This window comes from Stomoxys calcitrans, chromosome 4 (assembly GCF_963082655.1).
Source record: "Stomoxys calcitrans chromosome 4, idStoCalc2.1, whole genome shotgun sequence".
Taxonomy (NCBI): Eukaryota; Metazoa; Arthropoda; class Insecta; order Diptera; family Muscidae; genus Stomoxys; species Stomoxys calcitrans.
This window is the reverse complement of record NC_081555.1, coordinates 168743113-168887291: the sequence shown is the minus strand read 5'-3', so window position 1 is coordinate 168887291 and position 144179 is coordinate 168743113. Positions and strand designations below refer to the sequence as shown.

Here is a 144179-nt window from a genome sequence, read left to right as displayed (position 1 = left end):
CCGTGTGTCCCATAATATTGTATTTTATGGGATACTTTAGAAGGAATACATAAAGAGGATGGACTGATATAGCTCCCATATAAACCGATCTCCCGATTTGACTTCTTTCATCCATAGTGTTCTGTTATGACTTTCAACATCTCTGCCAAGTACGGTCCATAACCTGATATAGCTCCCACATAAACCGATCTCCCGATTTAACTTCTTGAGCGCCTGAAAGCCACAATTTTTGTCCGATTTGGCTGAATTTTTGCAAATAGTGTTCCGTTATGACTTCCAACAACTGTGCCAAGTATAGTTTAAATCGGTCAAGAACCTGATATAGCTCCCATACAAACCGATTTCCCAATTTGGCTTCCTGAGCCACAAAATTTACATGAGATTTGGGTGAACTTTTGCATGTGGTGTTCTGTTATAATATATTTAATTTTATTTTTTATTTTTATTTTATTTCATTTTATTTTATTTTATTTTATTTTATTTTATTTTATTTTATTTTATTTTATTTTATTTTATTTTATTTTATTTTATTTTATTTTATTTTATTTTATTTTATTTTATTTTATTTTATTTTATTTTATTTTATTTTATTTTATTTTATTTTATTTTATTTTATTTTATTTTATTTTATTTTATTTTATTTTATTTTATTTTATTTTATTTTATTTTATTTTATTTTATTTTATTTTATTTTATTTTATTTTATTTTATTTTATTTTATTTTATTTTATTTTATTTTATTTTATTTTGTTTTATTTTATTTTATTTTATTTTATTTTGTTTTATTTTATTTTATTTTATTTTATTTTATTTTATTTTATTTTATTTTATTTTATTTTATTTTATTTTATTTTTTTTTATTTTATTTTATTTTATTTTATTTCATTTCATTTCATTTCATTTTATTTTATTTTATTTTATTTTATTTTATTTTATTTTATTTTATTTTATTTTATTTTATTTTATTTTATTTTATTTTATTTTATTTTATTTTATTTTATTTTATTTTATTTTATTTTATTTTATTTTATTTTATTTTTTTTTATTTTATTTTATTTTATTTTATTTTATTTTATTTTATTTTATTTTATTTTATTTTATTTTATTTTATTTTATTTTATTTTATTTTAATCTATTTTATTTTATTTTATTTTATTTTATTTTATTTTATTTTATTTTATTTTATTTTATTTTATTTTATTTTATTTTATTTTATTTTATTTTATTTTATTTCATTTTGTTTTATTTTATTATATATAATTTTAGTTTATTTTATTTTATTTTATTTTATTTGGTTTAATTTTTTTTTTATTATTTTATTTTATTTTTTTTTTTATTTTAGTTTGAGTTTTTGGTTTAAAAGTTTACGCCTCCAGGATGTTTGACCTGAAAAAACATTGACACCTTATATCTCATTCTGTATTAGTGAAACGGTTTAATAAGATTGAGATACACACGATCTGAGAAGTCATGACATGGGTTCATTTATATGGGTCATTATTCGTATTATGAACCTATTTGGGCCGCATGGGTTGATAAATCTCAGCCAACTAGATTTATGTAAAGTTTGTGCTTTGAGCCTATAGAGCCATAAGGGTTTGTATGATGGCTGAATTCAAATTGTTTGAGGGGCTGTAGGAGGCACCTTTAGCAATATAAACAAGATCTCAGATCAGTTAATATGGCAGCTACACCAGGATATTTACCGATTTTACGCCATATTAGGTGCAGTTCTTGGAAATCATACCAAAACACCGCGTGCAAAATTTCATTCACATCGGATGACAATTGCGCCCCCTAGAGGCTCAAGAAGTCAAGACCCAAGATCAGTTCATATGACAGCTATATCAGGTTATGAACCGATTTAGACCATGATTAGCACAGTTGTTGGAAGTCATAGCAAAACACCTCGTGCAAATTTTTCAGTCAAATCGGACGAGAATTGCGCCCTCTAGAGGCTCAAGAAGTCAAGACCCAAGATCGATTTATATGGCAGCTATATCAAGTTATGAACCGATTTGAACCATATTTAGCACAGTTGTTGGAAGTCATAGCAAAACACCTCGTGCAAAATTTTCAGTCAAATCGGACGAGAATTGCGCCCTCTAGAGGCTCAAGAAGTCAAGACCCCAGATCGGTTTATATGGCTGCTATATCAGGTTATGAACCGATTTAAACCATATTTAGCACAGTTGTTGGAAGTCATAGCAAAACACCTCGTGCAAAATTTCAGTCAAATCGGACAAGAATTGCGCCCCCTAGAGGCTCAAGGAGTCAAGACCCAAGATCGATTTATATGGCAGCTATATTAATATATGGACCGATTTGGCCCATTTACAATCCCAACTGACCTACACTAATAAAAAGTATTCGTGCAAAATTTCAAGCACCTAGCTTTACACCTTCGAAAGTTAGCGTGCTTTCGGATGGACGGACGGATAGACGGAAGGACAGACGGACGGACGGACGGACATGGCTAGATCGACTTAGAATGTCATGACGATCAAAAATATATATACTTTATGGGGTCTTAGACGAATATTTCGAGGTGTTACAAACCGAATGACGAAATTAGTATACCCCCATCCTATGGTGGAGGGTATAAAAATCCGGCCCAAATTTTAAGTGGATAACTTTATGCATACAAATGATATTGTGCTAGAGGGATGGTCGGACAAGACTAATTCGTATTTAAATATCAAGATGATCAAGAATGTGAACTTAACGAGACTTACGACAATATTTCCTCCTTCATTGGAAAGAATCAAAAATTAAAAAAATTGTCAATTTCTAGGTTTTTTTTTCAAAGGTTCACTGTATCCTGTATCCCAACAATGTGGTATACGACAAAGGGGAAGACCAAAACTACGATGGAAAGGTGAAGTGGCCAAAGATAACTCGAAATGAGATGCCAGAGATTGGAGAAGGAGCGCAGAAGATCGAGGGGCTTGCAAATCTATTATGTCATAGCCAATTAAAGTGTATCCTAAAACCGCGGCTCAAAGTTCAAATAAAACCTTAAAGAACCTGAACTACAACAGTTTTTTGCACACATTTCTTCTAAAAAGACAGCTACGGACTTAAGGCCGACGGATTCTGAATTCTGAAACTCTGAGCGGCATATCGCGAAGTGACAGTTCCATGTATAGAGGTTTTGTATTTTTAAAAAAAAAGAAACCAACACTAAAAAATTAGTTTTAAACATTGCCGTTAGTTAAATTTTGTTGAAAAATATTTTTTAAAGCATATATAAGTCAATTAAATTTTTGAAAATTTCTTAACACAAAAATTCTTAAAAAAAAAATTAACAAAAAAATTCAATCCATGTTGTTTTTTTATTTTTATGTTTAAAGTTTCTTTGTTTTTATTTCACTTTGTTATGGTTGTGCATTTTTTACTGCTGTTTGTATTATTTTTTTTTTATTTTTCTTTTTTTCATTGATTTGTTAACACTAACACATCACTTTTTGACACTTTTAACGGCGGCTGTTGTCTTCACATTTTTTTCATTTTATTTTTACAGTTCGTATGTCTTGCCCTCTCTCTGAAGATTTTCTGAATAACTTGCAGATGTGAGTCATTCACTATTTCGTCGTTTAGTTTTGGCCGAAAATCACTTTCGATTTGACTGCCTTGATGGCCCTCTTTAAGTTGGCCAAAAACAAATCGTTTTGAAGTGAATGAATGAATGAATAAAACGCGCTTAAAGAGTGTTGAGTTCGTTCAATCAAGCGACGCTTTTGAAGCCGCTAGCACTGCTGATGTTGTTGATGACGATGAAGAAGAAAACCGGAGTTAGACTCATGCGAATAAATCGGCGTACACGCTGTTGCGTTGAGCGTATTTTAATGAGTTCGCAGAAAGATCAGTGTGCTTTTTGGAATTGCCAAGATCGCAACATGTGGGGGTGGGAAAGAGGCTGAGAAAAAGAGCGAGAGAGAGAGAGAGGAGTTGGAGCAGTGGGCCTTACTAGCCCACAATAAACACAAAAAGAAAAGACCGGTTCAATTTTCGGGAGAATTCAGCACGTTTTGCATTGTTGGCTTGTGTTTTGTGTTGTGGTGTTTTGAACTGCACATCTTTTTTTTTTATTATTATTTCTTAACAATGTTGTTGTCTTGATAATGATGATGACTTCTTTATTGATTAGTGTTGTTGTTGTTTTTATTGTTGCGAGTCATATGTTTTTTGTTTTGATTTCGTTTTTTTTTTTTCAACCAAAGTTGTAGTAGGCCAAAAACCCAATGCAGCGAACTATGATTAAGTTTTGATGATACTAAACCAGACCTAAAGGTCGTTTGTACGTTTTAAAAGAAGGTGAGTGATATGTGCGAAATTCCCGTTAAAAACCAATGACTAAATGACGAGTTTAAAATAACGGCGGCATTTGTTTCGGGGGTGTTAATTGATTTTTTTTTTTATTAATTCACCAAATCTGTTTATTCTGTTTTTTTTATAACTTCCTCAAAAAGCACTTCCTTTTGGTAACATAAAATTTTTTTTAAATATTTTTATAAAAAGGAATTTTTTGTTTATTTATTTATTTTGACACTTTTTTCGTTCCATATATAATTAACACATTTTATTTACATTTGATTCAACACCTGTTAGAGGGTTTTAGCATTTTTCAATTACACTTTTTTCTGGGAATTATTTTTTTTGTTATATCTTCAAAATATTTTTAATTGTTATTTTTTGTTTCTTAAATTTGTAGCCTTTTGTAACAAGTCTTTTTTTAATTTTTTAATTTCAATGGACAACGTCGTCATAAATACAAAACAAGTGCTCACGCGCGCCGCATCAAAGTGTTACTGGCACTTAACGTGGCCACCAGTATCGGTTTAACCATAGAGACCAGCCAGAGCCGCAGTTCACTACTACACCACACCACACCGCAGCAACCATACACACAGACTCACCCACACAAAAACACAAGTACTCTCAACACAAATGAGTTTCGATGCCGTGGTATTGTTGTTGTTGTGCTTAAATAAAAATGCAAAATCCAGCCAACCATCCAAACAGCCACCCAACAAAACACACACACACACATTACAACAAACACACACAATCGTTTGTTGGGTGTAACAACAACAGCATAAGAATAATAACCACAGTTAGAATTGATAAGCATGGAAAAACAAGGAATTTTTGTTTAATCCATAACCCACAGTACTCACAAAATTATTCTCTTGGGCTCTCTCTTTTTGTTAAGTGGAGTATTTTCGGCTCTCGGCTTGCTTTAGTAAAGAAGCCAAATAGGTATTTTTGGTTAATTGGCACTCCAACTGTTGCTGATTTACTAAGTTTACCTTTTGTTTTAACTCTCGCTCTTGCTTTCTCTCTTAACAGGGCATGTGTTTTGGATGTTACTCTTTGGTGTTTTAAGTGACTCAGTTCTTGTTAAGTGTTTTTGGGGGTGGTGGGTGTGTGGTGTAGTTTGAGAAATGTGAAGTACCCAATGGAAAAATATTTGATTATTCTAAGCGAATTGTTTATGCAAATGATTTTGGAATCTAAAGCGGGTGAGTAAAGGTTTTTCCCATTGTAGATGGTGTTGTTTCTAACATTTATGTGAGCGTTAATTTCAAGTTGAAATGTGGCATCGCTGACATAGAATGTGAGAAGCTGCTCAAAAACGGTTCATAATGAATAAAAGGTGACAGGGGTCGTATACGTAATGTGACATTTATATTCATACGAGGGCGGACACCAAAAGTAGACGAATTGACATATAGATGGCGGTAGTAGTATGCAAATAAATACTTTCGTAAAAAGTGGAAGCCTTCTAAAACATATGTTTTAAGTTTTTTGTTGTTGTAAACGATCCCTGTGAATGTGTAAATATGGAAAAATCTACCATTGCCATGGCAAAGATCCATAAATTAAACTTCGAATTGCTTCAGCATGCACCTTAATCGCCATAGAATTATTTTTTGTTTCCAAACTTAAAAAAAATTAATCGGTGGTAAAAGATTCTCCAGTAATGAAGAGGCGGAAAGCTCGATTGATGGCTATTTTGAGGAGCTAGACAATTCTTAATACAACATAGACATCGAAGCTATTGTAAATCGTTGAAAATGGAGTGACGAGCTAAAAGGCGATTATTTTGAGAAATAAAGAAAAGTTTTCCCAAAGTTGTTGTGATTTATTTGTCAGGTCGATAACTTTTGACACAGCCCTCGTATTGCACTGTGTCTTAGATCATTCAATGTCCGGCTTAGTTAAACCAAAGAACATCATGCTGGCGTCTAAATTGTATGAGAAAGTGCCTTGACCGGCCGTCCTAAAGTAGAGGAGGTGGAATTCCACGTAAAATCTGATGCTAAAGGAAAGAGCAGAATGAGGTATGACAATGGGCCAAACAGGACCACGTTTGACCTAACTAACCTACACCATTTAAAAACCTACACCATTCAAAAATGCCAAATATATAGTATGGGCTTTTATAAACTTTACAATTGGTTAATTTCTTGAATGGGACAGATCGAATCATATAGAATATATAGATGCGGACCGATTTCCTGATTCAGGATCTTATGCGCATAAAAAAGCATTTATTGTTTTTATTATTTTGACCCCTTGAGGCTACCGTAGCGCAGAGGTTGGCATATCCGTCTATGACGCTGAACGCCTGGGTTCGAATCCTGGGGAGAACATCAGTAAAAATTTTTTAGCCTTGAGGAACTATACCATTTGAAAAAATTGTATGGCAGCCATATAAAAACTTCTCTCCAAAAGAGGTGTCGCACTGCGGTATGCCGTTTGGACTGGGCTATAAAAAGGGGCCTCTTGTCATCGCGATTAAACTTGAATTAGACTGCACTCATTGATATGTGTAATCCACATTGCATGGAACATCGGATGTTGTATCAAGGACAACATAGTGTCCGCCACATGACCAATGAGAAAGCTCCCTTAAACTCACGGCAGAGGTCGCTGCAATTTGGGTAGCCACAATGTCCAGAGGCATAAGATGTAGCATTAAATTCAGTGCATCAGATGGTGTCGTCCTCAGTGCGGTCTTGATGCCCAAACAAGCCATCCTATGGATCCGGTTAAGTACCAGCATTATAGGTCTGACAACTGCAGTTTATACCCAATGCATGACACGCGGTCAGTGTCTCGCTATCTTCAGTATCTCGCTATCTTCCGTGTCTCGCTCTTCAGTAGTCTTGAAATACAACATCATGTGGATTCAGCGTTCACGAATTCAGCAAAAACTTTCACCAATGAATGGTTTTGTGCTGGTCTTTGATGCGCACTTGCCCTGCTGAAGTGCTCTAGAAAGATTGAAACTTTCCACAAGCAATTCTCCTAGTATTGGATCGAAAAGAGTCACATCAAAGCTTTTGAAAGAATGTTGGAATTAACTTCTTAAGTACGGTCGTCTGGCTATGGTGGTTAAAGAACAGGCCGGAGGTGGACTTCGCTCCCCTCCTATTTTAGATTACTTTTATTGACGGTATAGCTTTACGTTTCGGTATATCTTTCATTATGTAGCGGAACCCGGGACAGATGCTAGAAAGAAGAAAAGTTGCATTAAAGCCATTGGGATTGATAATCGAGAGTTATGGGAGGTATATAGAAACAGACTTACAATCTGAGAGTCTATAAGAAGTTAGTGCAGCCTAAAAGGGAGAATTTTTCAGTTAATTTCAGAATTATCGAAAGTTAGAGACTCCTCGTGGTCTTCTCTCATATACCATTTATTTAAACTCCATATTGCCATTGGTTTTGAGGGGATTTTAACGAATGGGGGGTCTCCCAAACACATGGCGTCAAAATTGGTTATTAAATTCGCATGGTCGAAAAATGTTTACCCTTTGGCTGGTGTTTCGGGCAAGGGATGATGCCTTAAATACATGGTCCTACATTTGGATATCAAATTCGTATTCTACTCCCAAATACCTTTATTTGTGCCCCATATTGCGATGGCCAGAAAAGAATTGCTGTTTGTGGGGTATTGTGGGACAGAGGTTGACCCCCAGGAAATTGGTCCCAAAATTGGGTATCAATTCTTGCTCAACCCCCAAATTCCTTTCATTTAAGCCCCACAATGACATGGGCGGTAGATATGTCCGATTTAGGGGTGTTTTGGGGGTCGGGGTGGTATTCCAAACACTTGGATCGACAATTGTATATCAGATACGTTTTCTAATCTTAAATACCTTTCGTTTGAGTCCTATATTGACATGATTGGTCTATAAATATGTTTGATAGGTTTGGGGGTGGGACGTCCCCCCTAGGTACCCCATCCGAAATTTGGATACAAAATTTGTGTTTGTAGGTTACTTTAAGAGAGCACAAAAAATTTCGCTTAAATCGCACCACACATCTCGGAGATCTGGCGTTTCTGAAAATTAGGGTAAGGGGGAGGGTCCGCTCCCCCTTCAGATATCAAAAAATGTAGTATCCGTATTCACCAAGGGATCATTATCCACTATCAGTGAAAATCAGTGAAATAATCGGTTCAGCCGTTTCTGAGTCTATAAGGAAAACACAAACAAACACAAATTGTTTTTATACATAAGAAGATTTTTCCTAGAGGAATTTATGTTATTGCCAAAAAATGGAAATAAATTTTTCAAAATTGAGTGGTCTTTTGAAAATACTTTAGGCGTGCTTTACATCATTTCCAAAAAATTTGGCAGTTTTCTGATATAAACTATGTAAGTTAATATGTGCAAATTCTTTCCAGAATCAACGGTGTTTGGAACCTAAAATTCGTCCCGGCTAAACTTAACACGTGTTTACTTGTTTCCAATCAATTTATTACATCCAAATTTATTGGTAACCATCGTGACCCTGTCCGCCCACGAAACCGAAAGCCCGGGTTCGAATTCTGGCGAAAACATCCGAAACATTTTTCTGCTATGGTCATCCCCCACTAATACTGGCGTCATTCGTAAAGTACTGTGCTATTTGGCTATAAAATGGAGGTCATTTTTCTTTGAGCTTAAAACTCATTGATATGTCAGCAGTTTGCCCCCTGTTCCTTATTGGCAACAAGTAAAAACGTGTTAATTTTTTTTGGTATTTCGGCCTCTCAGCATATAACAATATCCCAGCCAAAATTTTTTTAATATCAGTCCATTTTGCATTTATCAGCTTATGGCATACTTCCCAATTGAATCCTAAAGAATATTAAAATATTTGTACTCCTTAAAAATTCCAATACTTAAAATATGTTTTGGAACATATGGTTTCTCTTTCATTAGCTACAATCTCTTAATAAAACTTTCTCTTTTAAACTCTAAATTTGTTGCTCTCTCCTTTATAGAACTAAAAATAACAGAGAATTTTATTTACCAATAGGCGTTCTCTGTTGTTTTGTATATTTTGCATATATCAATGACTTCTCACTCTCTCTCTTTCCCTCTCTCACAATATTATCAAATGTTTACAAACCACCCCACCACCAATGAGAAACAACCAATCAGCAGGAACCCTTACACACAAACAGCAAAAACAATGCCATGGAATTCTTCATGTTTGTTGGAATGATTACTAACGGCATGAGTTGTTATGGCCTAGCCTGATTGGTTGTTGGGGGGCTGAAGATATGAAGCATGAGCATTTGTTTGTGTAAAAACAGCAAGAGCAGCATGCAAAGGTAGACAAACTGTAAGAAGAATATACATACATATGTAAGTGTGTATGCTTGTATTTATCGAAGGGGTATGGGTTATTTGTTGTTAGTGTATCATAAGACTTGTGGTGTGACTTTCCTCCTTAGTGTACAACGCTTAATGGGGCGTGAGTAAAGAGATTTGTGCTTTTTATATGAAAAAAAAAAAAACAATTTTTTGGTCAGGTTTTTGTTTTTTTTATACTGAATGCGTAGGTACCTACTTTTGAGGAGAAAAAATTAACCGTTTTTATCAAACTGGTTTTATAATATAAGGAGTAGGTATTTATATTTAAAATGAGTTTTTTTTTTATTATAGGCAGGTTTTTTGCATACTGCTTCTTGACTATTTTTATTAGCATAAAGGCAGGTATTTGACTTTAAAGGGAAATTAATTTCATTTTTGTTTCATTTGATTTTCTTTAATTTTCAAATAGATATTTAATGAAAGACTTCAAATTGTTATTGATGTTTGGTTGCACACGCATACATACGTAACGTACACAATATGAAAGGAGACACAGGGCCAGACGGAAGCCCGTGAGAAGATGGCATGTCAGACAAACAGAGATTTCATGCAGACCTTTGTGGTTAATTAATAACTTTCGTCTTTGCAAAGGGGGGTTTGCTTTAAAGCTTCATAGGTTTCCGTTTGATGTTTTCGCTTCTTACTCTCTCTCTCTCTCTCACACTTTCCTCAATTTTATTTATCAGCTAATGACTGCGTTATAGGTTTGTATAGGTGCATACATGCAAATTTAATTGGCACATCTTTGTAATCAGAACCAAAGCTTTTGATTATTAACCAAATTTTTTTATATTCATTGATCTTATCACAGGTTATTGCTCTTTGCAGCAATCAACCATTTGAGGTCATGTTTGTTATGATGATTTCAAAAAATTTTAAAAACATATTTAGACACACATACATACATATGTACCTACAATAATATTTATGTATCATTGTCTGTGTTTTCTTCTTTGTTTTTTTTTTGTGGTTAAATAAATTAATATTAACTGATTGTAATTGTATGGAGAGATTTTTACCAACTACAAGGACGAATTTGAAACTAATCATTGATTAACCACATTTCATATTGTACACCATTTCCCAAAGTAATAAAATTAAAAAACAAAAAAAAAATAAAATAAAATAAAATAAAAAGAAATAAAAGGAAATGAAATAAAATATAATAAAATAAAATAAAATAAAATAAAAAAAAAATAAAATAAAATAAAATAAAATAAAATAAAATAAAATATAATAAAATAAAATAAAATAAAATAAAATAAAATAAAATAAAATAAAATAAAATAAAATAAAATAAAATAAAATAAAATAAAATAAAATAAAATAAAATAAAATAAAATAAAATAAAATAAAATAAAATAAAATAAAATAAAATAAAATAAAATAAAATAAAATAAAATAAAATAAAATAAAATAAAATAAAATAAAATAAAATAAAATAAAATAAAATAAAATAAAATAAAATAAAATAAAATAAAATAAAATAAAATAAAATAAAATAAAATAAAATAAAATAAAATAAAATAAAATAAAATAAAATAAAATAAAATAAAATAAAATAAAATAAAATAAAATGAAATAAAATGAAATGAAATGAAATAAAATGAAATAAAATGAAATGAAATAAAATGGAAATAATAATGGAAAACGGATGAAATAAAATATTGTTGGGTTCTCAGACTTGATCAACTTGGCACTACAACATTTAGTTTCATTTGCAAAAGATGCATGTTTCTCGATTTTCAGGTTTTGTTTGTTGCACAGTGTATTCTAGCTAAAAAGGTATAGCTGCGATAAGAAAAATACAATCAATATTGCATATGCACTTATTAAGCTTAATATAAATTTGCCCACCCATGGCAGGTTTTTTTATTGCGTATTTAAAATAGCGTCACTATGGCTGCAATAAACATAATAAAATGGTTTTTTGATAATTGTTATGGAATATTAATTGTATGTTGTAACTTCTTACGTAAACATTAACAACTTGATATGAAATACCACAAGCATAATAAAACATTAAACACTAGTTATTCAGAAATAAAATATTTTGAAAACATTTCTCTTGAAATACAAATTTTCTATGAAATGATATTTGTAAAAATTTTTAAAACTACTTTTTGGAAATAAATATTTAAAAAAAATGTTCAATACAAAAAAATGTTTGACAAAAATTGTAATAAAATACAATTTTAAGATTTTGTGTTATAGAAAACAAGTAAAAAGGCGTTAAGTTCGGCCGGGCCGAACTTTGAATACCCACCACCTCGGGTATATATATGTAAACCACCTTTTGTCAAAATCCGTTGAAAATGCATACCTTATGCCCCATAGCAGCTATATCGAAATATATTCCGATTTGGACCAAATACTAACAAGTACAAGTCATTGTTCAATTGTGTATAACAAAATATTGGTCTTTTTAGTAGCTATAACTAAAAATAAACCGATCTGAACCATATACGACAAGGACATCGAAAAGCCTAACATAAGTCACTGTGTCTAATTTCAGTGACATCATTATAATCCGATGTCACTGAATGCCCCTTTCATGGGGCCAAGACTTTAAATCGATATATCGGTCTATATGGCGGCTATATCCAAATCTGGACTGATCTGGGCCAACTTGAAGAAGAATGTCGGAGAGCCTAAAAAATCTCACTGTCCCATATTTCGACGAAATTAAACCATAAATGCACCTTTTATGGCCCTAAAACCTTAAATCGAGAGATCGGTTTATATGGCAGCTATACCCAAATCTGGACCGATCTGAGCCAAATTGAGGAAGAATATCGAAGGGCCTAACACAACTCAGTGTCCCAAATTTCGGCGATATCGGACAATACATGCGTCTTTTTGGCCCCGAAACCTTAAATCGAGAGATCGGTCTATATGGCAGCTATATCCAAATCTGGACCGATCTGAGCGAAATTGAGGAAGAATATCGAAGGGCCTAACACAACTCACCGTCTCAAATTTCGGCGACATCGGACAATAAATGTGCCTTTAATGGGCCAAAAACCTTACATCGCAAAATCGGTCTATATGGCAGCTATATCCAAATCTGGACCGATCTGAACCAAATAAAAGAAAAATGTTTAAGGGCCTAACACAACTCACTGTCCCATATTTCGACAAAATTAAACCATAAATGCGCCTTTTATGGCCTCAAAACCATTAATCGGAAGATCGGTCTATAGGGCAGCTATACCCAAATCTGGACCGATCTGAGCCAAATTGAGGTAGAATATCGAAGGGCCTAAAATAACTCACTGTCCCATATTTCGACGAAATCAAACCATAAATGCGTCCTTTATGGCCCCGAAACCTTAAATCGAGAGATCGGTCTATATGGCAGCTATATCCAAATCTGGACCGATCTGAGCCAAATTGCAGAAAAATGTCCAGAGGCCTAACACAACTCACTGTCTCAAATTGTGGCAAAATCGGACAATAAATGAGCCTTTTATGGGCCAAAAACCTTATATCGCAAAATCGGTCTATATGGCAGCTATATCCAAATCTAGACCGATCTGAACCAAATTAAAGAAGATTATTTAAGGGCCTAACACAATTCACTGTCTCAAATTTCAGCAAAATCGAATAATAAATGTGGCTTCTATGGGACTGAGACCCTAAATCGGCGGATCGGTCTATATGGCAGCTATATCCAAATCTGAACCGATCTGGGCCAAATTGAAAAAGGATGTCGAAGGGCCTAACATAACTCAGGGTCTCAAATTTCAGCAAAATTGGATAATAAATGTGGCTTTTTGGATCTAAGACCCTAAATCGGCGGATCTGTCTTTATGGGGGCTATGTCAAGATATAGTCCGGTATAGCCCATCTTCGAACTTAACCTGCTTATGGACAAAAAAAAAGAATCTGTGCAAAGTTTCAGTTCAATATTTTTTCTTTTAAAGACTGTAGCGTGATTTCAACAGAAAGACGGACGGACATGGCTAGGTCGTCTTAGATTTTTCCCCCGATCAAGAATATATATACTTTATAGGATCGGAAATGGATATTTCGATATGTTGCAAACGGAATGACAAAATGAATATACCCCCATCCAACGGTGGTGGTCAAAAAAATTTATAGAAATACAAACATTTTTCAAAAGGGCCGTCATGCTTGAGGTAAGACATCAACACTACGGTCTAAATGAAAGCATAATCCACGCTAAAAACGTATGCCCAGGGCTTGTTGTCTATGATCAAAACCATCTGTTGTCTATACGCAAAAATAAAAAATAATTCGTTTCACATAAAAGGAACTTTCGCCAAGTAAACTTCTTTTCTGCAAAACGTTGGACTTTGTTTACGATAAACGAACATGTTTTTGGGCAATAAACTCTTGCAAGAATTTGTGACAAATATAAAGTTTGTTTTTCATTCTTGATACATAAAATGTTATTCGCGGTTTCAACTTGGTCTTGGTTGGGGGTATACTAATCTAGTCATTCCGTTTGAAGCACCTCAAAATATTCGTATGAGACACCATAAAGTATATATATTCTCGATGTTCTGAGTCGATCTAGCCATGTCCGTCCGTTCGTCTGTCGAAATCACGACAGATTTGGCTGAATTTTTGCATGTAGTGCTCTGTTACTTCCAATAACTGTACCAAGTACGGTCCAAATCGATCTATAACCTGATATAGCTCCCATATAAACCGATCTCCGGATTTAAGTTCTTGAGCCCCTAGAAGCCGAAATTTTTTCCGATTTGGTTGAAATTTTGCACATACTGTTCTGTTATGACTTCCAACAACTGTTCTAAATACGGTCCAAATAGGTCTATAACCTGAATTAGCTCCCATATAAACCGGTCTCCCCATTGACCCCTGGAAGCCGCAATTTTTGTCCGATTTAGCTGAAATTTAGCATGCGGTATTTTGTTATCACTTTCAATTACCGTGCCAAATACGATCCAAATCGGTCTATAACCGGATATAGCTCCCACGTAAACCGGTTTCTCGACCATCCTTGTTCGGTTGCTAAAGCTTTAATTTTTAATGGTTTGACAGTTTGGTATGTAGAATAAAATTATGCCCTTCAACTAAAATTATTTTGTATAAAATTTTAGAAGAATCCATCGTAGTAGGAGGGTCCCAAGATTCGGCCCGAACGAACATAGCACGCTTTTACTTGTTCTTTACTTATAAACTAATTTAACGTCATGCTTATATATATCTTCTTTCTTTTTATACCCTTCACCATAGGATGGTGGTACACAAACTTGGCTATTGATTTGTAACACCTCGAAGTATTGATCTAAGACCCCATAAAGTGTATATATTCTTGATCGTCTTGACATTCTAAGTCGATCTAGCCATGTCCGTCTGTCTGTTCGCCTGTCAGTACGTCTGTGGCGCTTGAAATTTTACACACATACTTCGTATTAGCGTAGGTCGGTTGGGATTGTAAATGGGCCATATCGGTCCATGTTTAGATATAGCTCCCATTTAAACCCATCTCCAGATTTTACTTCTTAAGCCTCTAAAGGACGCAATTCTTATCCGGTTTTGCCGAAATTTTGCACAATGACTTCTCCAATTTACCTTCTCTAATAAACCTACCTCCCGATTTGACTTCTTGAACCTCTAGAGGGCGAAATTCTTATCGGATTTGACTGAAATTTTGTACTATGACTTCTTTTATGACATTTAATCGATGTACCAAATGTGGTTCGAATCGGTCTAATACCTGAGATAGCTCCCATACATACCTATCTCCCGATTTTACTTCTTGAGCCTCTTGAGGTCGTAACTCTTATCCGATTTTGCTGAAATTTAGGTACAGTCACTTTATCTGTGACCTCTAACAAACGTGACAAATAAGGTCAGAATCGGTCCATAACCTTATGTAGTTCCCATGCAAACCGATCTCTCCATTTGACTTCTTAAGTCCCTCTAGGGCGAAATTCTTATCCGATTTAGTTAAAATTTTGCACAATGAGATCTACTATTGTCTCTAACATCCAAGCCAAGTAGGGCCCGAATCAGTTTATAACGTGACATAGCTCCAATAGCCTAGCAATTCCTATCCATTATCTTTTGTTAGCCTGTAAAGAGATACCGGGCAAAGAACTTGACAAATGCGATCCATGGAGGTGGTTACATAATATTCGACCCAACCGAACTTAGCATGCTTTTACTTGTTATACCCACCACCATAGGGGGTATACTAATTTAGTCATTCCGTTTGTAACACCTCGAAATATTCGTCTAAGACCCGATAAAGTACATTCTGAGTCGATCTAGTCTGTCGAAATCACGACAGCGGTCGAACGCGTAAAACTACCCGCTTGAAATATTGCATAGGTACTTAATATAGATGTAGGTCCTTGAGGATTGCAAGTGGGCAATATCGGTTCAGATTTTGATATAGCTCCCATATAAATCGAACCAGATTTGAGTTATTGATCCTCTAGAAGCCGCATTTTTTCCGATTTGCCTGAAATTTAGCAAATATTTCAAGACATGATATAGTTCCCATATAAACCGATCTCCCGATTTGACTTCTTGAGCCCTTACAAGTCGCGATTTTTATCCAATTGACTGAAATTTTGCATATAGTGTTTTGTTATGACTTCCAATAACTGTACCAAGTACGGTTTAAATCACTCTATAACCTAATATAGCTCCCATATAAACCGATCTCCCGATTTGACTTCTTGAGCCCCTGGAAGCCACAATTTTTGTCCGATTTGGCGACAGACGGACGGACGGACATGGCTCGATGGACTCAGAAAGTCGAGACGATCAAGAATATATATTCTTTATGGGGTTCTATATCAATATATTGAGGTGTTTCAATCAAAATGACTACATTAGTATACCCCTATCTTATGGTGATGGGTATAAAAACAAGTAAAAGCGCGTTATGTTCAGCCGGGCCGAATCTTTTATGGCCTCAACCATGGATCGCATGTGACAAGTTCTTTGAATCAAAAACGGCTGAACCGATTACCTTGAAATTTTCACCAATTGTGTAGATTGGTCTCGAAGCAAACATAGGCTATATAATTTTTTGGTATCGGAAGGGGGGGCGGACCCTCCCCCTTACCCCAAAAGTGCTACCCAAAAATAAAAGCGGATCGATCGGGACAATATGGGATTCAAATGAAAGTTTTTCAAGAGTAGAGTACGAATTTCATAATAAAAGTTGGGTCCCAGCACCTGGGGGCCACCCCAGCCCCAAAACCCCTTAAAATAGGTTTATTTGACAATCATGACAATATGGGACTCAAATGAAAGGTATTCGGGAGTAGATTGTGAATATGGTCAGGAAGTAGAAATAGGCTTTATAATTTATGGATAACGGAAGGGGGAGGGCCCTCCACCGTTACCCCAAAAACACCACCCAAATTCAAAAGTGGACCGATAAGGACAATATGGGTATCAAATGAAAAGTATGCGGGAGTAGATAACGAATCTGGCATGCAAGTTCATGTCGAAGTATAGGGGGTCATACCACCCCCACAAAAATGCCCAAAATGGGCACATTAGCCAATCATGGATGTATGGGACTCGGTTTGTTTGTTCCCTATAGACTAAAAACGGCAGAACCAATTTTCTCGAAATTGTAGAATATTGTGTAGGCATAGGCTATATAATATTTCGGTATCGGAAGGGGGGACGGACCCTCCCCTTAATGCCAAAAACACAACCCAAAATCAAAAGTGGACCGATCGGGACAAAATAGGTATCAAATGAAAGGTATTGGAGAGTAGAATACGAATATGTTATTAAAATTTGAGTCTAAGTACCCATCGTCCCGCTTCAACCCCAAAACTCCCCCAAACATACATATTGGATGTTCATTTCAATATGGGGCTCAAATGAATGGTATTCGGTAGTAGATTTCGCATCTGGCACACAAAATCAGATCGAAGTATAGGGGGTTATGCCACTCCTCAAAAACGCCATTAGATCTATTATGACTATATGCTACTGGGCTGAATCGATTTTCTTAAAATGTTTGTAGATTGTATACGTTTGTCTGGAAGGAAACATAGACTATATAATTTTTAGATATCGGGTGGAGGTGAACCCTCCCTCTTATCCCAAAAAACGCCACCCATATCCGAAAGTGGTTCGATGGGATGGGAACAATAAGGGCATCCAATGAAAGGTATTGGAGACCAGAACATGAATATGGTATTAAAATTTGGGTCCAAAACTCCTCTAAACGAATATATTCGAAGTTCATCTCAATATTGGACTCAAATGAAAAGTATTAGGCAGTAGATTACAAATATGGCATCAAACATTAGGTCCAAGTGATGGGAGGTCGCCCCCCCCCCCCCCAAATACCCACAAATGGGCATATTAGCCGACCATGGCTATATGGGACTCAAATGAAAGGTATTAGAAAGTAGATTACGAATATGACATTAAAATTTGCGTTCAAGTCCAGGTGTCACTTTTCCTCCTAAAGATACTTCAAATGGGTTATTTGACCCATTATGACAATATGGGACTCAAATGAAAGGTATTTGAGAGTAGAAAACGAATTTAATATCTAATTTTGGAGCCAAGAGTTTTGGGGTACGCCCTAAAGCATCCCCTAAACTGAACTTCATTTTCGCTGGGAATAAAGAACGAATTTGATGTCCATTTTCAGTGCAAAGTGCCGGTGGCCGCCCCAGCCCCAAAACACCCTCCAAACGGGGTGGCAATATGGGGCTCAAATTAAAGGGATTTCGAAGTGCAGTACGAATTTGGTATCCATATTTGAGTCGAAATATATGATTCCCCTAATGAGAACATTACCCTATGGAAGAACATAACCACCAAGTGAAGGGGCAAATTCTCACACATCAAAGAGTGCTTTCCGATTCAAGTTTAAACTCAATGACAAGGGACCTTTTTTTTAGCCGAGTCCGAACGGCGTCCCGCAGTGCGATACCTCTTTGGGGAACATTTTTTAAATGACCATGCTTGGCATTGTACCTCGCAAATGTTGCCAACATTAAGAGGAGATAAACACCTCTTTGGCCGGTATTCTCGCCAGGATTCGAACGCATTCAGCGTCATAGGCTACAATGGCATGAATTCCGATAACCGCATTTAGGGCGAAGTGTCCTCACCCTAAAAAGATATAAGAGAGTTAAAGAAGGCGCAGCGGAGCGGGCCCGCCTTTTCGAATAGAATAAATATAATGACCCCTTCCATTTTCGTAATGAATTTTATATTAAGCCATAATAGAGTAGGAGGAACAAAGTTCCCCGAAAAAACCAACAATTCAACACCAGTCCGGGTATGAAAGCTAATACTCGCTATAGTGTCCTAGTTTATTAAAACATTTTCTCTTTGATAAGTTCGATAGCGATTCATGTTATGGTCTGGCTGAAGCACACGACGGATCGTGAGAAAAAAGTATTTCTTTCAAATAAATCTCAAATGAAAACAAATGCCACGCAAATCTTATCACCTTCTTGGCTGTATGTTTAGTACGTCTCCATTTATACAATTGGAGTCATTGCAAAATATGTATTCTTATTTCAAATCATATATTGAATATAAATTTGCCTAGAGCACTGCTCTGCTCTTGCGAAGAGGCACTGGTAAATGCTAAGCTTTCATGCAATGCTCATGCGATGGCGCGAGCGCTGATAAGAAAAAAATGCCACAAACCAATTTAAAAACAAAAAGAACAAAACCATGCTAAATATACACTCAATGATACATAAATACATGTGGGTATTGGGGCAGAAGAAAACAAACAGAAACGTGATAAGTTCGGCCGAATCTTGGGTACCCACCACCATGAAATCCGCTAAAAAACTTACCTTTGTTACGTCAGTTTGTGTTTGAATTATTTTGTAATCAATCAAATCGGGTATTGAGGTTCAGGCTTCTGGTTGGTTAAAATGGGGCCATATCAGTAAATAGACCTATTCGGATCAAACTTGACACAGATGTGTCGCAGATAATAGAAGTACTTGGGCCAAATTTCAGCCAATTCGGATGAAAAATTTTACCATCTGGGGGCTCATGAAGTTAAACCTGAGGATCGGTTTATATGGGGCTAAATCAGTTCATTGACCGATTCGGAGCATACTTGAAGTCATAACAGAAGTCCTAGTGTCAAATTTCAGCCAAATCGGATGAAAGTTGAAGCTTCTAGGGGCTCAAGAAGTCAAAACCTAGGATCGGTTTGCATGGGGGCTCTATCCAAATGTGAAACATTTGAGATTCCCAAAGTTTATTTATTGCCCGATTTCGCTGAAATTTGCAACAGTGAGTTATTTTAAGCCTCCAGACATATGATTTAAATATGGATTAGATCGGTCCATACTGTCATATAGACCGATCTGCCGATGAAGGGTCTAAAGCCCATAAAAGCTTTATTTTTTAACCAATTTCACTGAAATTTAAAAAAGTGGGTTATTTTAAGCCTCCTGGCAACTGACCCAAATATGGTTCAGATCGGACTATATTTAGATATAGCTACCATATAGACCGATCTCCCGATAATGGGTCTGAAGCCCATAAAAACTTTATTTTTCATCCGATTTTGCTGAAATTTGAAACAGTGATTATTTAAAGGCTTCCCGAAAACTAACCTAAATATGGTTGAGATCGGACTATATTTAGATATAGCTCCCATATAGACCGATCTCCCGATAATGGGTCTGAAGCCCATAAAAGCTTTATTTTTTTACCGATTTCGCTGAAATTTGAAACAGTGGGTTTTTTTAAGCCTCCCGACATCTGACCTAAATATGGTACAGATTGGACTACATTTCGACATAACTGCCCTATAGACCGATCTGTCGATAAAGGGTCTGAAGCCCACAAAAGCTTTATCTTTCAACCGATTTCACTGAAATTTGAAACAGTGAGTAGTTTAAGGCCTCCTGACATTTGATCCAAATATGGTTCAGATCGGACTACATTTAGATATAGCCGCCATATAGACCGATCTGCCGATAAAGGGTCTGAAGCCCATGAACGCTTTATTTTTTAACCCATTTCGCTGAAATTTGCAACATTGAGTTATTTTATGCCTCCTGATAACTGACCTTAATATGGTTCAGATCGGACCATATTTAGATATAGCTGCCATATAGACCGATCTCCCGATAATGGGTCTGAAGCCCATAAAAGCTTTATTTTTTACCGATTTCGCTGAAATTTAAAATAGTGGGTTATTTTAAGCCTCCCAACATCTGATTTAAATATGGATTAGATCGGTCCATATTTAGATATAGCTGCCATATAGACCGATCTCCCGATAAAGGGTCTAATGCCCATAAAAACTTTATTTTTCATCCGATTTTGCTGAAATTTGAAATAGTCAGTTTTTTTTAGCCTCCTGATACCCGACCTAAATATGGTTCAGATCGGTCCATATTTAGATATAGCTATCATTCAGATCGATCTCCAAATAAAAGGTCTGAAGCCCATAAAAGCTTTATTTTTTAACCGATTTCGCTGAAATTTGAAAAAATGAGTAGCTTTAGGCTACCTAATATAGGACCCAAATATGGTTCAGATCGGACTATATTTAGATATAGCTGCCATATTGACCGATCTCCCGATAAAGGGTCTGAAGTCCATAAAAACTCTATTTATTATCCGATTTCCTTAAAATTTGAAACAGTGGGTAGTTAAAGGTCTCCCGTCGTCCGTCCCAAATTTCGTTTGTATCGGACAATATTTAGACATAGCTACCATACAGAGCGATCTGCCGATAAAGGGTCTGAAGCCCATAAAAGCTTTATTTTTTATCCAATTTCCCTGATATTTAAAATAGTGAGTAGTTTTAGGCCACCCGCCATCCGACCCAAATATGGTTCAGATCGGACTATATTTAGATATAGCTATCATATAGTCCGATCTCCCGATAAAGGGTCTGAAGTCCATAAAAGCTTTATTTATTACCCGATTTTGTTGAAATTTGATAAATTCAACAGTGACTTGTATTTATTAGACCACTCAATGTCCGTTTGGGTCCGAATTTGGGTGTCTAATTTATCCAATTTTCACCAGATTGTGGCAAAAGGGGGTTTAAATATACACCCGAGGTGGTGGGTATCCAAAGTTCGGCCCGACCGAACTTAATGCCTTTTTACTTGTTTTTTTTTTTCACCTAACCAACACGCAGGGGATGTCCCCTATGTATACAGTGCATTGCGTTGGCAACTGGGAAACTTAAGGGTTGGAGGGGGGAAAGAGGAAGTAGTGTTTATTAATATTCATCTTAAATTTCTGAACATCAATGTCGGTGGGAAAGACAATATCCGGAAGTCGATTTCACATACAAATGGTTCGGGCGAAAAATGAATTTTCTCGGTAATGCATGGGTGTGAGTTCCCCACAAGTCTTGTATACCTGGTAAACATCCTAACGTCAGGGATAAGAAGACGAATATCCCTGAAACACACGCCATAAAAATAACGATAGAGCCATACAACGCTGGAGGCCACCGTAGCGTGGCATGTCCGCCTATGACGCTTAACGCCTGGGTTCGAATCCTGGCGAGACCATCAGAAAAAATTTTCAGCGGTGGTTTTCCCCTCCTAATGCTGGCAACATTTATGAGGTAAAGGGTGATTTTTTTGAGGTTAGGATTTTCATGCATTAGTATTTGACAGATCACGTGGGATTTCAGACATGGTGTCAAAGAGAAAGATGCTCAGTATGCTTTGACATTTCATCATGAATAGACTTACTAACGAGCAACGCTTGCAAATCATTGAATTTTATTACCAAAATCAGTGTTCGATTCGAAATGTGTTCATTCGCCGTAACGTTGCGTCCAACAGCATCTTTGAAAAAATACGGTCCAATGATTCCACCAGCGTACAAACCACACCAAACAGTGCATTTTTCGGGATGCATGGGCAGTTCTTGAACGGCTTCTGGTTGCTCTTCACTCCAAATGCGGCAATTTTGCTTATTTACGTAGCCATTCAACCAGAAATGAGCCTCATCGCTGAACGGTGAATGAACACATTTCGAACCGAACACTGATTTTGGTAATAAAATTCAATGATTTGCAAGCGTTGCTCATTAGTAAGTCTATTCATGATGAAATGTCAAAGCATACTGAGCATCTTTCTCTTTGACACCATGTCTGAAATCCCACATGATCTGTCAAATACTAATGCATGAAAATCCTAACCTCAAAAAAATCACCCTTTACTATGCCATGTAAAATTTCCCTCCATAGAGGTGTCGCACTGAGGCACGCCGTTCGAACTCGACTATAAAAGGGAGGCCCCTTATCATTGAGCTTAAACTTGAATCGGACTGCACTCATTGATAGGTGGGAAGTTTGCCTCTGTTCCTTAGTGGAATGTTCATGGGCAAAATTTGCATTTGCCATACAACGCCACCCACATTCCGACCATGTTCAAGAGAAGCAATAGAGTTGGATACCCTACTGTCCCCAATCAGCATCATCGCTCTCCGTTGAACCCGGTCAAGTAGATCCAAGGATGATTTTGGAGCTCCTGCCCATATATGAGAGTTATATTCCATCCTCGGCCTGATGTAGGTAGTGTAGATATTGAGAAGATCAGAAGAGGTGAAATATTTCTTGCACCGCTTAAGAATGTCCAAGCACTTGAATGCTTCTTTCGACACTTCGAATACGTATTTTGACCAACGGACATCACATTGTATCTTCATGCCCAGAATATCAAGAGCATCTGACTGTTCAATATCTATATCGTCGATAGATATCGACGATTGAAGTGGGTCAGTGAATCGCTTGTGAGACAAGAAACAGCACTGAGTCTTCTGTGCGTTAAAGTCTACTCTGTTCATTCTACCCCACTCGGAAATGGTCAGCAAATCCTGGGAAAGCATCTCATCCATAATTCGCCTCCTGTACACAATTTCTTGAGGACTGGGCCTATGGTCGAATGAATATGAATGACACAGATTACAGTCATCGGCAAATGAGTAGACTGTATTCCAAGTCTGACCCAATAGATCGTCAATGAAAATAAGAAAAAGGGAAGGGGAAAGGGGGGAGGGGAGGACAGAGCCGTGCTTTCATCAGACGGAGGGACGGACAGACATTACTATATCGACTCAGAATGTCGAAACGATCCGGAATATATACACCTTATAGAGTCCATAATGCGCCTCCTGTCCACAATTTCTTGAGGACTGGGCCTATGGTCGAATGAATATGAATGGCACAGGCTACAGTCATCGGCAAATGAGTAGACTGGATTCGAAGTCTGACCCAATAGATCGTCATTTAAAATAAGAAGAAGGAAAGGGGAAAGGACAGAGCCGTGCTTCCGACAGACGGAGGGACGGACGGACGGACATTACTATATTGACTCAGAATGTAGAAACGATCAGGAATATATTGGGTTGCCCAAAAAGTAATTGCGGATTTTTCATATAGTCGGCGTTGACAAATTTTTTCACAGCTTGTGACTCAGTAATTGCATTCTTTCTTCTGTCAGTTATCAGCTGTTACTTTTAGCTTGCTTTGGAAAAAAGTGTAAAAAAAGTATATTTGATTAAAGTTCATTCTAAGCTTTATTAAAAATGCATTTACTTTCTTTTAAAAAATCCGCAATTACTTTTTGGGCAACCCAATATATACCTTATAGAGTCGCAGATCAATATTTCGAGGTGTTACAAATCGAATGACTAGATTAGTATACACCCCAACCTGTGGTGGTGGGTATACAAACAAATTCACTAATTGGAATTGCCATGTAACTATTGCAACTTGCTTTATTTAATTTAACAAAACTCACTAATGTGATATACCCTAATAAAAGGCAAAATGTAGACAAATACACTTAACGAAATGGTTTGCCACAAATATCACTGTTTCCTTATGTCTGAGCTAATACCATAATATGGTTCAACAAATATTGAATTAAGTGTCTCAATATAACTTAAAAAGCTTGTATCTCCTGAACTTACCTCGCCAATGACGTCACCAAGGACCTAGTTGTATTTTCATCACTATAACACTGTTTTGTTTCTTATGTGTGGAACATTGGAGGTCACTGTAGCGCAGAGGCCCATGAGACCCTCAAAAAAAATTTTCCAGCGCTGGTTTTCCCCTTCTAATGTTAACAACATTTGTGAGGTACTATGCCATGTAAAACTTCTCTCCAAAGAGATATCGCACTACGGCACGCCGTTCAGACTCGGCTATAAAAAGGAGGCCCCTTGTCATTGAGCTTAAACTTGAATTGGACTGCACTCATTGATATGTGAGAAGTATGCCCCTGTTACTTAGTGGAATGTTCATGGACAAAAATTTGCATTTTTCTAGCAGGATGCACTTGCAAGGTGAGGTCATATCACCTTGCAAGTGCATCCTGGGCCATTAGCTTCCGTAGTCTTGAAGTATTATTTTTAATCGAGTCTTCCCTCTTGACCTTCGATAATTGATTCTCATAAATCCTAAGCCTATCTATATATCCATTAATTATTTAATTTAATTTAATTATTTTTTATTATTCGATAAACTTTTTTGGGTGTATTTTTTTGGTTTAGAGGTCAGTTTTAATAATTCTACAAAAAACAATAAAAATTATAAAGAATTATAGCAGTGATTGATAAGAACCCTCCCAGTTGACCAGAATGTGCAACCTTTATATGTGTGTGCGAGTATGTATGTTGTTTTAGGTCGGTATATTCCTAGTTCCCACGAGATATGAGAAAAGTTTTCTTTTGCTGACGATAAGACTCCAAAAAAAAAAAAAATGTTTAAAACATTCTCGTTGTAGTTGGAACATTCGTGCTAATCTAAAGAATAACATTCTAATACACAATCGCCCAACATACACCAGTACACATTTCCCGACACTCATTTGGGCCGTGTGAAGAAGAACTGAGAAGACGACGTTGGTGAAGATGGCGACAACATAATTTAATCTTGGTCCGGTGGCAGTAGTCTGTCAATCGTGGTTTGCCACTGAGCCAGAAGGAGGTATGTAACTCCCCCACCCCCACCGTAAAATCTCAGAGTGGCAGATAAGAAACTAAAAAAAAAACTTTGAGCTTCTTGTGTTTATTTTTGGCAATGTTTTGGATTTCCCCGAAAAAACAAAAACACAAATAAAAGGTCACCAAGAAATTAATAGTGTGATTAGTGATCGGAGATATCGAAAAGAAAACAACATGTTTTTATAGGGTATGTGAACATTACCAAGGCTGCTATATGAATAATCATAAGTGTTGATTATTGAATAAGATTACTTTTACTGCAAATCTTGTGTAGAAAGCATGAACACTTAGCATAAGTGGTCTCAAAGTCATGGAAATAATGCGATTATTTAGTACTAGCTGGACCGGGCACGCTCCGCTGCGCCTTCTTTTACTTTATATGGAACCAAATTTTTCTTGGAATATTTGTTTTCGACAACTAAAGAGCTTTTAGTGAAATACCTTGCTCCGAAAATAGTATATCGCTTGACAAACTTAAGTTTGGATGTAAGGTGTACTCCATTCTTAAAAGACTTCATTTCAACCCTAAATTCTCATGATGTCTGATTTAGGGGTGTTTTCGGGGGTAAGGTGGTCCCCCAGACACTTGGCCTTGAAAAACTCTACCTACCTTGAGGAACTTTATGGCATGTCTTGCGTAGATGAACAGATTGCATTTCTTCAACGTAATGTGAGTCAGATTTTCGACAAATCCGATGAAGACCCGAACTGTTTTTCTAATGGGAATCAGTGGTTTGATAATGATATTAAAGTATTGATACGTAAAAGAGATTGTGCGTACTCTCGATGGAAGCGTTTTAGAACACCTGAACTCTTTAAAGATTACAAGCGTGCGAGGAATCAGACCACTTCTTGTATAAAGACGAAGAAAATAGCTCATTTTAGTCGTAGATTTCAAGAGGCATTGAACACGAAAGATACTTGAAGACATATTCAGTCAATTGGAATAGGAAGTGATAATGCATCAATTGATAGACATGTTGATTTAGATGAGATTAATAGGAGTTTCTTGAACATATCTTTTCCTGAGCCAAACGTACATTTCTTCGACAGTGAATTAAGTAACGTAAACCATAGTAGTAACAACACCTCATCAGACCTACGTTTTGATCTTCAGCGTTTTGAACAAAGCGATATCGTTAGGGCTGTAGAATCGATTAAGTCTAATGCCATTGGTTCTGATGGTATTGACCCAAGATTTTTAGGATAATTCTACCCTTTATTCTTCCGTATATGTACCATCTTTTTAACAATATTATTTTAAGGAGTTGCTATCCACAGTCTTGGAAACGGGCAAGGATAGTCCCAATACCAAAGAATAACCAGGAATTTAGGCCAATAGCAATACTTCCATACGTCTCTAAGATATTTGAGACTCTAGTCAAACGGAAAATATCAGAATATATTGCGAATAATTCGCTGCTAACAGATTTTCAATCTGGTTTCCGGCCAAAGCACAGTTGCACTACTGCACTTTTGAAAGTAGTTGAAGATGTAAGGAGTGATATTGACAGCGATAAAATTACCTTTCTTGTTCTTTTAGATCATTCGAAAGCATTTGATTCCGTTGATCCCAATATACTTTGCCTTAAACTGAAACATTTATTTAAATTTTCTGAAAGAACAACGGATCTTATATATGTATTCCTATCTTTCGAATAGAAGCCAATCGGTATGTGTTGATAGCCGCTGTTCTAGTTATCTTCCAGTCTCAAGAGGTGTTCCACAGGGGTCTGTATTGGGCCCAATCCTTTTTTCCTTATATAGCAATGACCTTCCTGGACAGTTGCGCAACTGTGGTATTCATATGTATGCCGACGACATACAGCTGTATATGAACTGCTCGCCGGAGGGGCTGATCGATGGCGTACTTCGACTTAATAATGACTTGGATAGGATAAACACATGGGCAAACGCCAACGGACTACTTTTAAATCCAACAAAGTCAAAGTGCCTTGTAATTGGTAGGAATCGGGTAACAATGCCGCCCAATCTTGATGTGGCAATTGCTGGAGCCCCAATTGAGATTGTTTCATCTGCAAGAAACCTTGGTTTGGAGTTTGATGATAGACTTTCATGGAAGAATCATGTCAGTATGACAGTGGGCAGGATCTACGGCGTTTTACGAAACTTATATATAAGTCGACAGTATACCCCTTTGTCAATAAGAATTTATTCTGCCGAAACTATTATACTCTTGCGAGGTTTTTTACGGTTGTGATGTAACTCATAGGAATAAAATGCACGTGGCCTTTAACGGTGTCGTTAGATACATTTTTGGTTTGCGTAGAAGAGACCGGGTATCTGACTTTGCCAGACAAGTATATGGTGTCTCTTTTAATTCGTTCCTTAAGATACGCTCGTTGCAAATGATCCACAAGATAATTTATACCAATGAACCGTCATATCTGGCTTCTGTATTGCGTTTTGCCAACTCTACAAGAGGTAAACAAGTACTACAAATACGTCATCAATATCGTGTATCTGAACAACAGTTCTTTGTTAATGCTATACGTCTCTGGAATAATCTTCCCAATAGTATTCAAATTATAAGTAATGAACGACAGTTCAAATCTTTGATTTATAACCATTTTAATTAATTATTTGTTTTGTTTCTTTATAACTATTTATTAATTTATTTTATAAGTAACTTTGATTAAATTGTTAAATTTTCTTTAAAGTTTCTTTTTCTTCTTTTTTTTTTTTGTTTTAACCTTTTTTTACCTTAATATTGTATCAGTAACTTTGCTTAAATTGTAAAATATTTTGTACCAATTATTGTTCTATTTAAATGAAAACTTGTTGAACTCATTGTATTTATCAATTTACTAACCCATGCTTTATATAAGACACTGTCTTTTGTATGGGTTTTATCATAATAAAATACAAATAAAATAAAATACAATATGTCCGGTTTTAGGTATGGGCCCTAAAAACTATGAATATCGATCTCCACTATCTTGAAGACCCAAATTATCTTGGTAAGCAAATGCGTCCTACTTGGGAGTTGTTATGGTGTTGGAACGTCCCCTGGACAGTTGGTCCCGAATGTTGATGTCAGATACATGGTCTACTCCCAAATACTCTTCATTTGAGCTCCAATTTTTCCATAGTCGCTAAACATGATCGGTTTGGGGGTGTTTTGGGGGGATGGGGCGGCCACTCAGAGACTTGACTTTGAAAATGTATATCAGATTCGTGTTCTACTCTAAAATATCTCTTATTTGAGCCCCATATTGCAATGGTCAGCAAATACTTCCTATTTGGGTGGTGTTATGGGGGTGGGGTGGCCCCATAGACACTTTTCCCGAGCATTGTTATCAGATTCGTGCTTTACTTCCAAAGACCTTTGATTTGAGTCCCATATTGCTATGGTCGTAAATTTGTCTTCTTTGGGGTATGTTCTCGGGGATGAACGGCCCTCCAAACACTTGGTCCCACATCTGCATATCAAATTCGTATTCTACACTCAAATACCTTAGCCTCATATTGCTATGGTTGTAAATTTGTCTTCTTTGGGGTATGTTCTCGGGGATGGACCCTTATCCCACTTCTGCATATCAAATTCGTATTCTACACTCAAATCCCTTTTATTTTAGCCCCATATTGCCATGATCAGTAAATAAGACCTGTTTGGGGGGTGTTTTGGGGAAGGCGTGGACCCCCAGAAACTTTTTCCCAAATTTGGACATCAGATTCGAATTTTACTCGCAAATACCTTTCATTTGAGTCCCATATTGCCATGATCGATAAATATGTCCGATTTAGGGGTGTTTTGGAGGTTGGGGTGGTCCCCCTAGCACTTGGTCCGACAATTGGATATCAGATATGTTTTCTATTCTTCAATAACTTTCATTTGAGTCTCATATTGTCATGATTGTTCTAAATATATGTTTAGTAGGTTTTAGGGTGGGGCATTCCCCCTAGGTACCCCATCCGAAATTTGGATACCAAATTTTTATTTTTAGGGTACTATATGAGAGCACACAAAATTTCGCTTAAATCGCACCACCCATCTCCGAGATCTGGAGTTTCTGAAAATTAGGGTAAGGGGGAGGGTCCGCACCCCCTTCAGATATCAAAAAATTATTTTTACCACGGAATCATGTGAAAATTTCAAAAATTTTCACATGATTCAAATTCAAGTTGATTTTTATATATAAGATTAATAAATCATGTTTTTCTTTGCCTCCTTGGACATAACCAATTGATCGCTTCTAGCCTTGCCTGTAATCAGTTCGGTATGCAAATCAAATCAGAACCAGCCAGATTGAGTAGACCAGCTGTTGCTTATTCCTTATGACCGTTCGCCTCCGGGTTTAAATAGTTTTCCTACTAACCCATCGGAACCTGTTGCTTTGTTATTCTTATGCCGGATCACTGCTAGACTAACCACATTCTGACGTGGTGGTTTACAATCAGTACTGTTATTAGGAATGGGTTCTGTGGCATCCTCGTAATAATCCGTTATTACTAACAGCTGAGCATTCTGAGCACACTATTGGTAATCGTACCGGATTTTCTTCTTTAACTCTGCAGAATGATGTGTCTGGTATCAAATTCTTTGTAAGGATTTCGGTACCTCATTTCGACTTCTGAACATCACGGATCGCTCACACTAACATCTTCCAACACATCCGCTTTGCCTAATGAGTTGCCATTGACAGCAGTGCTTTTATGCAGTCCGCATTTTTGTCTTAGTAGCATTTCGACACTCCTGCAGGAGTGATAACCTTGATTGTACTCAAGGCGGATTTAAAAAGGTGGTCTCACGCGAACAGCTGTTAACAGCCGGCCGGGTTTGACGGTATTAAGATGTCAGATTGGACCCTCCACCTTACCCCAATTTTCAAAAACTCAGATTCGGAAATTTTGTATGCCCCAAAAACACGAAATTGGTAAAAAAAAAAATTTTGGGTCAAATAACCTGGGGGGGACGCCCCATCCCAAAACCCACCCGAGCGGAAATGGGCACCGTTGTTGACAATATGGGTATCAGGTGAAAGGTATTCAAAAGTAGAATGCAAATCTGAAAAAAAAAAACAATTATTTTGGTGTCTGAGAGCCCTCCCCACCTCCCCAAAACCCCCCACCAGGACAAATTTAACGATTGGGACAATATGGATATCAAATGAAAGCTATTTAAAAGTAGAGTCCAATGCACATGTAAAAATGCATTCTTTGTTGTCTGAGGCCATATATTTACCGATTGGGTCAATATGGGTATCTAACGAAAAATATTTGGAAGCTGAGTACACCTCTGTTAAAAGAATTTGGTACAAGGTGTCTACGGGGCCTCCCCAACCCCAAAACGGGCATAAATGTCCAACGCCACAAAATGGGTATCGAATTAAAGGTCTTTGGGAGTTGACTACGAATCTGGTATGCACATTTAGGACAGAGCCTGGTACCGGCCCACCCTCTAAATACTCTTCAATAGGACGTGTAGTTCGATCGGGATAATATGTCAAAGAAAGGTCTATAATAGTATATTTCGAATTTAATGTTGGTATAAGGATTCAAGTATCTAGGTCACGTCGAATCGTTCCGCAGGACAGTATATTGCGACAATAAAAGACTCAAATAAATTGTCGTTTGATTCTTAGCATTGGAGGGACCTCCCAATAAATGCAACGCCAAACAGTCATGTAGGATGACCGCGAGTATATTGTACTCCAATGAAAGGATGTGTCAGATGGCAATCCCCCTCCCCCTCAAACTGAAAAATTTTGTGGATTATGGCAAAAAAGGCCTCAAATCTTTATCTGTATCCTCATAAACTCCCCCTAAACCACACATATATACCGACTATAACAATATGTAGCTCCAATGTGATTTTCGGGAGTGGAGTATGAATCTGATTTCAACTTTTGGGGCAAAGAGTTTGGCTACTCCAATCCACCACCAAATCCAAGAGAATAAAGTAGATCTAACATCCCAACTTTAATGGGGGGACCCTCCTCTTACCCTATTTCCAAAAACGCCAGATCTCGGAGATGGGTGGAATATCTAGGGGGCCGCCCCACCTCCAAAGCCACCAGCCAAATCGAATATAAACCAATAATAACAATACGGGACTCAAATGAAAGGTATTTGAGACCAGAGCTCGAATCTGATATATGGGGATCCGCCTGACTCTCAAAAACACCCCCATACCGGACATATTTACCGACCATAGCAATATACGGCTCCAATGAAAGGTATTTGGGAGAAGAGCACCAATTTAATATCCACATTGGCGCGAAATATCTGAAAGGCCGTACCGGCACCTCCAAACAGGACTTATTTCCTGATGTGAAAGAGCTATTAATTAAAAGAAAATTAACGAAAACGCGAACGCAAATGCGACGAAAATTCCTTATTTTATCATGTTGGCCCAAGTTGAAAAACGTTTCGGCCACGCTTTTAATGAATGCCAAATTTCCACTCAATAAAGAACTTAGTGCCAAAATAAAGTCAATTACAGGTAGGAGCAGTTGGTCAACAAATAAAAACCGAGGACACTATCTGTCAAAATCAGTGTTTGGTGCAACTCTGATTTTATGTATATGAGTGTACTCAAAAATTTGTGCAAATTTGCACAAATTGTTATTGGAAGTCGTTCGTGTACTTTATTTGCCAGCAGAAGAGAGCGGGTGAGTGCGTGAGAGCGAGCTTACAAATTTCTACCAGTAAAAATTTGCAGCATCGAACAGCTGTTTTCTGAAATTCAGCTGGTTAATTCAAACAAAGCAAAAGAGAGTAAAAGCTGTTCTTATTCTACTGCAAATTATTACTGGCAATGTCTACTGGAAAAGTACGCGAGCATACCTTATGTTACTAGTTCGCGCCACTTTTCCTCATTTGTGTGTGCTATGGCTCTTAACTATAAAGCACACACACAACCGTTGCCGTCCACGAGAAACAATTGTACTCAGCTGTTTGAGGTACACTATCTGCAAATGAATCTATCTTGCATAGTACCATAGTACAAATAAAATTGTTTTTGTAGATTTTTTTCTTCACAATTTTTTATACAGAGTTTCATTGTAAAAATTGCAGTTAATAACCTGTAAAGTATCACGCATAGAGCCAATCGAATCTGGAGAATTTGCATAAAATGCAATCTCAAATTATGTGATAGTAATAACAGTAAATGACCTTAACCTTGAACTCATCTATCGACAAACAAACATTTAAATACTAGACACCACATCCTATTTCCATACACATATCGAGCTAATGAAAGGTTATATTTTTAAATATTTTATACGTTATCCTTAAATATTGCTCTTTTTATTTATTGGAATATCAAGTATTTGAAATTTTCTGTCATTAGTTGTATTCTCGGATTGTCACTTTTTCAAATATTTTAACAGCTGACTGGAATATTCCAATACCAATTTTAGATGTTTTCGAATTTCCTTACAGACACAGTCTTTACTCACAAATTGAGAAACGAAGGATTTTTTTGTTCCATAGTTTCTCGATGCAAAAGGTTCTCAGAACATAGGTACAGTGCAAGGCTAAGGATTGGTATTCTATTCTGTTTTCGGAATAACCACTGAAATGTTTAATTATTTCGCATGCGATATTTGACAGCAATTAAATGTTTTTGTTTCTATTGGGTTGCCCAAAAAGTAATTGCGGATTTTTCATATAGTCGGCGTTGACAAATTTTTTCACAGCTTGTGACTCTGTAATTGCATTCTTTCTTCTGTCAGTTATCAGCTGTTACTTTTAGCTTGCTTTAGAAAAAAAGTGTAAAAAAAGTATATTTGATTAAAGTTCATTCTAAGTTTCATTAAAAATGCATTTACTTTCTTTTAAAAAATCCGCAATTACTTTTTGGGCAACCCAATATACCAAAACACGTTTCTTTATCTGCACTTATTGTTTTCTCTATTTTTTTATATATATTTTTTCTCAAATAAATAAAGAAATACCAACTATTGCAACTAATGAACAAACTCACTATAAACAGAGTACTACTCTTCTGCCGTTTTTCAGTCAACGTTTCGCCGACGTTTTTTATATGCAGTTTGACACCATTCCGCTCGAAAACTGAACAGAATACTCAGCTTAAAAGACGAACAGAGTACCCAACGTTTGTAATGTTTACTACCCAAACTATACAACCGTGATTCGTATATGAATGCCAAACAAAGTGGCAACCCTTGAAACAGATGATATTTACCTTGTTTTTAGTTTCAACGTGTATTTGTGCTGTTGCGTTGTTGTTGTCATTGTTTTTGTACTCCCCGTAGCAAGCCCTTCGAACGACCATTAGCACAGAAAAATATGTTATTACCGAAATTATTAAATGGGGCTACAAAATCCTTGCTAACCAATGGCCAGATCTTGAGAACACCCAAATTCGTGCCGGTTTATAACAAATTTTACGCAACAAAATCCAAAGAGAGCAATGATGGAGGTGAAACAGTAACTATTGGTGATGTAACCAAAGCGATAAAACCTCCCAGGAATCCAGAGCTGGTGCCCCAGAAATACAGTGAGTATTGCAAATTGTAAACAAGTCATTTTCTAATGCTTAATTCTGATACCAGTTCAGTATGCCGAAGATGGCACCATGGAGCTTACACAATCCGCTCTACACCATCTAAGATGGATGCTGCAAAAAGATTCCTTAAAGCAAGACATGTTCCTTTTGGGTCAGCCCGGGGCTTTAAGACGCCAACTGGCCATGCAATTCTTGGAGTTAACTCAACGTGAATTGGAATACATAGCCTTGAGCAGAGATACCACAGAAAGTGATCTCAAGCAGAGGCGTGAAATTAAAAACAAAGCTGCAATATACTACGATCAGGTGGGGGTAGTGCTGCAAAAATGACCTTTGGACACTTAGTGAATGTGTTTGTGTTTGCTTGGTTTGTTTTGTTTACAGTGTGCGGTGCGGGCTGCTGTTAATGGTCGTATTTTAGTTTTAGATGGTGTTGAGCATGCCGAGCGCAATGTTTTGCCTATTCTCAACAATCTATTGGAGAATCGTGAAATGCATTTGGAAAATGGTAAATTTTTAATGGCCCCTGAGCGTTACGATAAGCTTTTGAAGGTATGTTTTCTTAAGATGTTTTGCTGGAATATTTTATTTCAAAAATATGTTATAAATCTTATGTAGACTTACTCCAAAGAGGAATTGGATTCGTGGGGCTTGTTGAGAGTTTCTGAAGATTTTCGTGTAGTAGCCCTTGGATGCCCTACTCAAAAATATAAGGGCACACCTTTGGATCCACCTTTACGTTCACGTTTCCAGTCACGCAATGTTTCACATTTTTCATTTGAGGTAAGTATTGGGGTTTGGTGGTAAAATATTTGCAAACAATTTTAAGTTAAAAGTCTTAAGGAGCCACCTTGGCTCAGAGGTTAACATGTCCGCCTTAGCCGCCGAGCGACTGGGTTCAAATCCCCGCAAAAACAATATAAAAAGTTTTCAGCGGCTGGCGACTCTTGTGAGGTAAATGTGAACTCCTGCGGTAGTCAGCCGTTTAAACTTACCATTCGGACTCGGCATTGAAAAACAGATTCCTTCTTATTGAGCTTGAACTTGTATCGGACAGAATTCATTGATATGAGACAAGTAGCCACGCTGTTTCTTAATGGAAAGTTCATGGGAAAATTTTCATTGCTATCTACCCTTCGACAAACTTAAGAAGTTCTGGCTCCCACTACGTTATATCCAATCCATATTTTTTTTTTATAATTCCTCGTCTCATTTGTCCTTTGCAGGAAATGATTGTCGATTTAAGAACGAAAGCCCCCAATGTTCCCGTTGAGAATCTCAAAGCTTTGCTCTCCTTTGGATTGGCCATACAATCGGCAGATTCCTCGGTGAACTTACCAGATTTTCCTTTAGATAATTTGCATATGGTAGCTAAAATGATGGTAAGTTCCCATTCACAACAACAACAAAAAGGGGTTCTAATTCCACAATCTTTTATTACAGAATTCCAATCCCCATCTTACGACCTACGATGCCCTTAATCGCCTCTATCCTTATCGCAGCTCCTTAAAGAAGGAACAACAGGATCGTATTCGTAACCTCTTGAAATCTTTCGATATCGACATGAAGACCACAAAGGCAGTCAAGAAAATTGCCAATCAAAAAGATGCCTCTGCCCACAGCATGGTGCAATTCCAAATAGATGATGTCACAGTGCAAGTGCCCGGAGGTCAGCGAGTTGGTGTTACACAAAAACAAAAGGAATTTGTTGATTTGGAACATCAACGCAATATTTTGGCCCAAATGATACAAGCCATAGCCGTGGGTGATATATGCTTGTTGGGCCAGAAAGGTGTGGGCAAGAATACTCTGACACAACATTTAATGCAGCGCCTACAACAGTCGCTGGAGCCCATGGTTTTGTATGAGGATATGACATCTAGAGATTTGGTGCAACAGCGCATAACCACTCAAGAGGGGGATACGGTGTGGCGGGATTCTCCCGTTGTGAGGGCTGCCAAGAGCGGCTCCATAGCTCTGCTGAATGGCATCAATCGTTTGCATAAAAGCTCCATTGCAGTGTTGCAACGCCTAATACACGATCGTGAGTTGCAATTGTGTGATGGCACCACCCTCTTGGGTGGGGAACGCTATGAGGCTTTGCTGCAACAAGGCCATACAAAACTGGAATTGGCCGAGAAAGGCATTTCAAAGATTCACGATAGCTTTAGAATCATAGCTTTGGCCGAACCTCCCAACCCTAATTCTCCCACCCAAAACTGGTTGACTCCGGAGATGATGAGTTTGTTTTTATTTCTGGAAGTACGTCCCCTGCATCAATCGGAAGAGTTTACGATTATGAACAAACTTTATGGCAGCATTGATGACAACATTCACAAGGTGATAGAGCTGTCGCACATTCTAAGAGAGTCATCGGATGCCACTTTACAAAATCTTTCGGGCACTTTATCCACCCGGCAATTGTTGAAGATAGCCCGCAGAATGTCCTCGTATCCCACCGATGTACATGAGATCATACAAAACACTTTTCTTATGAAATTTATGCCCGCCCTGCCCAGAGCTGCTTTGGAGAACGCCATGCGACAAGCCGGCATTGAACCGGAGACCTCCAGAGAAGCAGGTCGTCGCAAGATAACTGTGGAAAATAATCTCTTAAAAATTGGCCATACTGAAATGAAACTGGAGAAGGCCTCAGAGGAATCCAAAGTACCCAGCACTTTGTTCTATGAAATGCCTCAGCATGTGGCTTTATTGGAACGCCTTTTGCAAGATTTTCTCATTGGTGATCATCTGTTGTTGGTGGGCAATCAAGGAGTGGGCAAGAACAAGTTGATTGACAAACTTTTGCAGCTGATGAATAAGTCAAGGGAATATCTGCAGCTGCATCGTGATACCACTGTGCACAGTTTGACTGTGCAATCTACCCTGAAGGATGGTCAAGTGGTTTACGAGGACAGTCCCTTGGTAAAGGCTGTGAAATCTGGTCATCTGTTGGTTATTGATGAGGCCGACAAGGCTCCTGTCAATGTCACCTGCATTCTGCGCACTCTGGTGGAAAGTGGTGAAATGATGCTTTCCGATGGTCGCAAAATTGTGGCTCCTGGAGATAAGAAGGCAGCTTTGGAGGAGAATCCTGCCCAAGAAATTATTGAGACACATCCCAACTTCCGTTGCATAGTCTTGGCCAATCGTCCTGGTTTCCCCTTTTTGGGCAATGATTTCTTTGCCTCCCTGGGAGATGTTTTCAGTTGTCATGCGGTGGATAATCCTTCACCGGACTCAGAAATATTCCTTTTACAACAGTATGGGCCCTCGGTACCCAAGAAAACTTTGGCCACTTTGGTTAATGCTTTTGGAGAACTGCGACAAATGGCCGATGAGGGCCTGCTCAACTACCCCTACTCCACCAGAGAGGTGGTGAACATTGTCAAGCATTTGGAGAAATACCCAGAGGAGAATATGTCGGAGCTTGTGGGCAATGTCTTGGACTTTGATAGATATCAACCAGAGGCTTTGGAGCAAGTGACACAGGTATTTTAAGAAAATTATTTTTTTTTTCACAATTTTTAATGCCCTTTTTTTTGTTAGGTCTTGGCCAAACACGGTCTCCCCATAGAGGCCTATGCCCGCAACGAATTGTTTGCCTTGAGAAAAAAGAAAGAAATGAAAGCCACTGTTAATCGTAAAAGTGGCCTGGGTGTCTCAGGACCCAAGTACGGCAAAGTCGATCCCAAGAATGAACCCCATGTTGGTGGCAATACCTGGGCTGGAGGCAGTGGTGGTCGTGACACTGCCGGCCTGGGAGGCAAAGGCGGGCCTTTTCGTTTAGATGCTGGTCATCAAGTTCATCAGCTGTCGGATGAAGAGAAGAATGACATACCCGAGGAGGTTAAGAAGGCCGCTCGAGAAATGAATCGCAAAGCTTTCGAGGAGAAACTCAAGGAGATTAAAATGTCGGCCCATGATCATCAGCTATATGCTCAATTCAGCGAACCCATACGCAAGCAAGTGCAGCAGCTCAAGGCCATATTGGATGCCATGCAGACTAAGAGCAAGGAAAGGCAATGGCAAAAGTATCAAACCCATGGCGAATTGGATGACACCCGACTCATAGAGGGTATTACGGGTGAAAAGAACATATATAGGCGCAGAGCCGAAGCAAATCCCTGGGCCGATCACATACAAGAGAAACCCAATCGCTTGAAACTGGTGGTGGATGTTTCGGGTTCCATGTATCGCTTCAATGGCTACGATGGTCGTTTGGATCGTGAACTGGAAGCTGTAGTCATGGTTATGGAGGCTTTAGAGGGCTATGACAAGAAGGTGGTATACGATATTGTAGGCCACAGTGGTGAGGGCTACGAAATACCCTTCGTGGTTAGCGGTAGTCCCCCCAAAAACGACAAAGAGCGTTTCGAGACCATACGAATGATGCATGCCCACTCGCAGTTCTGCTGGTCGGGCGACAGCACAGTGAAAGCTGCCAAAGAGGCTGTCAACACCTTGGCCGAGGAAGACTATGACAATTCTATTGTTATTGTCTTGAGTGATGCGAATTTAAGTCGCTATGGCATACAGCCCAAAGATTTTGCCAAAGCCTTGATGAATGGTGAGCCCAAGGTGAAAGGTCATGTGATATTTATAGGCAGTTTGGCCGAGGAGGCTGATATGTAAGTAGAGAGGGGGTTTTTTTTTTGTTCATCATAAAGCCTTACATTTTCCCATTTTTACATATTTTCAGCATAAATTCCCAAATGCCCGCTGGCCACAGCTATGTATGCATGGATGTCTCCACATTGCCGCAAATCCTGAAGCAGATTTTCACTTCCTCCTTATTGTGATAGAAACGAAATGAAGTACCTACCAAAAACAAAATTAGTTAAGCCAACAGCTAGTAAATTTTAGACAAATTTTTCAATATGACTAAAACAATGTGTCGTGTTTATTTTTTTATATTGACAGATGAGAATATAAAACAGTGATAAAAACGACGAGGTATTTGTCCAGTGATGCATTTATTATTTTTTAGTTCTTTAGTACTTTAACCCAAGAAATAAAAACACAAAAATATATAAAATTTTTTCGTTTTTTTTTATATATGACTTCATTTCCAAATTTTCGAGGTTTAAAAACATTGTCTGCTTGTCTCTACCTGCAGATGCAGCCGCCTCAACTCCTACAGAGCAAGGATTGTTGTTGTTGTAGCAGTTTATTGGGTTCTATCTTTCGTCTGCTTGATTCTGTGGCCAACAAAGTTTTTTTGTCTGCACCCCAAGTGCTGCCAGCGAGTGACTTGAGGACCTTGTTTCCACTTTTGACTTCATTGCAGATTGCTGTGGCATGTGGGGAGAAAGTGTAAGAGCTGTCAAATGTGACGCCAAGTATTTTGGGACACTTGATGGTCGGAATCATTTCTCCATCGACCATCACAGTCAGCTCAGTATTCACCTCACGCGTATTTGTAGTGAGCAGTGTGGCTGAAGATTTGGTGACGGATATCTTCAGATTTCTTGCAGCGAAATATGAGGCAAGCTCGTTGAGATAGGCGTTCAACCTATCGCACATGTCATCAATGGGTGGGGAGGCCTGATGCCATGATCGTACAATCGTCCGCATATGAAACGATCTCTATGCCGTCTGGAGGGGGTGGGATGGAGGCAAGGTAGAGGTTAAACAGAGCCGGAGATATCACCCCACCTTGGGGAACTCCCTGTTTCACTCTACGGTTTTTCGACTTCTTATCCCTAAATTCTACAAATGACTGGCGACCCATCGTTTCAGGCCCGGCTGGAGGAACGTGTTGGCGATGTCCTCAAATAATTTGGCATGGCTGACCGTGTCGAATGCCTTCGATAGGTCCAGTGCCACGAGGACCGTCCTATCACATGGCCTGGGTTGATTGAAGCCACGGCAAATGTGTATGGTGATGGCATGCAAAGCCGTTGTTGTGCTGTGCAGTCTCCGAAATCCATGTTGATGCTCGGCGAATGGAAATTCTCCTACGAGGCACGGGAGGAGTAATGCCAAGCCAAGCGTCTTTGCCACTGGTGAGAGAAGGGAGATCGGTCTGTACGACTCCCCCACACTCGGGTCTTTTCCAGGCTTCAGTAGCGGGATCACTCTGCCCATTTTCCAGACATCGGGAACTATAAGAGTGTTCAATGACAGGTTGAGGACAGTGGTAAGGTACTCAACTCCAGGTGAATCCAGATTCTTCAGCATCAATGTAGAGATTCCGTCGGGGCCCAACGCCTTGGAAGATTTGGCGCCACGGATGACATTCGTAACTTCGCTCACGGTAAATTGTGATGGCTGTTCATTGGCTCGGAGACCACAAATACGGCGAATGGCTCTCCTCCTTGCCCTGTCTCTCTCGGGATGCACAATAAATTGACGGTTGAACAACCTGGCGCATCTCTTCGGATCAGTCACGGTTATCTCGCCAAAAGTGACTGAGGTCCTGTCGTCCCGTCTACCGGGGTTCGAGAGAGACTTAACAGTGGCCCACAGTTTGCCTGCGCCGGTGCCTAAGTTACATTGCTCCAAGTGTTCCAGCCACAAATTCCGTTTATGTTCGTTGACTACCCTGTTTATTTCCAGATTCAGCTCGCTGATTCTGGGGTTAGCAGGGTCCATAGCACGAATCCCATCACGCTCGTCTGCGAGTACCACTGCTTGCGCCGGGAAATTGGGTCGCACTTGGGGTATTCGACCGGCTGGTATAAAGCGAGCGGCTGCTGCGTTGATGATGTCTCGGAATTTCCTCTCGGCCACAAGCACATCAGAGGGGGGTGGCAGTTCACTGAAGCGGCGATTGGTATACTCTCTAAAGCCAGTCCAATCGGCCTTCATATAATTGATGAACGTCCGGCGCTCAGAGGTTATGAAGTCGGGTGGTCGGTCGATGGTGAGAATTATGGGGAGGTGGTCTGACCCCAAAGAGATGACGGCTTGCCAGAAGACGTCACTCAAGAGATCAGGCGATGCAATTGAGATGTCTGGCGAGCTGCTGCACCTCCTCGTAATCCTAATGGGGGCATCCTCATTCACCGTGCAAAACGTAGAGCTATCTATCTGCTCTGCCACGCTGGTCATTACCTAGGGGAGAATGCCATGACGTGTGATGCACATTAAAATCCCCCAGAACCAGACGATTATGGCCAGATAGCATCCCATTTATGTCGGGGTTGTAAGCCTGGCCATTAATCGGGACACAGCTACCAACCGGCGGTACATTCACGTTGTATATCTCTATCTCGGCAGTACCAGACCTGACTGCTACCCCCATACATTCCATGTATGGGTCACTTGCGTCAAGCGCAGGCGAGATAGGTCTATACTGCACGGAATGGTGTATAACGAAGGCCAATCCCCCACCTCCATTCCTTGAGCGATCCTTACGTAGCACATTGTACCCGTGACAACTGTGCAAGCTGCAGGTGTTGGTCAGCTTTGTCTCCTGGATCGCTGCGACCGATGTGCTCTTCCGACTCATAAAGTCTACGATCTCATCGATCTTGCCACGCAGTCCGTTGCAGTTTAACTGCAAGGACGATACACTTCCCGGCACAGGCCTGGCAATAGTAGGGCTAGGGTGCTGTCGTTGCAAAAATTGCCGTACGGGAGAGGTCGGTGGGGTCACATAGTCCGACGACGAGGACGCCGAAGGCGACGACGGCGACGCTTGTGACCCACTGCTGGCTATGTTCGCACAGCACCTTGCGACATAGCCAGTATGACTATACTCCCGTAGTGAAGTTAGGCCAGAGCAAGAACGGAAATGTACCCACTCCATGCACCGGGTACACCTCACCGACACAGACCGATGATGAAGGCGGTTCTGGCAAACCGAACAGAACCAGGGTCCGGGGTTCTTTTCAATCCCGGCAGAAGCGTGCGGAGAAGGCACTCCGGGATGTGCCTCTCCCATGACGAAAAAAGACGAACACGTACACTTAGGCGGCAGCCCTTGCCGATGAGGGATCCATCGGGTCAATCCGGTGCGTACAACCGGCTGCCATGGGGAGCAAGGATTCATGCCGGCGTGCTAAATGTATGTCCCGATTGTTGTCCACACCATACATGTCACCTGTTTAACTGCTCAGCCAGACCCACTCGACACAGACCCAGATCCCTGTGGACGAACCCCATCTTAGTTCCTAGATCTTGACACTCAACAGAATCAAGCAGACAAAATATAGAGCACAACAAACTGCTACAAAAACAACAACGAATTTTGCCTTATGCAGGACTCAGTTGTTACCAACGGTACCGGCTAAAAACCCACCTTGGGCCATCCAGGGGGAATAATTCCAATTCGTAACCTCTTTCGGATTACTTCGAGGTGAACCCTATGCCTGGTGATTATTCAGACCTCCGCATTTCCTTCTATTTCCTTCTTATTAACCAATACCGTACATCGGGAATAAGTCGCCGCGTCCAGCTACCCCAACAATCATTCATCCACCTTTGTTGCCATCTCTCCATAGTCTCCACTTGTGTGGCCTGTGCATGAACCGTTTGAATCTCACTCTCTTTTTTCTGTGTGTTGCATCTTGCGGTGTAGAGCCTGGCCCACCCCATGGTAGAGCAGGCAAACTAGCGATAAAAAATGTAGAAAATCGGTTCAACCAAGTATCATATAGTCAGAATGGGTCGAATGGGGTTTTTAAGGGGTGGCGTCATCCCCAACACTTCGTTCTGATTTTGTATGCCAGATTCGAAATCTACTCCCGAATACCTTTCATTTGAGCCTCATATTGAAATGAACGTCGAATATGTCTGTTTGGGGGAGTTTTGGGCTTGGAGCGGCCCGATTGGTACTTAGACTAAAATTTTAAAACCATATTCGTATTGTACTCTCCTTAAAATTTTCACTAGAAAAGAACGCGAACAGACCTATTGTTTTACACGAACAGCTGTTAACCCTATTTGACGGTATTAACCATGTCATAACTACCAGATAGTGTACCATAAACAGCTGAGTAAAATTTTTTCTTGCGAAGTTCACTATCTGTCAACGAGATTTGGTTGTGTGTGTGTATTATGGTTAAGAACTATAACACACACACACACAAATAACAAAAAATGGAGCGAACTATTGGGTTGCCCAAAAAGTAATTGCGGATTTTTCATATATTCGGCGTTGACAAATTTTTTCACAGCTTGTGACTCTGTAATTGCAATCTTTCTTCTGTCAGTTATCAGCTGTTACTTTTAGCTTGCTTTAGAGAAAAAGTATAAAAAAATTCATGCCTTAACACACAAACAACGAAAAATGGCGCGAACTTGTAACATACATAAAATCAGATAGTGCACTCAATATTTTGTTGTTAGACAACTGCCACTACCTGTAAATGAATATATCTTGCAACCATGCAAATTAAAATAGAATGTCAATTAGGAAGTGTTCCGAAATTTGACAGCTTTATACTCACTATTAGGTTCAGTTTTCACAGTGAAACTTCATATAGAAAAAAAGTTTAAAAAATCTGTGAAAACATTTTCATTTACGGTACTAAGTTCTTCACTGAGTGGAAATTTGACATTCACTAAAAGCGTGGACGAAACGCTTTTCAACTTGGGACAACATGTAAAAAATAATGAATTTTCGTTGCATTTTCGTCCATTGTCTTTTCAATAAAAACAATCGTTAGCAAATATAGCTCTTCCGTATTTTCTTTTTAAGATAACACCACGCAATCAACACAATGCTGGTGGTACAACAATATATGATGGAAGTGTTGCCTATGAATCTTTTTATTGGAAAAAACGCTGTTTTGAGGATTTGTACAATACGGGAAAAAATGTTTTGTGAAAACTTTCCACAGTGAACGAACTTTAAATTTTTCAATACAAATGAATGTAATTTCGTTATAATTAGCAATTTATTGTAATTTTCTATTTAGGGTTGGTATTCTATTCTGCTTTCGGAATAGTCGTGGAAATTTAAAATTGTTGCGCGAGCGGAATTCGACACGTTTTTTTATCTACGCTTATTCTTCTCTCTATATAAAATTAAATTTCTGTTTGTTTGTTTTTTCCGTATAAACTCAAAAACGGCTGAACCGATTATCTTGAAATTTTCACAGATTTTGTAGGTTGGACTGGAAGGAAACATAGGTTTTATAATTTGTCGATATCGGTAGGAGGCGAACCCTCCCCCTTACCCCAAAAGTACTACCAAAAAATGAAAGTAGACCGATCGGGACAATATGGTATTCAAGAGTAGAGTACGAATTTCATTACAAAAGTTAGGCTCGCCCTAGCCCCAAAACCCCTTGAAATAGGTATATTTGACGGTCATGACAAAATGGGACTCAAATGAAAGGTATTCGGGAGTAGATTATGAATATGGTCAGGAAGTAGGAAAAGTCTTTATAATTTATTGATAGCGGAAGGTGGCGGACCCCCCACCGTTTCCCCAAAAACACCACCCAAAATCAAAAGTGAACCGACTTATCATATGGCTATCAAATGATAAGTATGCGGGAGTAGATAACAAATCAGGCATACAAATTCATGTCGAAGTATAGGGGGCCACCCCACCCCCACAAAAGCGACCAAAATGCGCACACTAGGCAATCACGGATATATGGCACTCGGTTTGTTGTTTGTTCCGTATAGACTGAAAAACGGCAGAAGCGATTTTCTCGAAATTTTCGCATATTGTGTAGGTTGGCCTGGAAGGAAACAAATCAAAAGTGGACTGATCGGGACAATATTGATATCACATGAAGGTTTTTAGAGAGTACAATACGAATATGGTTTTAAAAATTGTAGTCTACATACCCATTGAAAGGTATTCGGGAGTAGATTTCGAATCTGGCATACAAAATCAGATCGAAGTATTGGGGGTCATGCCACTCCTCAAAAAGCCCATTAGACCCATTGTGACTATATGATACTTGGCTGAACCGATTTTCTAAAAATGTCCATAAATTGTGTACGTTTGTCTGGAAGGAAACATATGCTATATAAATTTTAGTTATGGGGTGGAGGCGTTGGCCATGTTTTATAATATGCTGGACATCGCTGCATTGGCTGCTTTTACGATTTACAACGAAATGAAGCCATTAAAAAGCAGTGACAGACGGTGGTCGTTCTTGTTACTGCTAACGAAACAATTGGCCACACCAAATACCGAAGAACGTGCCCTGAACAACCATATAACCTCCTATCCAAGGATACGCAATGCGATGGAAGCATTCGATGTCAGGATAAGAAAACATCTTCAAATTCAAGAATAGAATATAGATTTATTTGTTTTTTATTTTTCTTTTCATTTCAGGTATTACCAAGACCGATGGAAGGCAATGTACCCCGTCGTTTGTGGCTAGGTCAAGTAGACCGTCATGTAGGCTTTGCCGTTCTGAGTACGGGCGGCAGCGGAAAACGCGGGCATACTGCTTCGGCTGCGGCAACTCTATTGGCGGAGAACATAGCACACTTTTACATCGCTGCAACACTTGCGCACAGGGCAGGGGACAAGAAGTACACGCTCCACAACAATAATTTTTAAAATTTTTTATAATAGTCTTAAGAAAATTCAAGCAAAATGTCCGTAGGGATCTTTTTACACGGCCGTGAAGTTCAGAACTGTCATTCATCGGAGGGTTAAGCTCAATGATAATGGACCTCCTTTAAGGGACCTCCTCGGAACGGAGTGCCAATAAAATTGAAAAACTTAAGCAAATCTTCTACTATGACATATTTAAACCGGTAGAACCTAACAAATTGTTAATTGATTTTGATTGAAAAATGAAAAATAGTTTTCATACATTTTAAATTGTTCGTAAATAAGAGGTAGTACCATTTTTTTTTATAAAAACAAGAAAAATTCATAATTTTTTATCCTAACTCCCTTTCATTTGTTTGGGGGAATTTTTCCCAAGTTTTACCGTCTCATTATCCCTTTTACATCGATTCAGAATAGCTACTCTATTCCCTGGAAGATATTCCCTCTTTTCGAAGTTTGTTTAGAATAGGGGAAAAGGGAGTAGGGAATAAACTTCAAGGGAATTGTTATTCAGAATAGGGCTGATAAAGAATTCCCTCATAAATTATTTGACTTCGAAAAATTCCAATGAAAATAAAAAAAATAAAATAATTTTGGATGAATTTTTATTAAAACAAAAAAGTTATAAAGCATGGAAAGGTAGATTTTTCCAAAATTGGAAATGCTATAGTCGAAAAATTTAACTTACAAGAATATAACTTAAACAACTAAAGTAAAATAAAGTAACAACAAACAAATATAAATAGAAACCTTGCATAAACAATTTGTAGGATGTTATAGAATATTAATTTAACACTTGATTAGGTATTAGTTTTTTTTTTTTGGTTTAAAAGTTTTAAGCAAACAAAAATTTATTGTTTTTTTTTTAATTTTTTTCTTCTTCATAGAAGGTTTAAGGATACAGAGAGGTTATTGTAAGTTCTTATTCTACAATTACATGACTACAAACAAAAGAAAAACTTAAATCTAAGCAACAGTAATGTTGTCCTTAAAACCTGAGATCACATACGCAACATATACATGCAAAAGACAAAAAAATGAACAAAACTTCGATGCTAACTGCTACAACAATTAGAAGCTAGACATCACATTTCCTGGGGATGATTAGAAAATGCTGACGGCATTTGCTCTCTATAGCCATCCTCTTCATCATCTTCCTCCATCCATATACTATTGAATGAAATTATTCGTTCCACAAATTCGTCTTCATCTTTGGCCAAATACTATGAATTCTGATTGCGATTTATAACCACCCAACTATCATCGGGTATTAATTCATTGTTGCCATTGGCATTTGCAGGCGCCTCAGAACGGCTGGGCTGATCTTCGGGCGGCACCGAGGAACGCACTGCATCCCAATGTTGTTTGAGGTTGTTGTACAATTCCATCAATTCTTGCTGAAAAATATATAAAAAAAAATATTAAATATATATTTTTTTTAATTTTTTTATATCACTGTGGAGCGAAAACAAATAACAACATGTAAAAAGGCGTTAAGTTCGGCCGGGCCGAACTTTAGATACCCACCACCTCGGGTATATAGTTAAACCACCTTTCGTCAAAATCCGGTGAAAAATGCATACCTTATGCCCCATAGCAGCTTTTTAGAAAAATGTTCCGATTTGGATGAAATACAAATAAGTACAAGTCATTGTTCAATTGTGTTAAACAAAATTTTGATCCTTTAGTAGCTGTATCTAAAAATAAACCGATCTAAACCATATACGAGACGTATGTCTAATTGCCTTACAAAATCGGATTATAAATGCGCCTTCTATGGGCCAAAAACCTTACATTGAGAGATCGGTCTATATAGCAGCTATATCCAAATCTGAACCGATTTGGGTCATGTTGCAGAAAAAAAGTCGAAGAGCCTAACACAACTCACTACCCCAAATTTCGGCGTAATCGGACAATAAAAGCGCCTTTTATGGCCCCAAAACCTTAAATCGAGAATTCTGTTTATATGGCAGCTATATCTAAATCTGGACAGATCTGGGCCAAATTGAAGAAGGAAGTCGAAAAGCCTAAGAAAACTCACTGTCCCAAATTTCGGCGACATCGGACAATAAATGCGCCTTCTATGGCCCCAAAACTTTAAATCGAGAGATCGGTCTATATAGCAGCTATATCTAAATCTGGACCGATCTGGGCCAAATTGAAGAAGGAAGTCGAAGGGCCTAACACAACTTACTGTCCCAAATTTTGGCAAAATCGGATAATAAATGTGGCTTTTATGGCCCCAAAACCTTAAATCGAGAGATCGACCTATATAGCAGCTATATCCAAATCTGGATCGATCAGAGCCAAATTGCAGAAGTATGACGACGGGCCTATCACAACTCACTATCCCAAATTTCGGCGACATCGGATAATAAATGCGCCTTTCATGGGCCCAAGACCTTAAATCGAGAGATCTGTCTACATAGCAGCTATATCCAAATCGGGACCGATCTCGGCCAAATTGAAGAAGGAATTCGAAGGGCCTAACACAAATCACTGTCCCAAATTTTGGCAAAATCGGATAACAAATGTGGCTTTTATGGGCCTAAGACCATAAATCGGTGGATCGGTCTATATGGCAACTATATCCAAATCTGAACAGATCTGAGCCAAATTGCAGAAAAATGTCGACGGGCCTAACACAACTCACTGTCTTAAATTTCGGCGACATCGGACAATAAATGCGCCTTTTATGGCCCCAAAACCTTAAATCGAGAGGTCGGTCTATATAGCAGCTATATCGAAATCTGGATCTATCAGAGCCAAATTGCAGAAGTATGTTGACGGGCCTATCACAACTTACTGTCCCAAATTTCGGCGACATCGGATAATAAATGCGCCTTTTATGGCCCCAAAACCATACATCGAGAGATCGGTCTATATGGCAGCTATATCTAAATTTGAACCGATCTCGGCCAAATTGAAGAAGGAAGTCGAAGGGCCTAACACAACTCACTGTTCCAACTTTTGGCAAAATCGGATAATAAATGTGACTTTTATGGGCCTTAGACCCTAAATCGGCGGATCGGTCTATATGGCAGCTATATCTAAATCTGGACAGATCTGGGCCAAATTGAAGAAGAATGTCGAAGGGCTTAACACAACTCACTGTTCCAAATTCAGCGAAATCGGATAATAATTGTGGCTATTACAGGCCAAAGACCCTAAATCGGCGGATCGGTCTATATGGGGGCTATATCAAAATATGCCCCCATCTGGACGATATTCAACAAAAATGTGTAGAGGGTTACCAAAGCTCACTGTATTAAATTTCATCGAAATCGGATGAAAATTGCTCCTTTTATGGGCTCAATACCCTTTATCGGCAGATCGGTCTATATGGCAGCTATATCCAAATATGATCCGATCTGCACGACATTTAGCGAGAATGGTAAGGGGCCTAGCAAAACTCATTGTGCCGAATTTCATCGAAATCGAATGAAATATGCTCTTCTTAAGAGATCAATACTTTATATCGGAGTACTATATATCTATATGGCAGCTATATCCAAATGTGGTCCGATCTGGACCACATTCAACAAATAGGTGTAGGGTTCTACCAGAACTCAATGTGCCGAATTTCATCGAAATCGGATGAAAAATGCTCCTTTTATAGACTCATTACACAATATCGGGAGATCGGTCTTTAACCAACCAATATGGTCGGATGTGGACCCCAATTGACAGAAATGGGTAGGGGCCTTCCGGAACTCACTGTGCTAATTTTCATCGAAATCGGGCAATAAATAGATCTTTTATGGCCTTAATAACATATATCGGGGGATCGGGTGGTCGCTCAATAGGGCAGCTTTATCCAAATATGGTCCATTCATAACCACACTTCACACAAATGGGTAGGGGTCTACCAGAACTCACTGTGCCATCGAAATCGGACGGAAAATTACCAATTTAGTACCTCAAAACTTTTAGTCTTGAGATCGGTCTATATATTGGCTATATATAACTAAGTTCCGATTTTATGAGATCAGAAGATCAGGTTTATATACAGCGAATATGAAATCATCAACAATTTTTTGTAAAATGATTTCATTACCAAAATATCTGAAAATTTATAAATACCCAAAATAGATATTTATTGGGTATTTTTACCCAAGAAATACCCCCAAGCATTGGGTATTTACCCGGTAGAAACCCATCTCTAGGAATGACTAGATTAGTATACCCCGATCCTATGGTGGTAGGTATAAAAAAGACAAAATATACTTCCCGTTAAGGTCAATACAGGTCAGATGCACTTGTCTTCTAGTTTCTTATTTTCTTTCATAACCCCTTCAGTTTCGTTTGTAATTGAAACAAAAAAAAAAAAAACATTTCGTTGCCACCCACCTTCTCTTTCATTCTCTTTAGCAGCTCTTGCTTCTCTTGCCTCTCCTGCGGAGCCATTTGTATTAGTATTCTCTCCTTTATGTCTTGAGCATAGTATAGACTTGTATTGACCTTCAGATACTCCATGGCCAATCTTCGATGTTCTTTGAATATCTCTTGCGATTCGGCATTATCCGGTATGGGCTGTTCCGGCTGTAATTCCGGATCCAACAGCTCCTCCAATGGTTGGCCATTTTCTTCGTCCTCATCAAGATCGGTGTCATTGGCATCGACTGGATAATTGGGATTGATTTGATCGACTGATTTAATGATGGGTTTGGCTTCGGTCACCATTATACGTTCTTTACCATCACTTTTTGCTGTAACGAAAGAGAGAGACAGAATTTAAAGGTTAGAATTATTTTAGTTAAACAGGTTAAAACTAAATTGATTGTATATTTGAAAAGTAGTGCTATCATGGTATTTTGCTTAAATTATTTAAAAAAGTTTTGGGCTACCAGAAAATCGTAAAAAATTTGAAATAACCTCTTCACTTCATCAGAAAAAATTCACAAGCTTTAGCATGAATATCTTCAAAGTGGTGGTAGAGACACTGATAATGCAGAATGTATTCACAGTAACACAAGATGACATTGAAAAATATACACTGAAAAAATACTCTAAATCAGAGATGTTTTCAAAGAAATAAGAACCTAAAGTGGAACTAGTTCTGACAGCTAGTGCTGGAACCACACACAGAAGGTGCTCTATAGTCTCTTCTTCTTCGATGTCCTCACTTTACTTCACTTTAATTGGCTATGACAGAATATTTGTTCCACTAACCGAACGTAGAATAGCGTTCCAAGAGCCTCGATCTTCTGCGCTCATTCTAAAATCTCTGATACCAAGTTTCGAGGTGTCTGCCACGACTTGATCTTTCCATCGAGCTTTTGGTCTTCCCGGTGTGCGTGTACCACCGTGTTTGCCTTCAAAAGACTTCTTTGCTGGAGCTTCTTCATCCATTCTGACAACATGACCTAGCCAACGCAGCCGTTGTATTTCGATGCGTGTAACTATGCTATCGTCGTCATACAGCTCATACAGCTCGTGGTTCATACATCGCCTATATTCTCCATTATCGCAAACTAATCCATATATTTTACGAAGAATCTTTCTCTCAAATACTCCAAGCACTGCCTCATCTGCTTTCACAAGTACCCATGCTTCAGAACCATATAACAGCACGGGTAGTATCAGTGTTTTGTATAGTGTGATCTTGGTCTGTCGAGAGGTGGCCTTATTTCTAAACTGCTTACTTAGTCCAAAGTAGCATCTGTTTGACCAGTATTATTTTTCGCTTATTCTCAAAACTGGTGTCATTCGTTTCGGTTACGGCGGTGCCGAGGTAGATAAAGTTACTGACTGTCCCAAAGTAGTGGTTCCCAAATTTCTCCATTCTCTTTATCTGATGTCCTCACAGTCGATGCTGGCAACCTTCAGTCTGTCAGCATGTTTTCCTATTAGACAGTGACCTGTCCACATGGTTTTGGAATGCTCACAGCCCTTCTTTGTGACCATCTATCATTCGTTGTCCTTCGGGCCTGGTCCTGAAAACTTAGCTTGCATGTCGCTAGAGGCATACCCACAGATTGCAGTACCCCCGGAATGTGTAGGGTAGTTGCTAGTCTGGTCCACTTTACAATTCCCTGGGATATCTCTGTGGCCCGCCACCCAGAACAGGGGCCGAATTACCTCATACGTGAACGGGTAAAGCTATTCGAAATCTCTCTATTGTGAATTGTACATTTCTTTATTGAAAGAGAATTTTTGCAATTTAAGAATGCAAATGTTTAAGTCGATCATCATTTATAGAAAATTTGATATAAAAATGTTTTAAAAGGGGTATAACATTCATTAAATACGAGATGAAACTTCATTCGATTCGGAAGCGCACTCGATCATGTAAGCGGTAATTCGGCCTCTCGACAACGGGAATAAGGGTGATTATATCTTAGCCATTCCACCACTTTCTTAATTGGGAGGATCTCCCTTTGATACACACTGCAGTGGTGGAGTAACCTTTTCGATATGACCAGTTCTAATTTTTAGAATAAACACCAAAGCTCACCTGGTCGCATAGTTTGGAACCATCCATACAGAAGTCTATGTAACTTCTATTACCTGGGATATCGTACTTCCAATCGGCTCTATCAGGAATAGTGATACAGTACTTTTTATCAAAAGCGGCTCAGGTAGGATGTAATCCACAGGACCAGGAACATCGGATATTGTGTCAAAGATAAAACAGTGTCCGTAGTCGTCATGATCAATGAGAAATCTTCCCTAACCTCACGGCAGTGGTCACTGCAATTTGTCTAGCCACAATGTCCAGAGGCATAAGATGTAGCATTATCTATTGAGCAGTAGGTGGACATTATATTGAGCAGTAGGTGGACTTTTGAATCGCCGTCCACCAGACCACAACACCATATAACATTATAGGTCTGACAACTGCAGTATATAACCAATGCATGACACGCGGTCTAAACCCCCAACTTTTGCCAACGGCTTTCTTGTAGGTGTATAGGGCAAGAGTTGTCTTTCTTGCCCTTTCCAAAATGTTGGCTTCAAAATTAAATTTCCTGTCCAGAAAAACACCCAGGTATTTTGCGTACTAGTACTAGTTGTTGTTGTAACCACATTTTCATGTGGAGGTGGCAATCCTCTCAAGCTCGTTCCGGTCCAAAGGACCGATTCATTAAAAGCGTGGACGAAACGTTTTTCAACTTGGGCCAACATGAAAAAAAAGGAAATTTTCGTCTCATTCGCGTTGCATTTTCATTCATTTTCTTTTATATAAGTATAAATTTTTAGCATATATAGCTTTTTCACTTTACAAAAAATAATGCTGGTGGTAAAACACATGATGGGAGTGTTGCCTATATGTCTTTTTTTATTGGAATAAGCGTTTTTTTGCGGATTGTTTACAATAAGGAAACAATGTTTTGTGAAAACTTTCCCCAGTGAACGATCCTAGTAATGCTCAATGTCAAAAAACATTAGAGCAACAGACAAATGGCTGCCAGGTACAAGAAATCACAACAAATATTTGGAAGGCAGAATATAAACAAGTAAAAGCGTACTATGTTCGGCCGTGCCGAATCTTATATACCCTCCACCATGGATCGCATTTGTCGAGTTCTTTTCCCGGCATCTCTTCTTAGGCAAAAAAGGATAAAAGATAAGATTTGCTCTGCTATTAGAGCAATATCAAGATATGGTCCGGTTCGGACCACAATTAAATTATATGTAGGAGACCTGCGTAAAATGTCAGCCAAATCGAATAAGAATTGCGCCCTTTGGAGGCTCAAGAAGTAAAATAGAGAGATCGATTTATATGGGGCTGTATCAGGCTATAGACCGATTCAGACCATAATAAACACGTATGTTGATGGTCATGAGAGGATCCGTCGTACAAAATTTCAGGCAATTTGCATAATAATAGCGATGTCTAGAGGCTCAAGAAGTCAAGATCCCAGATCGGTTTATATGACAGCTATATCAGGTTACGGACCGATTTGAACCATACTTGGCACAGCTGTTGGAAGTTATAACAAAACAGATCATGCAAAAATTTCATTTTAGCCTAATCGGATAAGAATTGCGCCCCCTTGAGACTCAAGGAGTCAAGATCCCAATTGGGTTTATATAGCAGCTATATCAAGACATACACCGATTTGAATCATACTTGGCACAGCTGTTGCAGGACATAACAAAACAACCTCATGCAAAATGTCATCCAAATTGGATAAGAACTGCGCCCCCTAGATGCTCAAGAAGTCAAGAACCCAGATGGGTTTATATAGCAGATGTATCAGGTTAGGCACCGATATGAACCATACTAAGCACAATTGTTGGAAGTAATTAATAAAACACTTCATGCAAAATTTTAGTAAAATCGGATAAGAATTGCGCCATCTTTTTCAAACCAACAAAAATTAAAGCTTCTAGGAACCGGAAAAGCATAATCGCGAGGTCGATTTATATGGGAGCAGACTGATTTGGACCGCACTTGGGACAGTAGTTGGAAGTCGTAACAGAACATCGCATGCAACATTTCAGCCAAATTGGACAAAAATTGCGGCGGACTCAAGAAGTCAAATCGGGAGATCGATTTATATGGGAGCTATATTAGGTTATATACCGATTTGAACCGTACTTGGCATAGTTGTTGGAAGTCTAATAGAACACAACATGCAAAATTTCAGCCAATTTCACCGATTTAAGCGAAATTTTGTATGCCACGTATGCCACCCAAAAACACGAAATTGGTATAAAATTTTGGGGTCAAATAACCTTGGGGGACGCCCCATCCTAAAACCCATCCGAATGTACATATTTACCGATTGGGACAATATGGGTATCCAACGAAAGGTATTAAAAAGTAGAGTACGAACTTGGTATACAAATTGCGCCCAGAGTGTTCGGGGGGTCCCCCACCCCCAAAAAACCCCAAACAGACCTTTTTCAGCGCTTTGGGAAATATGGGTATCAAATGAAAGGCATTTAAAAGTAAAATCTGACATACAAATTTATTCATTGGTGTCTGAGGGGCTTCCACCCAAAACCCCCTCCCCAAACCCCCCAGCAGGACATTTTTACTAATTGGGACAATATGGATATCAAATGAAAGGTATTTATTTCAGATTCTTACAAACTGATATAAAAATTTATTCCTTGGTATCTGAGGCGCCGCCCCACCCACCGAAACCCCCCAGCAGGGCTTATTTATCAATTGGGACAATATGGATATCAAATGAAAGTTGTTTGGAAATTGAGTACATATCTGTTGTAAGAATTTTTTGTAAGGCGTCTAAGGATTCAAGAATCCGGGTCACGTCCTGCCATTCAGCAGGACATGTATATCTCGACAATAAAGGACTGAAATAAATTGTCTTTTGGGTCTTAGCGTCGGGGGGAGCGATCCTCTCCTCCCAATAAAAACAACATCAAACTGTAATGAAGGATGTGTCAGAGTGCAATCCCATTCCCCCTATCCTACCCAAAAAAAAGGAATTAAAAATAACTTATAAATGCCGAACAGGATAAAATAGGACAGCTATAGAAGGTCTTTCTTTGGTAGTAGAGTACACTTTTTATCTTCAAATTGGGATAGACCCAGGAGGACCTATGGATCTTTAAAAATGTGGTATCCCAAGTGGTAGCTTTGAAATATGATTTTGCATGTAGACAACCAAAACAAACAAAAAATAATTTGTCATACTTGGAGAAATTATATATCGACTGGCCCTGGAACCATGGATTCTGACTTGGTCACTAAAGTAAGTGGTTTAAAAAGTATTCAAAATTATAAGACGAATGAACGATGTTCGTGTGTCTGTCCGGTCGTCTGTTGTAATCACGTTACAACCTAAAAAAATTGAGATATTGAGCTGAAATTTGGCACAGATACTTCTTTTTGACTCACGCTGGTTAAGTTTTTTGAACGGGCCGAATCGGACCATATTTGGATATAGCTTCCATATAGCCCGATCTGCCGATAAAGAGTCGAATGCCCATAAATGCTTTATTTATTATCCGATTTCGCTGAAATTTGAAACAGTGGGTAGTTTTAGGTCGCCCAACATCCGCCCCAAATATGGTCCAGATTGGACTATATTTCGATATAGCTGCCATATAGACCGATGTGCCGATAAAGGGTCTGAAGCCCATAAAGGCTTTATTTTTTAACCCATTTCGCTGAAATTGTAAACAGTGAGTAGTTTAAGGCCTCCCGACATTTGACCTAAATATGGTCGAGATTGTACTATATTTCGCAATAACTGCCCTATAGACCGATCTGTCGATAAAGGGTCTGAAGCCCACAAAAGCTTTATTTTTCAACCGATTTCGCTGAAATTTGAAACAGTGAGTAGTTTAAGGCCTCCTGACATTTGACCCAAATATGTTTCAGATCGGACTACATTTAGATATAGCCGCCATATAGACCGATCTGCCGATAAATGGTCTGAAGCCCATAAAAGCTTTATTTATTATCCGATTTCGCTGAAATTTGAAACAGTGGGTAGTTTTAGGTCGCTCAACATCCGACCTAAATGTGGTTGAGATCTTATTGTATTTAGATATAGCCGCCATATAGACCGATCTGCCGATAAAGGGTCTGAAGCCCATAAACGCTTTATTTTTTAACCCATTTCGCTGAAATTGTTAACAGTGAGTAGTTTAAGGCCTCCCGACATTTGACCTAAATATGGTCGAGATTGGACTATATTTCGACATAACTGCCCTATAGACCTATCTGTCGATAAAGGGTCTGAAGCCCACAAAAGCTTTATCTTTCAACCGATTTCGCTGAAATTTGAAACAGTGAATAGTTTAAGGCCTCCTGACATTTGACCCAAATATGGTTCAGATCGGACTATATTTAGATATAGCCGCCATATAGACCGATCTGCCGATAAAGGGTCTGAAGCCCATAAAAGCTTTATTTTTAACCTGATTTTGCTGAAATTTGAAACAATGGGTAGTTTCAGGTCGCTCAACATCCGACATAAATGTGGTTCAGATCGGACTTTATTTGGATATAGCTGTCATATAGGCCGATCTGCCGATAAGCCCATAAAAGCTTTATTTTTTAACCGATTTCGCTGAAATTTTAAACAGTGAGTTGTTTTGAGCCTCCCGATATCCGATATTACCCGATTTCACTGAAATTTTAAACACAAAATTCAACATGACTAATATTTATTAGACCACTCAATGTCCGTGCCGAATTTGGGTGCATAAGTTATTCAATTTTTACCGGATGGTGACGGAAGGGGGTTTACATATATACCCAAGGTGATGGCTATCTAAAGTTCGGCCCGGCAGAACTTAATGCCTTTTTACTATAAATATTTGAGTTTTTGCGTTTATATCAAATTGGAGGCCACTGTAGCGCAGGGGTTAGCATGGCCGCCTACGACGCTGAACGCCTGGGTTCGAATCCTGGCAGGAACATCAGAAAATTTTGTAAGTGGTGGTTATGCCCTCCTAATGCTGGCGACATTTGCGAGGTACTTTGTAAAAACTTCTCTCCAAATAGGTTTCGCTCTGCGGTACGCCGTTCGGTCTCGGCTTTAAAAAGGAGATACCTTATCATTGAGCTTAAATTTGAATCGGACAGCACTAATGTGAGAATGTTAGAAGTGTCATCCTGTTCCTTAAAGAAATGTTCATGGTCAAATTTGCATTGCCTATCAATGTGTTTACAACATTGCTTAACAATGTCATGTATAATAGGGGTTCAATAACACTATTCAAGATTTGGAAAAAAAAATGTCATTTCCATCAACAACCACTTAAATAGAATTCGCACAACCTATAAATTAACTTTCAATTATGTAAACAAAACAATGAAAATACAAAAAAATAAAAGATAATCCTTCCTCCTTACTATAAATAAACCAGCAGCTGTGTAAATCCGTTCGTTTTAGTGGCGCAATCAAAGATGTCGAATCACACATTTCCGAAATTCATTTCAAAATTTCATACAAAATGCCGCGCACTTCTTTTTCCACATGAATACACAAAAATAAAAATTATTTTACTTTAATTTCAAAACAAACAAGCTTTAGAATAGCTCATGTGGATTTGGTGAATGGGGGTTGATTCCGGTATAGATCAGACACTTATGAAGAGAATAGCCGCTCCTACTAACACACATTTGATTTCAATTAATTTCGGTACAAAACACTTTAACTCAACATATTTGTAGAATGCAATTCCCACACAGGAGTAGAAAATTCCATGGATTTTCTTTTGTTTAGATCTAGACTATTTGATTTCACTATGTATTTTGACCGGTTGGGTTCTTTATTTGTTTATTAATACTAATTGAACACTTTGATTATAGTCCCATGGGTTCATTGGGTTGTTTAGGATTCAATATTCACTCTTTATTTTTTTTGTCTAATTGCTCATGTAATATCTCTAATCATGATTTCTCTAGGGACTTTTTTGCCCCTAACTTTTTAACGATTTCTTTTCAAATTAATTTGTTATTATGTCGTTTTTACGACAAATCAACGCACGTTTAGTTGGGTCTTTTGATATGGCCTTTGTCGAGACATTAATACGAACGCGTCAATATATGAAAATCTACTGAATATTTAGAGAACATCTGAATCTGTTTAGCAAGCCAACTAAGGCCAACGACAACATTTTGATGCTTGACGGAATCATGCTCTCGCATTCTCACTCTCACTCTCTCTCTATCTCTCTCTCTCATTCTCGGTTCATTCTTAATAACGGGAGTATGAGGCAAGTTCTTTTGTATGGGGAAATATGCATATTAAAAAGAAGAGAGTCGGTGTTTATGCCCGAGAAGGGATGCTGGCATTTAGGTGAGCATGTGGAAAAAGTGTTGCCAATAAAGTAGTTTGTTGATTTTGCCAAAAATTGATTTACACAGAAACAAGCCGAAATTTAGATACCCACCACCTCGGGTATATATGTAAACCCCCTTTTCGTCACAATTTCGTCCAAATTCGGCACGGACATTGAGTGGTCTAATAAATAAAGGGTGATTTTTTTGAGGTTAGGATTTTCATGCATTAGTATTTGACAGATCACGTGGGATTTCAGACATGGTGTCAAAGAGAAAGATGCTCAGTATGCTTTGACATTTCATCATGAATAGACTTACTAACGAGCAACGCTTGCAAATCATTTTCAGTGAATGGGCCCTAGAAAAGTTGGCAGAAAATCCGCTTTTTTATCGACAAATTTTGTTCAGCGATGAGGCTCATTTCTGGTTGAATGGCTACGTAAATAAGCAAAATTGCCGCATTTGGAGTGAAGAGCAACCAGAAGCCGTTCAAGAACTGCCCATGCATCCCGAAAAATGCACTGTTTGGTGTGGTTTGTACGCTGGTGGAATCATTGGACCGTATTTTTTCAAAGATGCTGTTGGACGCAACGTTACGGTGAATGAACACATTTCGAACCGAACACTGATTTTGGTAATAAAATTCAATGATTTGCAAGCGTTGCTCGTTAGTAAGTCTATTCATGATGAAATGTCAAAGCATACTGAGCATCTTTCTCTTTGACACCATGTCTGAAATCCCACGAGATCTGTCAAATACTAATGCATGAAAATCCTAACCTCAAAAAAATCACCCTTTATAAGTAAGTCACTGTTGAATTTTGTATTTCAAATTTCAACAAAATCGGGTAATAAATAAAGCTTTAATGAGTTTCAGACCCTTAATCGGCATATCGGTCTATATGACAGCTATATCTAAATACCGCCCGGCCTTAATCATAATTGGGTCAGATGGCGGGTGGTCAAAAACTACTTACTGTTTAAAATTTCAGCGAAATCGGATAAAAAATACAGCTTTTATGAGTTTCAGACCATTTATCAGCAGATGTGTTTATATGACAGTTATATCTAAATATAGTCCGATCCGAACCATATTTGGGATGGATGTCGGAAGGCTTAATATAACCCACTGTTTCAAATTTCAGTGAAATCGATTGAAAAATAAAGCTTTTATGGGCTTCAGACCCTTTATCGGCAGATCGGTCTATATGACAGCTATATCTAAATATAGTCCGATCTGAACCATATATGGGACGGATGTTGGGAGACCTAAAACTACCCATTGTTTTAAATTTCAGCGAAATCGAACAATAAATAATGTTTTTATGGGCTTCAGACCCTTTATCGGTAGATCAGTCTATATGGCAGCTATATCTAAATATAGTTCGATCTGAACCATATTTGGGTCTTATGTTGGGAGGACCAAAGCTACTCACTGTTTCGAATTTTAGCGAAATCGGGTAATTAATAAACTTGTTATGGGCTGCAGACTGTTTATCAGGAGATCGGTCTATATGACAGCTATATTTAAGTACAGTCCGATCAGAATCATATTTGAGTAATATGTTGGAAAGCCTAAGGCTATTCACTGTTTCAAATTTCCGCGAAATCGGTTGAGAATTAAAGCTTTTATGGGCTTTAGACCCTTTATCGGGAGATCGGTCTATATGGCAGCTATATCTAAATATAGTTCATTTTGAACCATATTTGGGTACAATGTTGGGAGGCCCAAAGCTACTCACTGTTTAAAAATTCAGCGAAATTGGGTAATGGATAAACCTTTTATGGGCTTCAGACCGTTTATCAGCAGACCGGTCTATATGACACCTATATCTAAATACAGTCCGATCTGAACCATAAATAGCCGAGTACGAATCCCAACCGAAGGACGAACTTTACGCTGTGTCTAAGGTGCAGGACATCGATTTAATTGTTCACGAAGAATAAAAGTATCTTGAATATAGCATAAAACTGCGCTAGATCAAGAGTCTGAAAGTTAATTCACATAATACTGAAATCTGCCTGCATATGAGAAACGCCAAGGTTGGCCAATTCGAAGAGCACCGATTTTTCAACAGAATCATTTTAATATTCGTCGAATACATGGGAGTGATCTTCAATGGGAAACTAAACTGTAAGTGTCTCGTCGAATCAGCGTTGTAGAAAAGCCGAACGCGTTTTAGCATAAATACGGTTAGACCTTGACATCTAACCCAGTGTAGTCTGAACTACTATTAAATTTCCCGTGAACATTCCACTAAGGAACAGGGGATACTTCTCCATATCAATGAGTGCAGTCCGATTAATGTTTAAGCTCAATGACAAGGGGCCATCTTTTTTATGTCGAGTCCTAACGGCGTGCCGCATTTTAACATGGCTCGCTACCTTACGAATGTAGCCACCAATGAGGACAAAGTTTCGCTAATTTCAGGAGTCAAATTTCTCAAATAGGGAGAGAGAGAGAGAGAGTGGAAGAAAAAAAACTTAAGCAGTTAAGGAATAAGCAACGCGAAAGAAAATAAAATATAAATAGAATTTCAAAATAAATTGTTGCAGGAAAATTAACAAAATTCGTCGTCGTTTTTCGACAAAAGTTGTTGTTTTTCAAATCTTTTTTTTATCTGTGTGTATTCGTTAAGAGCGCAGAATAAAACCATAGATTTTGAGGGGCCATATACTGATACATGGCGTTTCACTGCTTTAAATTGTAGATAAAAGGGCCTAAGTTCTGATGTTGATAGTAACTGGTACGAGTGTTAAGGGATCTCTTCCAGACTTTGTAAATTCCGGGAAGAAATGCGGTTTGGGTGCGTTAAAGATTCACTTGTTCAATGTCTTTATTCGGTGAATAGGGCTACATGGCAGTTGCATACAAATACATTCAGATCTGGTACATACTGTTGAGGGGTGTATGCAACTTACGGTAAAGGCGAACATGGGTAGTAAAAGCGTATTTTTTGGCAACAAACAATTAAATCGGGAGATCGGCACAGTTGTTCATTGAAATCGGTTCAAAAATATACGATATTTATGAACTCAAGATTTCTTATCGGGAGATCGGTATCAATGGTGCTTTATCAAGATATAGGCCATCTTTGAACTTTAGGCAATAGAGCGATTTCAACAAACGACGATCTAGAAGGTATACTTTGTATAATTTGATGTGTTGCAAATGGAATAGCAAAATAGCCAACTCTTCGGTGGTGTGTATAGAAACATAAACCGTTTTTTTTTTGGCTTGTAGAACATTTGGTAGGCTTTAGTCAGATTTGGTAGGATTTTTCTTAAATTTTGGTAGGAAATAATTTTCTTGAGTGGCAACTCTGATTATACGTGCCAAATATGGCATGAATCTAGAAGACCGATATAGCTCCCATATAAACCTATCTTCCGATTGCACTTCTTGAGCTGGTAATATATTCGCTTTTGACGATATTTTTCGCGGATTATTTTTTATAGATATTAAGTTTTAAAGCTAAAAATCTAGCTGATTTCATTCCCTCGTCACTTATGGTCATATTTTAATAAAATTGGTATTTTATCATTGATTTTTGTGTAGTATTTCAAACAAGCAATAGCTAAAACTTGGGTTTTCAACGGTGAAAAACGAACATAGTACCAGCCTTAGCACAGTTTTTAGTATTTTACAGCGTTTTAAGATTTGTACATAAAGTTTCGGCTAATTTGTTTTTTAATTATAAAAATCTCCCAATGTTAACAGCAAATTCGCCGAAAAGTAATGACTACAGTTGTTAACACTTATTTTGCCTGATATGGTAGAGAGCATAAGAGAACAGTTTAAGATTTCTCTCATTACACCACTCTACTAAACAACAAAGTCATATAATCATGAGCATGGCCGTTGTTGCTGCGGACCCCACACAGCACCCACTCTCAGTGAATGAATGGATCTTAACCTACACCATTACGTTTTTTGTATGTTGATTGCATATTTAAAGATTTGTCTGAGACTCTTGAGGTTATTTTTCTCACGCTTCCCCTCACCCTCCTACTAAAGCAGAAACAAAAACAAAACCAAAAACAACAAACAAACGTTGAAAAATTAAACACACACACACACACATTCACACAAGAATAATAAATATACACATATAAAGATCCCATATAAAAACTGGCCTTTATTGGAAGATGAAATCATATAAATTATCATCACACATCATCAATGCGAAAAATTAATTAGAGCAATAAATGAAACAAAATAAAGGTAAATGATTTACAATTTCTTTTTGCGAAAAAGATGGATTTTTATGATTTCGAAATAATTAAAAACGAATCATAAGAACACCGTTGCATTTGTGATACAAGTGGGGCAATCTTTTGAAGAAAGCCATAAAAAATAGTATGAATTTTGTTTTAGAGATTTCCTGGTACTCCCAATGCTTAGGCGTCGCGCGGAATCCCGAAATGGAATGTCATGAGGCCAAAAAATTCCCCGAAATTGTTATGGGTCACAACACAGCATATTGATAGAATTACTACTCGCAATGATTACACGCTGAGTTGTTGGAATTCCACAGAAAAACTAAGCGCTCATTTTTTCAAAAGAGTCATAACAAACTTCAGGTACAAAAATAATGGTTTTGAATTTTTTCCCATCACTTAGCTTAATGTGTTAATTTCATTTAAAAAGAAAAAGCCGCCATGACTAATGGTCTAAGGGCAATTTTCTCAAGCTTTGATTATAAATATTGCATCAACACGATAAATGCTGACAATAAGTAGTTACAGCGTAGGCTTTTTTCTGATGCATGTGGGGTTAAATTGTTTGAAAAGTGCAAACTTTTAAGCAAGCATTGGCATAATGGTCCCAAGTGTGTCTTAAAGCAGAAATATGTAGTTTAAATGATGATGCAAAGAAACTTCATTTCATCATTTTACTTAATTTCTTTTAACAATGGCGTATAAGTGTTGCTTATTTTCATATTACTCATACGCAATGAGTTAATTGCAATAAGCGTATGATTGATCTATATAATAAAAATTTTATATTACTCATAGGTAACTGTTACGACTTGTAAATGTTGACTTTTTAAGAATAAGTATTTTTTAATTTGATAAAATACTTAAATTTGCACCATACAGGCATTCAAAATTCTTGTAAGAATCGATAATTTAGCTTTTTATACCCACCACCGAAGGATGGGGGTATGTTCATTTTGTCATTCCATTTGCAATACATCGAAATATCCATTTCCGACTCTATAAAGTATATATATTCTTGATCAGCGTAAAAATCTAAGACGATGTAGACATGTCCGTCCGTCTGTCTGTTGAAATCACGCTATAGTCTTTAAAAATAGAGATATTGAGCTGAAAATTTACACGGATTCTTCACATTTATTATCCGATTTTGTTGAAATTTGGGACAGTGAGTTATGTTAGGCCCTTCAATATTCTTCTTAAATTTGGCTTAGATCGGTCCAGATTTGGTTATAGCTGCTATATAGACCGATCCTCCGATTTAGGGTCTTTGGCCCATAAAAGCCACATTTATTATCCGATTTTGCTGAAATATGGGACAGTTAGTTGTGTTGGGTACTTCGACATTCTTTGTCAATTTGTCCCAGATCGGTACTGATTTGGTTATAGCTGCCATTAGACCGATCCTCCGATTTAGGGTCTTTGGCCCATAAAAACCAGATTTATTATCCGATTTTTCTGAAATATGGGACAGTGAGTTGTGTTAGACCCTTCGACATTCTTTGTCAATTTGGTCCAGATCGGTACAGATTTGGTTATAGCTGCCATATAGACCGATCCGCCGATTTAGGGTCTTTGGCTCATAAAAGTCACATTTATTATCCGATTTGGCTGAAATTTTGCGTGAGGTGTTTTATTATGACTTCCAACAACTGTGCTGAGTATGGTTCAAATCGGTCAATAACCTGATATAGCTGCCATGTAAATCGATCTGGGGTCATGACTTCTTGAGCCTCTAGAGGGCACAATTCTTATCCGATTCGGCTGAAATTTTGCATGAGGTGTTTTGTTATGACTTCCCACAACTGTGCTGAGTATGGTTCAAATCGGTCCATAACCTGACATAGCTGCCATATAAACCGGTCTTGGGTCTTGACTTCTTGAGGCACTAGAGGACGCAATTATTATCCGATTCGGCTGAAATTTTGCATGAGGTGTTTTGTTATGACTTCCCACAACTGTGCTGAGTATGGTTCAAATCGGTCCATAACCTGATATAGCTGCCATATAAACCGGTCTTGGGTCTTGATTTCTTGAGGCACTAGAGGACGCAATTATTATCCGATTTAGTTGAAATTTCTCACGTAGTGTTTTGGTATCACTTCCAACAACCGTAGTGAGTATGATTCAAATCGGTATATAATCTGGTATAGCTGTCATATAAACCGATCTGTGGTCTTGACTTCTTGAGCCTCTAGAGGACGCAATTATTATCCGATTTGGCTGAAATTTTGCATGAGGTGTTTTATTATGACTTCAAACAACTGTGATGAGTATGGTTCAAATCGGTCCATAACCTGATATAGCTGCCATATAAACCGATCTGGGGTCTTGATTTTCTTGAGGCACTAGAGGACGCAATTATTATCCGATTTAGCTAAAATTTCGCACGTCGTGTTTTGGTATCACTTCCAACAACTATGCTAAGTATGATTCAAATCGGTTTATAATCTGTTATAGCTGCCATATAAACCGATCTGGGGTCTTGACTTCTTGAGCCTCTAGAGGGCGCAATTCTCGTCCGATTTGACCGAAATTTTGCACGTAGTGTTTTGGTATCACTTCCAACAACTATGCTACGTATGATTCAAATCGGGTTATAATCTGGTATATTAACCGATCTGGGGTCTTGACTTCTTGAGCCACTAGAGGGCGCAATTATTATCCGATTTAGCTGAAATTTTGTACAACGGCTTCTCTTATGGCCTTTAACATACGTGTCGAAAATGGCATGAATCGGTTTATAGCCTAATGCCGCTCCCCTATAAACCGATCTTCCTATTTTACTTTTTCAGCCCCTAAAGTGCACAATTCTTACTAGATTTGGCTGAAACTTTAGACAATGACTTCTACTATGGTCTCCAACATGCAGTTCAATTATGGTCCGAAATTAACCATAACGTGATATTGTTCCAATAACATAACAATTCTTTTTCTATCCTTTGTTTGCCTAAAAAGAGATACCATGGCAAGAGCTCGACAAATGCGATTCATGGTGGAGGGTATCTAAGATTCGGCCCGGCCGAACTTAGCATGCTTTTACTTGGTTTATTTTGTTTCTATGCGGATGCTGACAACACGAAAATGTCTCATACCTGTACCTTTGCAATAATTAGTACATGAATAATAATTGTGTTAAATCGGCTAATCTTAAGTTTAAAATCCCAAAGAAGAATAAGAAAAGCGATAACGTATCAACAATGGGAGGAAATAAGCAAATTATAAAAACACGAGCCATTTGCTCGAGCAATCCCTATGAAAATGAATTCTAAGGGGGGCGATGAGTCATAGGCACACACAATCATTTGCTTGTTTTGTTTTGTTTTTGTATGCCTAGAAAAGAAAATAAAAATTTCCTCTAAAAGTCAAATGAGAATAGTCTGTCTGCCAGTGTTATAGTTATAGGCTATGATGTGGCTGATGGCTAAAGATTGGAAAGATTTTTCTTTCATTTATAAAAACAAAACATTTACAGTGTGTGTGTGTGTGTGTGTGTTTGTGTGTGTGTGTGTTTTTGTTTTGTTTTCTTGGTTGTGTTGGATTGAAAAATGATTTTGTGACATGGGAAAATTACCAAACATCATGTTAGGCATGGCCTGTGAAATTGTTAAGATTATTCCGTAGCCTTATGTGGAGCTTTTTTCAACCAAAAGACAAGTGATTGACAAATCATGGGCCTGAGATGAAATGAGCTGATCTGGTAGAGAATCTTACTCTCTGTACTCTTTTCTCCCGCAAAAATTGGGATATCCCCTTGTTTTGTTTTGTTCTCGCAAAGGAGTATCCCGGGTTTATTTTGCTATAAAATGTTGCAATTGTTTTGTTCTAGGTCCCTTTTTGTACATTCGACCTTTGCTTCTCTGCTGATGATCAAACTTTTCTTGTCTCTATTGAGGCATGTCCATTAATTATTCGAAATGTGTGTACATACCGTGACTATTAATCATTATATTGTAGCTTGTTAGAATTTTTCGTAATTTTTGTGTGTTTCAAAGCATATTTTCTATTTTCCGGATTTTTGGCGAAACATTAGGCCGAGGCCCATTTGGCCTGCTAGCACTTGGTAGTAGCGTGTCTGCTGGTAAAGGCGATGCTAGTGGTGATGGTGGTGGCTATGAGCAAGCGAGCGAGTCTAATGAGAAATAAACAAAACGCGTCAATAGTCATTGTGACGCCTGGCTACAATAAAAATCTTAAAATACAATCATCTGTGAATTGGTTGATTTTTACACCATTTCCTTTAGCAAAGGCATTTGAATTATTTAATTGGCTGCCCTAGATAGAGTTTGATTCATAAGCCATACTCAAAAACGATTTTTAAGCGGCGCCATCTTGTGAGCTACTTCCCCAACACCTATAGGGTAGCTCACACGAAGTGGTATCAAGCTCACACTGGTGTATCTAGAAATGAAAGCTGCATGATATTTGCTTAAATGAGTTTTTGCGTCTGAGTTTGTTTACAAAGGAAGTTATGTTGGAGTTCCAGCGTGATTGCTTTATATTTGGTTGAAAAAGTCACCACTGGCTATTGTTGACGAACTCAAACACTTTAAAGTGAACAAAATGTTTGTGTATTGCATCATAAATCTGAAATGGTTCAACGAGTGAAGGCTCGAATTCCAAGTCGTATTGGTAATCCAATGGTTAAATATCTGAAAATATCCTATGAAAGGAAAAGCAAAACCAGGAAAAACAAGCTAATTTGACCGAACCGAATCTTGTGCTAAAAATGCCTACATACCAAATTTCTCTCAAATCAAGCAGAAATTGAAACTTTTAAGGGCCGCAGAAGGCTTATCGTGGGATCGGTTTATATGGGAATCATACCAGGTTATAGACTGATTTGGACAATACCAACATTGAAAGTTAGAAGTCTTACCAAAACACTATGTTCAAAATTTCAGGCAAATCGGTTAACAGTTGCAGCTTTCAGGGGCTCAAGATGGTCAAATCGGGAGTTCGATTAATATAGGGGCTTTATCAGCTTTAGAATCGATTTGGACCATACTAAGTACGATTGTTGGGTATCGTAATTGAACATCTTTTGCAAAATTTCAGTCCAATAGGAAAACAACTGCGGCTTTTAGGGGGTCTATATGTCAAATCGGGAGATCGGTTTATATTGGAGCTATATCAGGAGGCCACCGTAGCGCAGAGGTTAGCAAGTCCGCCAATGACGCTGAACACCTGGGTTCGAATCTTGGCGAGATTATCAGAAAAATTTGGGAAAATTTTTGGTTTTCCCTTCTTATTCCGGGAACATGGAGGCCGCCGTAGCGCAGAGATTAGCATGTCCGCCTGCGACGCTGAATGCCTGGGTTCGAATCCTGGCGAGACCATCAGAAAAAATGGTTTCCCTATTTGTTGTCCGATTCAATTTTAAGCCCAATAATAAGGGGCCTCCTTTTTATAGCCGAGTTCGAACGACGTGCCGCAGTGCGATACCACTTGGGGGAGAAGTTTTTGCATGACATAGTACCTAATGAATGTCGCCAGCTTTAGGAGGCGACAACTACCGCTGAACATTGTTATACCCTCCACCATAGGATGGGGGTATATTAATTTCGTCAATCTATTTGTAGCACCTCGAAATATGCGTCTGAGACCTCATAAAGTATATATATTCTTGAATGTCGTGTCATTTTAAGTGGATCTAGCCATGTCCGTCCGTCCGCCTGTCTGTCGAAAGCACCCCAACTTCCGAAGGAGTAAAGCTAGCCGCTTGAAATTTTGAACAAATACTTTTTAGTAGTGTAGGTCGGTTGGGATTGTAAATGGGCCAGAAAGGTACATGTTTTGATATAGCAGCCATATAAACCCATCTTGGGTCTTGACTTTTTGAGCCTCTAGAGGGCGCAATTCTCATCCGATTTGACTGAAATTTTGCACGTAGTGTTCTGGTGTCACTTCCAACAACTGCGCTAAGTATGGTTCAAATCGGTCCATGCTTTGATATAGCTGCCATATAAACCGATCTTGGGTCTTGACTTCTTGAGCCTCTAGAGGGCGCAATTCTCATCCGATTTAACTGAAATTTTGCACGTAGTGTTTTAGTGTCACTGCCAACAACTGTGTTAAGTATGATTCAATTCGGTTTATAATCTGTTATAGCTGTCACATAAACCGATCTTGGATCTTGATTTCTTGAGCCTCTAGAGGGCGCAATTCTCATCTGATTTGGATGAAATTTAGCATGAGGTGTTTTGTTATGACTTGCAACAACTGTGCTGAGTATGGTTCAAATCGGTTTATAATATGGTATAGCTGTCATATAAACCGATCTGGGATCTTGACTTCTTGAGCATATGGAGGGCGCAATTCTCATGCGATTTGGCAGAAAAACTACAACGAATTCTAAGACAATTTGCTCAATAAATCATGGGTCTAAAATTCAATTCATAATCTATCTTCTACGACCCGACGAAACGGCTGAAAAATTTTTCACCTTATCCTTTGTTAAATGGTGTAAAAACACCAGAAATATAGTTTGGAGCTCTTGTACACATATGTTAAACAAAGTATTTTTTCATTGTATCACGAAATAAAACACTTTCCGTTGAGGGTATTTTTTTTTTGTTTCTGATTCTGAGAATAAATGCATAAGAATATAAAAAAGAGAAATTTTTAAAAATAAAGGAAAGCTACAATAGAATGGTTTCTATGATAGTAAATCAATGCTTTCTGAGGAAATTCTCTGCAGTGAGGCATTATAAATTTTGTATTCTTTGGATAAATAATTTGAAAGATAGCTTTCGGCCATCAACAACTCTAAAAAAAAATGGCCAAAAAAAAAATCTAATTTCGATTGGAAACGAAATGTTTTTCTCAGAAAAGTTAAACAATTAAAAGAAAATTTTGGCAATAATGTTTAAAAGCGATTTGTAGTCATATATTGGGTTGCCCAAAAAGTAATTGCGGATTTTTTAAAAGAAAGTAAATGCATTTTTAATAGAACTTAGAATGAACTTTAATCAAATATACTTTTTTACACTTTTTTTCTAAAGCAAGCTAAAAGTAACAGCTGATAACTGACAGAAGAAAGAATACAATTACAGAGTCACAAGCTGTGAAAAAATTTGTCAACGCCGACTATATGAAAAATCCGCAATTACTTTTTGGGCAACCCAATATATTGCCTACATTAGGTCGATTTGTAAAAGACACAAAAACGCTTACCAAACGGTTGACAAAATCATAATCTCTGATAAATCATAACCTCCAAGAAACCAAGGAAACTAAATCTAGATTCCAGGTTTAAACGGCTCAAAATTTGACTGAGGTCTTTCGAATACTCGATAATGGTTGATGTCTATACTTCAAAATACCACATTTGTTATTATTGACACAAACCAGCTGTGATAGTTATGCCATATGTTGTTCAAAACGACACTGGGTAATGGAGTTTTGACAAATGCAAATTTGCCCATGAACATTCCACTAAGGAACAGAGGCAAACTTCTCACATATCAATGAGTGCAGTCCGATTCAAGTTTAAGCTCAATGATGTTTTGACTGCCGCCCATATTGTATGGGGTGTCGATTAAAGACAGACTTTGATAAGGTTCAAAGGAGTGACTGAGTTTAAATCATGAGATCGATGAGACCTATACTGCAGCCATCTTTGGTTTAGGTTCATTTTTGCTTACCCTACACCACCACTGTGGTACAGGGTACTATAAGTGCAATGCTAAGAATGAGAAGATCTAGACCCATTGATAAGGATTCCGATCGACTCAGAATCACTTTCTGATTCGATTTAGTCATGTCTATCAGTGAGTCCATGTATTCTTATAATCAAGATACAGGTCGTATTTGTTGTCTCATAGTCATGAAATTTTACAGATGTCACTTTGTTGGCTCAAGGACGAACGGTATTAATTTTGGTAAAAATCGGTTCAGATTTCGATATAGCTTCCATATATATGTATCACCTGATTTGCACTTAAATGGCCGTAGCAACTACAATTTTCAACCGATCTACATAAAATTTGGCACAGATTGTTTTATTACTGATCTTAACATATCTCCAAGATATCATCGAAATCGGTTCAGATTGGGATATAGCTTCCATATATATGTATCGCCCGATTTGCACTTAAACGGCCGTAGCAACTACAATTTTCAACCGATCTGCATAAAATTTGGCACGGATTGTTTTGTAACAATATAAATTTGGTACGGATTGCTTTGTTATTGATCTTAACATATCTCCAAGATATCATCAAAATCGGTGCAGATTTAGATATAGCTCCAATATATATGTATCACCCGATTTGCACTTAAATGGCCGTAGTGGCTACAATTTTCAACCGATCTGCATAAAATTTGGCACGGATTGTTTTATTATTGATCTTAACATATCTCCAAGATATCATCGAAATCGGTTCAGATTGGGATATAGCTCCCATATATATGTATCGCCCGATATGCACTTACATGGCCGTAGTGGCTACAATTTTCAACCGATCTGCATAAAATTTGGCACGGATTGTTTTATTATTGATCTTAACATATCACCAAGAAATCATCGAAATCGGTTCAGATTGGGATATAGCTCCCATGTATATGTATCGCCCGATTTGCACTTACCCCCGAAAAACTATGCGAAACAAAGGAATAGTAAAAACGGACCCCCCAACGTTGACGACCCACGCAAACGAAAAAAGGACCATGATCTGCACCTGGAATGTCCGCACTCTTTATAGAGAAGGTGCAGTATACGCGCTGGCGGATTTATTATCTGCGCTAAGTATGGTTCAAATCGGTGAATGCTTTGATATAGCTGACATACAAAGCGATCTTGGGTCTTGACTTCTTGAGCCTCTAGAGGGCGCAATTCTCATCCGATTTGACTGATATTTTGCAAGTAGTATTTTGGTATCACTTCCAACAACTGTGTTAAGTATGATTCAAATCGGATCAAATCAGATTTTGGAAATCTGGTACAGCTGTCATATAAACCGATCTTGGATCTTGACTTCTTGAGTCAATAGAGCGCGCAATTCTCATCCGATTTGGCTGAAAATTTGCATGAGGTGTTTTGTTATGACTTCCAAAAACTGTGTTAAGTATGATTTAAATCGGTACATAACCTAATATAGCTGCCATATAAACCGATCTGGGATCTTGACTTCTTGGGCCTCTAGAGGGCGCAGTTGTCATTCGATTTGGCAATAACGGCTTCTCTCATGACCTTAAACATACGTGTCTAATATGGTCTGAATCGATCAATAGCTTGATATAGCTCCCATACAAAACCTATCTCTCGATTTTGCTTCTTGAGCCCTTACAAGGCGCAATTCTTATGCGATTGAACTGAAATATTACACAATAACTTCTATTGTGTAATATTTGCCCAAATATTTGGCTTGCCCAAAAAGTAATTGCGGATTTTTCATATAGTCGGCGTTGACAAATTTTTTCACAGCTTGTGACTCTGTAATTGCATTCTTTCTTCTGTCATTTATCAGCGGTTAATTTTAGCTTGCTTTAGAAAAAAAGTGTAAAAAAAGTATATTTGATTAAAGTTCATTCTAAGTTTTATTAAAAATGCATTTACTTTCTTTTAAAAAATCCGCAATTACTTTTTGGGCAACCCAATACAATGTTCAGCATTCATTTATGGTCCGAATCGGACTATAACTTGTTAATTGTAGGGTCGATGTAGGGTATTCTAAAGTCGGTTCCGCTCGACTTTAGCCATTCCTTATTAGGTTTTTCATCATAAACCAAAATCTGCCCCTCCATTAATAAGTGCTAAAATTGGCAACAAAAAACTACAACAAAGTGTCACAAAGTTGCAACATAAAAAGAAATTTGGCAAGGCTAATAAAATGTTCTCTGTTCGCAATGTGCAACAAATCAAATTTTATGAGCTCGCTTAATAAGACCAAAGACATAAAGGTAGCCACTATAATTTCTAATCGTTTGCTCTATTTTTAATGCATTTTATTATTTTCTTTATATGCCAAATATTTCTGTGTGATTAATCCTTCTTTCTTTCAAAAAGACAACAAACACAATGTTGCCAAGTGTTAAAGAGGTGGAAATTTCAATTTAATTTTATGACTTTTTCGAAGTGAAATGATAAATTGTTTGGTAATTTTCATTAAAAAAAAAAATTGTTGTTCAACCTGAAGGCGCATCATCTATCAATAATTCTAATTGAAATTTATGCCCACTCAACACTTTGCAAAAATACCATTTAATAGATAACAAATTTGGTTAAATTTTAGAGGTGGTGGTTTTGTTTAGATTTTTTGCTCCATAAACCTAAACAAAAGTCCTACAATTATCTGAAAAGGTTAGAGTATGCAATGTTTATTAAATGTTGTATGGTCCAAAATTAGACAATAATCAGCTGGTGTTTGAAGAACAAGTGGATCTAAGTTGATTTGAAAGTAGCAGACATCTCCAAATTACTCTTTCTTTTATTAAACTACTGAAGCCTCTGGGCGCAAAGGTAGCTAAGTTCGTAGCAAGCAAGATTCACACCAGAGATTTTGATCTGTCGCTACTGTGTTATGTTGTTGTATAAAGATGTATTGAGATGTATCAATAAACCCTCAATACATTATCTTTTTTCTGATTTTCTTGACTCAGCAATCCTTCAATGTTTTTTTATTTTTTCTAGTTTTCTTGATCCAGAACATATTCTTAATGTACAGCCTTGGGAACCCACTGTTCATAGTGATTCATTGCAATGATATTTGATGTTTTTTTTTTGCTGTGATATAGAAGAAAAAAGGAAAACGCGACGAGTATGATGAAGAACGAAAAGAATATTTTCTTATATTAAATTATCCCACAACATGGCCAGACATAAACAAATGTTTTAACCAAATAACACAAAATACAGATGATTATAATCATTATTTAATGTATGTTCTACATTGCTATAATTGGGGCGGTACTATTAAACAGAAAATGATTATGGAAATTGGCATATTCATATACAACTTTATTGAAAATACAAGCTTCATAAATAAATTTCAATATGACAGCTTCGACAGATTAAACAGCAGAAAACCCGAATACTGTGCAGAGTAAATGAATGAAAACGGAATCCATTATCATGATTAAGTGAATTTGTGCTTAGATCCTTCTATAGAGAAAAGCAATATCATTGAAGAAAGTGATGCTAATGCACTTTCTTCAATGATATTGGGAAGCTCGGACATCAACGAAAGGGGTGAGCAGCTTATGGAATATTATATATACGATCCAATACGGCTAAACCGATTACCATGAAATTTTCACAGATTGTGTAGGTTGGTCTGAAAGAAAACATAGGCAATATAATTTTTTGATATCGCGAAGGGGAGGCGGACCCTCCCCCTTACCCCAAAAATACTACCCAAAAATAAAAGTGGACTGATCGGGACAATATGAGATTGAAATGATAAGTATTCAAGAGTAGAGTACGAATTTCATAATAAAAGTTGGGTCCAAGTACCTGGGGGGCCGCCCTAGCCCCAAAACCCCTCAAAATAGGTTTCTTTGACGATCATGACAATATGGGACTCAAATGAAAGGTATTCGGGAGTAGATTACGAATATGGCCAGGAATTAGGAATAGGCTTTATAATTTATTGATAACGGAAGGGGGAGGACCCTCCCCCCTTACCCCAAAAACACCACCGAAAATCAAAAGTGGACCGATAAGGACAATATGGGTATCAAATGAAAAGTATGCGGGAGTAGACAACGAATCTGGCATACAAATTCATGTCGAAAACACCAAAAATGGGCACATTAGTCAATCACGGATATATGGGACTCGGTTTGTTTGTTCCGTATTGACTAAAAAACGGCAGAACCGATTTTCTAGAGAAATTTTCGCATATTGTGTAGGTTGGTCTGGAAGGAAACATAGGCTATATAATTTATCCGTATCGGAAGGGGAACGGACCCTCCCCCTTATGCCAAAAACACAACCCAAAATCAATAGTGGCCGATCGGGACAATATAGGTATCAAATGAAAGTTATTGAAGAGTAGAATACGAGTATGGTATTAAAGTTAGGGTCTAAGTACCCATCGGGCCGCCCTAACCCCAAAACACCCCCAAACAGACACATTGGACGTTCCTTTCAATATGGGGATCAAATGAAAGGTATTCGAGAGTAGATTTCGAATAGGGGTTACCCCTCAAAACACCATTAAACCCATTATGACTATATGATACTTGGCTGAATCGATTTTCTTAAATTTTTCATAGACTTTGTACCTTTGTCTGGAAGGAAATAAAGGCTATATAATTTTTAGATATCGAGTGAAGGCGGACCCTCCCCCTTACCCCAAAAACGCCATTCATATCCGAAAGTAGTCCGAAAGGTATTGGAGACCAGAAAATGAATATGATATTAAAATTTGGGTTCAGGTACCCAGCGGGCCCCCCCTCCCCCCCAGCCGATGATCGGAACCGGCAGAAGAAGAGAGAGATTTCAGTTATGACAGACGGCAAGAACAGGTTTTCATAGAGCATAGTCGGCAAAAGGATATAGAGGGAAATGAAAAGGCCGATATACTTTCTGAGGCTGAAGGGAATCTCCCCCTTGTGTCGGTTATGAATGTGAATCCTCCTCCATCGCAATTTTTTTATGGTCTAAATCGACTAAGACGGCTTTTTAGGAGTTGTTAGGATGTCAAGGAAGAGGAGGTTATCGAAAATGTTCTGTGTATGTGTTCCGCACTGGCAAGCAGAATAAGTTCCTCTTAAGTTTCTCTCATCTCTTTGGGAACTTGTCTGAGTCTGATTAAGCGGATGTGAGCATTAGCAAATTTTTGGGTTTTTTTAAGCCATCTGAATGGTTCAACTGGAAGCCTTCTTCTGTTCCTGGGGTATCACAATCGACGAAAACGTCTAAGTGAGTCTAATGGCATTATAGCCATATAAAATAGTTTCAACTCATTCTTTTTCCCAAGAGTTCGTATGTAAAATCTACAACCGGTAAATCTCTTGTATAGGCAACTAGCTGGACAGGGCCCGCTCCGCTGCGCCTTCTTTTACTTTATGTGGAACAAAATTATCCTTTGCATATTTATTTTTGTCAATTAAAGAGCTTTGAGTGAAATATCGGTAGATCGGTAGATATGTATGTCCAACTTAGGGATGTTTTGTGGGGTGGGGGGGTCCCCCAGACACTTAACCCTGAAAAAATATTGGCATCTTGCTCTACCTTAAAAACCATTTTTAAACCCCATATTGCCATTGGTTTAATGGGATGAGGCGTCCCCCAAACACTTGGCCCCAAAATTGTTTATTCAATTCGGGGCGGTGCCCCAAATACATGGTCCCACTTTTGGATATCAGATTCGTATTATATTCCCAAATGCCTTTATTTGAGCCCCATATTGCGTCGGTCAGTAAATAATTGCTGTTTGTGGGTTGTTTTTGGGAAAAGGGCAGACACCCAGAAAATTGATTCCGAAAGTGGGTATCAATTTCGTGCTCTACTCCCCAATACCTTCCACTTGAGCCCCACATTGACATGGTGGGTAAATATGTCCGATTTAGGAGTGTTTTGAGGAGTGAGGTCGTCGCCCAAACACTTAGCCCTGGAAAAATATCAGCAACTTGCTCTACTCTCAAATATCATTTATCTGAACCCCATATTGCCATTGGCCTCAAAATTGGATATCAAATACGTTTGCTAATTTCAAATAACTTTTATTTAAACCCCTTACTGCAAAAGTCAGCAAATATGTTCGGTTTTGGGGTATGGGCCCTAAAAACTATCAATATCCAGCTCCACTCTCTTTGAAACCCAAATTGTCATGGTGAGCAAATACGTCCTATTTGCGGGTGGTCCGAATGTTGATATCACATTCGTAATCTACTCCAAATTACCTTTCATTTCAGCCCCATATTTCCAAAATCGAGAAACATTACCGTATTGGGGGCTGTTTTGAGGGATGGGGCGGCCATGCAGTGACTTGGCCCTGAATATATCCGATTCTTGTTCTACTCTTAAATACCTCTTCTTTTAGCCCCATATTGCAATGGTCAGCAAATACTTCCTATTTGGGTGGTTTTATGGGTTTGGGTTGGCCCATAAACACTTTTTCCCGAATATTGATATTAGATTCGTGCTTAACTCCCAAAGACTTTTCATTTGAGCCCCATATGGCTATGGTCGTAAATTTGTCCCCCTTGGGGGGTGTTTTGGAGAAGGGGTGGATCCCCAGAAACTTGGTCCCACATTTGGATATCAAATTCGTAATCTACTCGCAAATACCATTCATTTGAGTCCCATATTGCCATTGTCTGTAAATATGTCCGATTTAGGGGGGTTTTGGGGGTTGGGGTGGTCCCCCAAACACTTGGGCCGCCAATTGGATATCCGGTACGTTTTCTTATCTTAAATACCTTTTATATGAGTCCCATATTGTCGTGATTGGTGTATATTTATATTTGGTAGGATTTGGGGTGGGGCGCCCCCCTAGGTACCCCATCCGAAATTTGGATACCAAATTTGTGTTTGTAGGCTACTATAAGAGAGCACACAAAAGTTCGCTTAAACCGCACCACCAATCAACGAGATCCGGCGTTTCTGAAAATTAGGGTAAAGGGGAAGGTCCGCTCCCCCTTCAGATATCAAAAAAATGTAGTAGCCTATTTTCGCCACGGGTTCATTCATTCAGTGAAAATTTCAAGAAAATCGATTCTGCCGTTTCTGAGTCTATAAGGAACACACAAACAAACAAACACAAATTTTTTTTTATACCCTCCATCATAGGATGGGGGTATACTAATTTCGTCATTCTGTTTGTAACACCTCGAAATATGTGTGATCGTCGTGACATTTTAAGTCGAACTAGCCCTGTCCGTCCGTCTGTCTGTCGAAAATACGCTAACTTTTGAAGGAGTAGAGCTACAAATACAACAAATTTTGCCCATGAACATTCTACTAAGGAACAGGGGCAAACTTCTCTCATATCAATGAGTGCAGTCCGATTCAAGTTTTAAGTTCAATGATAAGGGGCCTCCTTTTTATAGCCGAGTCCGAACGGCGTGCCGCAGTGCGACACCTCTTTCGAGAGAAGTTTTACATGGCATAGTAACTCACAAATGTTGCCAGCATTAGGAGGGGAAAACCACCGCTTGAAATTTTGCACAAATACTTCTTATGAGTGTAAGTCGGTTGGGATTGTAAATGGGCCAAATCGGTTCATGTTTTGATATAGCTGCCATACAAACCGATCTGGGTTCTTGACTTCTTGAGCCTCTAGAGAGCGCAATTCTCGTCCGATTTGACTGAAATTTTGCACATAGTGTTTTGATATCACTTCCAACAACTGTGCGAAGCATGGTTCTAATCGGACAATAACCTGATATAGCTGCTATATAAACCGATCTTGGGTCTTGAGTTCTTGAGCCTCTAGAGGGCGCAATTCTCGTCCGATTTAAATGAAATTTTGCACATAGTCTTTTGATATCACTGCCAATAATTGTGCGAAGTATGGTCCTAATCGGTCCATAACCTGATATAGCTGCCATATAAACCGATCTTGGGTCTTGACTTCTTGAGCCACTAGAGAGCGCAATTCTCATCCGATTGGAATGAAGCTTTGCACGACGTGTTTCGCTATGACTTCCAACAACTGTGCTAAGTATGGTTCAAATCGGTCCATAACCTGATGTAGTTGCCATATAAGCCGATCTTGGGTCTTGACTTCTTGAGCCTCTAGAGGGCGCAGTTCTTATCCGATTTTAATGAAATTTTGCACGACGTATTTTGTTATGATATATAACAACTGTGCCAAATAAGGTTCAAATCGGTCTATAACCTGATATAGCTGCCATATAAACCGGTCTTGGGTCTTGACTTCTTGAGCCACTAGAGTGTGCAATTCTCATCCGATTTGGCACAAATTTTGTACAACGGCTCCTCCCATGGCCTTCAACATACAATATGGTCAGAATGGATCTATAGCTTGATACAGCTCCTATATAAACCGATCTCCCGATTTCGCTTCTTGAGCCCCGAATTGGACTAAAACTTGATATAGCTGCTGCTCCGTCCATATTCATGATGCTTTGTTTGCTAAAAAAAAACAGATACTGCGTAAAGAACTCGACAGATGCGACCATGGTGGAGGGTATATAAGATTCGGCCCGCTCTTACTTGTTATATATAAGAAGATGCACACCCAACCTAGCGTAGAGTACCCCAAAATTGCATCTTGTGCCCACATCCTCAATTATAACATTTATTTTAATCAAACCAAAGAAAAGTCGAAAAAAAAAAATATTTTAATAATTTGCAAAAATTTGCCAAACGATGCGTAGTCTTGCGTGTGGGTATATTTAGCACCAATTTTAACGGCATGTTTTATTTCCATTCACACCAAGGTGGATGTAAAATTTTATTTTTATTTGCATTTTGAGATGTTTTTTTTTTTTTTTTTTTTTTGCTGTTTGGTAGTGCTCATGATTTCTTTCTTTCTATCTGTTGCTGTTTATAAAACATTAAAAATAAAGAACAAATTGCCAAGAAAAATATTTTCAATGTACAGAGAGAGAGAGAGATGGTGAACTGACGGACTGAGCCATCACCAAAGAAGCAGCCATACACAATTCAATGTAACAATTTCTTTGGGCTAGTGATGGTGGTGCACATAGTGCTGCTGGGGATGGTGGCACTGCTCTGAAAATTTATGATTAATTGTCAGTGAGTCATAGCGGATAGCAAAGGATATGCATTCGTTGGTTTCTTTGCTGATCATGAGATAAAATGTGGCAAGTATGCTTAATTGCAAATCTGATTTTAAATAATGATGAATTATTACAGAGTTATATAATTTGATTGTTTATGGGCACTAAAATTAGGTTCATTAAACAACAGATGTGATGATCTGTGATAGTGATAAAGTGATCCTCATTGTGATCGATGCTAATTATAGCAGGGAAAAACTGTTGCTTCTAAAAGCCTATGTATTGCCCACACCGCCATTGGGGTTTATTTCCCACGAACATGAAAGGAGTCTTTTCGTCAGTTCGTTTGGGAAGACGGAAAGAGGTCACAAGCGTAATGAGATAAGCATCCAATTCCTGACCGGCATCGAGACCTGGAAGGAAATGCGAGAAGAAGTCCCATTAGGGGTGCAACGAGGTGCAACAAGTCAGTCAGTTCGGTGGGGAAGACGAAAAGAGGTCGTGCATGGGTTAAAACTAAGGTTCTTATCCCAGACACAAGCGTTACGCGAAAGCATCGAATTTCTGACCGGCACCGAAATCTGGAAAGAAATCCGAGAAGTAGTCCCATTAGGAGAAGGGGTATTCGAGGTGCGACAAGTCAGTCAGTTCGGTTGGGATGACGAAAAAAGGTCGTGTATGGGTTAAAACTAAGGTTTTTATCCCAGACACAAGCGTAACGAGATAAGCATCCAATTCCTGACCGGCACCGAAACCTGGAAAGAAATCCGAGAAGTAGTCCTATTAGGAGCAGAGGTATCCGAGGTGCAACAAGTCAGTCAGTTCGTTTGGGAAGAGGGAAAAAGGTCGTGTATGGGTTAAAACTAAGGTTTTTATCCCAGACACAAGGGTAACGTGATAAGCATCCAATTGGTACGTTAGGGTCGCCTAATAAGAATGGAAATGAAAATAATAAATAGAGTTAATGGTCGCAAGGTCCTGGAAGGATCGTTTGACGTTGTAATCACGTAAGACGTCATCACGTAAGAAGACTCGCATGGTACTGTAAGAATCGGTGTTAAAAGATACGTAACTACGTAAGAAGACTCGCAAGACAAGGGGAAAATGGAAGAATAAGAAGGCTAGCAAGGCACAGGATGAAAGAGTTTACGAAGCTACCGGATATTCCATTACCTAAGATGACTCGCAAAGCACAAAAAGGAACTATTTACCCTCTTTATGGGTACATCATCACGTAATAGGACTCAAACTGAAATGTAAGAATGAATTAACGATGCATACGTGCAAGTAGACTCGCATGGCACAAAAAGATGTTTACAGGTGCGTTAGCACTTAAAAAACTCGCAAGGCACATGAAGAAAGGGGTTTAGCATGCTTACAGTTACGTCACCGCGCAAGAAGACTCGATGAGCAAATTTCTCACATATCAATGTGTGCTGTCTGATTCAAATTTCGTTAGGCTGTATTGAGTCTCCCGTCCTCGGACTGCTGATGTTCCAATATTAAGATGTTTGCTTGGAATAGTCTTCCCAATATTGAGAAATCGATGATGGTCTCGTAATTGCGGATGTAAAACGGCTAACGGCTTTAGTGACTAGGTCTCAGTAGTCATACCTTATTCGTAGTACTTCAGTCAATTGCATTATCTACCTTGAATAATAATAATAGACAAGGCCACACATACACATTTTTTATGAAAAAAATTAGAAAAAGAAAAGAAAACAACGCTAAGTTCGGCCGGGCCGAAACTTATATACCCCCCCACAATGGATCGCATTTATCGAGTTCTATGATACCACGCATATATTTTCAGGCAAACAAAGAATTTTGAATAAGAACTGTTATGCTATTGGAGCTATATCAAGTCATAGTCCGATTCGGACCACAAATGAATGCTGAACATTGTAGAAGTCATTGTGTAATATGTCAGATCATTCGGATAAGAATTGCGCCTTGTCGGGGCTCAAGAAGCAAAATCGGGAGATCGGTTTATATGGGAGCTGTATGAAGCTATTGATCGATTCAGACTATATTAGACGCGTATGTTAAGGTCATGAGAGAAGCCGTTGTACGAAAATTTCTTCCAAATCGGATTAGAATTGCGCCCTCTAGAGGCCTAAGAAGTCAAAATGCCAGATCGGTTTATATGGCAGCTATATTAGATTATGTGCCGATTTGCGCCATACTTAGCACAGCTCATAACAAAACACCTCATGCAAAATTTCAGCCAAATCGGATGAGAATTGCCGCCTCTAGCGGCTCAAGAAGTCAAGATCCAAGATCGGTTGATAGGACAGCTATACCAGATGATGAACCTATTTAAATCATACTTAGCACAGTTATTGGAAGTCATAACAAAACACCACGTGCAAAATTTCAGTCAAATCGGACGAGAATTACGCCTTCTAGAGGCTCAAGAAGTCAAGACCCCAGATCGGATTATATGATAGCTATATCAAAAGATGGACCGATTTGGCCCATTTACAATCCCAACCGACCTACACTAATAAAAAGTATTTATGCAAAATTTTAAGCGCCTAGCTTTACTCCTTCGAATTCAGCGTGCTTTCAACAGACAGACGGAAGGACGGACATGGCTAGATCGACTTAAATTGAAATGACCATCAATAATATATATGCTTTATGGGGTCTCAGACGCATATTTCGAGGTGTTTCAAGCAGAATGATTGTAACCGACGCATATTAGTATAACCTCATACTATGGTGGAGGGTATAAAATTAGCAGATGAGAAGATCACGTCTGGACGAAAAAATACTGAACAAGTTGAATCAAAAAATTAGAAATGAGATAAAGAAAATAAAAAACTCTAAGTTTACTGATTTCATAACTAACTGAAGCTGTGATAGCAAAACTAATTATTCTCTGTGGAAAGCAACAAAGAAACTAAACTGTCCGAACAAACTGAGCAAAATACAAGAACAGACGCTGGAAAGGCGACCATCTTTGCACGTCATTTATGTAATATACTCTCAAAACCAGCAGCTTCAATAACAGAAGATATTCAAACAGCTCACCACGAACTGATCCCTAGAGTTACACTAAAGGAAGCACTCTTTGAAATTAAAAACATCAAACAAATAGAAGTCCCCAGGCTTTGACCTCAGTAGTGAAGAAACATTCAAGCATCTTCCATTAAAAGTGCTTGTGAAGCTAACAACGATTTTCAATGCTGCTATTCGGCTAGAGTACGTACCTACATTAAGGAAAGTTGCTGAAGTAATAATGATTCCGAAACATTGTTAGGATGCAAATGAGGCCAGCTCCTACAGACCAATATCGTTGTTACCATTGATTGGGAAACTTTTTGAGAAGATTATATGTGAAAGACTAAATGTGAAATATTGTCGAAACAAATATAATTCCGAGTCACCAATTTGGTTTCCGCAAAAGCCACTCTATAAATATTGAAGATATTGAAGAATCACTTGAAAATAGGGAAATTTGTTCAGCAGTGTTCTTGGATATCCCAAGCGTTCGACGATAAGTATACAACTCATCTTTAATACAGAAACTCAATGCCATCTTACCCGATAATATTTGCAACTTATTGACGTCATATTTGAACGAACGATTCTTTCGCATAGAACAGGGAAATGAGTACTCCGAAATGTTTCCCATCTATTCAGGTGTGCTACAGGCTAGTATTTTGGGCCCTGTACTATATTTATTATATACTAATGATCTTCCTTGCCACCCAGAATGTACAATAGGTACTTTTGCTGACGACTCCGTTACACTTGCCAAAGGATTGCATCCTCAACTTCAAAACTGCAAAGTTCTTTAGATGAAATCGACCTATGGAGGGATAAATGGGGACTCAACTTAAATTGTTCCAAATCTATTCACGTTGATTTTACTATCAGGAAAATAAACCATAAGACAGCATTTTTGAAAGATGTACAAGTACCTGTGGCTGAGTGGGCAAAATACCTTGGAATGACCTTGGAAGGAAAAAGCATGTTGAGAACAAGAAAAAATGTTTAGAAATGAAATACAGAGAATTGAAATGATTGATTGAAAGAAACTCTATACTGTGTTTATCAAGTAAATTATAGATCTACAGACAGGCCTTACAGCCAATATGGACCTATGGTATATATCTCTGGAGTTGTGCCGAAGTATCTATAAATATGATACAAAAATTCCAAAACAAAGTGCTAAGGGACCTCGACATCGCACCATGGTACATAAGAAACAGTGATCTTCACAGATATCAGCAAATGACAATAGTTCGAGAAGAAACAAAAATACTTGCCGAGGCTCATGAAAATATATTGATTTGTCATAACAACTCTGAAATTTCCAGACTACTTGAGGCGAAATGGATGGCTTCAACTTCCAAAAAGCCTTGCACAACCAAGCACATAAAGAAAATGGAGAAAGTTGGGAACCACAACTTTGAGATAGTCAGTAACTTTATCTACCTTGGCACCGCCATAACCGAAACGAGTGACACCAGTTTTGAGATAAAGCGAAGAATAAACTGCCAAACAGATGCTACTTTGGACTAAGTAAGCAGTTTAGACACAAGGCCACCTCTCGACAGACGAAGCTTAGACTATACAAGACACTGATACTACCCGTGCTGTATATGGTTCTGAAGCATGAGTACTTGTTAAAGCAGATGAGGCAATGCTTGGAGTATTTGAGAGAAAGATTCTTCGTAAAATATATGGACCAGTTACACGCATCAAAATACAACGGGTGCGTTGGCTAGGTCATGTTGTCAGAATGGATGAAGAAGGCAGCAAAGAAGTCTTTTGAAGGCAAACACGGTGGTACACGCAAATCGGGAAAACCAAAAGCTCAATGGAAAGATCAAGTGGTTAGAGACACCTCGAAACTTGGTGTCAGAGATTTAAGAATGAGCGCAGAAGATGGAGGCGCTTGGAACGCTATTCTACGTTCGTAAAGTAAAGTAAAGTAAAGTAAAGTAAAGTAAAGTAAAGTAAAGTAAAGTAAAGTAAAGTAAAGTAAAGTAAAGTAAAGTAAAGTAAAGTAAAGTAAAGTAAAGTAAAGTAAAGTAAAGTAAAGTAAAGTAAAGTAAAGTAAAGTAAAGTAAAGTAAAGTAAAGTAAAGTAAAGTAAAGTAAAGTAAAGTAAAGTAAAGTAAAGTAAAGTAAAGTAAAGTAAAGTAAAGTAAAGTAAAGTAAAGTAAAGTAAAGTAAAGTAAAGTAAAGTAATGTAAAGTAAAGTAAAGTAAAGTAAAGTAAAGTAATGTAAAGTAAAGTAAAGTAAAGTAAAGTAAAGTAAAGTAAAGTAAAGTAAAGTAAAGTAAAGTAAAGTAAAGTAAAGTAAAGTAAAGTAAAGTAAAGTAAAGTAAAGTAAAGTAAAGTAAAGTAAAGTAAAGTAAAGTAAAGTAAAGTAAAGTAAAGTAAAGTAAAGTAAAGTAAAGTAAAGTAAAGTAAAGTAAAGTAAAGTAAAGTAAAGTAAAGTAAAGTAAAGTAAAGTAAAGTAAAGTAAAGTAAAGTAAAGTAAAGTAAAGTAAAGTAAAGTAAAGTAAAGTAAAGTAAAGTAAAGTAAAGTAAAGTAAAGTAAAGTAAAGTAAAGTAAAGTAAAGTAAAGTAAAGTAAAGTAAAGTAAAGTAAAGTAAAGTAAAGTAAAGTAAAGTAAAGTAAAGTAAAGTAAAGTAAAGTAAAGTAAAGTAAAGTAAAGTAAAGTAAAGTAAAGTAAAGTAAAGTAAAGTAAAGTAAAGTAAAGTAAAGTAAAGTAAAGTAAAGTAAAGTAAAGTAAAGTAAAGTAAAGTAAAGTAAAGTAAAGTAAAGTAAAGTAAAGTAAAGTAAAGTAAAGTAAAGTAAAGTAAAGTAAAGTAAAGTAAAGTAAAGTAAAGTAAAGTAAAGTAAAGTAAAGTAAAGTAAAGTAAAGTAAAGTAAAGTAAAGTAAAGTAAAGTAAAGTAAAGTAAAGTAAAGTAAAGTAAAGTAAAGTAAAGTAAAGTAAAGTAAAGTAAAGTAAAGTAAAGTAAAGTAAAGTAAAGTAAAGTAAAGTAAAGTAAAGTAAAGTAAAGTAAAGTAAAGTAAAGTAAAGTAAAGTAAAGTAAAGTAAAGTAAAGTAAAGTAAAGTAAAGTAAAGTAAAGTAAAGTAAAGTAAAGTAAAGTAAAGTAAAGTAAAGTAAAGTAAAGTAAAGTAAAGTAAAGTAAAGTAAAGTAAAGTAAAGTAAAGTAAAGTAAAGTAAAGTAAAGTAAAGTAAAGTAAAGTAAAGTAAAGTAAAGTAAAGTAAAGTAAAGTAAAGTAAAGTAAAGTAAAGTAAAGTAAAGTAAAGTAAAGTAAAGTAAAGTAAAGTAAAGTAAAGTAAAGTAAAGTAAAGTAAAGTAAAGTAAAGTAAAGTAAAGTAAAGTAAAGTAAAGTAAAGTAAAGTAAAGTAAAGTAAAGTAAAGTAAAGTAAAGTAAAGTAAAGTAAAGTAAAGTAAAGTAAAGTAAAGTAAAGTAAAGTAAAGTAAAGTAAAGTAAAGTAAAGTAAAGTAAAGTAAAGTAAGTTTTAATAAAATGATTTGATATCTGTGAGGTTCTAGGAGGTTATTGCGATAAACATTATTTGACAAAACCAAAGGTAGTGTTGAAATTTGAAAGGTGAAACTTCTGGAACGAGTACAACGAAAATTCAAATAAATTATAGCTGATTCCAACAAACCCACTGACCCAGCCACTGCTGTTTTTGACTTGACTTTTGTTTTTCTATTTTCTTTTATTTTGTAATAAACTGTCCACGTCATTGTAAACTCCCCCTGTTCACATATATCATGAAGCTAATTTATACTTTGTCATATAAACTAAGACATATTTTAATAATTTTATTAATTCCATAGCAACAATAAAAGAAACAACGACAGAAATCATTTCAAAGCATTTGCACACGTTTCACCTTGCGTGGTATGATATGCTAAAATTACTAAATTCTTAAGTTATGAAGAATACAAAAAACAGAAAAGAAAAAACAAAAGCTTTTAAAATTTTATGTGCATTTTGAAATATGGCCCAAAATACTAAAAGGAAATCATGGAAGATTAAATTTGCTTGACATTAAAAAAAAAACAAACAACGAGAGTAAAAGTGAAATGGCACGTGTGTCATTCACAACATTTTAGCAGCTTTTCTGGGAAACATAATCGACAAAATCCACATCGTAACTGTAGAAACAAAACCACCAAAGAAAATCTTTTGTCATAATCGTAACAAGATGTTTGGCAAACTCATTCCCATCGATTATCTATCCATACATCATAATTTTCTATAGGGGATGTATGTACCCATGTACCCATGTCGGCATGTACATATGTACGTGGACATGTTTGAATATTAGTATTTGGGTCAAAAATCTTTTTGAACGACGAAAATCGATTTAAATTTTTATTGATCATAATATATCAGGTATTTTTTACGTCATGCCAGCCAAGCAAATATGGCAAGGGAAACGATAAATGTTTTTATGCAGCACAAGTACAAAGCTCTGCCAAGTGATTTGCGCTAAAGTGACTTAACTCAATTGTTGAAAAAAAATATATTTTAAATATTTCTAAAAACTGGGCGAATACAGCTGAAAAACTGAGGAGAAATATGGTGTGAGATACAAAAGGAAACATATTTCATTTATAACTTTGTCTTAACTGTTAACCTTAATCTACCTGCACACACAAACTATTCTATTGTGTTGCCCAAAAAGTAATTGCGGATTTTTCATATAGTCGGCGTTGACAAATTCTTTCACAGCTTGTGACTCTGTAATTGCATTCTTTCTTCAGTCAGTTATCAGCTGTTACTTTTAGATTGCTTTAGAAAAAAAGTATAAAAAAGTATATTTGATTAAAGTTCATTCTAAGTTTTATTAAAAATGCATTTACTTTCTTTCAAAAAATCCGCAATTACTTTTTGGGCAACCCAATATAAGGTCAAATATAAATTTTCCTAAGTATCCACACATCAATGAGTGCTGTGCGATTCAATTTTAAGCCCTCCTTTTATTTGACGAGTTCGAACGACGCGCCACAGAGCACTCCACTCAGTAGAGAAGTTTTACACGGCTGAATATCTCACAAATGTAGCGACCGTTAGAGAGGGGATAACTACCGCTTGACTTAGCATAAAGCATTTCATCTCCTAAACTTTGTTAAAAAGTTACCTACCCATGGAAGACCTAAGCGCGTACAATGCTTACAAAACTTTGTCCCTAATATTTTCGAGTTTGATCATGGAGGTTAAATTCGTTAAACTTTTAGCGGTCTGAACGGTAATACGAGCTGCGTCAGGTCATGCGCAACACTGGTTGATCAGTCGCGCTTGTACAGGAACTGTATGTCGAAGATGTTAGTGTCGTATTTTAGTCGCGCTTGTACAGAAACCGTATGTCGCAGATGTTAGTGTTGTAAAATTGCTGAAGGGATTCGAGCCTTAACTGGCAGTGGGCACTTTAGTCGTTAAATCATGGAGGTTAAATTTGTTAAACTTCTAGTGGTTTGGAGCGGAAATGCGAGAGATTGATCAGGTTATACGCAGCACTGGTTGCTCAGTCGCGCTTGTTCAGGAACCGTATGTCGATGATGTTAGTGTCGTATTTTAGTCGCGCTTATACAGAAACCGTATGTCGCAGATGTTAGTGTTGTAATATTGCTGAAGGGATTCGAGTCTCAACTGACAGTGGCTACTTTAGTCGCGCTTGTACAAAAACCGTAAGTTGCAGGTGTAAGTGTTGTAAGATTGTCGAAGGGATTCGAACCTTTACTGGCAGTGGGGGCTTTAATCGTGACATGGCAGTGACATCTGCTGTGAGGCGATTAGCTACATCCAATGGCGGTCTAAATTTGTGAAGCCGGTGTGGAACGACGATGCTTTAAATAAGCCAACATTTGTGAGGTATTTGGCATGTAAAAACTTCTCCCCAAAGAGGTGTCGCTCTGCGGCACGCCGTTCGGATTCGGCTATAAAAAGGAGTTCCCTTATCATTGAGCTTAAAATTGAATCGGACTGCACTCATTGATATATGAGAAGTTTGCCCCAGTTCCTTAAAGGAATGTTCATCGGCAAATTTGCATTTTTGCATTTCCCTGTTCATTACTTTCGTAATAGAAGCCTTCCCCAAGAAAGTCATGGTGTGATCTACTAAAAGATCTTTTACCTGGAAAATTATTTCAGATTCTGAAACTTCACCCAACGTCCATCTGTCTGTCTGTGGAAAGCTCGATATCTTTCAAAGCGGTAAGGCTAGGCGCTTGAAATTTTGCACAAATACTTCCTATTAGTGTAAGTCGGTTGGTATTGTGAATGGACAATATCGCTCCAAATTTAGATAAAGCTCCCATTGAAACCGATCTCCCGATTATAATTCTTGATCCTCTAGAGGGATTAATTCCTATCCGATTTGGCTGAAATTTTGCACAGTAACTTTTTCTCTAGCCTCTATTATACGAGCCAAATATTTTCTGAATCGCTCCATAACCTGATATAGCTCCCATATAAAGCAATTTCCTGATTTTACCCATTAAGCCCCTATAGATCGCTATTCTTATCCGATTTGATTGAAATTTTGCACAATGGCATCTATTATGATCCAAGCCAAGTATGTCGCGAATCGGTCCACAGCCTGATATAGCTCCAACATGCATAGCACTTCTTATTCATTATCCTTTGTTTGCCTACACAGATAAAAATAATTTTGAAAAACAACAACTTTTGTCGAAAAAAGACGACGAAATTTGTTAATTTTCCTGCAACAATTTATTTTAAATCTCTGCGGCCAAAAGTACAAATTTGTTGTTAAAAGCACTCTTCGCAAGCCAACATATAACAACAACAACATATCTCTCGTCTCGGTCGGTCTCGTTGTATTTTAGTTTCTTTTCGGGCGCTGAAGATAAATAAGTAAGTTTTTAAAGTAGACGAGTGTATGAGTGCGGTAAACGATGTTCTGCTGTAGGTAGGAAGTCGTTGAAAGACCAGACCCACAGCTGAAAACGAAGGCTCGGAATGTCAGGCGTCTGCGATTCTAAAGAACCAGAAATTTTAATATGGAGGTCTTTGCCTCTCGGCGCAACGCTATCTGAGAAATCTATGAATGTAAAAGCAACAATTGTTTCGGAGTAAGAGGAGTAACGTTAAAAGGTTCGAAAGTGGCAATAGCGATGATGATCCATGGAAAGAGGTATATCGAATGTGGCAGCGTGGTAAGCCACCGGGAAATAGCTAGGCGATTTGAAAGTAGGAAAAACTATGTTGACTTCTTGGAACGAGTGTATCAGGGTCATTATGGGAACGTTCTTTCCCAATGCGGATAAGCAAGAACATGATCGCAATGTGGAGATGCTAAGCTTCCTCAAAGTTTGTAAAGAGGTGAGATGGAGAACAATGTATAACTGGATAGTTGTAAAAAAGCATTTGGAAAGCTATACCCATTAAAATCGAGTTGATTCTCAAACGGTGTGTCCAAGAAGGTTATTTCCCTCGTACGGGGAAATGTGCCTAAGTAGTGGTTCTTCTGAAATCTCTCCAACCATTGCGAATCAATCCATGATAGTATCGGGACATCAGAAGCTATCCATGGTAGTAAGGGGACATCAGTCTCCTCTCTGTGCTTGCAAAAGAACTAAAGAGGATAGTGATAACTACATTTTGGGAGCGATACGAAGAGGGTACATCCTTATACCGGTTCGGCTTTCGAAAACGCAATTGAATGCAGAAGTACTAAAGAAGATAATGAAGAAACATTTCGGGAGAGATACGATGGTGGTACATACCCCCATCGGGGTACTAGTTTGGCTTTCGAGAGAAAACAACTAAAACATTTTGGATTGTTGGATCCCTGTGTAGATCTGACCGAATGGGTCGTGCTCCAAATATGACCTTGTCGATTTCAAAGGCTTTTGATTATGTTTCATGGCGGAGTGTATTGACAAAATAAGGCGAAATAAAAAGTTTGGCGAAAATATGGGCGTATTTACTTTTGAGATAAAAGAGCTTGCATGGTTAGTGATAGCGATAAGGTTTGAAAGGACATTGAGCGAGGCTATCCTCAGGGGCCCATAAGTGCCCTTTATATATGGACACTTATGATGGATCCAATGATGAGGCGTTTTACTGAGTCCTATAAGATCAGTGCATATGCGAATGACATGTTCATCCCAGTTGTAGGAGATCCAAGACTTGCGTTGGAAATTTGGGATGAGAAGACCATGTCTTGTATTCTGCTCGTATAGAGCTATTGTGTTAGTCTTGACGTCGCGGAAGACACATACGTGGCAATGTTGCTCTAATGCATATTTTTATGAAATCGTTCACCCACGATGACGGAGTTGGTTTAATCTACGATTGGCTGTTTCATTGATAATGAGTTTCCCGTTACATTTCAATCGGGGAATAACTATAGGTAGTGTCATGAAATTTACGTTTAATCTACGTTTGGCTGTTTCATTGATAATGAGTTTCCCGTTACATTCGATCGGGGAATGACTATAGGTAGTGTCATGAAAGGGCATATGATTTGGCGGTGAAGGCCAGAGGACTGCCCTCAATAAACTTGGTTGTTTGTTTGTGTGTTCCTTATCGACTCATAAACGTCTGAACCGATTTTCTTGAAATTTTCTCCGATGGTGCACAATGATGATCCGATGGTGCACAATGATGATCCCGTGGTGGAAATAGGGTACTACATCTTTTGATATCTGAAGGGGGATCGGACCCTCCCCCTTTCCCTAATTTTCAGAAACGCCAGATCTCGGAGATGGGTAGTGCGATTTAAGCGAAATTTTGTATGCTCTGACCCGAAGTCTTTCGGGTCGAAGCAGTCCGATTTAAGAGCGTGGGCGACGAATGCGCATGCAACGCAGTGGAACAGTCGGTAGGACGGTGAAAATCCTATGGGGGATTCAGATCGTGAGAACACAAGGCTATTACTGAAAGGAAGTGAGAAGGAGGTCGGTATAGCTTTCGGTATCATAACGGGACACATAGGACTACGAGCTCACTTATGAAAAATCGTGATAGCCTGTGTAGGGCATGTGGGGAAGATGATGAGACGTTGGAGCATTTGCTATGTTTTTGCCAAGCATTCGCTGCTAATTGACACCGGCACTTAGGTGGGGATTCTATAACAGACATGAACCAATTTAGGAGAGTTGGTTCATGGGACAATTAAGGATTTTGTAACTAGCACGGAATTCCTAACTTGGATTTTCTTTTTCGAGGTTACTTTTCTTTGTATTGAGAGCACACAACAAGCCGATTGCTGACTTAGGTGTATGTCTATAGTGGCATGGGGCGGAAAAATATCTGCACTTTCTTTTCAACCTAACCTAGGAAGTCTCAATGGTTTACTAGATTCCAAGAAGTGATTGGGATCTTAGTGAAATTGCTACGAATGGTGGTTAATTTGTTAGTTGTTCAACTTTGGAGCACCAGTTTGGTGAGCAAAGGTCTCAACTGTTGTGTAAAGTTGCGACCTTTCCTCTGTTCCCTTGTCAGAGGGCGGCAATGCTGATATGATTGCCAGTGCTTAGCACTGATTCACCGCAGCATAAGTGATGATGAGGGCTGTATCCACCATTGAGATGAAGGAGAAACCAAAATGGGCCTGGACTTTGCCTGTTATGGGTCGCCACGATTTGGACGAACATTGCATTAATGCAGTCAATTATCAAACGATTCTCATGAATTATGCTATATGGGATTCCTATATGAATTACAACCGAACTTCATACAAATCAGTTCAGATTTACATATAGTTTCTATGTATGGTTTGATATTTCTTTTCCAGAGCCTTTCAAAGCGCATCTATCAGCCCATCTTCTGAAAATTGTGCACAAGGTTCTTTCTTTAATCACAAAGAAATGAAACGATCGGGCACTTGCTTTATGTCCAAGTCTGCAGAACCTCAGACTCTCCACCTGAGGGAGGCGTTTCTTCTTCCAACTGGGATCTTCTCAAATGAAGGATCTTCTCAAATGAATCGATTTGCAGGTTAGGGTAAGGCAGGATCACAACTTAAATGTTCCTCTTTTCCTTTCAATATGTCCAAGTCTGCAGAACCTCAGACTCTCCACCTGAGAGAGGCGTTTCTTCTTCCAACTGGGAGATCTTGCAAATAAACCTCTAAAAGATCTCAAATAAATCGATTTGCAGGTTAGGGTAAGGCAGGATCACAACTTAAATGTTCCTCTTTTCCTTACAATATTTCCAAGGGTCAATGCATTTTATCCTGTTTTAAATGATTTCTCTTTACCTAAAATTTAATTCAATTAGAACAATGAAACATATTTTAGCAAAATAATTATCTAATGACTACTTGAGTGTTTTGACAACACACTTTGTCCCCTTATGACTTGAGTAGTAGTTTACGTAGGGTAAAATATTTTTTAAAATGATTGTTTAAAAATTTAAAAATTCTTCTACCACATACAAGATGGGCTACGAATATTTTGAAATAGCCATCAACCAACAACAGGTGGATACAATATGGGATCGAAGAACCACAAAAATTGCAATGCGACAACCATTTGGTTTATGTGAAATGTGTCGGCTACGCTTGGATGAATATGGCAAAAATTGATGCTGACAAATAGAAAATTCCTAATTAATGCAATTCAGACTCTTTGCAAATTTAGAGCTGATGTTTTAGCCAAAAACAAAAGCAAACACCAAATGAAAAATATTCCAATTTTTTATCTCTGCTAATGTTAACTTGGCAGTAAGAATTTGAATGCACCACACATGAATCAAGTTTTTATTAACACAATGTGCTGCTGGTGGGTTGACAGTAAACAAATGATTTGAAAGATATCTGTCACAAAATGTCATAAGCAAATGACAAAGGAGATCTGGGTTATGAAAGCTAAACTTTTTCTTGTTGTTGATTTTTTATGAATAATTAAAAGCTAAGATGAATCGTACGTATGACAATAATTTGCCATGCACAGAGTTGCCGTTGTATGACTAGAAAGACTATACTTCACAAGATCATTTTTGTTGTCAGTTTTAAATTACTTTCATTGCAAATTGAAAAATCGCATTCGAAAACAAAAATAAAAATTAGTAATTAAATAAAAGAAAAAATTCATTTAATAGACTAAATTGATTAATCGAAAGAAAGAAAATAAGATTTATATGTATGCATGTATGTATATAAAAAAGGCTCTGACAATCTTTAATTTCGTTCAGTGAAATATTGGATTGCCCAAAAAGTAATTGCGGATTTTTCATATAGTCGGCGTTGACAAATTTTTTCACAGCTTGTGACTCTGTAATTGCATTCATTCTTCTGTCAGTTATCAGCTGTTACTTTTAGCTTGCTTTAGAAAAAAAGTGTAAAAAAAGTATATTTGATTAAAGTTCATTCTAAGTTTTATTAAAAAATGCATTTACTTTCTTTTAAAAAATCCGTAATTACTTTTTGGGCAACCAAATATTTCAAAGGCTTGGTTTAAAATTATTATGAGTTGTCGAGTAATTGTAGGAAGAGAATTTCAAGTTTCTCATAAATTTTCGTGGGGAAATCAACAAATCCATGCAAGAATGTCGGGAACGGGATAAGTCCTTGCCAAGAGCGATCTAACCAGCAGAGGAGTAAATGACTAGATGGCCCAAAAGAGCAAGCAATTTTGAATGCCTTTGATCAACGACACACTCAACATGATTAGTCCACATCAGAGTGCTATTGATTAACAAGCCAGAATTCTTCGCACGAGAAACAATGTTCAATTTTGCGTCGTCAATGTAAATGTCCACGCTATATGAAATACGAGACAACCTTTTCCTGACAACAAAGCACTTAAACTATTGAGACACAGCCAATTTGCTTTCCCCCATCTGAAGACTCCTGACAGATCGTAACTAGGCAGACTTATATTTTAAGCAACTTCACCCCTCGAACTACCAATATAAATCTGAGTCATCGTCAGAGTACATATGTAACTCACAATTAGACAATTGATTCCTGAATCATATCTAGAAAAGATTCTTGAGGCAGTATCAAGTTTGGCCCCAGAAAATAATACCCCAAATCCAAAATGAAAACATGTCCCAAATGGAGAAAAACAACAAAACTATTGGGCCTGTTTTCGACTTTTTGGGGCCTTTTTTAGGCAGCTTTTGGGTCCGCGTTAAATTTTCCTCAAGTAAATCTGAACTTTTTCAATTTAATTGGGGGGTAATTAACATTGGGGCACATTTTAATTTTTCTTTTGGGTTTAATTTCACTAATTTTGGGCTCAAATTTATTTATCTTACACTCAATTTTAAATAAAAAAAATTAAACCTGAGAAAAAAAAAAATAAATTTTTTATTTAAATGTTTACATGTTTCACAGGATTCACTAATAGAAGGTTAGGTCACATGCAAAACACAAAGTGGATAGGCCCCATAAACATCATTAAGGATGTCAAATCTGACGATTGAAAATGTCATCATATAGGAGAAAACGTAAACAAAGAATGAATGTAAAAAGAGAACAAGTTGACATCCTCAATGCCAAGTACTGTCAAATATTAAAAAAAAAGTATATCGGCTGATCGCTTGGCTTAACCTTATTCAGTGAATCCTGCATGTTTCATAATACGCAACCAATGTGAAAAATGTGTTAAAAAATTTTCTTTTTTATGCCTACAAAAATATTTTCCTACCTTTAAAAACAAATTAAAAAAAAAAAATCATGCTATTTTTTGAGCCGCTGGAGGGCGCTAGTCTAATCCTATTTGGCTGAAATTTTGCATGGGATGTTTTGTTATGTGCTAAGTATGGCGCAAATCGCTGCCATATAAACCGATCTGGGGTCTTCACTTCTTAAGCCTCTAGAGGGCGTAATTCTCATCCGATTTGGCAGAAATTTCGTACAACGGCTTCTCTCATGACCTTCAACACACGTGCCCCATATGGTCTCAATCGATCTAGAGATTGATACGGCTCCCATATAAACCGATCTCCCGATTTTACTTCTTGAGACCCCACCAAGGCGCAATTCTTATCCGAATGGACTTAAATATTACACAATGACTTCTACAATGGTCAGCATTTCGCATGATTTTTGAACATTTTTCGCTTTTAAGTTAAAAAAAAAAAATTTAAAATATTTCTTGCAGAAGGCGATTTTTGCTTTAAAAAAAAATAATAATAATAATAAAAAATATTTTCAACGCTTATTTTTTGAAAATATTTTTTTTAAGGCGCTTTTTCCTTAAAAAACTGAATCGCAATTTGACCTCAATTTAATATTGGGAAGCAAATTGCATATTTTTTTGGGATTTATTTGCACACTTTGGGTTGCATTTGTTTTGGGGTAATTTTTCATAATGAAAAAGCACCCCAAATTTGGGGCCTTTTTTATTTTCAATTTGGGTTCCAATTGTTTGGGGCCCACTGTCAGGAGAAACACCTTTACAGTCAAGAACCTTAAGGAATGGTCCACAGTGTCAAATACATCAGAGTGGTCAAGAAGAACAAAAGCACTGCCCTTTTCATTCTTCAAATTGAGTACGGCAGTTATGCAACTGTGATTAGAACGAAATCTGAACTATCTCACGTAGAAAAAAAGACTTCTCTCTGACAAAAGACGACATTTGGAAATACAACAATTGTTCATTTTCTTTGACAAGTTACAAAAATCGGAATTTCTTAGAATTCTGAGGGAGTGTAATAATCTTGACATGCTTGCAAGCTGATGGAAACAACTGGTGGTAAAAATTTTGTCGAAAACATAAGTGATGTGGGCATGAAAATTCGAGGATCAATACCATCAGGTCCAACGGCGTTAGAATTCACAGAGGAAAGACATTCAAGAACGTCGTAGTCAGCGTTAGGTTAGGTTGAAAAGAGGGTGCGGATATTAATCCGCCCCATGCCACTATGGACATACACCTAAGCCCGTAATCGGCTTGTAGTCAGAGTCACCGTTGAAAATTTTGAAAAGGTCGCACAAAAAGTCGATTATTATTACATAAGTCGTTATTTTAAATAAGTAAGAGCGTGCTAAGTTCGGCCGGGCCATATTGGATACATATGTTGAAGGTCATGGGCTCAAGAAGTCAAGACCCATAGGCTCAAGAAGTCAAGACCCAAGATCTGTATATTTGGCAGTTATATTAAAACATGGACCGATTTGAATCATACTCAGCGCAGTTGTTGGAAGTGATACCAAAACACCACGTGCAAAATTCGCCCTCTAGTGGCTCAAGAAGTCAAGATCCAAGATCGATTTATATGACAGCTATACAAAATTACAAACCGATTTGAATCATACTTAACACAGTTATTGGAAGTGATACCAAAACACCGAGCGAGCTATATCTAAATCTGAACTGATTTCAACCGAAATACGGTTGAAATCAGTTCGAGAAAATCTGGTAAGAAATTCGCTGACCAAGGATCTAAAAGTGAAAATCGGGTGATAAATATTGGGTTGCCCAAAAAGTAATTGCGGATTTTTTAAAAGAAAGTAAATGCATTTTTAATAAAACTTAGAATGAACTTTAATCAAATATACTTTTTTTACGCTTTTTTTCTAAAACAAGCTAAAAGATACAGTTGATAACTGACAGAAGAAAGAATGCAATTACAGAGTCACAAGCTGTGAAAAAATTTGTCAACGAAGACTATATGAAAAATCCGCAATTACTTTTTGGGCAACCCAATATATATGGGAGTTATATTTTAATCTGAACTGATTTCTACGAAAATCAACAATCAACAGCAATACCGGAAGTTATAAGGAAATTCTTTATGCCAATTTTCGTGTGAACCGGTTAGGTTAGGTTGAAAAGAGGGTGCGGATGTTAATCCGTCTCATGCCACTATGGTTAAATCGGTTAACAAATGACCAAATTATTGCCATACTAGTCCAAATCGGACGAACTTAAATATGGGAGCCAAATCAAAACCGATTTTGAACAAAATTCGCAAGTTTTGTGCAAGTCACATAAGAAAGCGTATTGCAAAGTTTTGAGAAGATCGGGTGATAAATGCGCTGGCAAAGGCTCTAGAAGAAGAAATCGGGCAATTCAATATATGGGAGCTATATCTAAAACTGAACTGATTTCTATGTAATTCACCAATGGTGTCGAGACTTATAGGAGAATCCCTTGTGCAAAATTTCGTGAAAATCGGTTTACAAATGACGATATATTGGGTTGCCCAAAAAGTAATTGCGGATTTTTTAAAAGAAAGTAAATGCATTTTTAATAAAACTTAGAATGAACTTTAATCAAATATGCTTTTTTTACATTTTTTTTCTAAAGCTAAAAGTAACAGCTGATAACTGACAGAAGAAAGAATGCGATTACAGAGTCACAAGCTGTGAAAAAATTTGTCAACGCCGACTATATGAAAAATCCGCAATTACTTTTTGGGCAACCCAATAATTGCTATTTTAGTTTAAATCTGACAAAAAAATATGGGAGCTATAGGCAAATCAGAACCGATTTCGGCCAAAATCCGCACGTTTTGTGGAAGTCACAGAAGAACGCGTATTGCAAAGTTCTGAGAAGATCGGGTGATAAATGCTCTGCCAAAGGCTCTAGAAGTAGAAATTGGGCAATTCAATATATGGGAGCTATATCTAAAACTGAACAGATTTCTATGAAATTCACCAATTGTATCGAGACTCAAATCGGACGAACATATATATGGAAACTATAGCCAAATCTGAACTGATTTTGGCCAAAATCCGCAAAGTTTCGAGAAGATCGGGTGGTAAATGCGCTGGCAAAGGCTTCAGAAGTATAAATTGGGCTATACATTATATGCGAGCTATATCCAAATCTGAACCGATGTTTTCCAATTTCAGTAGGCTTCGTCTCTAGGGCCAAGAAAATGCTTCTGCCAAATTTGAAGACGATTGCATGAAAATTGCGACCTGCATTTTGTACACAAATCAACATGGACAGACGGACAGACAGACAGACGGATCATAAAGTGATTCTGAGCCGATCGGTATACTTAACAGTGGGTCTATCTCTCTTTCTTATGGGTGTTACAAACAAATTAACTAAGTCATAATACCCTGTACCACAGTAGTTGTGTTGGCTATAAAAATATGCCCACTGTTCCTTAAAGAAATATTCCTGTGTAAATTTGAAATTTTATTAATTTTTTCAATGGCAACACTGGTCATGATGATTTAAAATCGTTAGAATATCATTAGAAAAAAGTGTCAAGTGCCACGATTTGTTCCCATTATTCGGGTGTGGCAAGCAATTAAATCATTTACATTATTAGTCATAACAATAGAATACAATTGATCAATAATATCTCGAAGCTACGTGAATGTTTACTTATATCAATTATGACCAAAAAGTGTTCACAAATGACAGACCATGAAGCCTACCACCTCCATCAATTATATGGAAGTGCTTTCACAGCTAAATGCCTCTGTGAGATTTAGGAAATTTATTTGCATTTTATACATCATAGAATTAACGACATTGATTGGAGCCAATTTTAGCTCTCGTTCCTTATTATATTGGATGGGAAAATTATGACACATGGTAATATTTTATGCTCAAAAGAGCATGACACAAAAGGTGTTTACAATTCAAATGAGCTAGAGTGTGTTAAATGAAATTACATTTCCAATGTTTTTTCAACTCATTACAATCCCAGCAACTATCACCCACTGTGTTAGGGCGGGGTGGAGAGATGTGACAAAGATGACCACAAGACCATCTGTTAAATTTGTCTTGCAAATGAATTTGTATGAAAATGCAACAATTTGATTATAATTTATATTTCATACAATCAAGTACGAAAATATTTTGTGAAGAGAACAATGTCGCCGAATGGTAAGGGGATTGTCATCATCATGGTCTGAAAATAAAATTAGCAAAAACCATCATCAGCCTGCCGGTCAGATGTGTACAAACAACTACAAATTTCTTTTGAAAATAGTTGTAGTGTTCACAAAGAGAATGAATTGCGATCAAAGAAAGAATAAACCTTTAAAGAACCATAGTATCATGGTTATAATCTAGTCCGAAGAAAGACTTTAAAGAGTTTTGAAAGTCAAAATTTAGAAATAAGGCGATAAATAAAACCACATAAGAGCATCCGCAAACAAATGGATTAAAAATTCCTGAGCTCAGTCACAAAGTTGTATTTTAAGCGGGAGATACAAATGTCAGAGCTATAATGCTATATGGTCTTGTGGTTTGTTGGACGACACTTAAATAATCCATCTTCAGTTCAAATTCAACCCAATCGCATGGAAACAAGTTAAAACGTATTAAGATCAGCCGTGAGGAACTTTGGAAATCCACCACCATTGATAAATTTATTATCCTATTTTATTATAACATCACTATCATATGGTGTTGTGGTTTGTTGGACGACACTTAAATAATCCATCTTCAGTTCAAACTCAACCCAACCAAAAGGAAACAAGTTAAAACGTATTAAGATCAGCCGTGAGGAACTTTGGAAACCCACCACCATTGATAAATTTATTATCCTATTTTATTATAACATCACTACCATATGGTGTTGTGGTTTGTTGGACGACACTTAAATAATCCATCTTCAGTTCCCCTTCAGTAGTATAAGAATTGCGCCGTCTAGGACTCAAGAAGTCAAGTCAGGAGATCGATTTATATGGCGGCTATATCAGATTATCGGCTAAGAGGACCATACTTGACAAAGTTGTTGGAAGTTATACCAAAACGATATGTGCAAAATTTCAGCCAAATCGAATAAGAATTGCGCCCTCGAGAGGCTGAAGAAGTTTAATCTGGAGATCGGTTTATATGGCAGTTATATCAGGATATGGGCTGATTAAGACCATACTTGACAAAGTTGTTGGAAGTCAAACTAAAACCACATGTGCAAAATTTCCACCAAATTGAATAACCATTGCGCTCTCTACAGGCTGAAGAAGTCAAGATCCAAGATCGGTTTATATGGCAGCTATATCAGGATATGGGCTGATTAAGACCATACTTGGAAAAGTTGTTGGAAGTCATACCAAAACGATATGTACAAAATTTCAACCAAATGGGATAAGAATCGCGCCCTTTAGAATCTCAAGAAGTCACGACCCAAAATCGGTTTATATGGCAGCTATATCAGGTTATTGAATAATTTAGACCATATTCGACACAGTTGTTGGATGTCATACCAAAATGATATGTGCAAAATTTCATCCAAATCGGATGAGAATTGCGCCCTCTAGTGGCTCGAGAAGTCAAGATCCTGGATCGGTTTATATGGCATAGACGGACATGGCAAAATCGACTTAAAATGTCGTGACGATAAAGAATATTTCTATTTTATAGGGTCTTAGACGAACATTTCGAAGTGTTAGACGTCCAATAACAAATTTTAATGGTCAACCATGACTTTATCAAAAGATATTCAATAAAAACTGTCTCCTGCAAAATTTTTACTTTTTCGCTTACATCATTTTGGCAGCAAGGGCTCTATATATACTTTGTAGGTTGGGAAAAGGATATTTGGATGTGCTGCATACGGAATGACTTAATGAATATACCCCCTATCCTATGGTGATGGGTATAAAAAATTTGAAAATTCTTTTTCTCCTGCTAAATACTTTGCGTGAAAGTTTGGCCAACTTTGAAACTGTCCTATCTTCTTCAAGGTTCCTACTGAAGTCCATACCGCTCTGCTAATTACCATCGCGCTTACATCTTTTATGCCAGTATAGTACAGGAACTCAGTCAGAACATACCGAGGATTAGTTTTTCTGATTCCAGAATGAGTTGAAGGTGCCATAACCAGTCGGTAGGAATCCTAGACTTAGAGTCAAGTCGAAGATTAAGATGGTCCTAAACGATTATTCCTTAATGAATAAATTCTTAAGTCTTAAGTTCTTCACCTATCATTCAGACGCGCCCAAAGAATTGTCTTAATCCCCCTAACATCAGATCCCCCCGCTTAGAAGCAGTGAGTCAATTATTACTAAGAAAATTCTCTTGTCAACTTTGTATTCTTTATAGAGCAGCCATGTTACTCACGATTAGATCAAGCGGAGACACGCCTAATGAAACTTGTACTGCATTTGAAGACACAGTCCACATACCAACAAGCATGCCAGCAGAGCCATCTTCTGATAAGAATGGAACTCTTTTATTTTCTAGGAAAGCGTTTGGTAAGTTTTCGGGACGACTTTATTCATACTTCATCAGGAGGCCACCGTAGCTCCATCAGGAGGCCACCGCAGCTCAGAGTTTAGCATGTCCGCCTATGACGCTGAACGCCTGGGTTCGAATCCTGGCGAGACCATCACAAAAAATTTTCAGCGGTGGTTTTCCCCTCCCATTGCTGGCAACATTTGTGAGGTACTAGGCCATGTTAAACTTCTCTCCAAAGAGGTGTCGCTCTGCGGCACGCCGTTTGGACTCGGCTATAAAAAGGAGGCCCCTTATCATTGAGCTTAAACTTGAATCGGACTGCACTCATTGATATGTGAGGGGTTTGCCTCCGTTCCTTAGTGGAATGTTCATGGGCAAAGTTTGTTTTGTTTGTATTTGGTTATCACCTCAGCTTTCTCTCTCTCTCTCTCTCTCTCCATTCTAAATTTTGAAGGCATGTCTCTGTTATAATAATTTCTAAACTACCCTATGGGAAATGAGTAGTCAATTGATTCTTATTTATTTCTTAAAAAGTCGCTTACTTATCGTTAAAAATTGCTTATCCGTTAAATATATTTACTGACTTATGTCTCCCTAAGTATACGCATCCTTTTCGAACTGTTCCAGCACCTATCCCACGGTCTTAGAATGGTGGCAATTCGTCACCTCGTGCGAAAAACCTTTATAAAAGTGATAGGATTTTTCCATGTAAGGGGACGAGAACTGGGACCGGTCCCTATAACCAGAGGACCTATCCCATGGCAGGTTTGGAACCTGTCTCATTTCTCGTAGGGTACTTTTTTAGAAAAAAGTTCACGATCTTTAAGTTTGCAAAAAAATCACCACCAAATTTTCGAAAATATTTCCCAAATGAGTAATCATCAGTCAGTATCATATGATCGCATTGAAAATGTTTTTCTATGGATTCGTAAACTACTAAAATGTGTTCATCCAATTAATGTTATTTTTTCAATGGCTGTGGCGATTTTTTTTTTGTTATGCTATGGTTGTGATATATGGAAGTGGTGTCGTTTTTTTTATACCCACCACCGAAGGATGGGGGTATATTCATTTTGTCATTCCGTTTGCAACACATCGAAATATCCATTTCCGACCCTATAAAGTATATATATTCTTGATCAGCGTGAAAATCTAAGACGATCTAGACATGTCCGTCCGTCTGTCCGTCTGTCTATTGAAATCACGCTACAGTCTTTAAAAATTGAGATATTGAGCTGAAATTTTGCACAGATTCTTTTTTTGTCCATAAGCAGGTTAAGTTCGAAGATGGGCTATATCGGACTATATCTTGATATAGCCCCCATATAGACCGATCCGCCGATTTAGGGTCTTAGGCCCATAAAAGCCACATTTATTATCCGATTTTGCTGAAATTTGCGACAGTGAGTTGCGTTGGGCCCTTCGACATCCTTCGTCAATTTGGTTCAGATCGGTCCAAATTTGGATATAGCTGCCATATAGACCGATCCTCAGATTTAGGGTCTTAGGCCCATAAAAGCCACATTTTATATCCGATTTGGATGAAATTTGGCACAGTGAGTTGTGTTAGGGCCTTCAACATTATTCGTCAATTTGGCCCAGATCGGTCCAGATTTGGATATAGCTGCCATATAGACCGATCCTCCGATTTATGGTCTTAGGTCCATAAAAGCCACATTTATTATCCGATTTTGCTGAAATTTGGGACAGTGAGTAGCGTTGAGCCCTTCGACATCCTTCGTCAATTTGGTCCAGATCGGTCCAAATTTGGATATAGCTGCCATATAGACCGATCCTCCGATTTATGGTCTTAGGCCCATAAAAGCCACATTTATTATCCGATTTTGCTGAAATTTGGCACAGTGAGTTGCGTTGAGCCCTTCGACATCCATCGTCAATTTGGCCCAGATCGGTCTAAATTTGGATATAGCTGCCATATAGACCGATCCTCCGATTTATGGTCTTACGCCCATAAAAGCCACATTTATTATCCGATTTTGCTGAAATTTGGGACAGTGAGTTGCATTGAGCCTTCGATATCTTTCTTCTATTTGGCCCTGATAGGTTCAAATTTGGATATAGCTGCCATATAGACCGATCTCTCGATTTAAAGTTTTGGGCTCATAAAAAGCGCATTTATTGGCCGATGTCGCCGAAATTTGGGACAATGACTTGTGTTGGGCCCTTCGATATTTGTCTTCAATTTGGCTCAGATCAGTCCAGACTTGGATATAGCTGCCATATAGACCGATCTCTCGGTTGAACAATGACTTGTACTTATAAGCATTTGATCTAAATCGGATGATATCTATAGAGCTGCTATGGGGTTTAAGGTATGCATTTTTCACTGGATTTTGACGAAATGTGGTTCACATATATACCCGAGGTGGTGGGTATCCAAAGTTCGGCCCGGCCGAACTTAACGCCTTCTTACTTGTTTTTGTCTTCAAATGTTCAGTTCGGGCAATGTTTATGCGTCAGGCAGCCTGCACGGGTAGTCGTCAGTCTGTGATCCATGATTCGCATTGCTTGTCGCCATTTCGTCGAGCAATTTTGTTTATTCTGCGTAGATCCATCCAAAAAGGCAACATCAACGTCAAAAAACATCATGCCCGCCACCATAATCCTCACTTGCCATCTCATTCTCAACATCATCTCTCCTTTGGGTAAATGAAACAAGGAAAAATGTGCCAAGTTCAGCTGGGCCGAATCTTGGGGACCCACCACCATGGATTCTTCAAAATATTGCCACAAATCAACTTAGGTTAGGTTGAAAAAGAGGGTGCAGATATATATCAGCCCCATGCCACTATGGGCATACACCCAAGTCAGTAACCGGCTTGTTGTGCGCTCTAAAAACCAAAAAAAGTAACCTCGAAAAAGAAGATTTGAAGTTAGGAATTCCGTGCAACTAACAAAATCCTTATTTGTTTCCCATACCATTCCCCTAAGTTGGATCATGGGAGGGGAGTATACTAATCTAGTCATTCCGTTTGTAACACCTCGAACTGAATCCCTAAAAAATATAAATTCATGTTATTCTGAGTCGATTCATGTCTGGTATTGTGTCCCCACCTAAGTACCATTGTCTTTTAGCCGCCAAAGCCGGGCAATGTCTGGTATAGTGTCCCCACCTAGGTACCGGTGTTTTTTAGCCGCGAAACCCTGGCAATGATATAGGAAATGCTCCAATGTTTCATCATATTCCCCACTTGCCCTACACATGCTATCACTTGTCAACTTATCAACAGATGATCTAAATTTCTGCCAAATAAGGCACAAATTGAAGCTTCTAGGGGCCGTAGAAGACCAATGGAGAGATCGGTTATATACCGATTTGGACCATACTAGGCATGGTTGTGGGAAGTCATAACAAAAACCCCGTGCAAAATTTCAGCCAAATCGCATAACAACTGCGGCTGCCCGAAGCTCAAGATGTCAAATCGGGAGATCGGTTTATAAGGGAGCTATTGGGTTGCCCAAAAAGTAATTGCGGATTTTTCATATAGTCAGCGTTGACAAATTTTTTCACAGCTTGTGACTCTGTAATTGCATTCTTTCTTCTGTCAGTTATCAGCTGTTACTTTTAGCTTGCTTTAGAAAAAAAGTGTAATAAAAGTATATTTGATTAAAGTTCATTCTAAGATTTATTAAAAATGCATTTACTTCCTTTTAAAAAAACCGCAATTACTTTTTGGGCAACCCAATATATCAGGTTACTCACCGATGTGTGCCGTACTTGACACAGTTATTGAAAGTCATAACAAAGAAAATTTCAACCAAATCGGATATCAATTACGGCTTCCAGGGGCTCCCTTAGTTAAATCAAGAGATCGGTTTGTATGGGGACTATATCCAAGTTAGATCGACTCGGAATGTCTGGTCAATATTTCGAGTCTCAGGTCAATATTTCGAGGTGTTACAAACGGAATGACTAGATTAGTATACCCCCCCATCCTATGGTGGTGGGTATTAAAAGAACAGAAAATCCGACTATGTATTGTTCCCATGTGTATATGTATGTATGTATGTATTGGGGTAACACATGTGTTTTTGTATCAACAACAAATTAAAACAAAAACAATGGTCACACAGACTTTAATATATACAAAAAAAAAAAGGAAAAGAACAAGAACAAGAAAACCATTGTGATGACTCATTTGCATTGTTAACGATTTAATGACCGATCAAGCGTGGCCAACCAAAAATGTTGGGGAGGAATATATGGTCCTTCGGCTAGAAGAACAGTGGGAGATATTTTTAACCCATTAACGCTAGATCCTCGATTCACTTGTCCGATTTTGATGAAATCTCATATATTTATTATTTAGAGCATTTATATTGAGGTAATAAATTTTTTATATTTTTTTTTTTAAATTTTAAAAAAAAATTTAAAATTTTTGAAAAAAAAATTTTAAAAGAAATTACAAAAATCTAGTTATTTCCTAAGCAGCTTTGTTTCCAAAACAAACAAAAAAAACATGTTTTTAATATATTATGACCATTTACCGAAGCAAAAGTGGATTTTAGTGACTTTTGACATAAAACCGCACCTGCTGCCAAAAGATGTACGCTTATCGCCATAAATTTATTTTGTATACACTACACCACCACTGTGGTACAGGGTATCATAACTTAGTGCATTTGTTTGTAACACCCAGAAGGAAAAGAGATAGACCCACCCGATCGACTCAGAACAACTTTCTGATTCGATTGTCTGTCTGTCCGATCGTCTTAAAATGTGGCACATACATTTTTTTTTTGGCGTAGAGAAGAAGCCTATTTAAATTGGAAAAAATCGGTTCAGATTTGGATATAACTCCCATACATGATTGTCTGATTTGGACTTATATTGCAATATAGTGTGGTCATTTGTTAAGTTTGCTCGAAATCGCTCCAGATTTAGATTAAGCTCCCGCATATATATTGTTACGATTTTAAAAATATTGTTAACCGATTTTTCCGAAATTTGGCAGGAAGGATTTTCTCTCGACATTACTGGTGAATTTCATAGAAATCGGTTCAGATTTAGATATAGCTCTCATTTATGTATATATATCGCCCGATTTCCACTCATGGAGCCGCTGCAAGCGCATTTATTGACTAATATTGCCAAAATTTTGCACAACGTTTTCCTCGACGACTAGATAAAGCTCTCATAAATATGTTCGGTCGATTTTGAGAAATATTGCAACAAAGTGCTCTTTTGTTAGGTGATTCTCTCGAAATTAGGCAGAAAGAATTATGACTATATGCCCTATATGTATTTTGCATGATTTTCACTTTTAGAGCCAATGCAAGCTCATGTATTGACCAATATTGCCAAAATTAAACAAGGTTTTCCTCGAAGACTACCACAATATCTAAGAAGTTTGGTGTTAATCGGTTTCAATTTAGATTTAGCTCCCATATATATGTTCCTCAAATCTTGGGTAATTTCTCAGACGTTTGCCACAAGAATGTTGAAACATTTTACAGCAGTGCCAGGTGAATCGAGCCCTTAAAGACTGTATAGGTCATATGCTAAGTAACCGGAATATCAATGTTTATCACAGATGCCTGAGTCCATGGCCTAAACTTTCGAAATCCAATCCAAAAATCCCTTATGCAGTAACCTACATATGAGTCATAGCCCCCGTGGCGACTATGATGATGAATGACTGAATATGAATCCTGGTGAAAACATCAGATGCGACTATCACTAAGCGTCCCGGTAGTTTAATTGGTGGTTAGCTCGAAGTGCGGAAGTTATGGGATCGATATCTACCAGAAGCTTTGGTGTGTCGCTACTGTGATATCACAAACTTTGTGATTATAATTTCTTTTTCCTAACCTAAACTATTCCCTTACTAATGCTGGCAATATTTGCGGCACGCCATTCGGACTCGACAATAAAAAAGAAGGCCCTCAACATTGAACTTAAAATTTGAATCAGATATATGAGTACTAATTTGATTCCACTTTTCGGGACCTCACCATGGGCTGGCTGGAACCCAAGTTCCAGACAGCAATCTCACGTCAGATTTCGCAGACAAAAGAATATTGTAAGTAGGACTCCAAATCGTCCTAGACCTATGAAAGGAATAGAAATAGAACTGCCGCTGGAATACAAAGTATGAAATAAAAAAAAAAACACATACACAAGGACGACATACAAAACACTAAACAGCACACGACAACTTTCATGAGCTACGCAAAACAAATCAACTCCAAAGCTATAACTCGTCATAGAAAACTAGCGTATAGATCTCTAATGTCAACATAGTACGAGCACTCAGTCAAAACATAATAACTCTAGCTCTCACATATCTGATAGTAGCAAAAATCAGTCGTGAACAGGTTTCCCTGATGCAACATTCATTGAAGAATGTGCGGCCAGTATGAATACCAAACTTAGACTAAAATTTTATCTGGAATGCCACATACTAACATTGTCACTGTCCGTCCATCTACTTTTTCACCTACCATCAAGACGCTGCAAAATAAATTCTTTGAGTCGTGCGCTAGCTCGGAAGCAATCTTCAAGTACTTAGTGAATATCCCTCTTCCCGACGACAGAACAGCCATTTAACAAAAGTGAAGATCAAGAGTGGGCACACCAAGCAAAACCAGTAGTGCATCCGTAGAAACAGACCTACTCATAGGTAAGAGACAGAAGATGATTTTTTTTCTTTCCCAGACGGACGTAGATATTGCCACATGCCACAATGGTGTTCCAATCGTCAACAAGTAAAAAGGCATTAAGTTCGGCCGGGCCGAACTTTGGATAAACACTACCTCGGGTATAAATGTACAACATTTCGTTGAAATCCTGTGAAAAATTCACGATGTCGCCAAATACGATCCCATCTAGACTAAACTCGCCCCAATTAACTGTTCAAAATTTCAGCAAAATCTGGTATAATGAATGGTCTTTTATCGGTTCAATACCATAAATTGGGAGATCAAAATATATAGCTTTTATATACAAATATGATCGGATCTGCATCATATAAGGGGAGGATGCGTAGGGGTTTAACATAGCAAACTTTACATAATTTCAGCAAAATCGAGAAATGAATACGGTATTTATAGGTGAATGACCTTCAACTGGGAGATTGGTCTATAAGGGACCTATACCGAAAATTTTTCCGATCTAAACCATACTCGACACGAACGTCGAACGTCGAAGGGCTGAACACAGCTCACTGTGTGATATTTCAGCTCAATCCGGCAATAAATGCGGTTTTTATTGGTCTGAGGCCTTGAATCGGTAGATCGGTCTAAATGGGACGAGATATAGACCGGTATGAATGTCAACTATCTTAACAACAAATTGTTGTGCCAAATCGGGTAATAAATTCAGCTTTTATGAGCCCAAGACCTTAAATCGGGAGATCGATATATATGGAGCTACATTAAGATATGGACCGATTTCGACCATATTCACCACGGATGTCAGGAATCACAACACAAGTCATTGTGCGAAATTCCAGCAAAATCTGGTAATAAATGTGGTTTTTATAGGCCTTTTTTTGTTTTATTAAGTCTATAGATAATAAATACCCTAACAAATGTTTAGCATGGTTCTACGACTTTTTAATGTGGGAAGCTTTATAAGATTTAATCGGTACTCATACGAAGGTAATGAACTTCTGTCCCACCCATTTCGACGGAGACAAAATAGTAGAAATTGTTTTTGAACCGATTCTATCAAATCAGAATGAATATTGTAGTACGGATCCCATACCACTGAACCGTACTCGAGATTACTTCTAACTAGCGATGTATATAAGTTTTTCGTCACAGAGAAATCATTAAGTTCTTTAATCCAGCGTTTCATGAAGCCAAGAGCACTACGTGCTTTGTTTACCAGCATTGAGATGTGTTGACGGAAGTTTAAGCGTTGATCTAGAAGTAAATCCAAGGTCCTTAAAGCTATAGACTACTTCAAGTTGATTGGGACCCAAAAAGTAGCTAGTTTTAAGAGAGGTTATTCTTGAAAATGATATGTGTTTGCATTTGGAAATATTAAGTTCCATAAAGTTCTGGTTGCACCATTCGTAATGAGTATCAAGGTCAGACTGAAGATAACACTGTTCATCAGAGTCTCTCGTTGATCTGAAGATCTTTACATCATCTGCATACATCAAAATAATCGAGTGCTTTAAAGTAAAAGGGAGATCGTTTTGGAACAAACAAAACAGCACAGAGCCAAGGTGACTACCCTGTGGAACACCAGACAACAATTGATTTGGAAACTGCCAAACTACCAAATTTAACTCTTTGAGTACGTCCAGTCAGATATGATCTGATCCACTTTAGTAAAGATGGACTGAAAGCAATAAGATCTATTTTTCTTAACAGAAGGTTGTGGTTGACTTTATCAAATGCTTTACTAAAATCGGTATATATAGCATCCGTTTGGTAGCATTCCATAAAGCCATCATTGACCAAACAAGTAAATTCTAAAACATTTGTTATCGTCGATTTCCATTTCCGGAACCCATGTTGGTAGGGAGACAATATAGAAGAGACTTGATGTGAAATAGTGTCAGTCTGAATTTTCTCTAACAGCTTCGAAATAGCATTCAAAATTGAAATGCCCCTGTAATTAGATACCTCATTGCGATTTCCGGCTTTAAATAACGGTCTTATATAAGATTGCTTCCACAATTCCGGCAGATATCCATACTTTAATGAACTGTTGAAAAGTGTACAAAGGGGATACGAAAGTTCGAGAGCGCAATGCTTTAAAATGTTCGATGGAATTCCATTTGGACCGGGATTAAAAGTTATCTTCAGTGACTGCAAATTTTCAAGTACTACGTTTTCGCCAATCCCAGACACGTCTATAAAAGCTGAATTGTTGATTGTGTATGGATAAGTTCCACATAAATCATATGAATTATCTGAGTAGGTAGTGCTAAAAAAGTCAGCAAAGATGTCGGCAATGTCTGAATCGAAAGTTCGGTAAACTATTACAATGGCGCTTTGAATTCACAAATTTGTAGAAGGATTTAGGATTTGATTTCAATTGATTTCTAATTTTATTCAAATAACTACCATACGCCAATTTGTTTTCTTTAATATATTCGCATCTTGTTAATGCAAAGATGTCGGCAATGTCTGAATCGAAAGTTCGGTAAACTATTACAACGGCGCTTTGAATTCACAAATTTGTAGAAGGATTTAGGATTTGATTTCAATTGATTTCTAATTTTTTTCAAATAACTACCATACGCCAATTTGTTAATGAATACATCGAAAAGTCAGACGTTGACCCTAAGCGTTTAAAACTTTTATATAATTTATTCTTCTTGTTCTTCAGCCTAGAAAGATTCGTTGTATTCCATGGAGGACCAGATGCGTTGCAAAAAGTAGTTTTAGGGACAGCCCCCACTGTTTGAACGAACATTGTTGTGATGGCCCGTATGAGTGAATGTGTCAACATAAATTTTTCGCAAAAATATAATTTTGTATTCCTTTTTGTTCGTTTTTTTGCGTTATATATGTATGTATGTAGTACTACATATATATATAGTCAGTTGTCGTCGTCGTTCGTATAATTTTTTTGTTTTTATTTATTTTCTTGGTGTTGTGAATGTTGAATGACATTTTGAGTAGATTTTTTAAATATTTGTTTTCAACATTATATTTTAAATGTTTCTATTTTTTAAAATGTGATTGTTTTATTCGTTTTAATTCTGTTTTGGCTTTTGTCGAAAGATATACGAAGGTATAATTGTCTAATAATGACCAAAATACAAATGCTACTTTTAGAAAACGTTTCTTTTTTTATGGAAGAATTTATGATTGTAAACGATCTTAAAAATAGGTGGGGGAAAACAGGTGACTGTTGATGGATTCACATGCGGTGAGGCATGGGAAAATATAAATAAAGCAATAAGATAAATATAATAAAAAATAAAAGTTTGAATTACATTACAAAGTTAATTAGCTTATAGATATTCAAAGGTTTCACTCCATAAGTCGAAAGAAGTCAGTTATTTTCCTATTGTAATGGAGAGCGCCAAGGGATTAAATCTGCAAGTTTTTTGTTTTTGTTTAATACAAATAAAATTGACATTTAATTGGAGGATCATAAACGTATTGCTGGTTGAATGACAAGCTGTGTCAAATAGAATGGCTCACAGAAAAAAATAAAAGTCGGTTTCAATCACGAAATTAATTGGTACGATAAAATTTTCAATTGAAACGGCTTCAATCACGAAAATGATATTATCAATCACAGTTTTTGAATAAGATGATTGAAAATTTTTCCAATTTAACAAAAAATGCATATTTAATTAAAATAAACGATTGACCATTATATCCAATTAATTTTTTGATTGATCCAATTAAAATATTTATTGAAATTTTCAAAATTTCTAATTAATTTTTTAATTGAAAATTATCTAAATTTTAATCACTTGAAAAAAGCCCGAATTCAATTAAAAAAAAATAAAAAGACATTAAGTTCGGCCGGGCCGAACTTTGGATAACCACCAATTCGGATATATATGAAAACCCCCTTTCATCACAATCTCATGAAAATTGTATAACTTATGCACCTAAATTCGACACGGATATTGAATGGTCTAATAAATATAAGTCACTCTTGAATTTTTTATTTCAAATTTCAACAAAATCGGGTAATAAATAAAGCTTTTATGAGCTTCACCGTAGCGCAGAGGTTAGCATGTCCGCCTATGACGCTGAACGCCTGGGTTCGAACCCTGGCGAGACCATCAGAAAAAATTTTCAACGGTGGTTTTCCCCTCCTTATGCTGGCAACATTTGCGAGGTACTATGCCATGTAAAACTTCTCTCGAAAGAGGTGTGGAACTGCGGCACGCCGTTCGGACTCGGCTATAAAAAGGAGGCCCCTTATCATTGAGCTTAAAACTTGAATCGGACTGCACTCATTGATATGTGAGAAGTTTGCCCCTGTTCCTTAGTGGAATGTTCATGGGCAAAATTTGCAAAATTTGCATTTTATGAGCTTCAGACCCTTAATCGGCATATCGGTCTATATGACAGCTATATCTAAATATAGTCCGATCTGAACCAGATTTGGGTCCTATGTTAGGAGGCATTAAACTACTCAATGTTTCAAATTTCAGCGAAATCGGTTAAGAAATAAAGCTTTTATGGGCTTCAGACCCTTTATCTGGAGATCGGCCTATATGGCAGCTATACCTAAATATAGTTCGATTTGATCCATAATAAAGTCAGATATCAGGAGGCTTAAGATAACTCTCTGTTTCAAATTTCAGCGAAATCGATTGAAAAGTAAAGCTTTTATGGGCTTCAGACCTTTTATCGGCAGATCGGTCTATATGGCAGCTATATCTAAATATAGTCCTATTTGAACCATATTTGGGTCAGATGTCGGGAAGCCTAAAACTATTTATTTCAGCGAAATCACTTAAAAAATAATGCTTTTTTGGGCTTTAGACCCTTTATCTGGAGATCGGTCTATATGGCAGCTATACTAAATTATAGACCGATTTGATCCATATTTAGGTCAGTAATCAGGAGGTTTAAGATAACTCTCTGTTTCAAATTTCAGCGAAATCAGTGAAAAAATAAAGCTTTTATGGGCTTCAGACCCTTTATCTGGAGATCGGTCTATATGACAGCTATATCTAAATATAGTCCGATCTGAACCACATTTGGGTCCTATGGTAGGAGGCGTAAAACCACTCAATGTATCAAATTTCAGCGAAATCGGTTAAAAAATAAAGCTTTTATGGGCTTCAGACCCTTTATCTGGGGATCGGTCCATATGGCAGCTATACTAAAATATAGTCCGATTTGGTACATAATAAGGTCAGATATCAGGAGGCTTAAGATAACCCTCTGTTTTAAATTTCAGCGAAATCGGATAATAAATAAGACCCTTTATCGGCAGATCGGTAGCTATATATAAATATACTCCGATATAGACCATATTTGGATCAGATGTCGGGAGGCCTTAAACTACTCACTGTATCAAATTTCAGCGAAATTGGATGAAAAATAAAGCAGTAATGGGCATTAGACTCTTTATGGAAAAATCGGTCTATATAGCAGCTATATCCAAATATGGTCCGATTTGGCCCGTTCAAGAACTTAACCAGCGTGCATCAAAAAGACGTATCTGTGCCAAATTTCAGCTCAATATCTCAATTTTTGAAGGCTGTAGAGTGATTACAACAGACGGACGGACAGACACACGGACATCGTTAAATCGTCTTAGAATTTTACGACGATCCCAAATATATATACTTTGTAGGGTGGGAAATTGATATTTCGATGTATTGCAAACGGAATGACTAAATGAATATACCCTCTGTCCTACGGTGGTGGGTATAAAAATGATTGATTAAATTAATGTTAAACTTCTTCCCTGAGAGATGTTGCATTGCAGCACGCCGTACGGACTCGGCTATAAAAAGGAGGCCCCCGATCATTGACCTTAAACTTGAATCGGACAGCTCTCATTGATAAGTGAGAAGTTTGCCTCTGTTCATAATGGAATGTACATGGACAAATTTGTATTTTCAATTTATTTTTATACCCTCCACCATAGGATGGGGGTATACTAATTTCGTCATTCTGTTTGTAACACCTCGAAATATGCGTCTGAGACCCCATAAAGTATATATATTCTTCAACGTCATGTCATTTAAAGTCGATCTAGCCATGTCCGTCCGTTTGTCCTTCCGCCCGTCCGTCTGTCTGTTGAAAGCACGCTAACTTTCGATGGAGTAAAGTTAACCGCTTGAAATTTTCCACAAATACTTTTTATTAGTGTAGGTCAGTTGGGATTGTAAATGGGCCAAATCGTTCCATGTTTTGATATAGCTACCATATAAACCGATCTTGGGTCTTGGCTTCTTGAGCCTCTAGAGGACGCCATTCTCGTCCAATTTTACTGAAATTTTGCACGTGGTGTTTTGGTATCACTTCCAATAACTTCGCTAAGTATGGTTCAAATCGGTCCATGTTTAGATATAGCTGCCATATAAACCGATCTTGGGTCTTGACTTCTTGAACCTCTAGAGGGCGTCATTCTCGTCCAATTTTACTGAAATTTTGCACGTAGTGTTTTGGTATCACTTCCAACAATTGTGTTAAGTATGATTCAAATCGGTTTATAATCTGGTATAGCTGCCATATAAACCGATCTTGGATCTTGACTTCTTGAGCCAATAGAGGGCGCAATTCTCATCCGATTGTGCTGAAATTTTGCATAAAGTGTTTTTTTATGACTTCCAACAACTGTGCTAAGTATGATTCAAACCGGTTTATAATCTGGTATAGCTGTCATATAAACCGATATTGGATCTTGACTTCTTGAGCCAATAGAGCGCGCAATTCTCGTCCGATTTGACTAAAATTTTGCACGTGGTGTTTTGGTATCACTTCCAATAACTTCGCTAAGTATGGTTCAAATCGGTCCATGTTTAGATATAGCTGCCATATAAACCGATCTTGGGTCTTGACTTCTTGAACCTCTAGAGGGCGTCATTCTCGTCCAATTTTACTGAAATTTTGCACTTAGTGTTTTGGTATCACTTCCAACAATTGTGTTAAGTATGATTCAAATCGGTTTATAATCTGGTATAGCTGCCATATAAACCGATCTTGGATCTTGACTTCTTGAGCCAATAGAGGGCGCAATTCTCATCCGATTTTGCTGAAAATTTGCATAAAGGGTTTTTTTATGACTTCCAACAACTGTGCTAAGTATGATTCAAATCGGTTTATAATCTGGTATAGCTGTCATATAAACCGATATTGGATCTTGACTTCTTGAGCCAATAGAGCGCGCAATTCTCGTCCGATTTGACTAAAATTTTGCACGTGGTGTTTTGCTATCACTTCCAATAACTTCGCTAAGTATGGTTCAAATCGGTCCATGTTTAGATATAGCTGCCATATAAACCAATCTTCGGTCTTGACTTCTTGAACCTCTAGAGGGCGTCATTCTCGTCCAATTTTACTGAAATTTTGCGCATAGTGTTTTGGTATCACTTCCAACAATTGTGTTAACTATGATTCAAATAGGTTCATAAACTGGTATAGCTGTCATATAAATCGATCTTGGATCTTGACTTCTTGAGCCAATAGAGGGCGCAATTCTGATCCGATTTGGCTGAAATTTCGCATGAAGTTGTTTGTTATGACTTCCAATAACTGTGTTAAGTATGGTTCAAATCGGTCCATGTTCTTATATAGCTGCCATATATACCGATCTTGGATCTTGATTTTTGAGCCAATAGAGGGCGCAATTCTGATCCGATTTTGCTGAAATTTTGCATGAAGTTGTTTGTTATGACTTTCAATAACTGTGTTAAGTATGGTTCAAATCGGTCCACAACCTGATATAGCTGCCATATAAACCGGTCTTGGATCTTGACTTCTTGAGCCAATAGAGGGCGCATTTCTGATCCGACTTTGCTGAAATTTTGCATGAAGTTGTTTGTTATCACTTTCAATAACTGTGTTAAGTAGGGTTCAAATCGGTCCATAACCTGATATAGCTGCTTATAAAACGGTCTAGGATCATGACTTCTTGAGCCACTAGAGGGTGCAATTCTCATCCGATTTGGTTGAAATTTCGCATGAGGTATTTTATTATGACTTTCAATAACTGTGTTAAGTATAGTTCAAATCGGTCCATAGCCTGATATAGCTGCCTATGAACCGGTCTAGGATCATGACTTCTTGACCCACTAGAGGCCGCAATTCTTATCCGATTTGGTTGAAATTTTGCATGAAGTTGTTTCGTATGACTTCCAATAACTGTGTTAAGTATGGTTCAAATCGGTCCATAACCTTATATAGCTGCCATATATACTGATCTTGGGTCTTGACTTCTTGAGCCAATATAGGGCGCAATTCTTATCCGATTTAGCTGAAATTTTGTACAACGGTTTCTCCCATAACATTCAACATACGTATCCATATATAAAAAAATTAATTGGATCAATTAATTTCGTGATTTAATCCGAACCATCTTCTTTAACCTAACCTAGCATACCTTATGTTTTCAATCTTATCCCAATGGGGTTAAGGAAAGTTATGTTGCCGTTGCCTGGCATAGCATCAGTATTAAAAAATATTGAAAAAATATATTTTTAATAAAAAAAACAAGTAAAAAGGCGTTAAGTTCGGCCGGGCCGAACTTTGGATACCCACCACCTCGGGTATATATGTAAACCACCTTTCATTAAAATTCGGTGAAAATTTCATACCTTATACTCATATACCTCATACCGATCTGAACTATATACGACACGGATGTCGAAAAACCGAACATAAGTCGCTGTGTGAAATTTCAGTGAAATCGGATTATAAATGCTCCTTTTATGGGGCCAAGACTTTAAATCGAGATATCGGTCTACATGGCAGCTATATCCAAATCTGAACCGATTTCGGCCAAGTTGCATAAACATGTCGAAAAGCCTAACACAAAGCACTGTCCCAAATTTCGGCGAAATCGGACAATACATGCCTCTTTTATGGGCCCTAAACCTTAAATCGAAAGATCGGTCTATATGGCAGCTATATGCAAATCTGGACTGATCTGGGCAAAATTTAAGAAGGACGTCGAAGAGCCTAACCAAACTCACTGTGTCAAATTTCAGCGACATCGGACAATAAATGCGTCTTTTATGGCCCCAAAACCTAAAACCTAGATATCGTCCTATATGGCAGCTATATCCAAATCTGGACCGATCTGTGCGATATTGCAGAAGTATGTCAAGGGGCTTAACTTAACTCACTGTTCCAAATTTCGGCGATATCGGACAATAAATGAGCATTTTATGGGCCCAAAACCATAAATCAAGAAATCGGTCTATATGGCAGCTATATCTAAATCTGAACCGATCTGAACCAAATTGAAGAAATATGTCAAAAGGCCTAACACAACTCACTGTCCCAAATTTCAGCAAAATCGGATAATGAATGTGGCTTTTATGGGCCTTACACCATAAATCGGAGGATCGGTCTATATGGCAGCTATATCCAAATCTGGACCGATCTGAGCCAAATTAACGAAGGATATCGACGGGCCTTACACAATTCACTGTCCCGAATTTCATCAAAATCGGATAATAAATATGGCTTTTATGGGCCTAAGACCCTTAATCGGAGGATCGGTCTATATGGCAGCTATATCCAAATCTGAAGTCGAAGGGCCTAACACAACTCACTGCCCCAAATTTCAACAAAATCGGATACTAAATGTGGCTTTTATGGGCCTAAGACCCTAAATCGGCGGATCGGTCTATATGGGGGCTATATCAAGATATAGTCCGATATAGCCCATCTTCGAACTTAACCTGCTTATGGACAAAAAAAGAATCTGTGCAAAATTTCAGCTCAATATCTCTATTTTTAAAGACTGTAGCGTGATTTCAACAGACAGACGGACAGACGGACGGACATGTCTAGATCGTCTTAGATTTTTACGCTGATCAAGAATATATATACTTTATAGGGTCGGAATTGGATTTTTCGATGTGTTGCAAACGGAATGACAAAATGAATATACCCCCATCCTTCGGTGGTGGGTATAATAACAAAAGAAAATCCTTATGATAATAAAGGTATAATCTTGGCAATATTTTTAAAAGCACATTGACAGACACACACATAATATATATAGCAAAAAAATCCATTTACCCATTGTGTTCCAATTCAATGAAAATCGCAATTCCTGAGCAGACGCCACGATGAAATATTCCGATAAAAAATTATAAATTTTAAAAACTGCGTTTCCTTGGAATAATAAAATATTATTTATTTTCTTCTTTCTTCAGTCTGCTATTTTTTTTTTAATTCTTTTTTTAAATTTTTCCAGCACAACACAAAAAATTTATGGAAGTTTCATCAAAACGCGTGCAAAAGAAAAATGCACATCAACATGTTGGTAAACAAACGCGAAACGATGCGGCTTTCTAACAAAGACAGCCCGGGAGCGAGTTATGGTTATTGCCTAAGAAGGCGATGACGAAGACTACCACGACACAGGAAGCGGTAAAGCTACAAAAAAAAAAAACTCACTATTCTTATTATTATTACTTCCAGACAGCTGGACTAATAACATGGCCGAAAGTGCAGTCATTAAAAAGGAAATCCTTATGCAGAGCACATGGCCAAAATAAATAAACAATAAATAATTGTCCAAATCAAATTCAAAAAAAAAAAAAACATAAAAAACCCCGGGAAATATAAAGAAGCAGCAATTTAAACGAACTGAAAAACGTCGCGCGAATTCGTGCAGTGTTTAACTAGAACTGAGCACAGCAAACATTTAAATGTGACGGCGGAAACAATTGCACGAACCCCCAGTGTGTCCCAGAAAGTTAAGCGCAAACGAACGAATGAACAACCAAAGAATGCTGGGGGTGGCATTGCTAGAAGCAGGAGAGGAAGGACGCTTACTAGGCTTTTTACTATGAGTATGACGCATCTGGCATGGCCATCGCCACCACCATGGTTGGGTGCAAAAATTTGACTAGACATTAAGACGTTGTTCAGTAAGAACCAAAAGCCATTGGTGTTAATGCAACAAGTCAATGGTGTCAAGCAGCGATGAAACATTGTAGTTTGGCAAAAAAGAAACAAAAATCAACGCACTTTCCCCAAAAAACAAAACAAAAAAATAAAGCATCAAACAAAATTTTCCTTTGGTGTGTAAACAATGGCATGATTCACTTTTTCATTACAACAATATGGGAGGCCGTAAAGATTTTCCACTGGGCTCTCTGCAGGCTTCTCCCCCTCCGCCTTGCGTTTGTAGGGGTCGTCAGGCTTATCATCATCATCATCATCATAGGAGTCGTCGTGATTGCCAATCGCTTATAGTTTTATTTTTGGTTATTGCATATAATTTGTATATGTTTTTATTGTAGTTGTTGTTGTTGTTGCTGCTGCTGCTGCTGCCACTGCTGTATTCGGCAGTATTTTAATTTATTTATTAATTGTTGCACAATTGCATATGTACATTTAGATGTATGTCCGTCTGTCCGTCTTTCGGGCTACTGCATTATAAATTATCAGGCATTTCACAGTCGAAGACACACCGAGCGTATGAGTAACGTGTAGCGCATTTGCATTGAGAATTATGGCTATGATAATAATGATCATTATGATGGTGATGATGATGAGTTCCCTTTGCATTTCACATTTGATATGTGTGTGTGTGTGTGTGTGTATTACGAATGCATTTCTTAATATATATAAGTATTGGAATCGCCTTTAAATTATTGTAATTTTAAAATTGAATTGATTTTGAATTGTGCTGAATTATAATCGCCAAGTTTTTTGAATAATTCATTTATGAACGAACGTCTTATATTTCGCATAAACACTTTGCACAATAGACTGACGATGACTTATTTTGGCGCTGGGAGGGATCACATCTTCTGATATATAAAAATCTATTTGTGTTTGTTTGTGTGTTCCTTATAGACTCAGAAACGGCTGAACCGATTTTCTTGAATTTTTCACAGATGGTGCATAATGATCCCGTGTTGAAAATAGGGTACTAAATTTTTTGATATCTGAAGGGGGGGCGGACCCTCCCCCTTACCCTAATTTTCAGAAACGCCAGATCTCAGAGATGGGTGGTGCAATTTAAGCGAAATTTTGTATGCTCTCTTTTAGTAACCTAAAACCAAAAATGTGCTGTCCAAGTTTCGGATGGGGTACCTAGGGGGGGCCGCCCCACCCTAAAACCTACCAAACATATATTTAGACCAATCACGACAATATGGGACTCAACTGAAAGGTATTGAGGATAAGAAAACGTATCTGATATCCATTTGTCGGACCAAGTGTTAGGGGGACCACCCCAACCCCCAAAACACCCCTAAATCGGACATATTTACCGACCATGGCAATATGGGACTCAAATGAAAGGTATTTGCGAGTAGAATACGAATCTGATATCCAAATGTGGGACCACGTTACCGGGGATCCACCCCTTTCCCAAAACACCCCCCAAACAGGACTTATTTAAGGACCATGGAAATATGGGGCTTAAATAAAAGGCATTTGAGTGTAGAATTCGAATCTGATATCCAAATATGTGACCTAGTGTTTGGGGGGAAGGGCCTCTTCCTAAAAACATCCCCCAGAAGGGACAATTTTACGACCATAGCAATATGGGGCTCAAATGAAAGGTCTTTGGGAGTAAAGCACGAATCTGATATCAATATTCGGGAAAAGTGTCTATGGGGCCACTCCATCTTTTTTTTTTTGCTGACTATTCCAATATGAGGCTCAAATAAGAGGGTTTTTAGAGTAGAACACGAATCCGATACATATATTTTCAAGGCCAACTCACTGAGTGGCCGCCCATCCCCCAAAAAACACAACCCCCCCCAAGCCGGTCATGTTTGACGACTATGGGAATATGGGGCTTAAATTAAAGGTATTTGGGAGTAGACCACAACATTAGGGACCAACTGTCTAGGGGACGTCCCACTACCATAACAACCCCCAAATAGGACGTATTTGCTTACCAAAACAATTTGGGTCTTAAAGAGAGTGGAACTAAAAATTAATAGTTTTTAGGGCCAATACCCTAAAGCGGACATATTTGCTGACTTTTGCAATAAGGAGTTTAAATGAGATTAGAAAAGGAATTTGATAGCCAATTTTGAGGCCAGTGGCTATATGGGGTTAAAATAAATGATATATTTTCCGGGCTCCAGCTGTGCCAAGTATGGTCTAAATCGGTTCAAAACCTGATTTAGCTGTCATATAAGCTGATCTTGATTTCTTGAGCCTCTAGAGGGCGCGATTCTGGTCCGATTTGATTAAAATTTTGCACTTGGTGTTTTGGTATCACTTCCAACAAATGTCTGAAGTATGGTCGAAATCGGTTTATAACCTGGTATAGCTGTCATATAAACTGACAGCTTGACTTCTTGAGCCGCTAGAGGGCGCAATTCTTATCCGATTTGGCTGAAATTTTGCCCGCGGTGTTTTGTAATGACTTCCAAAAACTGTTCTAAATATGGCGCAAATCGGTATATAACCTGATATAGCTGCCATATAAACCGATCTGGGATCTTGACTTCTTAAGCCTCTCTCATCCGATTTGGCAGAAATTTTGTACAACGGCTTTTGCCCATGACCTTCAATATAGTACGTGTCCAATATGGTCTGATTCGATCTTTAGCTTGATACAACATGAATTGTGGAACAGGTGTAGCTGTCAACAAACGACAGCTAACATTCACAAGAAATTCCAAAGGCAATGTTATGGGGATATCAGTCAAAGAGTTCGATTGATTTGAATTGATAAATAAAAAAAAAATATGTAAATAAAGAAAATGCTTGGCACGAAATGTGAAAAAAAAAACATCATTGCAATGTAGGGTGTGAGCCATAAAACACAAACGAACTTTTAATTACACACCAGTGAGAGTGATGAAGGGATGGATGAATGGCAGGGGCAATCCCCTTTTACAAATGACAAATTCAAAAGATCTCTGCCGCCAATATGTGACAGCATTACCCTTTATGGTGGCCCCCTCTTCGCTCTCCATCGCTAGGAGAAAATTCACTTTGATAGCAAATGGCATGGTTGGATCAATGATTCATGCATCGATGATTTAGATTTTATTGTGATTTCGATATGGCAGACGACACGACTAATATCCATTAATTAATGGAATCGAATAATAAAGGGGCGGCGACGGCGAATTGTTCTTGCTGTTGTTGTTGTTGGATGGATGGCTCAGTGGTGAGTGTTGAATTTTGAATTTTGAATGGTGGGTGTTGGCGGCATTTGGCGGCTTTAATTGGTGTTCTTGCAGCCAATTTTCACAATTTTTGGTAATAAATATTAAATTTTCATTTTTCATTTTTTTTGTGTGTAATTCTTGAGATGATAGTTTTATTGATTGGATATTTTTTTGATTTTTGAGAAATTTTATAGTTGGCAAAAAAAGTTAAAAAACAAAAAATTATTGTTTTCTTTGGCCATCTGTGTGTGATGAGTAAAATACATAAAATGTTGTTTATACTTTTTAAAAATTAAAACTTTTCCTTTATTTTTTACTATAAGCCATTAGTCATTAGGTTCGGCGACCTGCTGGTGGTATGCAGTAGTAGTAGACTGCTTGGGGGGTTAGAAATTATCTAATTTTTGTTTGCATTTTCTGGCAGTATTAACATGTAAAATATGTTGGCTGCTATGCCATAATTTAATTTAAATTAACAACGACATAAAATTCGTTTACAAAAAACAAGAAGAGCAAAGAAAAAATGATAATCATGTGAATACTTGTGTACACCTTTTTTTTTGGCTTATGGTCAATAGCACCCGAAAATATGGCATAGAGTTAAGAAAAATCTGCTGCATAAGCATTTAAATGCACACAACAGATGACCAAGACACCTCAAGAATTTCAATTTGTTTTACGAATAAGTGAACAACGCTATTGTCTACATCGTCAAATTGTCATACAAAAGTAAGAATTGTAATAGCATCTGTCACTTGTTACCAAGCATGACGGACAATTTCATTGAGCCGTCAACAGGTAATATATGTTGAGCATAAATAAAATGCTTTAATAAATGGTTCGGAAAGACAATATAGATTAGATAAAATACTCCCCAAAAAAACATTTTAAGAAGATTAAGAAGGTGTGGTACCCAGGGATTGACGACGACCATTTTTTGTTCACATCAATCCAGTGATGTGCCGAACGACTCACAATTCGTTCTGGTGCCGAGGATACCAAAGAAACGATCGCTTATAACGGTACATTTAAATGGTAAAGATCTTAACAGATATATTTAGACAATTTTAGGTCCATTGTAATACCACAGTAGAGACAAACCAAAGCCCATAGTGGGAATCAAACCCACAATCCATGGACTGGAAATTTGAGCATGCTACACACTACCGATACCGCATTGTCAGAATAGGGTTAGCGTAGTACTAAATCAGACGAAAAACGACAAGGCAGCGGGAGCTGATGGATTGCCAGCTGAACTCTTTTGAACTACAGGCAACGCACTGGTGAGTACAGCCCTTTACAGACTAGGGACAAACCAAAGCCTGGCAAACGAGCACGTTGCCAACTCGGTTACCGTCCATGCGGTTCCGAATGAGGTTAGTATAGCAGTAACACGGACGAAAAACAACATGGCAGCAGGAGCCGATGGGTTACCTACTCAACTCTTTTATATAAGAGGTAACATATTGTGGAGTGCAGTCATTTACAGATTCATTTAGATATTTTAGAGTCCATTGTGATAACACAGTAGAAACAAACCAAATCCTATAGTGGGAATAGAACCCACGATACCCACACTGGCAATACGAGCAAACTACCAACTCGGTTACCGGGACCGCCTGGACAGAATGAGGTTAGCGTAGCAGTAACACGGACGAAATACAACATGGTAGCAGGAGCCGATGGTTACTAGCTGATCTTTTTATATCTGAGGCAACATATTGGTGAGTACAGACCCTAACAGACTCATTTATACATTTTTAAGTCCATTGTGATAACACAGTAGAAACAGACAAAAACCTATACGAGCACGTAACAACTCGGTTACTGGGACGCCTTGTCCGAATGAGGACAGCGTAGCAGTAACCAGGACGAAAAACAACAATTGCAGCAGGAGCCGATGGGTTGCCAGCTGAACATTTTTAGATCAGAGACAACATACTGGTCAGGTGTATGCTTGTCAGTTCAATTTAACTAGAAGAACGCATAATCGGAGCTTTCTGAGCAGCAGTATATGAGACGAAAAATGACAAGGCAGCGGGAGCTGATGGCTTACCAGCTGAACTCTTTTAGACTATAGGCAACGTCCTGGTGAGTACAGTCCTTTACAGACTCATTTAGACATTTTAAGGTCCATTGTGATACCACAGTAGAGACAGACCAAAGCCTAAAGTGGAAATCGAACCCACAATCCCCGGACTGGCAATCCGAGCACGCTACACAATACCAAGACCGCCTTGTCAGAACAAGGTTAGCGTAGCACTAAATCAGACAAAAACGACAAGGCAGCGAGAGCTGATGGGTTACCAGCTGAACTCTTTTAGACTACAGGCAACGCCCTGGTGAGTAGAGTCGTCTACAGACTCATTTAGACATTTTTAGGTCCATTGTGATACCACTGTAGAGACAGACCAAAGCCTAAAGTGGGAATCGAACTCATAATCCCCGGACTGGCAATTACCAACACGGCTACCGAAACCGCCTAGTCAGAATGAGATTAGCGTAGCAGTAATAACGGACGAAAAACAACATGGCAGCAGGAGCCGATGGATTACTAGCTGAACTCTTTTAGATCAAAGGCAACACGCTGATGAGTGCAGTTCTTAACAGACTCATTTATACATTTATAAGTCCATTGTGACCAAAACCTATAGGGGGAGTAGGGGGAATAGTGGGAATACGAGCACGCCACCAACTCGGTTACCGGGACCGCTAACCTCAGCCGGTCCCTGAAGTTAGCGGTCCCGGCAGCAGTAACCCGGACGAAAAACAACATGGCAGCAGGAGCCGATGGGTTACTAGCTGAACTTTTTTAGATGAGGAGCAACACACTGCTGAGTGCAGTCATTTACAGACTCATTTAAATATTTTTAAATTCATTGTGATAACACAGTAGAGACAGGCCAAAACCTGAAGTGGGAATCGAACCCCCGATACCCATACTGGCAATACGAGCACGCTACCAACATGGTTACCGGGACCGCCTGGTCACAATGGGGTCAGCTTAGCGGTAACCAGGACGAAAAACAGCAATGCAGCAGGAGCCGAAGGGTTACCATCTGAACTCTTCTAGACCAGAGACAACACACTGGTGAGGTGTATGCTTGTCGGCGCAATTTGACTAGAAGAACTAGAAGAAGAATCTAACCCACGATACCCATACTGGCAATACGAGCACCCTAACAACTCGGTTACCGGGACCGCCTGGTCACAATGAGGTCAGATTAGCGGTAACCAGGACGAAAAACAGCAATGCAGCAGGAGCCGAAGGGTTACCATCTGAACTCTTCTAGACCAGAGACAACACACTGGTGAGGTGTATGCTTGTCGGCGCAATTTGACTAGAAGAACTAGAAGAAGAATCTAACCCACGATACCCATACTGGCAATACGAGCACGCTAACAACTCGGTTACCGGGACCGCCTGGTCACAATGAGGTCAGATTAGCGGTAACCAGGACGAAAAACAGAAATGCAGCAGGAGCCGATGGGTTACCATCTGAACTCTTCTTGACCAGAGACAACACACTGGTGAGGTGTATGCTTGTTAGCGCAATTTTACTAGAAGAACGCACAATCGGGGCTTTCTAGGTCTGGGGACTGGAGTGTGAGTCATGTAGACGCAAAACAATTCTCATTAGAGAGAAAATCACCTCCACCCATCCGCTGGCACGGAATAGCTAGCTGAAAGCACCACACACGCTGGAACATTCAGGTCCGATCTGTGTGGTGTTTATTGCTGTCACGAGAAGCTTAGCTGCAAGCTACCGGGCGCGTCCACAGGTTGCGGATAGTGAAATGCTCCATACGGAGTAGCTGCAACGGCAGTCGCGGACAGTCGGCGGTATCGAGCGGAGAGTCTCAGTGCGTGGTCGGGTGGCACTGGCTCTGGCACAAATACTGAGTGCCTACGATGACCGATATGTAACTAGTGGCCACCTATAAATAACTAACGGCCACATTGCTACCGCGGCGATCGGTCCTTTGGACCGGAACGAGCTCACTCACCTAAAAGGATCGTCACCTGTACATGAAAATGTGGTTACAACAACAACAAGAATGCACAATCGAAGCTTTCTAAGACTGGAGTCTGAGTCATGTAGACGCAAAACAATTCTCATTAGAGAAAAAATCACCTTCGCCCATGAGCATCAACAAACGAAGGCAGAAACACAATGATCAGCCAACTAAAACCACCTTTCCAGCAACGACGTCAGCTAACCCTGGAACGAAACAACGACAACACCTGCTCAGTTTTTTAAGGCTAAGTGCAATGAATGCGACGGATGATGCCCCATAGGGAAAACCTACAACTGTTCAGGCCTCAACAACAGGAAAGACTGGGACAGACCCTTAGGCACAGACCCTTAGGGACAGACCCTTAGGGACAGACCCTTAGGGACAGACAGACCCTAGATGCCACATAGGGACAGACCCTAAATTCCACATAGGGAAAACCTACAACTGTTCAGGCCTCAACAACAGGAAAGACTGGGACAGACCCTTAGGGGCCCTGATGCACGGAACAGGCAGTCCTGCTCTCAACGACAACGCCTTCACCACATCAAACCCATATTCCCAGCAACCCAAATTCCTTGCAGGATGAAGGCCCAATTATCATCAACAATAGCGAACAACAGACACTCAACCGAAGGCAACTTTTCGGACACAAACGATGATTCTGATCAAAATGACATCTGCATACGTGCACAATGTGCCGGCGAGCCTCGGCCTAGTGTAATGGCAGCAGTGGCCACTTTAGCAGTAGGAATAACTTTTCAGGCGCAAGCGGTAATTATGACTGGGGCAGCATATGTAGCAGAGTACTTTACTACCATCCCAGCAAATACGTCGTCATCGTTTCCGACATTCAATACACCACCTCCCCAGCCCACTACATCATCGTTACGTTACATAATCGTTTAGTCAAAGTTAAGCAACAACTCCAGACTTTACAACAAAAACGACTACAGCATCCTCTGTAAGGACAGGATTAGGAATGATTGCAACTTGCGATCATTTGCCTGATTTGGAGCACTGCACGAAGGCGAAAACTGCCTATTCATGGGAGAATCCAATGGACGACTAAAGAAGCAATGCATTGGGAGTACAATTGGACACTTCAGTTTCTACACCATAAATTACGTACCCGAACAAAATTGTTGGGGCTTGTTCAAGTTCGCCTAACATCACTATAGCCAGCACAGGTACGACAAACTTCAAGACATGGCGCACTATTTTTACCTTCGCCTCAGACCTCTTTCCCATAATCATAGAGCTCTAGCGACCGAATGACCTCATAGTATCTAAGCACCAAATTCACGTAAACTAGAAGATAGAAGACTAGTTAGGCTTAAGGAATCATGCTGATGTTTGCAGTGCACAGAAGGTTCTTCGCTCAACCATCGGTCGATCGAATACTTATCATGAGATCAAATTTTTACGCCGAAGTAGTGAGATTATCGGATGAACGTGATGAGCTTTACCGAATAAATCTTAGCAACATAAGGAAACATGAACTTAACCAGGAGATTAGCAAGTTGGTCGGTGAACATAAGCAGAAGCATTAAAATATGGTTGACAGTTAAGTCTCTCATAGGCTCTCTCTTTTGGAAACAATGGAAGCAGTGGGTAGACAGATAAGAGTCTCAGACTTTCTATTTCTTTCCTCCCAGAACGATATGAGAAAGGATCTTCGCTATTCGATTACTCTTCAGGGGAAGAGTGGAAGGCGCATGATGTGTTGGTAGAGGATGGGGGCTCCTCCTCAGCCAGGAAGGGCTCCTCCAGTGAGAACAAACTAATCGACGTTCCAGCATACGTGTCATTTGTCAAACTATTGAACAGGGTTGTTGTTGTTGTTGTTGTAGTAGACGCATATTTGCATGTGAAGGTAGCGACCCTAGTCAAGCTCGTATAGGCGAGCAAGCTCGTTCCGGTCCATAGGACCGATCGCGGCGGGAACTTTATGACCATTGGTTATTTAAAGGCGCCAATAACTCGCCTTGTCATATCTTGCATCATAGTCACTCAGTTTAAGATAGCGTCTATGCCGCCCGGACTCTCACTGAGACTTTCCTCTCGATACTGATGTTTGTCCGGAAATGCAATTGCATTTACTCCGTATGAAGCATTCCACTATCCGCAACTTGTGGACGCGCCCGGTAGATAGCTTCCAGCTAAGCTTCTCGTAATAATGATGAACACCACACATATCGGAACACAAGGTTTCAGCCCGTGTGGTGGTTATAGCTATTCTGTGCTGGGAACATGGTATTGGGTAGATGGTGACGGAAACGGAGACGAACTGGAAGTCAGTATAGGGATGCCGAACTGCTTAGAAACTGCTGGTCTTTGATAATAAGCTCTTAAGTCACATTACAGGAGTTATAAACGGACACTGTGCAATACGCTTTACAAGGGATTATTGCATTATGACCAATGCGAAGGCCGTATTGATGAGTATGAGGATTAGACGATCAAACACTTGCTCTGCTCATCTACGGGCCTACAAGGTCAAAGGCTTTCTATAAGGCGGTTTTTCTTCGATCTTGGCGATCTAGCAGATGCATCTCTGAGGAATGCATAAGAAGTCCAAACATCTGTTAATAGGAATCAAATACCTGACAGATACCCTCAATCTCTCCATATCCTCTCCAGTTATACCTGAGATATGGAAAATGGGTCGGTTGAGCCCTGTTCTGAAATCAGTAGGTAACATGCGGACCAAGGAGAGTCTTACTCTCTCACTTTCCTATTCTCCAACACAAAGCCACTTGAGATGCTACCCCTACCCAGCTGGAAATCATTCTTTCAACCAGCCGATCATCAGTATGAATTCCAGAAGATGCATAGCGCAACAACAGCAGTATTGCCGCCTTTAAATACCCAATGGCTATAACGTGCCCGCGGCGAACGTTCCCAAGGGCCGAAACTAACTTGCTCACCTATCGGAGCTTGACGAGGATTGCTACCTCCACACGCAAATATGCTTCTACTACAATAGCAACAATGATGTCAGAGTGATGCTGCTACTTTGGGCTAGAAAGGACTCATATGAGAGAGAGTCTTACAGACTGAACTCCCTTTTAGAGCCAGTAGCCAAGACACTTGAGTGACGCGCCCATAGCAGCCCGTTGTATGTACCGGATTGACGCGATGAAGTTCTTCATCGGCAAGGGCTGCCGACTCAGTGTATAACGCACTGCTACAACAACAACACTTGAGTGACTTCTTAAGCCTAGCCGGAGCTTGGACGACGACTGCTTTGTACGCCATACGATAGGACGGTCCTTATGGCTTTATCCCTCTCGAAAGGCTTCATAACACGTGTTTGGAGGACATAACTGACACATCCCTCCCGCCGGGTCTAAAAATTGGTTCAAAAAATCATCTGTTTGATTGCCATTCGTTTGTTGAATTTAGAGATAAGAAGTCGGAGCCCCGTAGAGTGAAACAAGTTGTTCCCCAAGGCGGGGTGATATCTCCGGTGCTATTGAACTTCTATCTCTGCCCTGTACCACACCCTCCAGACGGCATCGAGATCGTATATTAGGCGGGCCGTTAATCATGGCTTCGGGCCCCTTCATTGATGATGTTGATGATATCTGTCTGAGATTGAACTCGCTGATCTTGCCGTTAATTTTGCTGTTAGAAATTTCAAGATGTCCGCCACTAAATCTCCAGCCACACTGTTCACTTCTTCGTCAGGGGATTTGCATTAGGAGTTTAAACTGATAGTCGAATGCGAACGAATTCCGACCACCAACTGTCATCTTTGACAGCCTTTATAGATCTTCTGCACATATCACTGCAATTTGTGACAAGGTCAGAAATAGGAACCAGGTCCTCAAGTCGCTTGGGGTGCTGTTAAAGAAACTTTATCGACACTATACCAAGCTATTTGCCGGCCAGTGGTAAACTATGCAGCGCCGATCCGAGGTGAACTTGCCAGCTGGGCGACATGCAGTGGAATAACATTCAGACCTGTTAAAATGCTGCCCTACGTACTGCAACGGGCTGTCTCCTCAGTTCTCATGTGGACCACCTCCATCGGAAGACATATATCCTGCCTGAGCGAAGGCACAAATACAGGTTGCCTAAGTAGTATCTACAGGACTGCTATCGCGAAGACCATCTCATTCACCTTCTTGTGGATAGGCATCCACCGCCCAGAGACACCAGATTGAATCTACATAATCTATAGCGTGAAGTTCAGCGCTACAAAAGAGAGATAGCATTCACAAAAGCAGACGCGCTGAAGAGCTCCCAAGTGACAGCAGTCCTTGGAGATATTTTAGCACCTATTGCACTTGAAGAAGTTAGCCCCCATCGGCAAATCAGAGTAGTTTTGACTTAATTGCGTTCGGCACTTGCAGCCGCCCCAAATCCCACTGAGCTAGGATTGAGGCCACCTGTTCAACAGCCAAGCCAATCCTACTCGACTTTAAACCAGATCTCTCTGGACGCCCTCAACTTACTTGATTGTGAGCTACATGTGCCGGCCGTCTAAAGTCATGCGAAGAAGTTAGAAAAACGAAGTCGAAGCCCCGTATAGTCAAACTGCGAGTTCCCTAAGGGCTGTCTAAGCTCTCTCCATCCCTACTGTAGTGGATATGGTGATTGCTTTATCCTGGAGGGAATAACATCGATCGGCTGTGAGAATGGATTAACATGTATCTACAGGACTTGGCAGGCTTGTTAAGGAGTAGCAACTTAAAAATCTCTGAAGATTCAAAGGGTGACAACTTACTCCCAGAGTTCCTAGGTCTGTATACTTAACAGAACAACACACTGTTACATCATCATCAACAGCCTTCAATGACGCCATTGAATCTGATTTTCTGAAGAGGTGGATTGTGAACTACATGTGCCGTCTAAAGTCATACGAAGAAGTTAGAAAAGCGTAGTCGAGGCCCCGTATAGTCAAACCGCAAGTTCCTCAAGGAGTGTCCAAGCTCCCGCCATACCTATTGTCGTGGATATGGTGATTACTTTATCCTGGAGGGAATAACATCAATGGGCTGTGCGAATGGACAAACATTTATCTACAAGACTTGGCAGGCTTGTTAAGCAGTAGCAACTTAAAAATATTTGGAGATCCAAAGGGTGACAACTTACTCCCAGAGCTCCTAGGTCTGTATACTTAACAGAACAACACACTGTTACATTAACATCAACAGCCTTCAATGACGCCATTGAATCTGATCTTCTGAAGAGGTCGAAGAAGTTAGAAAAGCGAAGTCGAAGCTCCGTAAAGTCAAACCGGAAGTTCCTCAAGGAGTGTCCAAGCTCCAGCCAAACCTATTGTCGTGGATATGGTGATTACTTTATCCTGGAGGGAATAACATCAATGGGCTATGCGAATGGACAAACATTTATCTACAAGACTTGGCAGGCTTGTTAAGGAGTAGCAACTTAAAAATATTTGAAGATCCAAAGGGTGACAACTTACTCCCAGAGTTCCTAGGTCTGTATACTTAACAGAACAACACATTGTTACATCAACATCAACAGCCTTCAATGACGCCATTGAATCTGATCTTCCGAAGAAGTGGATTGTGAACTACATGTGCCGTCTAAAGTCATAAGAAGAAGTTAGAAAAGCGAAGTCGAAGCCCCGTATAGTCAAACCGCGAGTTCCCTAAGGGCTGTCTAAGATCTCTCCATCCCTACTGTAGTGTATATGGTAACCGCTTTATCCATCTATCTACAGGACTTGGCAGGCTTGTGAAGGAGTAGCAACTTCAAAATCTTTGAAGATCCAAAGGGTGACCCTCAAAAGCCTTTTCTCGTTGCTGCAATCACAATACGGCAAAAGACATTAACAAAATTCTCAAATCTTTGGGACCGTAGCAGGTATCCTCACCAAATTGTCGAAATGTGAGATATAAATGAGAACTGCGAACAATTGCCAGGTCAAACAAACGAAAGGCATGATATTTCTTACGAAAATTTCACATTTTTCAAGGAGCAATGGAAGTTCATTTTTCCAAAACACTTTCCCTTTTGGTGATTGTTAGACTTTTGATAAACTACTCCCGTTGTTTCGTTCGCTATCAGTTGGCCAATACAAAATGCTTGGAACGTTTTCAACTTACCCACATTGCTTGCAACATCACCATTGTTTTCAAGTACCCAAGCATTCTGCAACAAAACAAAAGCAGGTTAAGAAGCAGCCAACATTTTATGAAAATCTTTAGACTTACAGGATCCACATCAATTCCCAAGGGAGCCATTGGTACATGAGCATTTTCCAGCATATTGCTGCGTATGGTCTCATAACGTTTCTTCGATTCTTCTGAGGTAGACAAATTGAAGGGTTCAGCAACAGCATTATCAGCTGGATCATCTGAATGATTTGTAGAACATTCGGATTCTTCCGGAATAACATCCCAGCGTATTGAATCAATATGAGCATGTGGCAAGAATGGATTGGTGGGAGTGGCAGATGAGGAACGGTTACTGTTGCTGCTATCACCACTATCCTCAGTGGTGGGACGGGTTACTTGGGTATTGGAGGTGCCATAACTGGATGAATTGCTGTAATCACTAAAATCTAAGACATAACTATCTCCATTGGTGCCATTAACATTGGGGCTGACAATCTATAAAGAAAAACACTATTTTAGAAAGAAAATATATAAAAAGCTTCCTGTTTTGGCCCTACCTGTTGGTTTTTAAATTCATATTCCAATGGCTCATCAGCACCTGGATAGGCCTGTACCAATTTATGCATGTCTTCCACCACCAACTGCATGGAAGGCCTTAAGTCGGGCTTAGTGGCCCAACATGAAGTCATTAGATTTTGTATGGGCTCCGGCCATTCAGTAACTATGGGCGGCCTTTCACCTTTGTGTATCTTCCACATAATCGAGTAGGTGTTGTCCACATCCTTAAAGGGTTTTTGGCGTGATAACACCTCCCACAGTACTATACCCCAACTGAAAATATCACATTTTTCGGTATATTTGGAGCCTTCAAATACTTCTGGTGCCATCCAAGCTGCCGAGCCCTTATTGTTGGTCATAAGCGTTGACTTATCGGCCACAGTGCCGAAATCACAAATTTTCAAATGACGTCCTTTATTGGTGAGCAAAAGGTTGAGTGGTTTCAAATCACGATGTATCAAAGGCTTGGGTTTCATGGCATGTAGATAGGCGACACCCTAGGAAGAAGAAACGAATGGAGAGGGTGAATGAATTTTTCAAAAAAAAAAAAAAAAAAAAAAACAATAAAAACAATTTTGACTTGATTTTCTATCAAAAACAAATTTCCAGGAAATTTTCAACCAAAACCCAATTTCGTCCGTCTGTCTGTTGAAACCACACTAACTTTCGAAGGAGTAAAGCTAGCTGCTTGATATTTTGCACAAATACTTCCTATTAGTGTAAATCGGTTGCGATTGTAAATGGGCCATATCGGACCATGTTTTGATATAGCTGCCATATAAACCGATCCGATATCCAACAACTGTGCCAAGTATGGTTTAAATCGGTCCATAACCTGATATAGCTGCCATATAAACCTTTCTGGGGTCTTGACTTCTTGAGCCTCTAGAGGGCGTAATTCCTATCCGATTTGAATAAAATTTTGCACTACGTGTTTTGTTGCGATATCCAACAACTGTGCCAAGTATGGTTCAAATCGGTCCATAACCTGATATAGCTGCCAAATTAACCGATCTTGGGTCCTGACTTCTTGGGCCTCTAGAAGGCGCAATTCTTATCCGATTTGAATAAAATTTTGCAATACGTGTTTTGTTGCGATATCCAACAACTGTGCCAAGTATGGTTTAAATCGGTCCATAACCTGATATAGCTGCCATTAAACCGATCTTGGGTCTTGACTTCTTGAACCTCTAGAGGGCGCAATTCTTATCTGATTTGAATGAAATTTTGCACGAAGTATTTTGTTATGATATCTAACGACTGTGCGAACATGGTTCAAATCGTTCTATAACCTGATATAGTTGTCATATAAACCGATCTGGGGACTTGACTTCTTGAGCTTCTAGAGGTCACAATTCCTATCCGATTTGGCTGAAATTTTCCATGACGTATTTTATTATGACTTTCAACAACTGTGCCAAATAAGGCTGATATCGTTTCATAACCTAATATAGCTGCCATTAAACTGATCTGGGATCTTGACTTCTTGAGCCTCTAGAGGTCGCTATTGTTATCCAATTTGCCTGAAATTTTGAACGACGGATCCTCTCATGACCATCAAGATAAGTGTTTATTATGGTCTGAATCGGTCTATAGCCTGATGCAGCTCCTATATAAATCGATCTCTCTATTTTACTTTTTGAGCCCCCAAAGGGCGCAATTCGAATTGGCTGACATCTTACATAGGTCTCCAACATATAATTTAATTGTGGTCCGAACCGGACCATATCTAGATATCGCTCTAATAGCAGAGCAAATCTTGGGGGGGGGGGGGTGTGTGTGTTCCTTATAGACTCAGAAACGGCTGAACCGATTTTCTTGAATTTTTCACAGATGGTGCATAATGATCCCGTGTTGAAAATAGGGTACTACATTTTTTGGTATCTGAAGGGGGGGCGGACCCTCCCCCTTACCCTAATTTTCAGAAACGCCAGATCTCAGAGATGGGTGGTGCAATTTAAGCGAAATGTTGTGTGCTCTCTTTTAGTAAACTAAAACCAAAAATGTGGTGTCCAAATTTCGGATGGGGTACCTAGGGGGGGCCGCCCCACCCTAAAACCTACCAAACATATATTTAGACCTATCAACGACAATATGGGACTCAACTGAAAGGTATTGAGGATAAGAAAACGTATCTGGTATCCATTTGTCGGACCAAGTGCTAGGGGGACCACCCCAAGCCCCAAAACACCCCTAAAAAGGTATTTGAGTGTAGAATTCGAATCTGATATCCAAATATGGGACCAAGTTATTTGGGGGCCGCCTCTTCCCAAAAAAACAAAAACATCATATGGGGTTCAGATAAAGGACTTACATTGTTAAACTATTAGCCAAACGATATACTATAAAGAAGGCGCAACGGAGCTGGGCCGGGTCAGCTGATTTTTGTATGAAAATCAAAAAATTTGAAAATAAAAAAATTTCATACATTTTTTTTTTTTTTTAAATCCAATCATGACCAGGTTTCTATGAAAATTGAACGGGGACGAGATTTTTTTATGAAAATCCGATTTCAATGAATTTTTGTATAGAAATTAAATTTCGACAAATTTTCAGTGCCGAATTAAAACCAAATTGCGATGAATTTTTTTTTTTTATGAAAATTCAAATTTCTCCAATTTTATTCCATGAAAATTAGTTTTTTTTGGAAATTTTCTATGAAAATTGTTATGAGGCCCCTATTTGCGGCCAAAAATTACTCGCACCGGCTAGGCTTCTCCGCCTATTTAGGGGAGGTCCCATCCTATCATCTTTCGCCCTAGCTACTAGCACCCTAGCACTAGCACACAAGCACAGATTTCTTCCTAAGTGGGAGGTAGATGGAATCAAATCAAATACCATAACAAAAATGGTCAAGCCTGGCCTACCTAAGGGAGCTCTCTTAGATGGTGGCGTAGCTTCCGCTTTCCAAAACCAATTGGGAGAGTTCCCCTAATTTGGACAACCTAGTGGCAACAATTGTCCACCTCTGGATTTTTTAACATTTATTCCTTTCCCCTTTTTCTAGGTACTGGTAACCCTGCTGCGGTGGCCTGCCTGATGCTGTGATTGTGGGTGCTTAAAACACATCCTCTTGGATATGGATGTTTTTCATAAATCCTGAAATCACTTGTATCAGGTCTGCAATCTTTCAGTAGGTTCCCTCGCGGAGCTGGGGGTTAGCCATTGGCCACATCTAAAGAGGCAGCCTCCAGCTCTCTAACGTTCACCCGGGGAAGCCGCCGTGAAATAAACACCGCTTCCCTCAGCCTGTAAGAATGGGATCCAGTGATTGACCATTCCAAAGTGGGGCAATAATAAAAATTAAACAAAACTTGCGCATGGCAGACCACAAGTCCAACATTGTTGTCGCTGGTCTGCCGAACGGTGTGCCCAAGTTAATCCCAACTCCTCCTGTCGCAGGAAGGCATTAGGAGTAGGGAGTGTGACGTGGACGTTTGGCCGCCACGCAGGCGTAAAGGCCTCTAAATAGGGGACCTCCACGACAATTTTTTTTTTTTTGCTTTTTTTTCTCTTTAAAAACATCGTGCGCATATTGGGGTGTCCCTCAACAAAGTCTAACTTTGACGAAAATTTCTGTGAAAATCAAATTAATCTGAAATCAATTTAAAATTTTTACAAAATTGTCTAAGACAATCCAAACAAGTAAAAGCGTGCTAAGTTCGGACGGGCCGAATCTCATATACCCTCCACCATGGATCGCATTTGTCGAGTTCTTTTCCGGCATCTCTTCTTAGGCAAAACAGGATATAAGAAAATATTTGCTCTGCTATTAGAGCGATATCAAGATATGGTCCGGTTTGAACCACAATTAAATTATATGTTGGAGACCTGTGTAAAATGTCAGCCAATTCGAATAAGAATTGCGCCCTTTGGAGGCTCAAGAAGTAAAATAGAGAGATCGATCTATATGGGAGCTGTATCGGGCTATAGACCGATTCAGACCATAATAAACACGTATGTTAATGGTCATGAGAGAATCCGTCGAACAAAATTTCAGGCAAATCGGATAATAATTGCGTCCTCTAGAGGCTCAAGAAGTCAAGATCCCAGATCGGTTTATAATGCATCTATATCAGGATATGAACCGACTTGTACTTTATTTAACATAGTTGTTGAAAGTAACAATAAAAAACGTCTTGCGAAATTTCAGCCAAATCGGATAGGAATTGCGCCCTCTAGAGGCTCAAGAAGTCAAGACCCAAGATCGGTTTATATGACAGCTATATAAGTTTATGGACCGATTTGAACCATACTTGGCACAGTTGTTGGATATCATAACAAAACACGTCGTGCAAAATTTCATACCAATCGGATAGGAATTGCGCCCTCTAGAAGCTCAAGAAGTCAAGTCCCCAGATCTGTTTATATGACAGCTTTATCAGGTTATGAACCGATTTGAACCATATTTGGCACAGTTGTTGGATATCGTAACAAAACACGTCGTGCAAATTTTCATTCCAATCGGATAAGAATTGCGCACTCTAGAGGCTCAAGAAGTCAAGACCCCAGATCGGTTTATATGGCATCTATATCAGGTTATGGACCGATTTGAACCATACTTGGCACAGTTGTTGGATAACATAACAAAACACGTCGTGCCAAAATTCATTCAAATCGGATGAGAATTGCGCCCTCTAGAGGCTCAAGAATTCAAGACCCAAGATCGGTTTATATGACAGCTATATCAAAACATGGACCGATATGGCCCATTTACAATACCAACCGACCTACACCAATAAGAAGTATTTGTGCAAAATTTCAAGCGGCTAGCTTTACTCCTTCGGAAGTTAGCGTGCTTTCGACAGACAGGCGGACGGAAGGACGGACGGACATGGCTAGATCGACATAAAATTTCACGACGATCAAGAATATATGTACTTTATGGGGTCTCAGACGAATATTTCGAGTAGTTACAATCAGAATGACGAAATTAGTATACCCCCCATCTTATGGTGGAGGGTATAAAAAGGCAAATATTCTATGAACAAATTTCGTAGACCGATTTTGGACCCCCGGTGAATATAGGGTACTTCATTTTGTAATATCCGAGATGGGGGCGGATTTTTTCAAAACCACCAGATCTCGGAGATGGGTGCATCGATTTAAGCGAAATTGTGTATGCCCTCTTATAGTAACCCAAAAACACCAAATTGGTATACAACTTTGGGGTCAAACAGCCGTGGGGAAGGCCCTACCCCAAAACCCACCCAAACGGACATGTTTACCGATTGGGACAATATGGACATCAAATGAAAGGTATTTAAGAGTAGAGTACAAACTTGATGGAGGGAACCGTAGCGCAGAGGTTAGCATGTCCGCCTACGACGCTGAACGCCTAGGTTCGAATCCTGGCGAGACCATCAGAAAAAATTTTCAGTGGTGGTTTTCCCCTCCTAATGCAACATTTGTGAGGTACTATGCCGTGTAAAACTTCTCTCCAAAGAGGTGTCGCACTGCGGCACGCCGTTCAAACTTGGCTTTAAAAGGGAGGCCCCTCATCATTGAGCTTAAACTTTAATCGGACCGCACTCATTGATATGTGAGAAGTTTGCCCCTGTTCCTTAGTGGAATGTTCATGGGCAAAATTTGCATTTGTACAAACTTGATATAACAATTTCACCCCATGCGTCGGGTGTACCGCCCACTCACAAAAACCGCCCAAAAATGACATGTTTACCGTTTGGGGCAATATGGGTATCAAATGAAAGATAATTGAAAGTAGAATGCAAAACGTATACAAAAATTTGGGGTGAATTGTCAGGGGGGCCCAACCCACCCCAAAAAAACACACCCAAACGGCCATGTCGGCCAAATGGACCAAAATGGGATTCAAACGAAAGGTGCTTGAGAGTAGAAAACGAAACTGGTCGTCTGGTCGCCCCACCACAAAATAATGCCTCAAAGGGACATGTATACCGAACGGAGCAATATGGGACTCAAACGAAAGGTACTTGAGAGTAGAATACGAAACTTATTTACAAATTTTGGCTTTATTCCCAGGCGGATCGCCCCACCACAAAATTATGCCTCAAATGGACATGTATACCGAACGGGACAATATGGGATTTCCATAAAAGATATTTGAGAGTTAAATACGAATATAAATTATATTCAAAGTTGGGCATTGTCAAGGTGTAGCAAAGCACAAAAATCTATATTGGGGCGAAAATTGAAAAATTCCGTTTTATACAGATTTTGGTGATAATTAAAATTTTATCAATTTTTTTAATACAAGTCAACTTTCTATGAAATTTTCCGGGACCAAAATTTGGTTAAAAATTGATATCTACGATTTTTTTTAAATTTTGTCAAAAATTTCTGCAAACATTAAATTTCGTTAAATTTTTTAAGAACATCAAACTTCGCAGTTTTCTTTGTTCATAGACCAAGTGCTGCCGACTAACGTCTTGAGGACCTTGTTTTATGGTTCTTGCTTTACCGCAGATTGGAGAAGTATGGGCTGACAATGAGAAGAGGCTGTCGAAGTTCATCGTTGTTGTGGTTGTAGCAGTGTGTATCTAACATCTGCTTGGTTCAGCTGAATATTCACATCCAGGAATTCTGCGCCTTAGGTGGGGTGTGTTCAGAGGGATCTGGATCTGACTCGAGTAAGTCTGGCTGGGCAGTTAAATAGGTGACGTGTGTCGTGTGGTCCCAGGTCACAATCGGAACACGCATCCTGCACGTTGGCGTAATCCTTGTTCTGTAGAAGTTGAGGTCGCGTCATCTGCTGAATCGTAACTGAGCCAGAACTACTCTGGTTTCCGGGAGAATTTAATTTCTAAGGTGCAATGGGTGGCGGTCTTTCTCCAAGGACCACTTTCACCCGCAAGCTATTCTGCATTCTGCATGAATGTTGTCTAGACCTGCCTGATATGCCGCTTGATCTAGAAGTTCTGTCTTGTAGCGCTGAACCGCTTTAGATCATCTAGATGCACCCAAAGACTTCTTGATGGTGATTTGGATGATCTCTGCCATAACAGCCTAGAAGGTATTGCTTAGACAGCATGTAATTATGTCTTATGTATTTGTTGTTGTTGTCTTTGCAGTTCGAAGAGCGGCATTCAGACAAATATTGTTCCACTGCGTGTCACAGAGCTGACGAGATCACACTGGCGCTGCATAACTTACCACAGACCGTCCAAGTGCCTTGTAGGTGGTCAACAAGGTTTCTTTGTCAGCACCCCCAGTGCTGCCGGCAAGTGATTTGAGGACCTTGTTTCTATTTTACTTGTGACTCGAAGTGTTTTGCGATACTTGGTGATCAGAATCGTTTCTCCATCGTCTATCACATTCAGCTCATTATTCACCTCACACGTATTTGTGGACAATGTGTTTGAAGATTTGGTGGCAGATATCTTCAAATCTCTTACAGCAAAATAAGCGGCAAGTTCGTTGAGGTAGACGTTTAATCTATCGCAGATGTGATCAATGGGTGGAGGGAGCCTGATACCATCATCGTACAATCGTCCTCATATGATACGATTTCTTTGCCGTCTGGATGGACATATCATCCGCCTTGGGGAACTCCCTGTGTGTGACTGGCGACACATTTAGTTCACAATCAATTTTGTCTTCGAGTGATATGTGGTGATCGGACTCGATGACGTCATCAAAGAGTGTAATGTGATTGACCATTTAAATAAAGGGAGCAATAAAAGCTGGCTAAGAATAGCGTCTCAAGTGTCATTGCGATAGAGGATAGTAGAGATCTGTTTGCACGACTCCCCTGTGCACACAGGGAAACTGAATTGAGAAACGAGGTGGATACTTTTTTCACCCCAGGTGTTACTAAGGTTGAGATATATAGACTTAGGTTGTCCGTTAGATATTTGAAATTTAATGCTTGAGCATTAGCATTGATCTTCCGACAGGGTTGATGTTGTTTTTGTAGCCAGATTGTTGTTATTGTACACTGAGGCGGCAGCCCCTGCCGATGAAGGAATCCATCGAGTCAATCCGGTACGTACAAACGGCTGTCAGTTTATCGTAGTAGCTATCCTCGTCAAGCTCCAGGGAGCAAACTTGTTCCGGTCTATAGAACAAATTGCCGTGAGATGCATTCGGTAGCTCGCTCCTATCTAAGTTTTTGGTGATAACGATGAACACCACACAAATTGGAGATCAGAGGTCAAAATCATATGGAACTTATAGTTACTTCATGACGCTCCCATCGGGGCTAATATCCGTTGAGCTCCAAACTGTGTGGTGTCTTTCTTTATCGCGAAAAGCTTACCAGGCGTATCTACAGCTCACGGATAGTGGAATGCTCCATACGGAGTAGCTGCAACAGCACTCGTGGACAATCAGCGGTATCGAGTGGAGAGCCTCAGCCGGAGGCCAGGCGGCTTCGGCTCTTGTTCAAATACTGAGTGTCCTATAATGCTCGTATGACATGGTGGTCATCAAGTTCCCGAGGTGATGGGTTATATGGACCGGGACGAGCTTGACAAGCCTACCTACAAATGCAAATGTGGCTACAACGACAACATATTTTGATGGCTTGACCCTCCTAAAGACTTTGACTACATATTTGGCTCCGAATAGCTGTGGTCCTTCGCTGGCTGGCTGTTGGCTTGCTTAGAATGCTGGATGCTCGAAAAATTTGATCTTATTTTCATTGAAGGTTATCGCGGCTTGGCTTCTGTTTATCAGCGGGTTGTTAATAGATAAACTGTCCACCACAGTTTACCACCTGAGTTTGAATTGCACGCTCTGATAGCTCCAACCATTATTTTCTCTGTTGATTATCGTCTAACTTGCTAATCGCCTGATTTAGTTCATTTATCCTCATGCTGCTTCATTTAAGATGCATAAGATGGAGACATCTTAAAGTATGGATATCGCACTCTTGCACTTGTACAACGGTAGTTGTGGTTGTATTGATTGGCTTTCCATAAACTTTTCCCAACGAAGCGCATAGCTGCGAAAGACTTTATCTGAAATGTTCTTATCACTTAGATACTCTCGGAAAACTATGTATCGCTACATGTTGTTTCGCTTAAAATCCGTAAATATAACTCTGCTCGTTTGCTATAAGTAGACATAACTATATTTTTATCAAAACTCTCTGCATTTAATCGTAGACCCCACGGGGAAGTCCCCTAACAGCGGTGAACGTCACCAAGTGTGCATAAACAAAAACAACTCTTCAACAAATGCCTCGACATTCGTTCTTATCTATCGAATTTTATAAGCATCTGAAAAAAAAAGTCACAAAACGTCCCCAACCCCTCCGCCCTAGCACTATTGCTCCTCACACTTACCTCGGCACATTGTCGCGCCCAACTCATGGCATGAGCCTTTGAATAATACGGCTTCACTTTGCCATGCAGAAAATCATACAAAGAACCACCTTCTGCATATTCCATTATCAAGTATGTCGACATTTGATTCAAAGCAATACCATATAGGGAAATGATATTTTGATGTTGAACGCGGGACAATTGTTTGACTTCAGTTTCAATGGCTTTTTGTTCGGCCTTGGGGCCGAATTCCTTAACAGCCACAAAACGATCACGCCAAAAGGCTTTGTAGACCACACCATAAGAGCCATGGCCAACTTTCTGCAAATCAAAAAGATAAAAACAAATTCTACAACGCAAACTATGCTAGAGCTCAAACCTCTTTGAAGGAAATCTCTGTGAAATCCACACCGGGACATAGTAGACTAAAGCCTCCGCTGCTTAGGATGCCCAGATGAGGTGTTTGATTTGCTGCTGCTGGTGGAGGTAGAGGAAAACTGACAGCCCCCTCTTCTTCTGAGGCAATGGGTGTACCATTGCTGGTAGTAGGTGTTGTTACTCCAGCCGCCTGCTCTGGGGTTTCATCAGTCATTTTGTTGTTATGCCTTGTGGAGGAGAAGCTGCTCTAAAAATTTGGTGCCTTTGAGGCAGTGATATCGTCTGTCGTTTTAGATAAAGAGACTCTTCTGCTTCCGCCAATGTTTTTCCACCAACACCTCTCCAAGAAATAACACAAGCAAGCAAGCTTATTCAAGTTTCTAATGCGTTTTGAGTTGAATTTCTTTGGCCTGAGGAAAAACGCTTCATTCCTTCTTACTTTGGTATTTTGGTTGCCTTATTTTTGTTGGTTGTTGTTGCAATTACATAATTCTTGTTGTTGCAGTCTTTGGATAATTTGTTTAAATGAATACAAAAGGATTTTTTAATAATAAAATTGGAGTAAATCGCGATATGAAGAGGAATTTTATGCCTTGATAATGAAAGAAGTGACAGCTGTCAGTAACAGCTGTGTGAAAAGCAACAACAACTTGCAAACTTAACGAAATCTTCAGAACAGGGTGCTTTGTGTATAGAAATAGCGCCGTTATTACACTTAGGTTGTTGGCAATGCTAGAAATGAAGATGGTAGTGTAACAACGACTAAGGTTTGTGTTAACGGTTAATGAATGTTGTGATTGCTTATTGCAAAAGAGGAGAAATGATTATTAAGTTAAAAATCAATCTGCCAGTGGAATGGGGGCAGCTATAGGATCTAAGAAGTAGAAGTGAACCTAAGCGGTATTAAATTTCATCCTAAATATTTGATGGATTTAAAAACAACCCCAAAAATTAAAGTTTTCCCTCGAACCTCCCATTAAGAAATAGCGGGGAAATTTGGTAAGAGGCCCTATTTTTAAAGCCGAGTCCGCCTACCCCCAAAATACCCCTAAATCGGACATATTTACCGACCTTGGCAATATGGGGCTCTAATACATGGTATTTGGGAGTAGAGCACAAAATTGATATCCACTTTGGGGATCAAGATTCTGGGGGTCCTCCCCTTCCCCAAACGGGAATTTAAAGGAATTTAGTTATATATAGCCACTGTATAGATCGATCTCCAGACTTAAAGTATTGAGGCAATAAATTGGTAATTTTTTCGTCCGATTTCGATGAAATTTGGCACAGTAAGTTCTGAAAGACCAGATCGACCGTTCGGCCGATACGGGGTATTAGGGCCATAAAACTTCAATTTATTACTCGATTTCGATGAAAATTGGCATAGTGAGTTCTGGTAGATCCCTACCCATTCCTGTCAAATGTGGTCCAGATCGGACCACATTTGGATATAGCTGCCATACCGACCGATCACTCGATATAGAGTATTGAGCCTATAAAAGAAGCTGCCATTTAGACCGATTAAGGGACTGAAACCCACAAAAGCTGCATTTATTACCGAATTTCGCTGAAATCTGAAACAGTGAGCTGTTTAAAGCCTCCCGATATGCGCTTGCAGTGGCTCTAGGAGTGAAAATCGATCGATATATATATATGAGAGTTATATCAAAATCTGAACCGATTTCCATGAAATTCGCCAGTAATGTTGAGAGTCAGAAGAAAATCCCTCCTGCCGAATATCGAGAGAATCGGTTAACAAATTACCGATTTATTTAGATATAGATATAGCTCCCATTTTATTGCATTATTACTGCAAATCGGAAGAACATATAAATGGGAGCTATATCCAAATCTGAACCGATTTCGAGCAAACTTCTCAGATACTGTGAT

At 38.6% G+C, this 144179-nt stretch overlaps 2 protein-coding genes across 2 annotated transcripts; one reads left to right on the top strand and one right to left on the bottom strand.

The window, feature by feature from the left end:
• Positions 1-33890: 33890 nt before the first annotated feature.
• Positions 33891-38946, top strand: LOC106086788 (von Willebrand factor A domain-containing protein 8). Its single transcript, XM_013251592.2, has 8 exons — positions 33891-34101; positions 34157-34416; positions 34495-34662; positions 34729-34893; positions 35337-35492; positions 35554-37602; positions 37660-38741; positions 38813-38946. Exons 1-8 carry the CDS (start codon positions 33891-33893, stop codon positions 38910-38912), a joined length of 4191 nt encoding a protein of 1396 aa, XP_013107046.2. The 3' UTR covers positions 38913-38946.
• Positions 38947-46742: 7796 nt separating this feature from the next.
• LOC106086787 (mitogen-activated protein kinase kinase kinase 7) lies at positions 46743-142503 on the bottom strand. Its single transcript, XM_059367364.1, has 8 exons — positions 142291-142503; positions 141933-142232; positions 132663-133160; positions 132202-132600; positions 128506-128520; positions 84046-84052; positions 49940-50298; positions 46743-46986 (listed from the first exon to the last, which is right to left on the bottom strand). The coding sequence occupies exons 1-8, from the start codon at positions 142501-142503 to the stop codon at positions 46813-46815; spliced, it is 1965 nt and encodes a 654-aa protein (XP_059223347.1). The 3' UTR covers positions 46743-46812.
• Positions 142504-144179: the final 1676 nt, after the last annotated feature.

Excerpts from the sequence above, each read along its gene's own strand:
- LOC106086788 (XM_013251592.2), top strand. The coding sequence starts at position 33,891 with ATGTTATTACCGAAATTATTAAATGGGGCTACAAAATCCTTGCTAACC. Across the intron at positions 35,493-35,553 it reads ATATGGTAGCTAAAATGATG|AATTCCAATCCCCATCTTAC; the intron begins GTAAGTTCCCAT and ends CTTTTATTACAG. Across the intron at positions 38,742-38,812 it reads TTGGCCGAGGAGGCTGATAT|CATAAATTCCCAAATGCCCG; the intron begins GTAAGTAGAGAG and ends ACATATTTTCAG.
- LOC106086787 (XM_059367364.1), bottom strand. The coding sequence starts at position 142,503 with ATGACTGATGAAACCCCAGAGCAGGCGGCTGGAGTAACAACACCTACT. Across the intron at positions 133,161-141,932 it reads GGGCGCGACAATGTGCCGAG|GGTGTCGCCTATCTACATGC; the intron begins GTAAGTGTGAGG and ends TCTTCTTCCTAG. Across the intron at positions 46,987-49,939 it reads TAAAGAGAATGAAAGAGAAG|CAAGAATTGATGGAATTGTA; the intron begins GTGGGTGGCAAC and ends TATATTTTTCAG.